The sequence below is a fragment of the Lynx rufus genome, unplaced genomic scaffold (genome assembly GCF_022079265.1).
Source record: "Lynx rufus isolate CCGP_SWC_20201006 ecotype Redwood Valley unplaced genomic scaffold, mLynRuf1.p SCAF_24, whole genome shotgun sequence".
Classification (NCBI taxonomy): Eukaryota; Metazoa; Chordata; class Mammalia; order Carnivora; family Felidae; genus Lynx; species Lynx rufus.
In genome coordinates, this window is record NW_025814839.1 from 18,709,028 (window position 1) to 18,853,206 (window position 144,179).

The 144,179-nt window shown below is 40.2% G+C and overlaps 2 protein-coding genes and 1 pseudogene across 6 annotated transcripts; 2 read left to right on the forward strand and 1 right to left on the reverse strand.

Moving 5' to 3' along the window:
- Positions 1–3,521: 3,521 nt before the first annotated feature.
- HSCB (HscB mitochondrial iron-sulfur cluster cochaperone) lies at positions 3,522–19,903 on the reverse strand. 4 transcript variants are annotated; one of them, XM_047088355.1, is made up of 6 exons: positions 19,641–19,903; positions 17,607–17,703; positions 17,167–17,256; positions 16,150–16,294; positions 12,224–12,271; positions 3,522–3,657 (listed from the first exon to the last, which is right to left on the reverse strand). In XM_047088355.1, the coding sequence occupies exons 1-6, from the start codon at positions 19,874–19,876 to the stop codon at positions 3,566–3,568; spliced, it is 708 nt and encodes a 235-aa protein (XP_046944311.1). In that variant the 5' UTR covers positions 19,877–19,903; the 3' UTR covers positions 3,522–3,565. The 4 variants fall into 4 exon arrangements, with proteins under 4 accessions (XP_046944311.1, XP_046944312.1, XP_046944314.1 ...); XM_047088356.1 differs by lacking the exon at positions 12,224–12,271; XM_047088358.1 differs by lacking the exons at positions 17,607–17,703; positions 19,641–19,903 and having other exon boundaries at positions 17,162–17,574.
- A 2,248-nt stretch (positions 19,904–22,151) lies between these two features.
- CHEK2 (checkpoint kinase 2) lies at positions 22,152–67,100 on the forward strand. Of its 2 annotated transcripts, XM_047088353.1 has the most exons (14): positions 22,152–22,681; positions 39,443–39,567; positions 39,687–39,834; positions 42,951–43,041; positions 47,641–47,749; positions 50,653–50,706; positions 55,535–55,596; positions 57,829–57,928; positions 59,222–59,308; positions 60,051–60,214; positions 60,413–60,528; positions 61,541–61,626; positions 65,825–65,905; positions 66,733–67,099. In XM_047088353.1, the coding sequence occupies exons 1-14, from the start codon at positions 22,357–22,359 to the stop codon at positions 66,820–66,822; spliced, it is 1,638 nt and encodes a 545-aa protein (XP_046944309.1). In that variant the 5' UTR covers positions 22,152–22,356; the 3' UTR covers positions 66,823–67,099. The 2 variants fall into 2 exon arrangements, with proteins under 2 accessions (XP_046944309.1, XP_046944310.1); XM_047088354.1 differs by lacking the exons at positions 39,443–39,567; positions 39,687–39,834 and having other exon boundaries at positions 66,733–67,100.
- Positions 67,101–84,044: 16,944 nt separating this feature from the next.
- On the forward strand, positions 84,045–84,454 carry LOC124518126 (40S ribosomal protein S18-like; annotated as a pseudogene).
- The last annotated feature ends 59,725 nt before the right edge of the window (positions 84,455–144,179 follow it).

Consider the following 144,179-nt stretch of genomic DNA (forward strand, 5'->3'; position numbering starts at 1 on the left):
GATCCCATAACAAAATACCTCAGACTGGGTGACTTAAACAATAGAAGATAATTTTCTCATGGTCTGGAGGCTGGAAATCCAAGATCAAGGTGCCAGCATGGTTAGTTTCTATTTCCGGTGAGGAGTCTGTTCCTGGCTGCCTTCCCTCTGGCTTTCTCACAAGATTTTTCCCTAGTGCATGAGTGTAGGGAGAAAGTATCTTTTCTCATAAGGACATGAATCCTGTCTGATGACAGCCTTACCCTTATGACCTCATTTAACCTTAATGCCTTGGAGGTACCATCTCTGAGTATAGCCACACTGGGGGTTAGGGCTTCACCATGTAAATTTTTGGGGGGACCCATCCAATCCACAAGACTGGGCCTGTCTGAACAGCAGAGTTGGAGAAGAAATAATCACAAATTAATCAAAACCTCTTATTGTTCTGATAAATTTTTTTATTTATTTATTTATTTATTTATTTATTTATTTATTTATGGGACAGAGAGAGACAGAGCATGAACGGGGGAGGGGCAGAGAGAGAGGGAGACACAGAATCAGAAACAGGCTCCAGGCTCTGAGCCATCAGCCCAGAGCCCGACGCGGAGCTCGAACTCACGGACCGCAAGATCGTGACCTGGCTGAAGTCGGACGCTTAACCGACTGCGCCACCCAGGCGCCCCCTGATAAATTTTTTCTATATTGGGAATAATGTGGGGAGGGAGGTGAGTGCTTAATTTGTTTCACTTGGTACCTGGCTGGCTCAGTCTGAAGAGTATGTGACTCCTGATCTTGGGGTTGTGAGTTCCAGCTCCACATTGGGTGTAGAGATTACTTAACTTAAAAAAAAAAAAAAAGAGGGGTGCCTGGGTGGCTCAGTCAGTTAAGCGTCTGACTTTGGCTCAGGTCAGTATCTCGTGGTCCGTGAGTTGGAGCCCCACTTCAGGCTCTGTGCTGACAGCTCAGAGCCTGGATGGAACCTGCTTCAGATTCTGTCTCCTTCTCTCAGCCCCTCTCCCTCTTGCACTCTGTCTCTCTCTTTCTCAAATATAAATAAACATTAAAAAAATTTAAAAAAACCCTTTAATCCAAATAGGGCTACTAATCTTGCAGATGCCAGGAAGTATACTTCCCCATAAGGGCTTTGTCAGGGAATACGTGCAAGGGTTCCTGGATTTAGAAGTCCCACTAAACTTAGACTTTACACTAACAGGGAAAGAATTTGAAAGAGTGAAGGAAAAACAAAAAAAAGTAATCCCAGACTCAGAAATAATTTTTTTTTTTTTTTTATCCCTTAAATCAGAAGTAGTTTTACCAGGAGGCATAGTGAGCTTCCCAGCTAATGGCAACAGGTAGGGGAAAAGTTTCTTTGAAATTCCTCCAAAGATGTTTATCTGATCTCTTTTTGTGGTCAGATTGTGTTGGTTCTGGTCATTGTTCTGAAGGAGGAATGAAGATTGTCTGCAGAAGTACTTCAAGCACAGCTTTCATCTCCTATTCCTTTGCAGAAGCACCCAATTTAATCAGGACATTTGCTTGCATTGTAATTGTTTACTTAAAGACTCCCTGTGTGTTTTTAGACAAATAACTCATTCTCCTCGTAAAATGTGAGAGAGTTGGTGATTGTGCTGATATTCCTAAATACCATTAAGCCAGACAGCTGCTGTGGTTAATTTGCCTTCAGAAGATCCATAAATCCTAAAATGTTAACAAACTCAGTATAACAGGATTAGGATTCATGAGATGTAAATTTCTTAGACAAGGATGAGGGAGGATGCAAAGGAGTCACAGTTCTTAAAAACATTTTTTAAATTCTTTTAACGTTTATTTATCTTTGAGAGACAGAGCATGAGTGGGGGAGGAGCAGAGAGAGAGGGGGACACAGAATCTGAAGCAGGCTCCAGGCTCTGAGCTGTCGGCACAGAGCCTGATGCAGGGCTCGAACTCATGAATCCAAAGATCATGACCTGAGCTGAAGTCGGACACTCAACTGACTGAGCCACCCAGGTGCCCCAAAGAGCCGCAGTTTTAAGCTCTAGGAGTTAAACCTTGGTTCTCACTTTTCAATTATAAACAAATAATTCTCTCCAAGAGTTGTCATTTCTTCAGATTCCTTCCTTCCTTCCTTCCTCCCCTCCCTTCCCCTCCTCTCCTTTCCTTTCTTCCAAGTTTATTGATTTTTTAGTAATCTCTACACCCAATGTGGGCCTCAAACTCACAACTCTTTTTTTTTTTTTTTTTTTCTTTCAACGTTTATTTATTTTTGGGACAGAGAGAGACAGAGCATGAACGGGGGAGGGGCAGAGAGAGAGGGACACACAGAATCGGAAACAGGCTCCAGGCTCTGAGCCATCAGCCCAGAGCCCGACGCGGGGCTCGAACTCACGGACCGCGAGATCGTGACCTGGCTGAAGTCGGACGCTTAACCGACTGCGCCACCCAGGCGCCCCTCACAACTCTTGAGATTGAGTCACATGTCCCTCCGACTGAGCCAGCCAGGCACCCATCTTGGAATTTCTTTCCGTTTATTTATTATTATTTTTATTTGAGAGAGAGAGAGAGAGAGAGAGAGAGAGAGAGAGAGAGAACACCAGTGGGGGACAAGGGCAGAGGGAAAGAGAGAAAATCTTAAGCAGGCTCCAGGCTCGGTGCAGAGCCCGATGTGGGGCTTGATCCCATGACCCTGGGATCATGACCTGAGCCAAAAATCAAAAGTTGGATGCTTAAATGACTGAGCCACCCATTCAGTTCTTGGAATTTTTTAAGCAGAATTTTCTATTTTAATCTTCCTTAATCCAGAGACTTAAAAAAAGGGGGGACATTTTTTTCCTTCTAGAAATGAATCAAGAACTTAATCTGAATTTCCAAAGATCCAAAAGAGTAAGCAGGAGTTGTTCTTCGGGTGGATTAGAGGAGTGGGGGAATAGAAAAGAGAGTGTCAACTGTCCAGAAAGAAATTAAAACTGCCCCAACCCCACCAAGGTGAAGCTGGAAATGGGGTTGGTGTTAAATACCAGACTAACTGGTAATAAATATTATCTACATTCTGAAATGTAGGCCTGAGAGATTCTTAGGCACCTCTGCATGGTTACCACACTGAATGCAGTTTGTGGTAACAAGGGCACTACTAATTAGAAAGAAGATGTGGTTCTAGGGTGGACGTTGGGAAAGCCTGGACCAAATCTAGTCCCCTGCCTGTTTTGTAGACAAAAAGCTACAATGACAGAGTTGAGTAGTTACAACAGAGGCAGTATGGGCCACAGGGCCTAAAGTATTTGCTATCTGGCCCTTTGTAGTAAAAACTTGCCAACCCCTTCTCCAGGGCCTCAAGCTGGCCACATCCCCACTTCCTCACTTACTGGCCTAGAGGGGGAGCATACTGTATTAAATATCACACAAAGAATGGACCACCCAAGCTCTGGCTACACTGTTTCCTCTCATGACAAACTTCGACATCCCATGATGTTTGAGCCACGGGTTTAACTAAGATGCTATAAGCGGTCAAAGCATCTCTAGTCTCAATTAGCAGAAGCCAGAAAAGAAATATATAAGAACTTTATTTTTAAAACTTTTAAACTAGTAATCATTAGAGAGGTATCTTCTTTAACTTGATCTTTTCTTCTACATTTGAAAAGTATCTCATCTTTGTTAAAATTTCCTTGGCTTTTTCAAAATCATCTGAAATAAACAGAGACATTAATGTGAGGCTTCATTTCAAACAAGAATAAACCAACTCTGTTGACCAAGGTAGCCAGTCTGACTTACAGATAAAATTTAAAAATGAAAACTGAACTATTTGTATTTGTGTCTATGTATGTATCATATATATATACATATATATATATATACACATACATATGTATATATATATGTATGTATATATGAATGATATTTCTCTATCTCCAGATGGGATTACCAAATTAATTTATAAAATCCCTTAAAGGAGTTGTATCTTAATTGGCTTAGAAATAAGTTCTTATGTAAACGAAGTCTTCTAAAACTTCCAGAATTATAGGAGCCAACTCAAATATTTTTCATTGCCACGTAATTTGTATAAATCTTTGGTAAATAAGACTAACTTGATATTGTTGGGTTTAATAAAATAGGCATGTTTATAGAGTTGCTAACATTAAATATAATGCAAACATACATTTTCATTCTATTTGGACTTACTGGTCAAATAACCTAATATTATATTTAACTAGATGTTTAAGATTCTAGAGATGGTAAATCTGATATTACTCAAATTAAATCATTCTGACAAACTTTATTTATCCCAACAAAAATTATGTTTTATAATATGCTGCCTAAAAATCATGTCCAAAATCTTCCTGGCAACTTAGTCTTGCTAAGTAAACTAAGTTAAATAATGGATATTCATGAAATATCTAAATAATTTCTAAATAAGATAAAGTGCTAAAACATTTACTATTTTTTTAAATGTTTATTTATTGTTTAGAGAGAGAGAGAGAGAGAGAGTGGAGGAGGGGCAGAGAGAGGGGGACAGAAGATCCCAAGAGGGCTCTGCGCTGACAGCAGAGAGCCTAATGTGTGGGGCTTGAACTCACCCTGCCTGATGGCATGGGGCTGAGATCGTGACCTGAGCTGAAGAATGATGCTTAACTGTATGAGCCACACAGGCACTACTAAAACATTTACTATTAAGCAAAAGTTTAAGTTTATATACTTTTTTTTTTTTAAGTTAATTTATTTTAGAGAGAAAGAGGGGAGGGGCAGAATCTAAAGCAGGCTCCCTGCTGTCAGCACAGAGCCCATACCGGGCTCGAACTCACGAAACCGTGAGATCATGACCTGAGCAGAAATCAAGAGTCACCCGGATACCCCGAAATTTACATATTTTTGCCTATTTATTTATTTATATATATATTTAAATGTTTATTTACTTTGAGAGAGAGAGAGAGAGAGAGAGAGAGTGTGAGCTGGGGTGGGGCAGAGAGAGAGAGGGGGGGAGAGAGAATTCCAAGCAGGCTCCATGCTGCCAGTGCAGGGCCCAACTTGGGGCTCAATCCCATGACCTGAGTGGAAATCAAGAGTTGGATGCTTAACTGACTGAGCCACCTAGGTGTCCATTGGCTATTTATTTTTATATGCTCCAGAGAGGCCAAGGATTTTGAGTCTCTTAATAAACATGTTCTTGCCATATTAAAAAAAAAAATGTATTATAGGAAGCATATATACCTCTACATCTTATGAGATGGTATAGTCATAAATTTGCTTACTACTACAGAATACTGGCATATTATAGTTCTCAATTGTCTACTTCCTAGTAAAATAAAGCTTACTAATGGTTAAAATTTATAATCAATATATAAAAAAATATGACTACAACTTCAGGGTACAAAGATTGGAAGAAACGTAGGATATGTTTTTATGTGAAAAGTACACGAAGAATGAAGAATATGTTTCTGTTAAGATAAAGGAATAATTTTGTCCTAAAGTAGACTGTGAAGGAAGGAAGGAATACAACAAAATATGAATGGATATTGAAAGTTGTAGAGCATTTGTGGAAAAGGAATTTTATGTTGTGAGGTCAAAGCTGGTTAAGATTAAGTGGATTTATACATATTTTTGAAATGAATTTCAGTTTTTTAGTTTTATTTTTTTTAAGATTTTATTTTATTTTTCTCAAGTAATCTCTACACCCAATGTGGGCTCAAACTCATATCCCTAAGATCAAGAGTCGCACACTCCACTGACTGAGCCAGCCAGGCGCCCCTTGAAATGAACTTTAACATCAATAGTGCACTGATAGAAAACCAGAGTTTGGTTTTCGTTCTGTTAAAATGACAAAGTTTCTTGGGTCATTGGTGTACTCTTTTTTTTTTTTTTTTTTCAACGTTTATTTATTTTTGGGACAGAGAGAGACAGAGCATGAACGGGGGAGGGGCAGAGAGAGAGGGAGACACAGAATCGGAAACAGGCTCCAGGCTCTGAGCCATCAGCCCAGAGCCCGACGCGGGGCTCGAACTCACGGAGCGCGAGATCGTGACCTGGCTGAAGTCGGACGCTTAACCGACTGCGCCACCCAGGCGCCCCTGGTCTACTCTTAATAAAAGACTGCAAAATATTTTTCTTAACCTTTTGAGTAATCTGCCTAGGAAACATACATTGTGTGTCTTATCAAAGTAACTTTCTGTGCTTCATGTTGTCTTTATCATGTCCTTCATTGCTTCAGAGAAGAATCTTTTCCCTATTTGGAGCTAAGGTTCTTTATTTTTCATGTTACCACTTGTATTTGCCTTTGAAATATTTTATCATCACATTGTTAAGTGGATAACTAAGTATTGTTTCACAATGACCTATGATCCTAAAATATTTAAAGCATTCGACACTTCAGACAACTTCCCAAAATCAAATTCTAAATAAAGTCTTCCTGACCTAAAACTAAGTTTGAATTTTCTGAGGGTCCCTGGAGAACCTCAAAGGATTTGTTCTCTCACCTTCTAAAAGGAGAGATGTTAAACTAATTAGGTTTATTTGACGAAATTATATTACATGGGAAGCATTGTCAAAGAAGAGATACTTAACTTTCTGGAGGTTATATTTGTATGGGTAGAATGCTATTATTTCAGAAATCTTATAAAGTTCCCAGAAATTTGTCAATGCTCTATCTATAATAGGTTCTTGCATATTGTAATCAGCCTAGTTATTATTTCAAAATGTGCTGTGTTACAGAAACAACCACAGTTCCTTGTCAACCGTAGTATTTTTACAATGATCTTTCATCAGGTCTTTAACCGTAGTCACTTTAAGTCTTCTGCTATCCACAGAGAGTTGTTCCTTTACGCTGATGCTTTCCTACAAGCTCTTGCAACCAGCGACATGGCAGACTACTGTAGTTAACAAAAAGGGCCTGTCTCAGAGACCCTCGAAAAAAGATTGTACCAGGTACTCCTGAGGTATAGCCTTCTGATGGCATTGCTTAAATAACCCTGAGACTAAAATGATAAATGAAGTTAGGATTTTCAAAACTCTAAAGAAAAAGTCTTGATTTTGGCTCAGGTCGTGATCCCAAGGTCACGGGATCGAGCCCTGTGTTGGGCTCCATACTGATGGTGCAGCCTGCTTAAGATTCTCTCTCTCTGTCTCTCTCCCCACCTGTGCTCTCTCTCTTTAAAATAAAAATACATACATATATACATACATATATAATAAAAACAAAACCAAAAAAGCGTATGGGTTTATGACTTAACGATCCAGGAAGTTTTAGTCTTGTTTTTAAAAAAATATTTAGGGGCTCAGTTGATTGAGCACAGATTCTTGATATTGGCTCAGGTTATGATCTCATGGTTCATGGGTTAGAACCCTGCAGTGAGCTCTGTGCTGGCAGCAAGCCTGCTTGGGATTCTCTGTGTCCCTTTCTGTCTGCTCCTTCCCTGCTTGTGTGTGTGCTCTCTCTCAAAAATAAATAAATAAATAAATAAATAAATAAATAAACAAACATTTAAAAAATATTTATGTATTTATTTAAGTTTTTACTTAAATTCCAGTTAGCTAACATAACGTGTCATATTAGTTTCAGGTATACAATTTAGTGATTCAGCACTTAAATACAATACCCAATGCTCATCTCCTTAATCCCCGTCACCTACTTAACCCATCCCCTCACCCACCTTCCCTCTGGTAACCATCAGTTTGTTCTCTATATAGAGTTAGAAGTGTGTTTCTTGGTTTGTCTTCCTCTTTTTTTCCCATATAATCATTTGTTTCATTTATTAAAAAAAAATTTTAACGTTTATTTATTTCTAAGAGAGTGCACATAACTGCCCCCCCCACCATACACACACACACACACACACACACACCCACGTGAGAGCGGTGGAGGGGCAGAGAAAGATTGGGACAGAGGATCCCAAGTGGGCTCTGCTCTTACAGCAGAGAGTCCAATGCAGGGTTCAGACTCATGAACCATGAAATCATGACCTGAGCTGAAGTCAGATGCTTAACTGACTGAGCCACCCAGGCACTTCTCATTTGTTTTGTTTCTTAAATGCAAACTGGTACAGCCACTCTGGAAAACAGGATGGAGATTCCTCAAAAAGTTAAAAATAGAACCACCTTATGACCCAGCAATTGCACACTACAAGGTATTAACCCAAAGAATACAAAAATACTAATTCGAAGGGAGACATGCGCCCTGATGTTTATAGCAGCATTGTCTACAATAGCCAAATTATGGAAACAGCCCCAGTGTCCACTACTGATGAATGGGTAGATAAGTGGTATATACATATACACAATGGGATATTTCTCAGCCATAAAAAAAGAATGAAATCTTGCCATATGCAACAACATGGATGGAACTACAGAGTATAATGCATAGCAAAATAAGTCCATCAGAGAAAGACACTATTTAATTTTCATGGCACTATATCTATTTGCTAGGCTCAGGAAGATAGTCAATAGAATAGAACATAATTTAAAACATTGGTTTTATGACCAAAGCTTTGATAGGAATGTCACATTTGAAAATGATGCATAAAATCAGACAGAATGGACAATTTTAAGGAGGTAAGGTTGACTTTATGGAGCCAAAGCTTACAAAGCCCTCTAGGAAAAAACTGGGCTGGCACCTGGCTTATAGGGTTCCCAGCCTTACACGTGAGTAAAGTAGGTCATTTCCCAATAGGCCCAGGAAATTTAGGATGTTTTGGGAAACCTCGAGAAAAGAGGAATTCACCCGAGTCCATAGGTAGTGCAGGTGATGTCTGACAGTGAATTCTTCACTTGAATTCCTAGCATTAAGAGGCTTTTTAAAGTCCAATCTGAGATTCCTTATAAAAGGTTCCATAAAGGAAACTTAATCTGTATGGTTGATTACCATTCTCATTTCACTCATGTTAATAATTAGGCCAACTTTAATGAAACTAAAATTATTTTGCAAACAAAACTATTCTTACTTTGATAACCTTTTTTTTTAAGTTTTTAAATTTATGGGGGGGGGAGGGGCAGAGAAAGAGGGAGAGAGAGAATCCCAAGCAGTCTCCGAGCTTCCAGCACAGAGCCCAATGCGGGGGTTGAACTCACAAACCGTGAGATCATGACCTGAGCTGAAATCAAGAGTCGGAGCCTTAACTGACTGAGCCACCTAGGCACCCCACTGATAACATTTGATTGAAAAGGGGGGTGACTGTAGAGAGAAATTTCATGACGGTGGAAAAGTGTGTCACACCCGGAATCTATTTCTGCTCATTGTCTCTGAGGTTATTATCTTCCCGAAAACCAATCTGGATCCTTCCTGCCATCTTACACATTTTGTCAGCCCTTAGCAAATTCTTTTTTTTTTTTTTAGCCCTTAGCAAATTCTTAATCCTCCTAGTTTCCTTCAATATTTGCCTTCAACTCTCCAAATTTCTGTTTCCCATTTTTCTCCTTCTCTCCTGACTTGGCATCACTGAGAACTAAAACCTGACTGCCCAGGTCCTTATTGGGACTCAGCTTGTCTTATGGCTGCCCTTTCCTCCAGGATCTGAAAAAGCCCTGTAAGCTGATGCCAGACAACTTGATATAAACATCAAAGAACCTGTCACTACAAATCACGTGTGGGCAACCATTGCTGCCACTTGGGCTACCCAGAAAATCCACCAGAACTCCTGTGTCTTCCATGCTCTGCTCTGGGAAGTAGCCATGACTGTGACATTGATGTCTATGCCATCACTACTGGCATTCAAACTATAAACTAAGATATCTATCAGATTGTCACTGGCATCCTCATACCACCATGTAAAGATGCTTAAGAGTTTAGAGTCTTAAGTGACTGCCCACCCTCTGGACTCAGAAACTGGCTTTATAGTCTGCTCCCACCATTAATCTTTGTTTTTCTTTTTGTTTCCATAGAGATGCTCCTCATTAAATGCCTGACTGCTCATGTCATCCAGTAAATATCTTCTCCTACCAAGTAGCAACAGATGGTTCAGCCAGATCTTAATAAACAAAGGGAGATCGAATGAGAAATGGACTTCCATTGTTCCGAGAAAGAAGAATGTCTCTTGCTGTCTCTTTCATACTGTTTGTTGCAGCCAACACTAGAAAATAGGGCCTGTCTCTTAGTGTCTGAGCCCCACTCTAATTAAGCCCCAGTTAGCAACCCAGGTCGGTTTCACATGGACCAACCCCCACTACCTTCCCATTTTTGTAATTTTCATTTCCCAGACTCTACTGAGACAACACTCACCCCCCCCCCCACTCCCTCATTCTCCGTTTAATTTAAAATGCTCAGTCATCTCTGTACAAATTGGAGTTCAGTTCACACCGCACTCTTTTCCCTATGGCGATAGTTATTACTGATCAAAACCTATCCTTACAACTTTAACTAGTATATGGCTTTATCTTTGACAGTATGCAAGTATCTCTTTGAGTCAATTCTTCAGGGGTAAACTCAGAAGTGGAATTGCTGGGGGTGCCTGGGTGGCTCAGTCAGTTAAGCCTCTGACTCTTGATTTCGGCTCAGGTCATGATCTCACAGTTGGTGAGTCTGACCCCCGCATCAGGCTCTGCGCAGAGCCTTCTTTGGATTTCTCTCTCTCCCTCTCTCTCCTCCCACTCCAACAAATAAATAAACTTAAAAAAAAAAAAAAAAGAAGTGGAATTGCTGGATTGTATGGTAATTCTATTTTTAACTTTTTGAGGAAATACCGTACTGTTTTCCACGGTGGCTGCACTGTATTACATCCCCTTCACTAGTGCACAAGGGTTTCAATGTCTCTAGACCCTCACCAATACTTGTCATTTTCTGGGTTTTCTAATAGCCATCCTAATGAGTATGAGGTAGTATCTCACTGTGGTTTTGATTTCCATTTGCCTAATCATTAGTGATGCTACACATCTTCCCATGTGCTTACTGGCCATTTGTATATCTTCTGTGCATGTTCTATTTCTTAAGCTGAGCGGTAGGGACATGGGTGTTTTTGTTTTTATTCCTTAAATTGTACTTACATATTGTGTAGTCTTCTTAAAAATTATATTTCATAATCAAAAACATAAAAATCTGCCAACATGTGCTAGGAGATGGTGGAATACGTGAACATCTTAGCCAGTGGGCTGGGTTCATGGATTTCAGGCAGATGTATCAGGCTAGGTTCCAGACTCTTCTGCTGTTAATCTAGCTTTCTCTCACATCTTTTTAGAGACCTTCCCTCTGCCTATGCCTCCGAATGGGCTCCTACAGTCCCTGCAAACTGGGCGGTACCCTGTATAAGCCTATGCCCTCAGCACTAGCTGGACTGGAATGGGCATCTGGCTCCATCCAATCCCCTCTCTCAGGAATCCAGAGATGGGTCTAGGGGACTCTAATCAGATGGTCAAAGTCTTTGTTCTTATAAGGTAATAGACCAAGGAGGACTAAAGAGTCATCCCGTGGGGGACGGCATTTTGGAGCACTGCACGCTAATGAGGAAGGTGATGGAGCTGGTTTACAGTGAGGAGAGGATGGAATGGAATTGCCAGAGGCACCGAGTCCGTGACCACAGCTTTGGTTCCAGACTGCTTTCTGGTCCCCAGGCTTTGCCCCAGAAGAGCTCTTATCACACTGTGTACTATAATCATCACAGGGACTTTCTCTTTGGATTCTGGGAGATAGTCCCAATTCATTATAATAATCTCCTTTTGATCTGGGCTAGCTTGAGTGGCCTTTTGCTTCCCACAATCAAATGATCTCTCAGGTAAAGGGTAAAAGGCCATTATTCTGTTATTTAAGGGGTGGCATAAGTCTGGGATGGAGAAAAAGACTGTTCTTGTTTCAAAATAGCTAGAAAAAGACCCAATCTCTTCAACCTGGGAACCAGGAGCAATGGGGACCAGGATGAATAGCCCATATTTGTAATTTGGGCACAGCTCTGCCACGGGCTTCTCCTCCTGGGCTTTGCAGAAGAAAGGGGTGTGCAGGCTTTGCCAAATGTTGATTGTGCAGCCTTGCCCTCAGGATCTGTCTCTGTTGGCCTCAGCCTACAACCCTCACCTTCACTTCTCCCACTTGCTAAAGGGGAATAGAAGCACTTTCATCTAATCTTTCTCTGGCATATCACTGTTTTTTGGCAAACCACTTGGTTCTCTAGCAAGGCTGTGAATCCTTGAAGGGAGAAATGTAGGCTTGCCTATATTTTATAGCTCCTCATGTACCTATCCTAGGATGGATATATAATAGCTACTTATTGAATGGAGAGTTATACCTCAGTGCTTACAATCTATTTTCATATTTAAGAAAGTCAAGAAATGAAGAAAGTACCTTGTTCAAAAGCTTTGCTCACATTGTCACTCAATTCCTTCTGTTTAGCTGAAAGAGAAAATCAGTATCTTAATTTTTCTATTCAAATAGACTAATGATGTCAGGGTAACACTTTGTAGCTGGTTACAGCACAACACAACACAACACAACAGGGAGCTTAGATTCCAGGGTAAGGCCTCATAAGCTCTGTCTCCACATGTCCCATGAAGACAGCTCCTGTTTGATGCAGCTGACCCTAGTTACATTATGTTTTTCTACTTACGAAAGGTCTGAGGGGTGGGGTGTCCGGTGGCTCAGTTGGTTAAACAGCAGATTCTAGCTCAGGTCATGATCTCACGGTTTGTGAGTTCGAGCCCCACATCAGGGTCCTTGCTGTCAGCATGGAGCCCTCTTGGGATCCTCTGTCTCTCTTTCTCTGTCCCTCTCTCTCTCTCAAAAATAAATAAACATAAAAAAAAAAAAAAAGGTCTGAAGGGCAATCACTAAGTCTTGTAAAATGGCTATAGAGTCATAAAAATAAATAAATAAAATAAACAGGACAAGGAAATGCTTTGATTATCTCCATCAAGTAGTATGAATCTTCCAGATTTCAAGCAGGAGAAAATTAGCAAGCTCGGATTGCCTAGGGCAGGGCATTACAGTGTTTCAAGCAATCTCTTGCAACTTCTACAGCCGCCCAGGAAAATGAAACATTTAGATTATGTTGTACCATAAGAAAGAAGATGCCAAACGAGGTAGAGAAGTGGCCACCTGATGCTTCTGCTGGGTCTTCATTAGAAAATGAAGAATTTTATGTGTGTTTTCCAGATATAAATAGTATCAATCATTTATATGGTGCCTGCTTTCAAAGCATTTTCAAACATGTTATATCTGCATTGCAGGCAGTTACAGGTATTGGGAGATGGCCCTATGGTCACATGGTCGGTTGAGTGGAGGAGCTGGGAACAGACCCCAAGTGTCCAGATTCTCATACAGTGGCGGGAAACTGGCAATGTGGTGTTGGCAAAAGAACACTGGCTTAGGAGTCTAGAGGCTCTGAAGTTCTGTCCCAGATCTAACTAGCCCTATGCCCTCGAATACGCACTCACTAACCTTGGGCCTTAGCAGGTGCCTATAGGGAAAGAAACTTAGGAATTAATCTAAACGAAGGTCAGTGACCTGTTCAAAACCAGACATTTACTCTAGGGCTAGAATAACCCCCACCAATGACTGAGCACCTGCTACAGGCCAGACACTGTGTTAAGCGTTTACCTGTTTTATTTCATTTACTTTAATCCTTGTAACAACCAGTACTGATGTTATCTCCATTTTACAGATAAGGAAACTGAGGCTCGGAGGGGTGAAGTCACTTGCTCAAGGTCACACATAAATTCAGTGGCAGTGTTGACAGTGCACCCAAGACTCCCTTACAGTACAGCATCATAGTCCTCTGCCTTCCAAAGCTGTGCAGATGGGGCTTCTAATTGCAAGCACTGAATTCTTCTCCCAACACCACTTAGGTGTAAGGCTGTTGATACACTCCTGGCTGATAGACCTCCCCTCACCAATTGTCATTTTGCTGCTTTTAAACAAGTAATTCTTTGATCATGATTCACTCAATATTTACTGAGCCCCTGTTATACACCAATATACCCTGTGAATAATATTCCACGGGCTGAGGATATGAGGGGACCAATAAGCAGATACAATTTCTGCCTCTGCAGAACTTCCAGTCCAAGGAGGGAGGGAGGTTGAAATTGGTCAAATAATCTCATGTAGAACAGTAAGGTTACAACTGTGATTGGTCCTACAAGGGGGGAGTGTCCACTGTCAAAAGGTATAGATAAAGAGGTTCTCTGAGGATTCTCTGAGGGATGATTGCCCCCAGATCTGGAGGAAGAAGAGTTAACTAGAAGTAGAAGAGGGTTTCAAGCAAAAGAACAGCCTGTGCAAAGGCCCTAGGGTAGAAAGGTGCTTGATACAGATGAAGAACTAGAAATAGCCTGTGTGCCTAAGGTGGAGAGGCAATTGCGAGGAAGAAGACAGACCATACCGGTTCCTGGAAGCCCATAAGACTTTGATCTTTAACTGGGAAGCCAGTTAAATTTTAAAGTAAGACCAAGGGTAATGTGATTAGACTTGGGTTTCAAAAGATCACACAAATCACAATGTAGGAATATATTTGATTGAGGGTATAGCTAGACCAGTCTAGAGCTACTGCAGTTGTCCCAGTGAGAATGAATGGTAGCTTGGAACAGGGTGCTGGCAGTGAAAACACAGATTTGGGTCACATTTAGAAGGTTGGCATTTCGAGATTTGGTGACGACTGTCTACGGGGGTAAGGGAGGATAAGTTGTTAAGAATGCCTCCTCAGTGTTTTGGACTTTACAACTGGATGGTGTCATTTACTTAGGGAACATCAGCAGAGGAGTAGTTTTTTTAAGGAGGGAGGGGAGAGGCTCATGAACTCCATTTTGGACACAATGAGTTGAAATATATAAACTCCATGAAGACACGGGCCCGGGCCGTGTGTTTCTTATTCACTGTGTCGTGCACAATGCTTGATACATAGTAGGCATGCCACAAACGTTTGTGAAAGTACATACGTTTATACAATCGGGAGAATTTGGAAACTTTTGTACATGGCATGGTTAATTTTATGTGTCAACTTGGTTGGGCTATGGTCCAGTTGTTTAGTCAAATGCTAGTCTGGATGTTGCCGTGAAGGTATTTTGTAGATGTGATTAACATTTACAGCCAGTTGACTTTAAGTAAAGATTAGCTTTGATAATGTGGGCATAGAAGTCCTGCCTGAGTTTCCCAGCCTGCTGGTCTGCCCTCCATATTTTAGACTTGCTAGCTCTCACAATTATGTAAGCCAATTCCTTAAAATAGGTTTCTCTCTTTCTCTCCCTCTCTCTCTCTCTCTCCATGTATACATATATACTATTGGTTCTGTTTCTCTGGAGACCCCTGACTGATACACTATGCAATAAGATGGAAAGCGAAGCAATGAGATCAGAAGTCAGTTTTTCAGTCTTTGCTCTGCAAGGTGACCTTGGGCATTTCCATGAACTTTTAAGGCCTATTTATTCTTTTTTTTTTTTTTTTTAATGTTTATTTCCTTATTTTTGAGACAGCAAGAGAGAGAGCAAGCGAGTACAAGGGGGGAAGGGGCAGAGAGAGAGGGAGACACAGAATCTGAAGCAGGCTCCAGGCTCTGAGGTGTCAGTGTAGAGCCTGATGCAGGGCTCGAACCCACGAACCCATGAGATCATGACCTGAGACCAAGTTGGACGTTCAACCAACTGAGCCACCCAAGCTCTTTTTTTTTAAGTTTTTATTCATTTATTTTACCAGGGGAAGGAGTAGAGAGAGAGGGAGAGAGAGAGAATCCCAAGCAGGTTCCACACTGTCAGTGCACAGAAAGCCCTATTTATTTTTGTCAGAGACAATAATAACATCTAAATGATGTCATGTGGGGGCGCCTGGGTGGCTCAGTCGGCTGGGCAACCAGCTTCACTCAGGTCATGATCTCACAGATTGTGAGTTTGAGCCCCGCATCGGGATCTGTGCTGACAGCTCAGAGCCTGGAGTCTGCTTGGGATTCTGTGTCTCCCTCTCTCTCTGCCCCACCCCCACTCACGTTCTATCTCTCTCCTTCAAGAGTAAATAAAAACATTTTTTTTAAATGATGTCATGGGTAGGAAGGAGGATTGCAATCTGCAAAATACTATTACATTCTTGGTTTAAGGCTGCCTTCTGGCAAGCTATGGATGTTGCAAGTCTAAACTTCAGACAAAATTGCTTTCAGTATAATGAAGAAAAAAAATACTCCCTGAATCATTATGATGACCAATACATAGTTTCATATTCATTCTCCACTTAACCTTGGGCATGTACTCACAACAGCAATAAAATGCATTCAGTGGTATTTTATCTTTTACCTCTGACAATAGATTCAATCTCTTTCATAGCAGCTTCACTTTGAGCTTCTGCAAGTTTTTCATTGATTTCCATTATTTCCATGAGGAATTGCTGGTCCATTGCATAATCTGTCCCTTCGGGAATCTCTACTCCATGGAGCTTTAGCTATCGGGACATGAAGCAGAGAAAGTAAGGTTGGTTGAAGAAACTGTGGCCAGAGTCATAAATCCTACTCACCCTTCAGAACAGAATACCATGCATAAAACAAAAACAAAGACAAAAACGGAACTGTCTTAATAGTGAGAGTGTGAAGGTAGGGTATGAGAAAGTCACACTGACATAAGAGAGCTGGGACAGGATTCCTCTCTGCTCCCTGGGACTGCGTAACCCTGGAGGAGTCATTCCTCCACTCAGGAGACTGAACTAGATATTTGTAAAGATTCTACTAAATCCTAAAATTCTAAGGTGCTAAACTCTTCCCTCCGCTCCTCCCCACCAAAAAACCAAACAAACAAAAACCCAAATTACTCTTCCCTAAATGCCATCACCATCCAATCCTTGAAATTTAGAGAAAATGGTAAAAAAAAAGAAATGCAGGGCCGCCTGGGTGGCGCAGTCGGTTAAGCGTCCGACTTCAGCCAGGTCACGATCTCGCCGTCCGTGAGTTCGAGCCCCGCGTCGGGCTCTGGGCTGATGGCTCAGAGCCTGGAGCCTGTTTCCGATTCTGTGTCTCCCTCTCTCTCTGCCCCTCCCCCGTTCATGCTCTGTCTCTCTCTGTCCCAAAAATAAATAAACGTTGAAAAAAAAAATTAAAAAAAAAAAAAAAAAAAAAAAAAAAAGAAATGCAGTCAGGCAAGCAGATTTACAAGTATTCAGAGAAAACGATCTCCATTCAGTGTCTTTGAGGCTAATTATTTTTGGGTCCCTAGACTAACTCAGGTCTCAAGCACTCTTCTGCTGAATACAGGGGAGCAGCTGTCCCATAGCACAATGGATACCATGTAGTCAGGCATAGAAGGGTTGGGAAATCACCTTACAAGGTATAGTCCCCTGCTCAGCGGGGCCAGGAGGGTCTTATAGGCATCATTCACCAGGGTCGCATGCTTCTCTGAGAATTCTTTTTCAGTCTGTTAGTGGAGATGAAGATAATCTTATTACCATCGGTATAGCCACATTACATTCACAAACTGTTTCATAAAATACTGATGGGCCGGCATCTAAGGAAGTCATCAAAGTAGAACTGGTGTGGGATGAGCTGTCTTTATTTTCAACAGATGGGTTCTAACTCTTCTGGGAAGTCAGGTAAAAGCTGTGAGTGCAGGGTAGATCCAGGGCCTGGCAGTCTGGGGTCAGGCTGTCCCAGGGTGGAGCTGGCTGTTTAGCTCTGTCTCTGATAATCACATCACTGCAAAGCCACTGCTACCCACCCCACCACGCACTAGTGTTTGGGTATGATTAGGGGTGGCTCACAGGCTACCTGAGACCTCTGGCTGAAGAAATCAGGGTGGACAAGACGCTGTAGCTGCTGGTACCTATTCTGGAGCTTCGCTGTGTCCACTCCGAAGGCACGGTTGCTGTAAGGAAATTGGGGGATAAAATTCATGCCTCAAACATTTTTGTATTTTTATACTGTGGGCCTGGTTCCTGTTCTCATGGGGGAAGATGCAATAAACATGTAGAGAGAGAGATAACCTTAAAAAGTGGTAGGTGCTGTGAAAAAGAAAAGGGTCGGGGCGCCTGGGTGGCTCAGTCGGTTGAGCATCCGACTTCGGCTCAGGTCATGATCTCGCGGTCTGTGAGTTCAAGCCCCGCGTCGGGCTCTGTGCTGACAGCTCAGAGCCTGGAGCCTGTTTCAGATTCTGTGTCTCCCTCTCTCTCTGACCCTCCCCCGTTCATGCTCTATCTCTCTCTGTCTCAAAAATAAATAAACGTTAAAAAAAATTTTTAAAAAAAGGAAGAGAAAAGGGTCAAAAAAATTAAAAAAAAAAAAAAAAGGAAAGAAAAGGGGTGCCTGGGTGGCTCGGTCGGTTAAGCGTCTGACTTCGGCTCAGGTCATGATCTCGCGGTCCGTGAGTTCGAGCCCCACGTCGGGCTCTGTGCTGACAGTTCAGAGCCTGGAGCCTGTTTCAGATTCTGTGTCTCCCTCTCTCTGACCCTCCCCCGTTCATGCTCTGTCTCTCTCTGTCTCAAAAATAAATAAACGTTAAACAAATTAAAAAAAAGAGAAAAAGGTCAGAGAAAGGGGTAGATGTGGTGGACAAAGAGATGACATTTGAGCTGAGACCTGAATAATGATGAAAAATAATCAGGGGTGCCTGGTTGGCACAGTTAGGCAACACACTCTTGGTCATTATCTCAGGGTTCATGAGTTTGAGCCCTGTGTTCTGGAAGCTGCTTGGGATCCTCTCTCTCTGCCCAGCCCAACCCCACCACATAAATAAATACACTTAAAAAAAAATAATCAAAGATGAGAGGAAAAAGTCATGCAGAGGCAGAGGGAACATGCAAAGGCCCTGAGGTGCGAACGAGATGGGCGTGTTCCAAGAACTTAAAGGATAGTGTTACTGCAGCCCATCATAAGTATGCAGTGACTGGCAGGGGCAGATCCCAGAGTTAAGGGGACCATTTCGAATCCCACCCGATCTTTTGAGAGGCCAGGTCCCTTCATCTAAGTCTCCCACTTTATTTTAACCCAGTCCCTTTCACTTTCTATTCGTGGAGTCTGCCCTGTCGTAATAGTTTGGCTCGGTCCAAACTTCACCTCTCTCCAAGCTCCTCGACTATTGGAGGAAAACAGGAAAAAGTCATTTCTCAGTCTCTCTCCTTCCAAATCTCCCTTCTCCCTCAGACTCAGACCACAACGTTCAGTTTTTCGGTGCTTTTACACCCTATTTTGTTTGCTTTTCTTACTAGATTATCCATTTATTATAAAGGGATGTAACTCAGGAGCAGTCAGATGGAAGAGATGCGTAGGTGGAAAGTTCCGGGGAGCTCCCAAGCCCTCTAGGTGCACTATTCTCCCAACATCTCCATGTGTTCACAAACCTGGAAGCTCATTTACTCCCTTATTTTGCATAACACCTCAGTACCCCTTTCTGAAAATCCTCACTCCAACTTTAACCATTTTGACCCTGTCCTTCAAGTCTGCTTTCTTTGGCACTCCAGTACATTTCCCTCAGGCCCCGCCCCTCAGCTTCCCTTCTCAGGTCCCAACCCTCCCTCCACTGAAGCCTCCTTCAATTCCCCCAGAATTCCATCCCCGCCCTTCCAGTCCTCCCTCCATTCTGGTCTCTATCGATCAAAAGCCTCTCCTTAGGCCCACCCCTCAATTTCCTCTCTCACCGGCCGCAATCCCACCCTCCCAGTCCCCGCCCCCAGTTCTCTAGGGCTCCGCCCATCGACCTAACGGGTACCGCCTTCTCCTTCCCAAGCATGGTCGGCCCTCCACGCTAGTTCGCCAGTCCCGGATGTGTCTCTCGCCCGGCGCATTTCCTGAAACCGCCTTCCGTACCAGTCCATGAGGCTGAAGTAATCTCGAGTGAGGTCAGGTGGCTGCAGCGCGCGGCACTGTGGGCAGAAGAACCCGTCTCCCCGCTTGGGGACCCCTGGGCCGCCGCAGTTCCAACACTGGGGGGAATTGTTTCCGGCCAGAGACGCAGCATTGCAGCCTAGAGGTCTCCGCCCGCGGACCCCTGCGGGCCACAGCCCCCACACCCGGAGCAAGGCGCCGGTCCTTCCGCCCCACATCTGGCCGCGGCCTGTCTCGCCACGGTCACCTGTGGGGGGAAACCGTGAGCGAGGGCCCAACCAGACTACTGCTGCTGATTGGCTGGGCAGCTAAGGGGGCGGGATAACCCGGGGGAACCTGGATTCTGGGAATCCCGCTCCTCATATTAAACTACAACTCCCAGAAAGCATTGAGGCTACGCGTAGACGACCACATCGGCTGCTTTTCATTGGTCTGGCGGCGGCGGAGGGCTGTTTTGATTGGCTGAGGGTGGAGTTCGTATGTGCTTGTTTAGCGCCACAGTGCTGGCTGCGGCTGCTGTGAGTTGTGTGGCTGCAGGTGGGCTCACGCGGTGAGTCATAGCGGGGAACTTTCTCTTGGGTGTTTGGGGGGTTCGATTCCCGTTCTTGGGGTCTTGATGCGAGCTGAATCTCCCGAATTTTCACTTTGGTTTTTGAGCTTGGTTTGGGGGAGGAGAGGAACGCGTGGGCGACTGTCTTCCTTCGTAGATGAACTTCGAGGTGAAGTTCACTTCCCCTGTTACTTACAAGCTGAAACTGGCCCAGACGTGCATGGTAAGAAAGAACAAAGTTGTGTTCTTCAAAATCAGAGGGAAGTTGCTTTGTAAAGAGTTATATACATGTTAGTAATTATCACCATATTTTAGATTCAATTTCGAAAAAAAAACCTATTGAGAACTCACTCTTAGCTGCTAGGCGCTGCAGGAACTGGAAACACACTGACCTGTGTAAGAGGATGCCCTGCGAGTGTCCATAAGTAAGTGTGTGGGATGGCTTGGCGAGGAGAGGGTAGGAGGGCACCAGTCCACCTTGGGATTCAGTTTCTCTATTTGGAAAAAAAAAATGTGTTACACTTGTAAACCCTTTTCCGGTTGTCTGATTCTTTGGGACTGGAATTCTGTTCTCCCAATTATCAAGCATTGCTGGGGGAGGAACGTTCATGTGTCATCTCATTTAATCCTCAAGATCTGTCTACTCCAGATTTGTTTGCCTCTAACCTTTCCATATACTTCCTCCTCATGGCTGAGAGTAATGTGTTTTCCGTTTGGTGGACCCTTACCAATAAGCAAGGATAGCAGCCACTACTTGACACAGTCTTTTCCCAGTTTTCAGGGTGGAGAAGTCTCGCTCAAAAAGCTGAAAGAGGTTGCAACCTTGACCGAGGTAGTATTAGAGCTGGCGTACCCAGCTCTGGCATCACCTTACTGGTGTGGCTTAAGAAGAAGTCATCAGGATCTTTGTATTTGGAAATCTATATAAATGTCAGTGTGAGTAATGTTTACTATGTTCTCCTGGAGGAATACCTGAGTATGGATATCTGGGGAGAAGAGAGAATGCCCCTCTCCCCTCTTTATAAAAATCACATTAGGGATTTAAAGTTAAGGATTGACTTTACTATAATTTCTGTTATTAAACTGTCCATCAAGTTAATTCTAAACAAGGGTGGGAACCTCTTATGGTTTCGGCAGAATTTTGTTGGGCTGGAAGGCCATTTAGGATGCTGAAAAGATGAGCATAGTGACTTAGCATCACAAAGTGCTAGGTGGAGTTGTTTAGAGCAGTCTTCTTTGTGTTCTGTCTCATTAAGTAGCCTGGCCCTTAGTTAGGAGTCAAGGAATCTAGAATGAACAAACAGGATGTGGTCTGCACAGTCTTGGGGCAGGTTTGGGGGAGGAGGGGCATTAGTGACATTTTACATAAATGGTCACCTCTTGAGTGGTGCGGTGAGTTAGTATATAGTTTCTCTTTAATCATCTTCTACTCCAATCCACACTAACATTCCCTTTCTTTCTTGTTCCAAAACATGAAATTTAAGTGTAGTGTTGATTGTATTAGTGAATACCTTTTAGGTTTCATTTCTAATTAAAAAAAAAAAATTAAAAAATTAGATGAATGTAAGCTGTTATCAGTCTTCCCTCCCACCCCCAACTTAGTTAATTGCTTTTAGCTTATTTATAACCTTCAAATAATTTTTTTCTTTCTTTTCCCTGTGGTTTGTGGCTGCCCTACGAAACACTGATCTGGTGAAAGTGATCTGATGGCAACCTCAGCCCACAAGAACTATAGAGCTATTTAGATCTATATTTTTGAAATATTTAATTTTTTTTTAAAGTTGATTGATTTTGAGAGAGAGAAAGAGAGTGTGCACTCATGTGTGGAGGGGGAGGGGTGGAGAGAGAGAGAGAGAGAGAGGGAGAGAGAGAGCCTAGCAGACTCTTCCATGTCAGCACAGAGCCCAATGTGGGGCTCCATCTCACAAACCGTGAGATCATGACCTAACCCGAAATCAGGGGTCGGATGCTCAACTGACTAAGCCACGCAGGCTTCCCATAGACTGTTAGAATTTTAACTCTTGCAGAACATGCATGCTCCGGATTTTTTTTTTTTCTGATGTAAATATGTCCGTCCTTCACTCTTGACCTTCAAGTCTTGTTCCTTGAAACTTATCTTATTATTGGCCACTTATTTTTGAGGTCGTAATGTCTCGGGAGACGGATGTGGAGGGTCAGCCGCCCCATGGCAGTGGTGCCTGTTCACAGTCCCAAGGCAGCTTCTCGCAGTCTCAAGGCATCTCTTCCCAGACACATGGCTCCTCCTCACACTCGCAGGGCACGTCCAGCTCTTCCACCAACACAGCACCCACATCCAGCCAGTCCTCTCATTCCAGCTCGGGGACTCTGAGCTCCTTAGACACGGTGTCCACCCAGGAACTCTGTTCGATTCCCGAGGACCAAGAACCGGAGGAGCCTGTCCCTGCCCCTTGGGCTCGATTGTGGGCTCTTCAGGATGGATTCACCAATCTTGGTAAGACCCTTGGTTATATTGTGTAATATTTTAATTGTAGAGAGTTGTAACAGAAAGCTTAAGACCGTCTGGAATGATCCCGGAGTTGGAAGGTGATGAAAGTTGGAACCAAGAAAGCAGTTTTGGGGGAGTTTACTGACTCTCACTTGCTGTGGATCCCCCTTCGTTTATTCTTTCAACAGGTGTTATTGGGCATCTGTAATGTTCTGTCTGTCTGAGGAGAGCAGTGGACCCTTTCCCAAGAAAAATGCTGATTCATTCAAACTTGCAAACAGTTTTGGACTCATCACAGAAACTTCACCACTTAACCCCTCCTGTGGCAGCTTTAGAACATCCCTCTTACGGTTTCAGAATATGTAAGGCTGTTTGTTGACTGTTACTTGATTTTATCTCAAAATAGTCAACCCTGCAGTTTAAATACATTCATCCTCTCTGACACTTCCTGATTCCAGTAGGAAGGCCTTGCTATGTGTGTGTTTGAAATAGCATTTTAATATTAAAAGTGAATGATTAATGTATTATTTGTACCTTATCACTCTTTATTTCATGTCCAACTTTGATGACCTGAAAAAGAAACAGTAGAAAATGGAGAAATAATATAGGAATGTTTATAGGTACAACTTTAAATTGAGAAGTAAGTATCTGAAGCTATTTTGTACTCATTTAAGCCATAGTTTTTTTTTTTTTTTTAATTTTTTTTTTTTTTCAACGTTTATTTATTTTTGGGACAGAGAGAGACAGAGCATGAACGGCGGAGGGGCAGAGAGAGGGAGACACAGAATCGGAAACAGGCTCCAGGCTCTGAGCCATCAGCCCAGAGCCTGACACGGGGCTCGAACTCACGGACCGCAAGATCGTGACCTGGCTGAAGTCAGACGCTTAACCGACTGCGCCACCCAGGCGCCCCTAAGCCATAGTTTTAAGATGGGGTGGGGCTGATGTATGGTGGGTGGAAACAGAGATAAGGGGAGAAAGGGTGAGTGGGCTGCATCACTTTTATTTTTTTACTTATTATTTATTTATTTTTAATTAATTACTTAAATTTTTTTTTTTTTTGAATTTACATCCAAGTTAGTTAGCATGTAGTGCAACAATGATTTCAGGAGTAGATTCCTTAATGCCCCTTATGCATTTAGCCCATTCCCCCCCTCCCCCACAACCCCTCCTGAAACCCTTTGTTTACTCTCTATATTTAAGAGTCCCTTATGTTTTGTCCCCCTCCCTGTTTTTATATTCTTTTTGCTTCCCTTCTGCATGTTCATCTGTTTTGTATCTTTAATTCCTCATATGAGTGAAGGCATATGATATTTGTCTTTTTCTGGCTAATTTTGTTTAGCACAATACCCTCTAGTTCCATCCATGTAGTTGCAAATGTCCATCACTTTTAAAAGTGAGATTACATATATCTGAGGATCTTGATAGGGTGAACAGCATAAAGTATATGATGCTCCATAAGGAGCTATCATAATTAGTTATTGATTCACACCTGTTTTCTTCTAGATGTTTTATATGTTTAGACCTTACCCTGATCCATTTTGAGTTGCTTTTTGTTTATGGTATGAGGCAGAGGTCCACATTTATTCTTTTGCATGTGAGTATCCTAGTTGAGCACATCCTTTTTTCAAATTTTATTTTGTTTATTTATTTTGAGAGAGAGAGAGAGAGAGAGGGGTAGAGAGAACAGGAGAGAGAATTCCAAGCAGGCTCCACACTGTCAGCACAGAGCCTGACATGGGCCTCAAATTCATGAACCATGAGATAATGACCTGAGCCAAGATCAAGAATCAGTTGCCCAACCGACTGAGCCACTCAGGCACCCCGTGTTTGAGCACTTTCTTGAAGAGACTATTCTTTTTCTGTTGAATGGCCTTGGCACCCTTGTCAAAAATTATTTGGCCATAAATCCGAGGGTCTATTTCTGGACTTTTCAATAACATTTTATTGATCTATGTCTATTCTTTTTTTTTTTTTTTTTAATTTTTTTAATGTTTACTTATTTTTGAGAAAGAGCATGAGCGGGGGGGGGGGGGGCGGGGGGGAGAGAGAGAGAGAGACATAGAATCTGAAACATGCTCCAGGCTCTGAGCTGTCAGCACAGAGCCTAACGTGGGGCTTGAACTCATGAACCATGAGATCATGACCTGAGCTGAAGTTGGATGCTTAACCGACTGAGCCACCCAGATGCCCCTGGTCTATGTCTATCCTTTTATGCAAGTACCACAAAAATCTTGATTACTGTTGCTTTGTAGTAAGTTGTGAAATCCAGAGTGTGAGCCCTGATTTGTTCCTCTTTTTCAAGATTGTTTTGACTATTCTGGGTCCCTTACATTTCCATATGAATTTTAGAACAAAGTTGACACTTCCTGCAAAGAAGGCAGCTTAGATTTTGATAGGGATTACATTGAATCTATAGATTAATTTGGGGATTATTGACATCTAATATTAAGTCTTCTAATCCATGAACATGGGATGTTTTTCCATTTATTTAGGTATTCTTTAATTTCTGTGATGTTTTATAGTTTTCAGTATACAAGTCTTGTACTTAAAAAAAGAAAGTATTCCTAAGTATTTTTAATGTTGCTTATTATATTATTATTATTATTATTATTATTATTACTAAAGTGAGCTCTGTGCCCAATGTGGGGCTTGAACTCATGGCCCTGAGATCGAGAGTTGCATGCTCTACTGATTGAGCCAGTAGGCACCAGTGTTTACTTATTTTTATTGTGGGAAAATAGATACAACAAAAAGTTTTGTCACTGTAACCATTAAGTATACAATTTAGTGGCATTAAGTACATTCACAAAATGTGCAACTATCACCATTATCTATTTATAAAATTGTTCCTCTAGGGGCGCCTGGGTGGCTCAGTCAGTTAAGTGTCTGACTTCAGCTCAGGTCATGATCTCAACATCTGTGATTTCAAACCCTGTGCCCGGCTCTGTGCTGACAGCTCAGAGCCTGGAGCCTGCTTCAGATTCTGTGTTTCCCTCTCTCTCTGCCCCTCCCCCGCTCATGCTTTGTCTGTCTCACTCTCAAAAATGAGTAAATGTTAAAAAAAATTTTTTTTAATTGTTCCTCTCGTAATTGTCCTCTTCCCCTCCCCTCCCCTCCCCAAACTTTACATATAATTGACATGTAACATTGTGTAAATTTAAGGTGTACAATGTGTCAATTTGATGTAGTTACAAATTGGAAAATGATTACCACCATAGTGTTTACTAACATTTCCATCACATCCCATAATTACCATTTCTTTTTTGTGGTGAGAACATTTAAGATCTATGCTCTTAGCAGCTTTCAAGTATATAATGTAATATTATTAACTGTAATCACCATGCTGTACATCAGATCCCCAGAACTTACTCATCTTATACTTGGAAGTGTATACTCTGTAATGAATATCTCCCCATTTCCCCTACTCTCCAGTCCCTGGTAACCACCACTCTTGTTTATATGAGTTTAGGTTTTTTATTTTTATTTATTTACTTAAAAAAATTTTTTAGTGTTTATTTTTTTAATTAAAAAAATTTTTTTTTCAATGTTTATTTTTATTTTTGGGACAGAGAGAGACAGAGCATGAACGGGGGAGGGGCAGAGAGAGAGGGAGACACAGAATCGGAAACAGGCTCCAGGCTCCGAGCCATCAGCCCAGAGCCTGACGCGGGGCTCGAACTCACGGACCGCGAGATCGTGACCTGGCTGAAGTCGGACGCTTAACCGACTGCGCCACCCAGGCTCCCCTTTAGTGTTTATTTTTGAGAGGGAGAGACACATAGAGCGTGAGCAGGAGATAGGCAGAGAGAGAGGGAGACACAGAATCGGAAGCAGGTTCCAGGCTCTGAGCTGTCAGCACAGAACCCAATGTAGGGCTTGAACTCATGAGCTTTCAACCTGTGAGATGATGACCTGAGCTGAAGTCAGCCGCTCAACCAACTGAGCCACCCAGGTGCCCCGAGTTTAGGTGTTTTAGATTCTACATATAAGACACTTAAGTGAGATTATACAGTGTTTGTCTTTCTTTGACTTATTTCACTTATAATGCCTTCAGAGTCCATCCATGTTGTTGCAAATGGCAAGATTTCATACTTTTTTAATGGCTAAATAATGTTCCATTGTGTGTATTTGTGTGTGGGTATATATACACTTAACTGACTGAGCCACCTGGGCGCCCCCCCCTTTGACTGATTTTCATAGATATACAGTAAAACCTTGGTATGCGAGCCTAATTCATTGTGGAAACATGCTTGTGATCCAAAGCACTTGTATATCAAAGCAAATTTCAAGAACCATTGGCTCAGTTGTTACCATGTGACATTTGGCGTTACATACTACTCATACACGTACTACTCTTGCAAGACATCACTTGTTTATCAAGTTAAAATTTATTAGAAATGTTTGCTCGTCTTGGGGAACACTCACAGAACAAGTTACATGCAATCCAAGGTTTTGTCGTACTTAATTTTACTGCTTTTGTGCTTTTTACTTTTCTTACTTTGCCTGTGGTCTGCTTATGACCTTTCCTTTCTACTCAAAGTCCCTTTTAACATTTCTTGGGGGTGGTTTAATGGTCATGTATTCCTTAACTTTTGTTTGAGAAACAATCTGTTCTATTCTGAATCCTAGACTTGTTAGAGTATTCTTTGCTGCAGGTTTTCTTGTTTCAGCACTTTGAATATGTCATGTCATTCCCCTCTGGCCTGTTAGGTTTCTGGTGAAAAATCAGCTGTTAGCCATATGGGTTTCCCTTGTATGTAACTGTTTTCTTCTCTCTTACTGCTTTTAAATTCTCTGGTTATCACTACTTCTTGTCCTTTTTTTTTTTTTTTTAACATTTATTTACTCATTTTGAGAGAGAAAGAGCTTGTGTGTGCAAGTGGGTGATGGGCAGAGAGAGAGGGAGAGAGAGAGACTCTCAAGTGGGTTTTGTAGTGTCAGCTCACAGCTGACACGGGATTCAATCTCATGAACCATGAGATCATGACCTCAGCTGAAATTAAGAGTCGAATTCTTAACCTACTGAGCCATCCATGTGCCCACTACTTTTTGTCCTTATAATTGCTGTGTCTTGGTGAGGAAGTCCTTGGGTTGATTTTGTTGGGGGCTCTTTGTGCCTTCTTCATCTGGGTGACTGTTTTCTTCCCCAGATTAGGGAAGTTTTCAGCTGTTAATTTTTCAAATAAATTTTCTCTCTCTTTTTCTCCCTTTTCTCTTGTCCTTCTGGGATCCCTACAATGTGAATGTTATTACACTTGACGGTCTTGCTGAGTTCCCTAAGTCTTCTTTCATTTATAATTATTATTTTTCTCTCTCCTGTGCAGCTTGATTGCTTTCCATTACACTGTCCTCCAAGTCGTTGATCCATTTTTTTTACTTCCTCTAGTCTGCTATTTATTCCCTCTAAGTGTATTTTTAATTTCAGTTATTGAGTTCTTCATCTCTGATTGGATCTTTTCTATATTTTCCATATCTTTGTTAAGGTTCTCATGAGGTCCTCTAATCTTTGATCATTATTTTTATTGTTATTATTTTAAGTTTATTTATTTTGAGAGAGTGTGCAAGCAGGGGAAGGACAGAGAGAGAGAGAGGAAGAGAGAATCCTAAGCAGGCTCCATGCTGTCAGCACAGAGCCCCGTGTGGGGCGCAAACTCATGAACTGTGAGATCTTGACCTGAGCTGAAATCAAGAGTCAGAGGCTTAACTGACTGAGCCACCCGAGTGCCCCAATCATTACTTTAAATTCTCTATCAAGTATATTACTTGTGTTTGTTGCAATTAGCTCTTCTGCTGTGACTTTGTCCTGTTCTTTCATTTGGAAAGTATTCATCTGTCTCCTCATTTTGTTCGACTCACTGTGTATGTTTCTATGTATTAGGAAAGTCAGCTACATCTTCTGCTCTTGAAAGTAATGGATTTAGGAAGAAGAGGTCATGTAGTGCTCTGCAATGCAGTGTTCCTTGTTCACAGAACCTGAAGCTTCAGGGTGTCTCATATGTGTGTTTCCTGTACCCTACTATTGCGGTTGAGCTAATTTTTCCTTCATTCCAGTCATCTGTGATGGCTGTCTTTGCCTGTTGTGGGCAGGGACCGGTCCCTGTGTTGTTAGTGGGCCAATTTGAGGCCGCCTAGGGATTCAGTTGAGTCAGACCAGGCGTTCGCCAGAAATGAGGTAGCATCAGGCTGCAGGTCACTTTCCATGTGTTGTCCCCTGAGAATCTTTCAGTGGTGGGTGGGGCCTGTAGTCAGACCAGATGTTTGCTCCCAGCCCACTGCTGAGGCCCTAGTTGGACTGGTGTGTGTGGTTATTATCTTTCCCTCCCCCTAGTGCAGGAGTCACTTTGGAGTGGCGCTGGCCCTTGTCAGGACTACTTGCACACTGCCAGGCTTGTGGCACCACTTTGAACAGGTTCCGGCCTAGGGCCTATTAGAGGGTGGCAGGTCTGCAGGGGGACATGGGTGCATGGTGTAAGCAAAGTGTGTGTAGGTCTGCTGTGGGAGGGGACCTAGAGCCTGGGCCTGGCTGGAGCAGGCGTGTCCACAGAAGAACTTGGGACAATGTGGTGCTGTTAATAACCTAGGTACCAAGTGTTGGTGCTACACAGGTTCCTGTAGCTGTAGGTGTTTTTGTGTGTAGGCCAAGGAGTGGGGGAGGGAAATGGTGCCTATCAGCTCCTCTGTTCCTGGAGAGAAGTCTCCCAAATATTCCTGCTTCTCCAGTATTTGTTCTGAGATTAGTAAAAGTCCTTCCTGTGTAACCCAGGTACTTTTCACATTGCTACTTCTATGCTGTATCTCTGCCATGGTCTTTGTTGTGCTGTTTCCTTAAAGGCAAGGACTCAGTTTCCTCTCACCCTCCCAGGGAGACTGCTGATTTTTTAAAGTTCCAGGTGCTAATCGCTGCTGATTGTAAGAACTCAAAGCAGTATGTTATAGGGATTCCTCTTCCTCATGCATGCTCCCCAGTGTGAGGGTCTGTTTCTTTCCTTTCTTTGTGCTACGGTGTCCCTACCTCATGGACAGTCCTGCAAGTTTGTTTGACTCCCTTCTGCATCTCTGCCCTTCCTACTCTCATCGGTATGACTTCTTTTCTACATTTAGTTGCGGAGGGTCTGTTCTGCCAATCTTTGGGCTGCTTTCTGAGTTATTTACACTAATGTGGGTTATTTAGTTGTGTCTGACATGAGGTGAGCTTAGGGGACTCCCACTTCAACAGCTTCCCATGGAAGACTCTATGATTAATATTTTAAGGAACCACTAAACTGTTTTCCACAGCAGCTGCACCATTCTATATTCCCACCAGCGGTGTATGAAGGTTCCAACTTCTCTACATTTTGCCCCAACTTACTATGTGTCTTTTTAATTATAGTCATTCTAGTGTGAAATGATCTCATTGGGCTTTTTAAATTTTATTTTTGTTTCTAAATGTTTATCTATTTATTTATTTTAGTTTAGCTTCTTTTTTTTTTTTAAACTTGTTTTATTTATTTATTTTTTAATTTACATCCAAATTAGTTAGCATATAGTGCAACAATGATTTCAGGAGTAGATTCCTTAGTGCCCCTTACCCATTTAGCCCATCCCCCCTCCCACAACCCCTCCCGTAACCCTCAGTTTGTTCTCCATATTTATGAGGCTCTTCTGTTTTGTCCTCCTCCCTGTTTTTATATTATTTTTGTTTCCCTCCCTTATGTTCATGTTTTGTTTCTTAAAGTCCTCATATGAGTGAAGTCATATGATTTTTGTCTTTCTGTGACTAATTTCACTTAGCATAATACCCTCCAGTTCCATCCACATAGTTGCAAATGGCAAGATTTCATTCTTTTTGATTGCCGAGTAATACTCCATTGTATATATATACCACACTTTCTTCACCCATTCATCTATCTTTTGGGCTCTTTCCATACTTTGGCTATTGTTGCTAATGCTGCTATAAACATGGGGGTGCACGCGTCCCTTCGAAACAGCACACCTGTATCCCTTGGATAAATGCCTAGTAGTGCAATTGCTGGGTCATAGGGTAGTTCTATTTTTAGTTTTTTGAGGAACCTCCATACTGTTTTCCAGAGTGACTGCACCAGCTTGCATTCCCAATGTTTGTTTATTTTTGAGAGAGAGGGAAAGAGAGAGTATGTGTGTGCATGAGTGGGTGAGGGGCAGAGAGAGAGGGAGACAGAGGATCTGAAGTGGGCTCTGCACTGCCATCACAGAGCCTAGTGCGGGGCTTGAACTCACGAACTGTGATCGTGACCTGAGCTAAAGTCAGGTACTTAACCGACTGAGCTACCCAGGCACCCCTCATTGTGGTTTTGATTTGCATTTTCCTGATGACTAATGATAATTGAACATCTTTCTAGGTATTTATTGGTTATTTTATATCGTCTTTGGAGAAATTTCTATTCAGAGCCTTTGTTAATTTTTAATTGGATTTTTAATCTTTTTATAGCTGATTTAAAAAAAAATTTTTTTTAACGTTTATTTATTATTGAGAGACAGAGAGACACAGAGCATGAGCACAGGAAGGGTAGAGAGAGGAGGAGACACAGAATCCAAAACAGGCTCCAGGCTCTGAGCTGTCAGCACAGAGCCCGACACAGGGCTCGAACTCACAAACTGTGAGATCATGACCTGAGCCGAAGTTGGTCACCCAACCAACTGAGCCACCCAGGCGCCCCTTTTTATAGCTGATTTGTAAGTTTTCTTTATATGTTGTAGATATAAATCCCTTATCAGATATATGTTTTGCAAATATTACTTCCATTCTTTGGGTTTCTTTTTTGTTATCTTTTTGTAAAGTTTATTTATTTATCTTGAGAGACAGGGAGAGAGAAAACTTCAAGCAGACTCTGCACTGTCAATGCGGAGCCTTACATGGGGCTTGAACTCACGAACTGAAATCATGACCTGAAACCAAGACCCGGGTGCTCAACTGACTGAGCCTCCCAGGTGCCCTTCTTTTTCGCTTTCTTGATGATGTTCTTTGATACACTAATTTCAAACTTGAATTGTGGCTAATTTCTCTCTTTTGTCGCTTGTGCTTTTAGTGTCATATCTAAGAAGGCATTGCTTAACCCAAGATTACAAGGCTTCATTACTATTCTTTCTTCTTTGAGTTTTATAATTATAGTTCCTACTACAGTTAGCCTTTGATTTTGTGTGAGTTGATTTTTGTATATGGTGTGAGGTAAGGGTTCTAACTATTGTTTTGAATGTGGATATCTACTTGTCCTAGTACCATTTCTTGAACAGACTATTCTTTTCCCAGTGAACTGTTTTGGCACTCTTTTTCAAAGTTAGTTGACTATAAATGTGGTTTATTTTTGGTCCTTCATTTCTTCCCTATTCATCTGTATGTCTGTCCTTATGCTAGTACCATAACATCTTAATGATGGTAAGTTTTGAAATTGCAAAACATTGGTAACTCTTTTAACTTTGTACTTCATTTTCAAGATTATTTTGGATAGTCTGTGTCTTCATATTAACATTAGAATTTTAGTTTCAGATTGCTAATTTCTGCAAAGAAGGCAGCTGGGATTTTGACAGGGATTGTGTATATCAGTAGTATGGGCATTTTGCTATCTTTGCAATAGTATGACTGATTTATTTATTTAATTAAAACTTTTTTTTTTAATGTTTATTTTTGAGAGAGAGACAGAGTGCAAGCGAGAGAGGCAGAGAGAGAGGGAGACACAGAATCTGAAGCAGGATCCAGGCTCTGAGTTGTCAGCACAGAGTCCAACGTGGGGCTCGAGCTCATGAATCTTGAGATCATGACCTGAGGCAAAGTCAATGCTTAACCGACTGAGCCACCTGGGTACCCCATCCATGAACATTTATAAGAGTCTTTCAAATTATTTCTCAGCAATATTTTATAGTTTTTATAGTATTAGATTTGTACTTCTTTTGTTAAATTTATTCCTAAGTATTTTATTCTTTTTATGCTATCCTAAATGTACCTATTAGTATTTTTAAATATACATATGTTTTTTAACTCTACATCCAACATGGAGTTTGAACTCATGATCCCAAATCTAAAGAGTCACATGCTGTAACAACTAAGCCAGTTAGGCACCCCAAAAGGAATTATTTTTAAATTTCATTTTAGGTTAGTTTGTTCATTGCTCGTGAACAACTGGGTTTTTTTTTTTTTTTTTGTATATTAATCTTGTATTCTGTAATGTTGCTGAATTTGTTAATTAGATCCAATAGTTTTTAGTGGGTTCTTTAGTATTTTCTGCATAAGATTATGTTATCTGTGAATAGAGATAGATTTGCCCCTTCCTTCCTTCCTTCCTTCCTTCCTTCCTTCCTTCCTTCCTTCCTTCCTTCCTTCCTTCCTTCCTTTTCAGTGCCCTGGTTTGAATCTCTAGTACAATGAATAAAAAGTAGGGGCACCCGGATTGCTCAGTTGGCTAAGCGTCTGACCATTGATTTTAGCTCATGTCATGATCTCACGGTTCATGGGATTGAGCCCCGTGTTGGGCTCTGTGCTGACAGTGTAGATCCTGCTTGGGATTCTCTCCCTCTCTCTCTGTCTCTCCCCCAAGCTGTGTTTCAAAAATAAATAAATAGACATTTATTTATTTTTTTCTTTTTTTTTTTAAATTTTTTTTAACGTTTATTTTTGAGACAGGGAGAGACAGAGCATGAACAGGGGAGGGTCAGAGAGGGGGAGACACAATATGAAGCAGGCTCCAGGCTCTGAGCTGTCAGCACAGAGCCCAATGCGGGGTTTGAACCCACGAACCGTGAGTCATGACCTGAGCCAAAGTCGGCCACCTAACCGACTGAGCCACCCAGGCGCCCCAATAAATAGGCATTTAAAAAAACATTGTAACAGCAGATATTCTTGTCTTATTTTGATGTTAAGGGGGAAGCTTTCACTATGCGGTTAGCATCGGCGGTTCAATAAGTGCTTTTTCTCAGGGTGAAGAAGTTCCCTGCTATTCCTCATTTATTTTTATTGTTGTCACTATTGTTTTGAATCATGAAGGATATTGGATTTTGTCAAAGCCTTTTCTGTCTACTGAGATGGTCTTGTGGTTTTGTTCTGTATTGTATTGTGATTGCATGTTACATTAATTATTTTTCAGATGCTAACCCAACCATGTTTTCCTGGGTTAATTCTCACTTGGTCATATCTAATCCCTTTTACATGTTGCTGGATTTGGTTTGCTGAGGCCTGTTGGTCTGTTGCCGTCTTCTGATGTCTTTGCTTTTGGCATAAGTGTATTAGTAGCCTCAGAATGAGTTGAGAAGTTTCCTTCCTCCTGTATTTCTTGGAAGAGTTTGGGAATTGGTATTAGTTCTTTAAATGTTTGGTAGAATTTAAAATGAAGCTATCTTTTAGACTGCTTGGTTCAGTCGGTGGAGCATGTTACACTTGATCTTAGGATTGTGGGTTCGAGCCCCACATTGGGTATAGAGATTACTTAAAAAGAAAATATTAAAAGTAAAACCCAGCTTTTGGCTTCATTATTATTTTTTAAAATTTATTTATTTATTTTGACAGAGACAGAGATAGCATGAGTGGGGGAGGGGCAGAGAGAGAAGGAGAGAGAATCCCAGGCAGGCTCCACACTGTCCACACAGAGCCCAACGCTGGGCTTGGGCTTGAACCATGAACTGTGAGATCAGGACTTGAGCCAAAATCAAGAGTCAGATGCTCAACCAACTGAGCCACTTAGGCTCGCCTCCCCTGCCCGCCCCCCAACTTCTTTTCTTTTTTTTTTTTTTTTAATTAAAGTTTATTTATTTATTTTGAGAGAATGTGAGTGGGGAGAGGGGCAGAGAGAGAGGGAGAGAATCCAAGCAGGCTCTGCTCGGCGTGGAGCCCAACACAGGGCTCAATCTTCTGACTGTGAGATCATGACCTGAGCTGAAACCAAGAATTGGATGCTCAACTGACTGAGCCACCCAGGAGCCGCAGTTTCATTGATTTTCTTAATTATCTTTGTATTTTCTGTTTATTTCTGCTCTGAAATTTTTTTTTTTTTTTTTTTTTTTTTTGAGAGAGGAAGAGTACGCAAATGGGGAAAGGGCAAATGGGGAAGGGACAGAGGGAGAGAATCTTAAGCAGGTTCCAAGCTCAGCATAGAGCCTCTTGCAGGGCTCAGTCTCATGACTGTGAGATCATGACCTGAGCTGAAATGAATTAGATGCTTAACCTACTGAGCCACCCAGGCGCCCCTCTGCTCTGATTTTTATTATTTTTTTTCCCTCTGCTTGTTTTAGATTTTGCTTGCTTCTCTTTTTCAACATCTTAAGGAAGGTTAGGTTATTGACATAAAATCTTTATTTTGTAACTTAGACATTAACAACTGTAAATTTCCCTAAGAAATGTTTAAGCTGCATCCCATAAGTTTTGGTATGTTGTTTTCTCATTTCATTCATTTCAAAGTATTTCTTAATTTTCCTTAATGATTTTTTTTCTTTGTCCCTTTGGTTTTTTTAGTTAATTCTGCTTAAATGGGAATTTACTAAATTTCTTTGTGTTTTTGAGCTCTAATTTCATTACATTGTTATTAGAGAACATACTTTGTGTGATTTCTGTTCTTTTATGTTCATGGAGTAGGTTTCTCGCTCTAGCTTATGTTCTATCTTGGAGAATATTTTTCATAAGCATTTGAGAAGAATGTACGTTTTCTTTTTGTTGGGTGAAGTGTTGGGACTATTTTATTTAAATTTCAAAATAATCTAATGAGAGACTATTTTTATTCTTACCTCCATTTTACAGAAGAGCAAACTGAGGCTCTAAGCCTCACTTGATTGATTAACTTGTCTACAGTCATATAGCCCAGAGTTGGTAGAGGCAGGATTTGATCCTACAACTTTTCAACTTTAAACCTATGTCCTTAACCTGCCATTGAGAAAGAAGTAAGTATGCTGTAAGAAACGTGATGAAAGTTAGCAACCAAAGGGGAGTGTGGAGCCCAAGGGAGGCTTGTTCCTGTTTGAAATGAGCATGAGAGAAACTGGTAGAGGAAGAGATTAAAAATGCTTGAGTAGGAAGAAAATAAGGGTGAGAGTGTAGCTTAAGGGCTGAAGCTGGGAAAGAGTGAGGGTGCTGTAGTCAGAAAGACATGGGTTCAGGTCCTAGCTCTGTCACCATCTAGCTGTGTGACCTCAGGCAAGTGATGCTACCTCTCTGAGCCTCACCATCCTCATCTGTAAAATGGGGCGGCGGGGGGGGGGATGTTAAAGCAAAGGTGAAGATGATAGGCCAAAGGTCAGAGCTGAATGGGGATCAAAGGGAGAGATGGGCTAACTTATTATCCCAGATGATTTTAATTTTTTTGTCTGTGATATAGGATCCTTTGAGAGGGAGGACAGTGAATTCGAACTTCAGAGAGGTCTAGAATCCCTAAAAGAAAATTGCTTACCTAAATTTTCTTTTTCTTTCTTTCATTCTTTTTTTTTTAACTTACCTAATTTTCAGTTCACTTGCCAAAACCAGTGTATCTGTTGCTCTCTCTACACACCTTCTCACCTGCACCCCTTCCCTACTGGGAAGATGGACCCATCCTTCCCTGGATTCATACCTCTCATTGCCTTTCTGAGAACTTCTGGTCCCCTTGCCTCCTCCCTTGTTCTCCCTGCCCTCCTCCACACTTCTGCCTGGGGGCTCTCCTGATCAGCAAAGGTCAGAACAGACCCCTTTGTAGGGGCCCACTTCTTACAGTCTCTGTCCACCATCCTTGGACTGTTAGTGTCCTGATGAATTCTCCATGCCCTTCCTTGTCCCAGCTGGTGCAGAAGTTCTGCATTTCTAGTAGAAATTCCATGGTTCATTTATTCCTTCCCCTATTAACAGATACTTAGGTTGTTTCCAGTTTTTGTTCCTGTAAGCAAGACTCCTTGAACATCCTTGTGGTTGTCTCCTTGGTCAATTGGCAGATGTGTCTGTGGGGTAGAGACTGAGTTGAATTGCTGGGTCTTTGAGTCGGCATGGCTCTACTTTGTAATGGATGATGCCATATTGCTAAGTGCCTGTATATTCTTATTTTCCTTTTATTTTTAGATTAATTATAATTCACAACACATTGCTTGCAACTGGCGTTTAATACTCAGCATTGTATCTTAGATATCCTTCTCTCAGAATGTAAAGATTCTCATTCCTTTTTATAGATGTAAGTTTTTTTGAAGTTATCCCTTACTAATGGAGATTTAAGATGTTTGTAATCTTTTGCTGTAAGAATAATGCTATAGTGAATAACTTTTTAGTTTTGTCCTTATATCCTTTTATAATACATAGGCCTCTATCCATAGGATAAATTCCTAGAAGTGGGATTTCTGGGCCAGTTATGTGTGTCTATGTAATTTTTAAAAATTGATGTGTGGGGTGCCTGGGTGGCTCGGTAGGGTAAGTGTCCGAGTCTTGATTTCAGCTCAGGTTATGATCTCACGGTTCGTAAGTATGTGTGCTCTCTCTCTCTCTCTCAAAATAAATAAACCTAAAAAATAAAAACCTCACAGTGAAATGCACATGACATAAAATTAACCACTTTATTGTTCTTTCTTTTTTTTTCTGAGTCTCTTTATTTAATTAATCTCTGCACCCAGTGTGGGGCTCAAACTCATGATCCTACAATCAAGAATTGCATGCTCTTGTGACTGAGCCAGCCAGGGGCCCCAGATTAACCATTTTAAAGTGAACAGTTCATTGCCATCACAACCTTTGTCTAGTTCTGAAACACTTCTGTTACTCCAAAATAAAACCCTGCACCTGTTAAGCAGTCACTTCCCTTTTGTCTCTCCTCCTGCCCCTGGCAACCAGTAATCTGTATTTCATTTCTGTGGATTAAAGTATTCTGGATATTTCATATAAATGTAATCATACAACTCATGGTTTTTTTGTGTCTGGCTTCTTCTAATGTTTTCAAGGTTTATACATGTCATGGCGTATATGGGTTGTAGCATTTATTTTTTATGGCTGAATAATATTCCATGATAGGGGCACCTGGTTAACTCAGTCAGTAGAGCATGAGACTCTTGATCTCAGGGTCATGAGTTCAAGCTCCACATCAGGTGTGGAGCCTACTTAAAAAAAAATGCATATATATATCTACATATATATATTCCATTATATGTAAGTGCCACAATTGTTTAAAAACATTTTTTTTAATGTTTAATTTCTTTTGAGAGACATAGACAGAGAGACAGAGGAGTGAGTAGGGGAGGGGCAGAGAGAGACACACACACACACAGAGTCCCAAGCAGGCTCCAAGCTGTTAGTGCAGAGCCTGACGCAGGGCCTGAACTCATGACCCGTGAGATCATGACCTGAGCCAAAATCAAGAGTCGGACACTTAACCAGTTGAGCTACCCAGGCACCCTGAAATATGAAATTGTAATGTATTAAATTAAAATTAAAATTTAAAATTTCTTTTTTTTAAATGTGTACATGTTTATGCATTTTTTAAATTTCATTTTTAAAAAATATTTTATTTTTAAGTAGTCTCTACACCTAACGTGGTGCTCGAACTCACAATCCCAAGATCAAAAGTTGCATGCTCTGTGGGGTGCCTGGGTGGTTTAGTCGGTTAAGCATCCAACTTCAGCTCAGGTCATGATCTCACGGTTCATGAGTTTGAGCCCCTTGTCGGGCTCTGTGCTGACAGCTTGGAGCTTGGAGCCTGCTTCGGATTCTGTGTCTCCCTCTCTCTCTGTCCCTACTCTGCTTGCGCTCCGTCTCTTGCTCTCTCAAAAAGTGAACATTAAAAAAGGAAAAAAAAAGTTGCGTGTTCTACCAGGTTCCCCTGGTTTTTAAATTAAAAAAAATCTTTTTTTTTACCTCGGCCATTTTTTCGTATGTTTGAGCCATTTGTATTTCTGTCTCTTGTAAATTGTCTCTTCATATCCTTTACCCATTTTTTACTGGATTGTTTGTCTGTTTTTATTTGTAGGAACTTGACATATATTAGGGAAATTAGTACTTTGTGATATGAGGTGCTAACATTTTGCCTGGTCTGTCTTTATCAACATTTACTTGCCTACTATATTCATTGCCCTTGGTGCTGGAACTAAAACACAGGAGACCCAAGGCAAACTCCTGGAGTTTGTTCTAAAAGGGGTGTGTGGGGAGACAATATATAAATAATCAAGATAACTTCCAATTATGGTCCATACTTAGAGGGAGACAAAACGGGATGTCATGATAATGGATGACGAGGTAGGGGTCTGCTAATACAGAAAGCTGAGTGGAAGATGACAGTTTGAGTCTAGACACAAAGCAAGATGACTATGCAAGTAGCTGTGTTTGAACAGAGAATGCAAAGGCCACAAGGTGGGGGTTGAACCCGACATGGGGCAATGGAAGCCACCAGAGGGACTAAGTAGAGTGATCAAGGGGAGCGGTGCAAGGTGAGGCTGGGAGGGAAGCAGGGGCTGGATCCTGAGCATCTAGCCTGCCATGGGGAGGAGTGCACATTTTATAGTAAGTAAGATGGGAAGCCTCAGGAGGGTCATGAGTAGGAAGTTAATTCGATTTTAAGTGTTTTTTGAAATCATTAATAATTGCTTGAGAACTTTTAATGACGGCTTGTTATTTCATAGGTATGTGTAAGTCACGATTTATTGAACTCATTGGAAAATTGTTCTTTTCCTCCTCCCTCATTTTTATTCCTATATCGTTTTGATAAAGGTATCTGTAAGCTTGATTGCTTTCTTAGGTTATTTTCCTCTAATTACATTTTACAAGCAGTTTTTAAAGGTGTTTGATGCATGAAATTCGACAGCACTCCGGTGTATACTTTTGTGTTACAGAGTGTGTTAATGACAGCTACTGGTTTGGGAGAGATAGGAGCTGCGAATACTGCTTTGATGAGCCACTGCTGAAAAGAACGGATAAATACCGGACTTACAGCAAGAAACACTTTCGGATTTTCAGAGTAGGTGACAGAAATCCATATGTTTGGGAAAATTGGTAATCTAGTCCTTCACCGTGAGATATCTTAGCACTGTCACTCCCCACTGTTAAAACTTTGAAATAAAATGTTCTCTGTTTTAGGAAATGGGTCCCAAAAACTCTTACATCGCATACATAGAAGATCACAGTGGGAATGGAACCTTTGTAAATAGAGAGCTTGTAGGGAAAGGAAGACGCCTTCCTTTGAGTAACAATTCTGAAATTGCACTTTCAGTGTGGAGTAATAAAGGTAACATTACTATCTTCTGGTTACTGAATCTTTTTTTCCTCTCCTGTAAAGGGAAGATCGACATTATGCCCTTTGCCGAGTATGGTTTAGTTACGTAAAGTAATACGGTTAGTATTCAGGATTCAACTCAGTCCTGGGTGCATCCTTAAATTAGGAAAGATTTCTATCAAGATTGAATTTCTAAAGTTTAACTGCTGTGATAGGTTTTATTTAAGGCTATATGCTGTCAATGGGATGATATTGCTTAAGATGTTTCATTGTTCATTGATTGATCCAGTTTGTACCACATCAGTCTTAGATGTCAATGAGTTGTTGTTTTAGACCATTAATTCTTCTCCCTCCCTCCCTCTTTCCTTCTTCCCTTCCTTTCTCATTCTTCCCTTTTGTTCCTTCCATTCATTAATTGCACATATATTTATTGAAGTTTGTTTATATGCCAGGCATTAGGTTTTTTCTGTAAGAATCTCAGTTTAAACCTTCTTCCTTCTTGGGGCACCTGGGTGGCTCAGTCAGTTGAGTGTCAACTTTTCATTTTGTCTCAGATCATTGTCTCACAGTTCATGAGATTGAGCCCCATGGGATTCTCTCTCTCCCTTTCTGCCCCTCCCCTTTGTGCACACATGTGCGCACTCTCTCTCTCAAAATAAATAAATAAACATTAAAAAAAAACCCAAACTGTCTATTTTCTTAGATACCACTTGGTTATTGTCTGAAAGTTTTGATGTTTATTGTCATCATCACGCAGCATTTTATAAGCAGCCATTCCTAAAACTACTAATATCACATCTAAAATGAACAGCTGTCATTCAGCACAGAAGGAATTAAAGCAACCTAAAGAGTTACATGTAATCTCACAGTGATTTTAAATCCTTGGACAAAAGGAATACTTTTGTTTCTTTGATTAAAAACAAACAAACCCGCAGAATTTCACAAAACTATCTGAGGGTTGAATGAATGGGAAGGGAGTGTGTGTGGGTAATAACTTAAAAATAATAGATCTCCATGGGGTGCCTGGGTGGCTCAGTGGTTAAATGTCCTACTTTGACTCGGGTCATGATCTCCTGGTTTGTGCGTTCAAGCCCCACTCTGGGATCTGTGCTGACAGTGTGGAGAGCCTGCTTGGGATTCTCTCTCCCTCTCTCTCTGCCTCTCCCCCACTCGTGTGTGTGTGCTCTCTCCCTCTCTCAAAATAAATAAACTTAAAAAAAAACTAGATGCTCACAACGCTGTCCCACAGATCCTGGTCTAGTAGGTCCAGGGATTTAAAAAATCTTGCTTAGGGGCGCCTGGGTGGCTCAGTCGGTTAAGCGTCCGACTTTGGCTCAGGTCACGATCTCACTGTCCGTGAGTTCGAGCCCCGCGTCGGGCTCTGTGCTGACTGCTCAGAGCCTGGAGCCTGTTTCGGATTCTGTGTCTCCCTCTCTCTTTGACCCTCCCCCGTTCATGCTCTGTCTCTCTCTGTCTCAAAAATAAATAAATGTTAAAAAAAAAATTAAAAAATCTTGCTTAGGTGATTCTTAGGCAGTCAGTCTTCAGCCTGGCATCTGGGAACGATGGCCACGCTGGGCATCCTAAAATGCATTTTATGACAGTTTTCCCTATTTCTGACTATTTTGTTTTCAATCTGATAATTATAGTCAGGGCAGCTGCATAGGGTTTTGCTGTTTGAGAACACCTGGTGCAGGCGACATCTGAATGCTGAAATTTGGCCTGTCTCACTTGACCAGCTGTGTGCCACCTTTTCGTAGTTGGTCCATCTACGGGGCAACTGTTCTGTTCTGAACAGATGTGTTATATGGGCTAAAGGTGGCCTTAATTGAAATAGATCAGACTGGCACTCTGCAGATGGCATTCAGTTTATTGACATTTTATTAGGCATTTGTTATTTGTACTTTAACGTCAAAATCTAGATTGCTTTGAAAAAGGTGCACTGCCTGGCCATACTGAGCCTATAATTCCATAACTGGAGGATTTGCCGTGCTCAGTAGAGCCTTTCTGGTTTAGATGGACAGCATGTTTTCCCCATTCAAGTCCTCATTGCTCCATGTTGTCCCACCCTCAACCCAGCCTTCCCTGTGTACATGACCTTGGCTTGTATGGACAACTGAATTTGTAGCTCTTGAAGTAGACCTTGACATCTGTGAGATGTAGCCCTCCAGAGCCCCTCAAATTCCCAGATTCTCAGATGCCACTGGAACATCTAGGTTCATAAATATCCATGAACACAGAGAAACTGTTGGTTTGCTGGAAGGTTTCCTTCACTATGCAAGTGTCTGTCTTGTGCAGACCAGCCTGGAATGAAGCACACTCAGGTGGCTCAGATTTGTGCCAGAGACTAGAACTCTTGGTTACTCCAGGGAGGTCAAAACCTGTTGCCTGAAATCTGAGAAACTCAAGGGTCTTAACACATTTTACTGTTTCAAGATACTGCAGGCAGTTGCAAATTTCCTATTGATTTTGTAGAATTGAAATGTCAATAATTGATTGCAGCCTTGGTTCACGTGGATGGTTAAATTTTTAAATGAGTGGGGTTATTTTTTTTCTTTTTCTGGAATACAACCCAAATAATGGAGAAAAAGGGGATTTGGGGGGAAATGCTATTTATTTAACTTTACAAGCAGGTTCAAGATGGTTTGCACTATAAAATGCCAGACATGTAAAGGTCTATGAATGGCAAAGAGAAATAATACTAGTGTGATGACCTATGGTCTAATTTTTTTGGGATGTTTATATGTCTAGAACATTTTTTTCTATGCTCGAACTGATTGCTTTTTGGTTCTGGGTTTATGCTAATCTGCATGGGTGTTTTATATTAGTTGCAGTTGACTAATATTCTGAGACTGAGGAATAAGATTAGCATATATATATGGATTTCATGCACTAACGTGAGATGATGTTGTGTATTTCTATTGAAGAATGAGATTTGACTGTCATTGTCCATGGGTTTCTCTGGGTTTCATAACAGGGGTTAAACTGGCTAACCAATTCCTTTAGGGTTAGGTGTTAAATGTAACTGAAAACAGTTGTCTTATATTCCATATGTTTACTAAATTTTAGGACCATTTTATCTTTATCGAATGAATTAATGAGACCTATTTCTGCCCTTTCCCCCTTAGTTTTTGTATTTTTTGACCTGACTGTAGATGATCAGTCAGTTTATCCTAAGGAATTAAGAGAAGAATACATCATGTCAAAAACTCTCGGAAGGTAAATTGTTTTTTTGTTGTTACAGAAATTGCAGTTCATTTTTTTTCTAAACATTTGTCATTGATTAGGTTCTTGTTCCTGGTTTATAACATTTATATTTGTAGGACACCTATTTGTGATAGGCATGTTATTCATTTACTTGACTATCATCAGTTGAAATGAAGAGTTTTCCTTATACATTTTATCTTTGATAGCTCAATAAAGTGGCTTTAAAAAAGTTGGTATTCACAGGGGCACCTGGCTTTTACTCAGAAGAGCGATTCTTAATCTCAGTTGGAAGAGCATGCGACTCTTGATCTCAGGGTTGTGAGTTCGAGCCCCATGTTGGGTGTAGAGGTTACTTAAAAATGAATAAATAATAACATTAAAAAAAAAGTTGTTACTCACATACCATACAATTCACACATGGAAAGTGTACAATTTAGTGATTTTTAATTTTTTTAATGCTTATTATTTTTTATTAAAAATTTTCTTTTTAATGTTTATTTTTGAGAGAGAGAGACAGAACATGAGTGGGTGAGGGGCAGAGAGAGAGAGAGAGACACAGAATCCGAAGCAGGTTCCAGGCTCTGAGCTGTCAGCACAGAGCTCGACGTGGGGCTTGAACCCACGAACAGTGAAATCATGACCTGAGCCGAAGTTGGACGCTTAACTAACTGAGCATCCCAGGCACTCCTACAATTTAGTGATTTTTAACATTCACGGAGTTGTGAAACATTTTCATTACCTTCTAAAAAGAAACATTTACTGCATTTCTGCCTTCTTCAGAATTTGTGACATCTTGGGAACTGAAATGAAACTGACCACTGAATATGGCAAAGTTCTCAAAATTTTTGGTTTTAGGACCCCTTACATTCTTAAAAATTACTGAGGGCACCCAAGAGCTTTTGTGGCTGATATCTGTTGATATTTGCTATATTAGAAATTCAAATGGAGACATTTATAATATTTGTTAATGCATTTAAGAACCCAATTTAGGTTAAGATGACTGTGTTTTAAAATTTTTAAATGTTTATTTTTTTGAGAGAGAGGGAGAGAGACAGAGACCGAGCACGAGTGGGGGAGGGGCAGAGAGCGGGAGACACAGAATCAGAAGCAGGCTGGCTGCAGGCTCTGAGCTGTCAGCACAGAGCCCGACGTGGGACTCGGATTCATGAACTGCGATATCATGCCCTGAGCCAAAGTTGGATGCTTCACTGACTAAGCCACCCAGGTGGCCCCAAATAATGTTTTTAATGCAGAATAATTATTTAACTAAAGATTAGTGAGAAGAGAGGCGCTGTTTCACACTTTTGCCTATCTCTTTGCTATCTGGCTTACTAGAAAATGGCTAGATCCTGATATTTGCGTCCTTGTTCAGTCTGTTGTCACAGGCCACATAGCCTCTGGAAAACGCTGTATCCTCATGAGAATGAGGATGAAAAAGGCATATGATGTCTTAGTGTTACTCTGCAAATAGTTTGACTTTGTGGATACATTAAAAGCATCTTGGGGTTCCTTAGTGGTTGCCTAATCCTACTTTGAGAGCCACATCCTTAGGGACACTTTTACCACATTGTACCATGTTCTTCACTCTCCCACCCTTCCCCCTCTCCCAAAGGCCTTTCTCTTTATTGACATTTTTGGAAACATGAAAGTAGAAGTTAATAGAAGGAAATAATCACCCATATTCCTGCCACACAGAATCAAACACAGTGTACTCTTTGCAGCCATCTGTGGGAGATATTTTAGTTTATGGATATTAAATTCAGTAACTCACTGTATTTTCACAATTGGATTGGTGCTTGGAAGTTTATAGCCAAATTTGTGCGCACCCCTAAGAAATGCATGGGACTCTTATTTTTTCTAAGGGAGGATTCAACACAAATCTTCTATCAGGTGACAGAAACTTAACTCACCTGAGTCAGGTAAAAAAAGAAATTTATTGGCTCTTGTAAGCAGGAGATACATGGGCACAGCTGTTTTCAGGTATGACTGGACCAGGTGGCCTTTAGGGCTTTATGTCACTCTTTGAATTCTGATGCTCTATGTGGCTGTATGTGTGGCTGGATTTAAGGGCTCCTCCAGTGTTGCCAGGGCACTGGCGCCATGTATTGATTTAGCTACTACTGGGTGTCTTCCTATAGATTTGTTTTCTCTGTGTGGCAGGAAGAATGGCTTCCAGAAGCCCCACATTCATATCTTCTTCCTGGTAGAAACCACTGCAGAGAGAACTTTTCCCCAACATCAACATTTGATTCCAGGGGAAACGTTGATTGGCTCGATTTTGGTTACACGTCATCCCATAGTACTCTTACAGACTCTCCATTAGAGCTATATTGACTCAGGGAAGATTTCTCAGGCAAAAGGTGACTGTGATCAGAAGGGGAATTGGAAAGTGTTTTGAGCAGATTTTAAACAATAATAGTTAAACGGACCATTTTCTCACACCATATACAAAAATTAACTCAAAAGGAAAAAAACTAAATGTAAGAGATACAGCTATAAAACTGTAAAAAGAAAACAGAGGTAACTCTTCAGGACCTTAGGTTTGGCATTGGTTTCTTTTCTTTTCTTTCTTTTTTTTTTTTTTTAATGTTTATTCATTTTTGAGAAAGAGAGAGAGAGAAAGGGAGATACAGACACCGAAGCAGGCTCCAGGTTCTGGGCTGTCAGCACAGAGCCCGATGTGCGGCCCGAAGTCACCAGTCGTGAGGTCATGACCTGAGTCGAAGTCGGACGCTTAACTGACTGAGCCACCCAGGTGCCCTGGCAGTAGTTTCTTAATTATGGCACCAGAAGCACAAGCAACAAAAGAAAGAAAAATAGATAATTTAGACTTCATCAAATTTAACAACTTCAGTGCATCAAGACACTATCAAGGGAGTGAAACACAACCCATGGAATGAGAGAAAATATTTGCAGATCATTTATCTGATAAGGATCTAGTATTCAGCAAAAAGAACTCTTATAAGTCAACAACAAAAACAACCCACTTTACAAATGGGCAAAGGATTTAAATAGCCTTCTCCAAAGATCTACAAATGACCAATTTGTACAATGGACAAAGGATTTAAATAGACTTCTCCAAAGATCTACAAATGACCAAAAACCACATAAGAAGATGCTCTGCACCATTTATCATGAGGGAAATGCAAATCAAAACCACAAGGGTTAGTTACTGCTTCACAGCCACTAGGATTACCATCATAAAGAAACAGAAAGTAGCAAGTGTTTGCGAGGATGTAAAGAAATGAGATCCCCTGTATACTACTGGTGGGAATGTAAAATGATGTAGCCACTGTGGAAAATAGTTCCTTGGTTTCTCAACAAGTTAAGCATAGAATTACCCTGTGACCCGTGATTCCCCTTGTAGGTATATAATTCCCGTCTCCCAGTTGACAATAGGTGTTTAAGTAAAAATTTATGCATGAATGTTCACAGCATGTATCCAAAAAGTGGAAACAACCCAAATCTCCATCCACAAATAAACAGGTAAACAAAATGTGATATATCCATACAATGGAATATTATTTAGCCACAAAAAGGAATGAAATATTGACCCATGCTACAGCACGGGCTAACCTTGAAAACATGAGTGAGAGAAGCCAGACACAAAGGGCCACATATTGTGTAATTTCATTGATACGAGATATTCAGAATAGGCAAATCTATTGAGAAAGCAGATTAGTGGTTCCCAGCAGCTGGGAGAAGGATAGAATGGGGGTGGAGTTACCATTTGATCTCATGAAAAATTCTGGAGCTAGATGGGGGTGATGGTTACACAACATTGTGGATGTACTTAATGCCACTGAATTGTAGATTTTAAAATGATAACAGTGGTAATTTTTATGTATACATACAATACACAATAAAAAGGGTGTCTTGACAAACCTACCTTCCCACCCCAAACTCACAATAGTTATAGTCTGCTTGGGGCATGTAATGAATGATTGATACTTGAGTAGCCACTACCTTGGGCTGACCCAGGCTTTGGAGAACAGAGTCCACTGGGTTACCTGTATCCTGGGTATTATTCCTCTTCCATTATAGTATCCCAATTAATTGCAAATCTTTAAGAGTTTGCTGCAATTAAGTTAATCGCATAATACTTTTGGTTGTTAGTTATTGTGATTTTATTTAGGGTGCAGTTTATGGCATCAACTATGGCACTTTGAATAAGAAAGAGCATATCAATGAAAATAATTCGTTTACAGTTACAGTTATCTGCTGTAACTTGTGTCAGGCACTCATTTTTGTTTAGGACTTTCTTCTCAGTGATGTTTCTCTGCCTCTAGGATAAGTAATTTCTGTCTTATTTGTTCTTAGTGTCTTTCTGAGGATTTCACATTCTGGGGTGCCAATAATACTTAAGTCTGTATCACTCAGCTCAAAAAGTGGAATTTGGAGCTGACACAGTACTATTGGATGGTCCACATTCACTTATGCCCTTGACATTTTACATTGGTTAAGTTTCATTGTGTGGTTTGAAAACAGGGACAATGGAAGGGTTGTATGTGGACAGCGCCTAACTTCTAAACTGATCTGGGCTAAAGTTAAGCCCAGATCAGGAATGATGAACCATTCTGACAATTGATCATTTTATGTTTCTCTCCGTAGCGGTGCCTGTGGTGAGGTGAAGCTAGCTTTTGAGAGGAAAACATGTAAGAAAGTAGCCATAAAAATCATCAGCAAAAGGAAGTTTGCTGTTGGCTCTGAGAGAGAGGCAGTAAGTACCTGTGTTTGTGCATGCTCAGCTATTTATTTTTATTTTTTTTAATGTTTATTTTTGAGATAGAGAGAAACAGAGCATGAGTTGGGATAGGGGCAGAGCAAGAGGGAGACACAGAATCTGAAGCAGGCTCCAGGCTCTGAGCTGTCAGCACAGAGCCCGACGCGGGGCTTGAACCCACCAACTATGAGATCATGATCTGAGCCGAAGTTGGACGCTTAACCGACTGAGCCACCTAGGCTCCCTGCTCAGCTGTTTTTAACACTTCTTAACTTCCCCAAATAATTTTAGAGTGGTGAGTTTTTTCTTTTTTTTAAGTTTTTATTTATTTATTTTGAGAAAGAGGGAGAGTGAGCAGGGGAGGGGCAGGGAGAGAGGGAAAGAGAGAGAATCCCAAACAGGCTTCGCACTATCTGTGCAGAGCCCAATGCCAGGCTCAAATGCACAAAACCGTGAGATCATGACATGAGCCAAAGTCAAATGCTTAACCGACTGAGCCACCTAGGTGCCCCTAGAGTGGTGATTTTCAGTGTTAGGAAGAATTCATTGTTCACATACGTGAATTTGTATTAAACAGCATTGAAATATTTTGAGTATATTCAACTAACCTAGAAAGTTACTTATCCATAGTTTGGTTCCAGAAATATTTTGTTGTACATAATGTACCAGCAAGAAGTGCTCCCCCCCTCCCCCAAGTTGTTACAAGTTTTACAGTACATGAAAGGAAATTGGGGGGTGCCTGGGTGGCTCAGTTGTTTGAGTGTTCCTCTTGAAATCAGCTCATGATCTTACAGTTCGTGAGTTCGAGCCCCACGTGGGGCTCTGCACTGAGCACAGAACCTGCTTGGGATTCTCTCTTCCCTCTCTCTGCCCCTCCCCTGCTCATTCTCTTTCTTTCTTTCTCCCTCAAGCTCTCTCTCTCTCTCTCTCTCTCTCAAAAATAAATGAATAAACATTAAAAAAAAAAAAAGGAAATTGAGGGGAAAAAACAACCTGGCTATATATCCCACCATTGTAACTCCACAGCTGTTTGCAGTTTTCTTTTTCCTTCTAGTCCTTGTTCATACAAATTTGCATTTTTAGATGGTTGAAGTCATACTGTATATACAATTTTGTGTTCTACTTTTCCACATAAGCATTAATGCATAAACTTTCCCCTAATTGATGCTTTTTGATCATTGAGCCTCTATTTCATGAACTTTATTGTAATTTATTCACCCATTTCTCTGTTTGATCATTTAGGTAATTTCTAATCCTTTGCTCTTCCCAATAATGAAGGAGTGAATACCTTAGCATCTATAGATTTTTAAAAATCCTAATTATTTAACAGTCTCTATATAGTAGCCATTCATTTTATTGCATTCTGTAATATACATTTACTGTGTTGGTGAAATGGTCAAATGTATTGGTCTTTCAACACACGACCCAACAGAATAATGTAAAATGAGGTCTCTAATCACATTTTCCTTTGTGGCCAGCTGTTTCTGGTCATTATACTTTAATGTTCTTTAAAGATCAATTCCGCGCCCCCCCCCCCCCCCACCTCTGCCCCCAAGACAATGCCATTTTCACATAGCAAGAGGAATTTCCTTTCTGTGTTCACTTTGTTACAGATCTTTTTCCCCTGTGATTCTGGATTTGTTTCCTGTTGGGGGTGTGTGGTGGGGAAGAAAATACCTACCATTCTTGAAGACTTGGAGCAAAATTTTACCTCTTAATTTCATCTTTCAAATCAGATTGGACTCTTTTAGACCTCTCTATCATCAGAGTATGTCCTGCCATGGTAATGAGTTTAACAGCTTACAGGAAGAGGCAGGCTTTTAAAATTAAACATCTGGGTTTCTTAGCCGAAGTCCATTTTACATAAATATGTAATTCTATATCCTCTTTGCTTTGGAGGGTGTAGCCCTTGAGGCTGAGTAACTCGATTCATCCTTTTGGAATTGGAACAGAGAGCAACTTCGGTCCCCTGATGCTTCCTCTCATTGGTGTCTCACTAAATATGTTAGCCTGCAGTAAATTGGAAACTGTGTCTGCTCTATTATTAGAAATGTGGCTGACATTTTCCTTATGTAATTTAATTAAATACCTCTTGTCTGTGGTGTTTATTTGTTGTATCACTTTTATGAGTATAAACAATTGTACAGCCAGAGAGAGCTTACAACTAATATTACATTGTATGTTAGCTAACTGGAATTTCAATAAAAACTTAAAAAAAAGAGAGACAGAGACAGAGCTTACCAGGTAAGCATGAGAACAGTGGAAACACACTTGTTTCTGGCTGTGAGAACTGGAGCAAGTGGCTTCCTTTCTCTGAGCCTCAGTTACTCCATCTGTGAACTGGGGATAATTCTAGAACCCAGTTCACTTTGGGATTTTGAGACTTATTAAGTAAAATGATTCTTTTTCTTTTTTAAAATATTTTTTTAAGTTCACTTTTTTTTTTTTTTTTTTTTTGAGAGAGCATGAGAAGGGGAGGGGAGAGAGAAGGGGAGAGAGGAAGAGAGAGAGGAAGAGAGAGAAAATCCCAAGCAGGCTCTGCAGGGTCAGTGCAGAGCCCGATGTGAGGCTCAAACTCACAAACCATGAGATCATGACCTGAGCCAAAATCAAGAGTCTGATGCTTAACTGACTGAGCCACCCAGGCGCCCCCCAAGATGACTCTTAAATAAAGAGGTTGGCATAGGGCCTGGTTGTTTACTGAATGCTTACTATTTGCCAAGCACTTTGCAGAGTGATTTTTAGGGGAGTTATTTAATTGATCGACCTCTAATCCTTGATGAGTAGGCGCTAAGTGTGGAACTCAAACAGCTTTTACTCAACTAAGCTTTAACTAAGCATTTTCCAAGTGTTGACTATTATTATTATTAATAAATTTGAATGTTATTTTTTTATCAAAGGATCCGGCTCTCAATGTTGAAACAGAAATAGAAATTTTGAAAAAGCTAAATCATGTAAGTATTGCTGTAAAATCTGACCCAGACTTACTTACATTCTTTCCTCTCAAAATATGGGAGTTGTATAAAGTATTTCAGTGTAATCAAGCTAGTATTAACTTGCATTCCTTAAATGTGTGTGTGTGTGTGTGTGTGTGTGTGTGTGTATGTGTATACATGTGTGGGTACACATGTATGGGTGTATGTGTTTAGCTATAATGTAGATGGGAAAAGCTTTGCTCTGAAATTTTGAGAGGACAATACTGTATAAAGATTTCATGATTAAATAACTGTGATATTTCCACTGAGTGAGTTTTTGACCAAAATGCATGGTAAATTTCCCTAATATTTTATCTCATATTGTTTATGGGAAGACAGTGCCAATTTGGTAAATTTGGCTTAATTATACCTGTTTTCAATACCTCTAAATACTTTTGGTGGTACTGATTTCCATTTACCTTGGTGGGTGTGAATAGTTGCTATCGTTTTTGTGCCTTGTCTCACTGGAAAGTGAGTCTGTCTTTTTTTTTTTTTTTGAATGTTTATTTATTTTTGAGAGAGAGAGAGAGAGAGACAGAGCATGAGCATAGTAGGGGCAGAGAGAGGGAGACACAGAATCCAAAGCAGGCTCCAGGCTCTGAGCTGTCAGCACAGAGCCGGATGCGGGGCTTGAAACCACGAACCATGGGATCATGACCTGAGCCAAAGTCAGACATTTAACCGACTGAGCCACCCAGGCGTGCACCATTGAGTCTGTCTTTTAAGAAGTGAGAAAAGAAGCAGGCTTTGTGCTGACAGCAGAGAGCCCAATGTGGGACTGAACCCATGAACCATGAGATCATGACCTAAGCTGAAGTTGGACACTCATTGACTGAGACACCCAGGTGCCCCCTGAATTAGCCTCCCCCCCACCCCAAGGGATCTGGAATCTCTTGTTAAAGAGAGGAGCCCTCTAATTTTCTGGGGTGGGGTTGCTTCAGACATACCCCTAAGATAAACAGAATCCTCAGAGAGTTTTTTCTGATGTCAGAGGATCCCCAAACATAACATTTATACAAATCCAATGTCCACTGCAGTCGAGAAGAATTGAGAACCCTCAAAAAAGATCTGTGGAGAGAATTTCTTGGCAATTTACAAGGGCATGTGGAAAGCTCTTGGAAATGAAACACAGGCTCATGAGTGCATTTGGGGGATAATGAGTAGAGCCTGGCGTTTGGAGCCAGGCATTGATTCAGTCTGTTGTTAAACACTTACTGTGCCAGCCTGCCTTCTAGGCCCGGGGGTGGTGAGCACAAATGGACTTGGCCATCCCTCCCCTCCTCTGGTTTCAGCCTAGTGGGGAGACAGACCAGGGTTCCCACTCCCATCTCTCTTACCTCCTGGCTCTGAGAAGGTCATTTCATTTTTCAACGCCCCTGTTTCCTTATCTCTGCAGTGGAGACAATATGGATACATACCTTAAAGGTCAGTGTAGGAATTCGATGAGATGTGCTTGCCAAGCTTTCCGCATGGAGAACACGCTTAGGGGAATGTTTTGCAGTCTGGAGAAATCACTGCCATTCCCTAAACTTTTCCCTGTGTGATCTAACTGGAAGGTTTAGGGTAGTAGCCTCCGGTTCATGAGAGACACCTTCAGCCGCGACACTCCAGCCAATGAATGACCCTAGAGACGGTGGTACCTTAGAGGATGCAGTCCTGCAGGCTCTGACTGTTGGGCACCTCCTCGTGCTCTGCCAGCTCCCAGACCAGTCCATTCCCAGGTGGGCGCTGGCCTGATGATGCCAGGTAGAACCAAGCAGCTCTCATCTGTTCCTCTCAATTTCTGTTCCTTTTCCATGTGTGCCTTTTCTTCTACTTCTGCTTTATTATATCAGGATATCACATGCATATGATCTAGAGAGTCAAATATTGCTCAAAGGTTCATACACAGACTGTAGGTCTGTAGCCCCCACGCCCCCCCCCCCACAAACATTTTAAAACTCTTGGATCTGTTTTTTGTTTGAATGAATTTATCTCCGTATTTCTACATAATATACATAAACTGCTATATTTTGGTTTATCAATCTTATTTTTTTATGATCAAATTCTTCTTTTTAAGTTTATTAACTTATTTTGAGAGAGAGAGCGAGAGCGCATGCATGTACAGGTAGGGGAGGGGCGGAGACGGAGGGAGAGAGAATCCCAAGCTGGCTTTGCACTGTCAGCGTGGAGCCTGACGCAGGGCTCAAACTCACGAACTGTGAGATCACGACCTGAGCTGATGTCGGACTCTTTTTTTTTTTTTTAATTTTTAAAAAAAAATTTTTTTTTCAACGTTTTTTATTTATTTTTGGGACAGAGAGAGACAGAGCATGAACGGGGGAGGGGCAGAGAGAGAGGGAGACACAGAATCGGAAACAGGCTCCAGGCTCTGAGCCATCAGCCCAGAGCCCGACGCGGGGCTCGAACTCACAGACCGCGAGATCGTGACCTGGCTAAAGTCGGACGCTTAACCGACTGCGCCACCCAGGCGCCCCTGATGTCGGACTCTTAACCGACTGAGCCACCCAGGTATCCCTATCGATTTTAGATAGCCTAAATGAGAATCTTTTAGATAGCCTAGATGAGAATCTTAGTTCCCCTTTCCATTCCTCTTAGTATAACATTACAGTGCGTATCCAGTGTCTTCATTTTTGTGGCAATACAGCTGGTCACGCAGAGCCAAATGTGCTGGGATCATAGGTAAGGAGTGGCAGAGCTGGTTTGCTCTCAGCCTCACTCTCATGGTGTGTGTGCCATGACCAACATGTGGTGGTAGAGTCTGCCTTCAGTGGTGTTTCTGTTACTGCCATTGTTCTCGTTAATCTGTGCAGCACATGAATGTCTCCTGTGTGCCAGCTGCTCTGCTGAGTGTTGGTTCTAGAAAGAGAAATAAGACTTGACTCAGCCTGTCAAGCGCCTGATGAAAGGAGACCCGTGGTGGGTGTTAGTTTCCCTTTTCTGCCCTCCTGGAGGTCGCAGTCTGATGGGGAGACAAATGTTGAAGATGCAGCATGAGGCCACATGGATGAGAACCAACACAGGGGACTGCGGATGCATCCTGAGGGTGACATTCGAGCTGGGGCCTGATGCTGGAGACCAGGTGTGCCCAGAGGGCTGGGGCAGCAAGCAGAGGTGTGACATTGGGAAAGAACGCAGCAAGTCTGGGGTAGGCAGGGTGTTTTGTGGTCTGGAGAGGAGGATGTATGGGACCAGGAGCTGGAGATTTGGCCATGGTCGGGGGGGTAGGGGCAGGACAAGGCTGGGTCTCCAGGGTTTGCTAATTCCTGCTGAAAAGTTAGGTTTCCGAAGGTTTGCTTTCCTCTTGTCTTACTTTCTGTCTTTCTTCTATTTCCTTCCATCTCTCCCTCCTGATTGGTCTCCTTTCCTTCCTTTAAATATGTTTAAATTATGTAACATTTGGCACATGTAAAACAATAAATTATGAAGCAAAGCAATGAAATGAACACCTAAGAACTAACCATTCAACTTAAGAATGAAAACTTGAGGGGGTGCCTGGGTGGCTCAGTTGGTTAAATGTCCAACTCTTCATTTTGGCTCAGGTCATGATCTCATTGTCGTGGCTTTGAGCCCCATACTGGGCTCTTAGCTGGCAGTGCAGAGCCTGCTTGGGATTCTCTCCCTCTCTTTCTGCCCCCCCTCTCCCCCCCCCCCCGCTTGCACTTCCTCTCTCTTTCAAAAATAATAATAATAAAAAAGAATGAAAACCTGACCATGCAATTGAAGCTACTCCATACACTCTGAAGTCTTTTGTGACTTGCCTCTTCCACTCGGCATTATGTTTCCAGGATCCATTGTGCTGGGGAAGCAGTGGGGCATCCCTTCACTGCTGTTCAACAGTTCATTATGGGAAGCTACGACTTGAAGGATTTTGAAGTTTATTTATTTATTTTAAGAGAGAGTGAGCAAGCAGGGGAGGGGCAGAGAGAAAGGGAGAGAGAGAATCTTAAGCAGACTGCACGCTATCAGCACAGAGCCAGATGCAGGGCTCAATCCCATGAACCATGAGCTGAAATCAACAGTTGGATGCTTAACAGACTTAGCCACTCAGGTGCCCTGTACCACTAGGAGGATTTTAATCAGAGCATTGGATGTGATGAAATTTGCTTTGTAGGACAGTCACTCTGGTGAGTTTTGCTACTCTTCTTACTCTAAAATCTAAAAATCGTGTAACTCTCTTCCCTTTAATTTGTTTTTTATTTTTTTTAATGTTTGTTCATTTTTGATAGAACGTGAGCAGGGGAGGGGCGGAGAGAGGGGGAGACACAGAATCCAAAGCAGGCTCCAGGCTCTGAGCTGTGAGCACAGAGCCTGATGCAGGGCTCGAACTCACAAGCCGCGAGATCATGACCTGAGCTGAAGTCGGACCCTTAACCCACTGAGCCACTCAGGCGTCCCTTCCCTTTAATTTTGATAATAACTACAAGCCTCCTCTCTGCTTGGGGTGGGGTATGTCCCTGAGAGATACTTACCACATCTTTTACTTACCCAGACCACTCAACTCTACTGTCTGTCTTCACATTGTAAAAACAATAGGTGTGCTTTCTAAGTATAAAATCATAATATTAGGGGTGCCTGGGTGGCTCATTTGATTAAGCGTCTGACTCTTGATTTCGGCTCAGGTCATAATCTCATGGGTTTGTGAGTTTGAACCCTGCATCTGGCTCTGTGCTGACAGGCTGTTTTGCCTTTTCTGCTATATGAACTTTAGAGTGCCTTGAGGCAGGGGGGCAAATGCCTCCATTCTGCTTCTGTGGTTTTCCTCTTGGGAGTTTCTCACTACATTTCCTCTTTTTTCCCCTCTTAGCCTTGTATCATCAAGATTAAAGACTTTTTTGAGGCTGAAGATTATTATATTGTTTTGGAATTGTAAGTAATAAAGTTTTCTATTTGTTTCCATTCAAGTGCTTATAAACCACCAAAAAATCCAATGCTGGCTTGCATTTCTCATCCTGGGGACTCTCATCATATGTATGTGGTGGTGGGGCCCACCAAGTGTGCATGTAGGGTTAGTACTAAATCTAAAGTCCTCCCAATGTTTCCAAAGGCATGTGGCTTAGAGGTTCCAGGCCCTGGGTCTGAGGTCTGGGTTTGAATCCCGCTGTGCAGGTGACTGCTTGTGAGTTAGTTTACTTCATGTCCTTGACTCTTATTTATTTTCCTAGTGTTGGTGGGGGTGGGGTGCTAATAGTGATACTCCCCATATGTAGAGTCATAAGGATCAGATACTATGAAGGATGGAAAGTGCCCAGCAGAGTACCTGGCACACACAGTTGTTCAACCACAGGTGGATATTACGACTCTGAAATATCGGCCTGGGTGGATGTTTCTGCTTGGGATCACAGTGCTTAGGGGCATGGTGACACCTCATTATCTTTTCAGTGCTGGTTTACTTGCTGGGTTATTTCAGTAACCACAAAGTCCTGTCTTCTGTGGTGTGACCAGAATAATTTCCTGGTTCATTCATGGAAGGGGCCTGTCTTGATGTTCATTTCTATGTAAATATGTAGTGTTTCTGGGAGTGGCTATTGGAGCAGACAGGCAAGGCTTTGCTCCTGAGTGGTATCCAGTGGCTAAGGAGGTTGGTTAGTAAGATTTTATAGTAAACATGGGAATGCAAGCTGGTACAGCCACTCTGGAAAACAGTATGGAGGTTCCTCAAAAAACTAAAAACAGAACTACCCTACGACCCAGCAGTTGCACTACTAGGTATTTATCCAAGGGATACAGGTGTGCTGTTTCGAAGGGACACATGCACCCCCATGCTTATAGTAGCACTATCAACAATAGCCAAAGTATGGAAAGAGCCCAAATGTCCCTCAATGGATGAATGGATAAAGAAGATGTGGTATATATGTACAATGGAGTATTACTTGGAATCAAAAAGAATGAAATCTTGCCATTTGCAACTACGTGGATGGAAACTGGAGGTATTATGCTAAGTGAAATTAGTCAGAGAAAGACAAAAATCATGACTTCACTCATATGAGGACTTTAAGAGACAAAAAACAGAGGAACATAAGAGAAGGGAAACAAAAATAATATAAAAACAGGGAGGGGGACAAAACATAAGAGACTCATCAATATGGAGAACAAACTGAGGGTTACGGGAGGGGTTGTGGGGAGGGCGAATGGGCTAAATGGGTAAGGTATTCTACTACTAAGGAATCTACTCCCGAAATCATTGTTGCACTATATGCTAACTAATTTGGATGAAAATTAAAAAAAAAAAAAAGCATTCAGGGAAGGAGAAACTATAAACTTAAAAAAAAAAAAGATTTTATAGTAAACAGCCTCAATCATAGCACTGGGAGAGACTGGATGGCCCCTGTGGTGCTTGAGGGAATATCTGTTGCTGTCTGACTGGACCTAGTTAAAACAGAAGTAATACAGTAACAGTCACTGATGCTAATTACTTACTATGAGCCAATTACTGCTCCAAGCACTTTACATGGATTGACTCATGTACCCTTCATAACAGTCATCCATGTTACTTACAGGTTACTGATGGGTTACGATCTTTAGTCCCACTTTACAGAAAAGGAAACTGAAGTTCAGAGGAATTGAATAACCCTGCCAAACAGCCACTTGTGCCAGGCGCCTTACCTCCATGAATTATCTCTTAATTTTTACCACAGCCATCAAGGTAGGGGGAGGATTGTCCCTATTTTTTTAAGAGGCAGAAACAAGCTCAGAGAGGGTATGTAACTTGTCCAAAGCTCCAGAGCTAGGAATGGTGGGGCTAGGGTTCAGACACCCGTTGTCTGATTGCGGGCTCCAGTTTGCCGCTCTCAGTCTCTGAATCAGCTGGGGTGCATGATGAAAACGCAGACTCCTGGGCTCCGCCTCCCGTCTGCTGAGTCAGATTCTTAAAAGCTCCTGAGTGCCCACTGCCCACTCCTTCCATCTTTCCCCGTTCCTTAGTTTCCAACAAGGACATCTTCACTGTGGAGAGGAGACTTAACTACCTCATTGTTTGTACAAACGGGAGTCCTCCTGAGAATAAAAAGGGCAGCTCTTTGCCTGTCTGAATGAGTTTGTTTTGTTTGTGTTATTATCTTCCACCCAAGAACCACCCCCTGCTTTGCCTGTCTGTTTCAGGATGGAAGGAGGAGAGCTGTTTGACAGGGTGGTGGGGAATAAACGCCTGAAAGAAGCTACGTGCAAGCTCTATTTTTACCAGATGCTCCTGGCCGTACAGGTAAGAGAAGCCCTCAGTTCTTTTTTTTAAGTTTATTTATTTATTTTGAGAGAGAGGGGGAGCGTGAGCCAGCATACATGTGGGGGAGGGGCAGAGAGAGAGAGAAGGAGAGAATCCCAAGCAGGCTCCGCTCTGTCAGCACAGAGCCTGACACAGGGCTGTCTCACAAAAAACGTGAGATCTGGGCGCCTCCGTGGCTCAGTCAGTTGAGCTTTTTCCACTTCCGCTCAGGTCATGATTTCACAGCTCGTGAGTTCAAGCCCCCGTTTTGGGCTCTGTGCTGACAGCTCAGAACCTGGAGCCTGCTTTGGATTCTGGGTCTCCCTCTTTCTCTGCCCCTCCTGCACTCACGCTCTGTCTCTCTCCCTCTCTTAGAAATAAATTAGCATTAAAAAAATTTTTTAAAAAATTCTCAGGAAGTGAATGACCAAGTACATAATTTTGGTGGAATTTTTATGCTTTACTTTAATAAATTCTCAAAATACTTTAATCACTCATTTACATTTTTATAAATGAAATTGACACCTTAGATTTCTGCCTATATGAAGGGATATTTATTATTTTGAAGAGTGAAATGAACGGTCTATTGTCATAAGTTGCATTTTTCATCTTTCCTACTTTTTAAATCTTTTTAAATTTACATCCAAATTAGCATATCGTGCAACAATGATTTCAGGAGTAGATTCCTTAATGCCCTTTACCCATTTAGCTCATCCCCCCCCCACACCCCTTCCAGTAACCCTCTGTTTGTTCTCCATATTTATGAGTCTCATGTTTTGTCCCCCTCTCTGTTTTTATATTATTTTTGTTTCCCTTTCCTTATGTTCATCTGTTTTGTCTCTTAAAGTCCTCATATGAGTGAAGTCATATGCTATTTGTCTTTCTCTAATTTCGCTTAGCATAATACCCTCTGGTTCCATCCACATAGTTGCAAATATCATCTTTCCTACGTTTTAAAGATTTTCTTTCTTTTTTTTTTTTTTTTAAGATTTTCTTTTTAAGTAATCTCCACCCCTAATGTGGGGCTCAAACTGACAACCCTGAGATCAAGAGTTGCAAGATCTACTGCCTGAGCCAGCCAGGTGCCCCTAAAGATTTTCTTGAAAACAAACTTGTAAACACTAAGCCCTTTACCCAGTAGTTTTCTGTGATTTGGGGTAATGTGGTTGTGAGTAACCTGGCTTATGGTTTCATCCCAGCTGTAAGGGGTGTGTGTGTGTGTGTCTTGTCTGTCTGTCTTTACTCACATACCTACTCCATAAACCTGAGGGTCATGCCTCCTTTTCTGTGTAGTACCTTCATGAAAACGGCATTATACATCGGGACTTAAAGCCAGAGAATGTTTTACTCTCATCCCAAAAAGAGGACTGTCTTATAAAGGTAAGAAAACTCTTTCTGTGGCCACCCCAAATTTCTATTCATAAACTTTAAAGATTCATCAACTAAAAAGTGGGAGCATAAAAAGGTAGAGAACTTGACCCTTCCACTATTAGCAATTATTTTAGAGACCAGGTGGTATTGCTTTGATTCAGAGTCTTATGGGCATTTACTGAGCTCCTCTTTATACGAGCCACTTTTGTTCTGAGAATGGAAGGAGGGGAGGGGTCTAGATGGATGAGAATCACATCCCTTATCTTCTCCTGCTTTCTAAGGTGGTGCTTCCCAAGCCTGGCTTCCTATAGAATCTCCTATTAATTAAAAATAAATAAATAAATAAATAAAAATCACGACACCCACACTGCATCTCACAATCACTGAAGGTGGCATCCGGGTGCCAAGTATTTTTTCCAAGCTCCTCAGTTATTCCAGTGTTGGGATATTGGTTGAGAAACCAGAGCCTAAAAGAAACCATGGATAACTGATTAGGACCCTAGAGTCTATGATAAGGGTTACAAACCTTTTGTAAGGTTACAGAGAACCACGGATAAGTTGGAGAAAAAACCTTCAGCTTTCTTCGCTTGGAAATTTTAGTTTAAACAAAATTCCAGATTTTAACAGCAGGCATGGACTGTATAGGATAGGAACTGATCTAGCCTGCATAGCTTTTGGGCCTGGCAGACTATGCTGATCGTTTAATTTTATTTTGCCATTAAAAATGATTCCCTTTTGTCCTTAATTTTAGATTACTGATTTTGGGCAGTCTAAGATTTTGGGGGAGACCTCTCTCATGAGAACCTTATGTGGTACCCCTACCTACCTGGCTCCTGAGGTTCTTAATTCCTTTGGGACTGCTGGATATAACCGAGCTGTGGATTGCTGGAGTTTAGGAGTTATTCTTTTTATTTGGTAAGAAAAGTTTCATTGCTTCAGAGTCTGGTTGGAAGTAGTTAGGTGAAAACAGAAATGTGCCCAGGTAGAGAGCTTGTGGTTAATCTGGGTGACTTATCTTGACCGTTGATTTAAAGAAAAATCTAATCTATATGTCCAAATGCCACTGAGAATGCTACTTGATTTCTTTTCCTTTCTTTCTCTACCGATGTTAAGCCTTAGTGGGTATCCACCTTTCTCTGAGCATAAGACTCAAGTGTCCTTGAAGGATCAGATCACCAGTGGAAAATTCAACTTCATTCCCGAAGTCTGGGCAGAGGTCTCAGAGAAGGGTATGGATATGAAAAGGTTAAGAATTTGTCGTTTGGTAAAATGTGTGTGCCGTGGTGGGAATTTCTTTTCAAGTTGTTATGTTTCTCCTGTTACTTCTTATTTTCTATTGTTTGTTTTGCACCTTTTGAGGGGCAGAGGAAGTTATTAAGAACATGGGCTCCTCAACCAGGCTAAGTGAGACTCATGTTTTGGGTTGGCTACTTCCTAGCTATGTGACCTTAGGCAAGATATGTAACCTCTCTGAGTCACCCTTTCCTTTATATGTAAAGCAGGTACAATAAACTTTACCTTAAGGGGTTTTTGTGAGGGTAAGTAGAACAGAAGCAAGTGCCCTGTACCTATTAAGGGTACAAAATAATAAGTAACTTTTCAGGTACAAAGTCTCCTGTGAATGAGCATGTAAGAACAAAAGTAATTACTTTGCGTTTTAGGATGTAAAAGTGTAACTTTGTAATTCTCAAAAGGGCAAGTAGAAAACTAAAACTAAATGTGAAGTAACATAGGTGATTCTGTTAAATCTTAGAATGTGAAAGGAATAATACTGTTGCAGTAGAAAGGCAGTCTCAGCATGGTGATTGCTGTTAAGCTTTGTTTCTGCCAAACCTCCAGTTCCAGGGAGCCTGTTGCTGGCTGAGAAACTCTCTCTGTCATTCCATGGGTCTCGGGAGAGTTGGCCGAGCATCCTGAGCGTCTTAGAGCAAGGCAGAAGTTCAGATTTAATTAGTTTGAAGTTGAATCCAGCAACGAGCGAGGGAACAGGGGGCGAAGAGGTTGTGATGTGCAAGCAGGGAGAGATGGGGGGCATCGAGGTCATTCCTGGTTTTCTCAGAGAGCTCTAAATACAGAGCGGAGGACAGGGGACCCTGTCCACCACACCTGTTGGCTGGCAATGACCTTAGCCCCCCTCTGTCTTTCCGGATGTTGGCCTGTGATTCTGGCATACTTTAATTTTGCGGATTTAATGTATCTACCGTTTTCACTGTGATGTGATAAATTATCTTATTGCTTTAGCTCTGGACCTTGTCAAGAAGCTGCTAATAGTGGATCCAAAGGTGCGTTTTACGACAGAGGAGGCTTTAAGACACCCATGGCTTCAGGTGGGTATGGGGCAGTGCTCGCTAGCATGAACTCTATGGGCAGCTCTCAGCTGTGCCTGAGGGATGAGGAAAAAGTTGCAAACACGTTTGCTTTGTTGAATCTGTTTAATGCACTTGCTTGAGATTGAGCTTTAAGTGTGTCGGGTATGTTTATGTGTGTATATGGGTCGTGAGTATAAGTGTATCTTTGGGTATAACCGTCCCAACTTAACTTGTGGCTCCTGGGGTAGACAAGCTCACTTTATGGCCTGTCCTAGGCCCACTCGGGTTCCCTGAGTGTGCATTTTGGCTGTGGTACTTTGAGAGGTTGTTCCAGCTGTAAACCTCCACCCCCAGCTGTGTCATCCTCTTTCCTCAAACCTCTCACCCTGAACAGGTGGGGTTGGCTGCATTCCAGCTGCCTTCAACCTTAAGTCACGGGAGGAGGAGGGCAGATTCTCTGGGGGAGAATCTGGCTATTTGTTTAAGCCTAAGTAATTGGGCATACAGGGTCTCGCTTCTTTTTTTTTGGGGGGGGGGGAACAGGACCAGAAGGAGCATCTTAAGCAGGCTCACGGGCACATGAGCCTGACGTGGGGCTCGATCTCATGACTATGAGATCATGACCTGAGCCGAAATCAAGAGTCAGACGCTCAATAGACTGAGCCACCCAGGTGCCACTAACGGTCCCACTTCTTATTCATGGCGAATAAACATGCCATTACTGCAAAGTTACCTGGATCTTTGAAGTCTGTATTACCTATGTGCCCCTCTAGGGGTTTGTGGCTGCTGTTAGATTATACCCTGACCTCATTCTAGCTGCCAGACTTGGAAGTCCTTTGTGGCTTTGCTGGACTAAACTTTGGTTTTAGAATTAGCTCCAGCATGGTTGGGCAGGTTTTCTGATGGATGTCAGACCTTCTGTTAAGTACGGTTCCATTCAAGCACAGACATACCCATTCTTGTTAACTTCTAGTTGGTCTGTTTCCTATGGGGATGGGGTACTTAACCAGCTAGCTTGAGCTAGAGGCTCAAGTACTGTGGGGATCACCTGGTCCAGGAACTCCTTGGGGCCATTCATTCTCAGAACTCTGCTTCTGGAACTCTGGGAAGACTGCCTCTATTCTTTCTCTGTTCCAGCCCTCCACACCTAACGTGTTGCTCCGGTGCTAGCTCAGGTGGAGAACAACAAATCCTTAAAAGAAAAAAAAAAAAGTAGATACATTTGTTTGGGCTATTTCCCTGGAAACAGCAGTCTCCCTCCGCCCCAAAGAAATCTGTCAGATGATTTAGCACTTAATAGACCACACAGATTTGAAACAGCAGGACCCTGGAGAAAAGGAATTTGGAAACAAAGGGTGCCTTTGCATGTGGGGATTTAATTTTGGTGAAAAAGAAAAACATGCCTCTTGGCTCTTTTTATGTGCCCTAATAGGGAAACTCTTGGGGCCAGATGTGGAGGTGGAGGAGCTGTGTTAATCTTGAAAAAAACAGAGCTTGCCGGTTAGGTCAGGGAACAGGGTCTGTAGCTGCCTGAAATTTACGAAGGAGCATAGCCTGTTTTTCTTGTTCTGTTTGTCTCCAAAGAAAACTGTTACTAACAACTGAGGAAAAGGTGAAGTTCAGCCCTGCCATGGGGGTCTCACTTGAATACTCTTTCGTCCACATTGTGTTTTTGCTGCAAACGGTGGAACTGGACACAGAGTGAGGACCAGAGTGCAGACGCTGCCCACATAAATCATCTGCTAGTGATAGTTTAGGTTTTATTTTGGGAAAATCCAGTATTTTTGAAGAAGCCAAATGGTTTTGTGGGTCTGGCCCTGGATGGAGTGTTTGGAATGTGAGTTCCAGTCTCTCCTGTTATTAACAGTTCAGTTTGGGGAACATCCTTTACGTCGACTTTTTGGCCTCATATTTACTTCTTGAAATAGAGAATTCCTTCCTACTTGTCTTTGAGGCATATTACAGTTTAATATTTTTGAATAGGTTGTAAAGCTCTGAAAGGAAGGCTATTTTCAGATACCCATTGCTACCTGCCGTATTTAATGAGCTCCTTTTCCATGTTATTGCTAACTGACAACTTGTTTAAATACAGGCCAAAATAGGCGTGTGGTCAGTTCTGTTTGGCTGTACTGAAGAGTTGCCATTTGGGGCATGGGGTGTGGTTTCATTTCCTCATGTGTTCATTCTTTCAGAGGACAGTTAATGAGTTCATGTGTCAACACTTAACTGGGGATGCAGAGAAGAGTAAGTTAAGTCCTGGACTTCCGGAACTGATGGTCTGGGTGGGGGCCAACCCCGACCACAGTCACAGGCGAGCAGTGGGATACACGTGGTAACAAGGGTAGGTGCAGAGTATGGGGGGATGCTCAGAATGAGATAGGGGCTTCAGGTGCTCACAGGTTCACACAGTATGAAGAGCATCTAAATCAGTGGCCTGGGGATGACATGGCTGTATCAGTTTGCTGAGGCTGCTATAACAAAATAGCACAGGCTGGGTGGCTTACATGGCGGGAATTCATATCCTCACCGTTCAAGGGGCTAGAAGTCCCAGTTTCAAGATGTTGGCAGATTCGGTTTCTCCTGAAGCCTCTCTCCTTGCCGTGCAGATGGCTGTCTTCTCTGTCCTCACGTGGTCTTTTCTCTGTACCCACATCCCTGGTGTCTCTTTCTCTTCTAATGAGGACATCCGTTGTATTGGATTGCGGCCCCACCCTAACAGCCTTATTTTAACTTAATTACCTCTTTAAAGGCCCTGTCTCCCAATAGTCACTGGGGGGTTAGGGCTTTCACATATGAACTAAGGGGGTGGAGGTGGACATATCTTAGTCCATAACAATGGGGAGCAGCATTTTCAGTGTTGGTTTTGTCCCTCTGACATGGAGGCACCTGTGACTTTTATGGTACCTGGCTCCTAAGGTTGCTCACAAAGTATTTGTTCACGGAGTAAATGAGAAGGTGGTTGAGGTGGATGGGCAGGAAGGCAAGGAGGGCATTGCCGGTGGAGGCTGTGAGCAGGTATAGGAGGAAATAAGGGAAGGAATTTTGAGAGTGGCATTACATAGGAGGTGAGATTCTAAGGGAGATTGTAGAGCAGAATCCGGAAGAACCTGGTGCTCTCAAAATGGGCAGTGGGCGCTACATGGAGTGATGCAGAAAACAGTGTGATTGAAGCGGGTGATCCAGCTCCTCGATACACAACAGGTGTCTTAATCCCCGAGCACTGCAGTTATATACGCCTCGAACTGCTGAATGTTGGAGGCCTTCACCCCTATGTCCTCTGCTCCCCGCTGCCTCCACCCTGTGTTGCTCTTGGCTCAGTGCGGGGAGTGGGAATCATGGGACTTCGGACTCAGGCAGCTGTGGGTCCATATTGTGCGCACACTCCTTGTTAGTGGCTGAGCCGGGCTTCTAGCTGGCCCCATCCTACTCCTGGATGTTCACCTTTCTGAAGGTGGGGAGAGCTGTGCCTGGTTACCTTTCAGGGTTCCCAGATGCAAATCCTTGAGCCTTGCGGAAGTGAACATTCCTGGAGGTGGGAATTACCCTCACAGACATGTGGGCAGGATTTCTGTGTGTGCACATGCACCCCTCTCCCTGCTTCTCTGTCTAGCAGCACAAAACCCCTGTAATGCTATGTATGACCTGTTCATCTGTCTTCCTTTCTCATTAGCTCTGGGATATTGTGGGCTTGAAGTCCTTCTGGTGACTTGTGTAGCACTTGCTGGGAGAATTTTTCTGGGGTGCTGGCTTGCTTGGTTAGGGTGGCCCTAGTAAATGACCTTATTGTTGGCACAGGGAGTGGGCACCTCCTGGAAAGATTTGGGGAGCTGCAGGGAGTCAGCCCTCAGGGAACTGAGCTAGTCCCAGCCTCTGGCTTCTCGATTGCCATCTCTAGGATCTGGGATGCTAGTCCTGAAAGTCTCTTGACTGCTAATGTCTGTGGTTGTCTCTGCACTCCTGACAGCTCTGAGGCCTGTGGGTTTGATTCAGCCAGTGTTGACTAAGCATTGACTGCTGATTAGATTCCTCTGGGAAGGCAGAGGAGAGGAGCGCGTGGTCCTTTCCCTGCTGGAGCCTTAGCAAGAGCATGCCTTTTGGTGGACTGACTGGGTGTCCTTACCCACTTTCCTCTTTCCAGGGGCATCCTAGACCTGTCTTCCTAGGAACTTTCGTTCTTTCAGACACAGCCCACTTAGGTTTTTTCATTTCTTCACAGGATGAGGACATGAAGAGAAAATTTCAGAATTTGCTTTTTGAAGAAAATAAGTCGACGACTGTACCCCAAGTCCCAGCCCAGGTATTTCGGATGATGGTCATTAAATGTAGTAGCCTCAGTTTCAAAGAACTAACGAGCAAGGGTGAGGAGCTTGAAAGGTCTCCTAAGTAGCAATTGCTTAATATTTTTTGGAATAACGTCGTAGATATTTTGTTTCCACTTGATTGGCCCTAGCACCCTTAGAAGATTTAATAATGAAGAGTGTGTTTAATGCATTAAACAAGCACAGCTAGGGATTGTCATTCAAGAGGTCTCCTGCAAGGCAGAATTGGAAGACTCTAGTAGGAGTTCAAATTTAAACTTGTTGAAAATTTAAAATCTGGGTGAGTGGTTGATTATTTATTGGTTACAATTTTATTTCCCCCAAAGTTGTTAGTATACTTCAATATCTATTCATTACTATCCTGCCTTCTCTTGGTGAATAACATTCCCCTTCCTAATGTCCCCTGGGTATTTTATCAATGGGAAAATAAAGACACACACAAAAAAGATGGTCTTCCCAAAAAAGAGCAAGATTTGGGGCTCCCAGCAAGAGGTATTGTAGTCCCTTTAAACTTCATAATTTAGGAGAAGATGACAGAGGGGAGGGAGGGCGGTTTTGCTGCTTAATGTCAGTATTACATCAAGTGCTCACAAGCCACAAGGGAGAGAGAAATGTCCATTTGATAAGCATGTCTGAGTCCAGGGAGGCATGGTGGGGACTCAGGTGTCCAGGGGGACGACTCCTAATTCTTGGTACTAGAAGTTGCACATGAAATGCTCCAAACTTACCAGAAGCATTAGTGGGACACTTTGATAATCTTAAAGCCGACAGTTCTCTTTGAACATTCTTCCCTTTTTATTTCCAGCCTTCCACGAGTCGAAAGCGACTTCTTGAAGGGGAAGCAGAGGACGCTGACGCCACAAAGCGTCTGGCTGTGTGTGCTGCTGTGTCGTGAACACTGGCTGAATGAAAGCAACCTGCCTTCTTGGACCCTGCTGCCACTTTCTTGAAGTCTGTGTTTTAGTTTGTATCATAATTATGGGGACGGTTCCTTTTCCACAATCATCAATACACAATTCTAAACCTAGTGGAACCTGGGCTTTGTGCTTCTGCTTGATGCTGAGCTCTTTACTTTCATTGCCTTTTTTGTGTATTTGAAGTTGCGTGCTTTTTTTCTGAAATGCTTATTTATTTTTGAGAGAGCGTGAGCGAGTGCATGAGCAGGGGAGGGGCAGAGAGAGAGGAAAAGAGAGAATCCCAGGCAGGCTCCAGGCATGCTGTCAGCACAGAGCCTGACGCGGGGCCTGAACTCTCAAACCTGGGATCATGAGCTGAGCTGAAATCAAGAGTTAGACGTTTACGGGGCGCCTGGGTAGCTCAGTGGGTTGAGCGTCTGACTTTGGCTCAGGTCATGATCTCACGGTCCGTGAGTTTGAGCCCCGCGTCGGGCTCTGTGCTGATGGCTCAGAACCTGGAGCCTGCTTCAGATTCTGTGTCTCCCTCTCTCTCTGCCCCTCCCCTGCTCATGCTCTGTCTCTCTCTGTCTCAAAAATAAATGAAAACATTAAAAAAAAAAAATTAAAAAAAAAAAAAGAGACGTTTAACCGACTGAGCCACTCAGGCGCCCCTGAAGTTGTGTGCTTTTTGTCTGGTGCTCTATGTTGGCTGGAACCTGTTGGGTTTCTCAGAACGTATCCCTGGTCTCAGCCTGGGTGAGCCGCATACAAATTTGAAAAGCCCCTCAGAAAGTTGCAGGGAAAGCGGCACAGCAAGGCTGGGGTAGAGTTAGTAGAGACTGGCTGGCTGCCAGAGTCCTCGTAAGATGGGAGGTACCTTGGTACCATATACCGCGGGCCAGTTTTAGATTCTCATCTTGACCTTCATGAATATACAGGTCCATGGTCCCTGAAACTATGGGACCAGAAAAGTTGTAAAATTTGAAATTTTTCTCATTTTAGGAAGAATACACTGACTCTTATGTGTAACACTCAGCAGAGTCCTGTAACCAAACATTTAAATATTTTGCAGCAAATATTCAAAATAAAAGGGTTAGAGAAGACTGTAAGTAGCCTCGTGTCAGTTCAGGTCAGTTTTTCCAGTGAAATGAGTTATGGATAACTCTCAGGTTTTAGAGCTGTTTGGGTTTTTTTGTTTTTGTTTTTAAGTTTATTTTGAAAGAGAGCTTGTGCCAGCTGAGGAGGGGCAGAGAGAGAGGGAGACAGAGAATCCCAGGCAGGCTCCACACTGTCAGCATGGAGCCTGATGCAGGGCTTAAACCCATGAATAGCGAGATCTTGACGTGAGCGGAAACCAACAGTCAGACGCTTAACTGACTGAGCCACCCAGGTGTCTCTGAGCTGTTTAGATGTTGGAAATGCAAATAAGGCATGTGAACATGTCTAAAGCCCCTCCCTTGGTTGGTCTATTCCAGTTCTCACAGTGATTTCTTTGGGCTAAGTCCTCTGATTGCCCTCGTGTTGTAGGTGAAGAACCCAGGCTGAAGGAGGAAAGTGAATTGTCCACTGTCATACAGCAAATGGCAGAGGTGGGACTCAACCCAGATCTTTCTGATTCTAAAACTAGTATTCCTCATCTCCTCAGGCCCATATACAGTCAGACTCAGGGATATTGACTCACACTGACAAAACTCACAAGAGACTGATCTCTAAATCCTGAATGCCGGTGTATCCAATTATCATGAATGGGTACAGCCCCATGATCTGTGGAAGTGGGACACCTTGGTGGCAAGGAACAGAAATCCATTCAAGTCACTTCATGAAAAAGATTTATTTCAAAGTATAGGTGGCTGGGCCTGGGATCCATCAGGAGCCCAGGCAGTTGTAATGCCTGGCTCGTCTTGTCTCTTTCTGACTCACTGATTTTTGCTTCTGTTTTAACTTTGGCTGGTTGGCCACATTGTAGCTCACCTGCCATGCCAGGAGTTGCTTGTCTTATAACTTTGGCTAGTAGCTACATTGTAGCTCACTGGCCATGGCAAGAGTTGAATGCCTTGGTTCAGATGCCACTGATAAACCAGCCAGGGCATCGGGGGCACATAGCTGTTGCCCTGGGCAGTTGGGTAGTGGTTGGTGATTTCCATTAGAAGGGTGTGCAAGCATTCTGAGGCTTGGCTGGCCTGGTGTGTGTGTGTGGGGTGGGGGTGGGGGGGTGGGGGGGTAGATGGGGATTTGAATGGTTTGCATATTTAAAGGAATGAGGCTGAGATTGCCAAGCTAGATGGGTTTTTAGCTCATTTGAATATTTAATGTGAAGGCTGTGGTTTCTTAGGGCATTTTTTCCCTCTTGGTGCAGAGTCAGCCAGCCCTTCTCCATTTCCAGAGCACTTTATATTAGGTCCCTCTGATTATACCTACCATAGTAGGCAGAATAATGTCTCCCAAAGATGACCTCATCCTAATCCCCAGAATGTACGAATCTGTTCCTTTATGTGGCAAAAGAGATTTTACAGATATCAGTTAAGGATCCTGAGATGGGAAGATTATCCTGTCTTTTCTGGAGGGGTCCAATGTCATCACAATGTTCTTTTAAGAGGGACACAGGAGTCAGAAGAGATGAGTGAGCCACTTAGAAGAAGGAGGAAGGGGCCACAAGCCAAGGAATACAGGCAGCCACTAGAAGCTGGAAAAAGGCGATGAAATGGATCCTCCCCTCAGCCTCTCCTGAAGGAAACAGTCCTTTACACTTTGACTTTCACCAGTGGAAATGATATCAGACTTCTGAACTACAGAACTATAAGAGAGTAAGTTTGTGTATGTGTGTGTGTTTAAATGTTTATTTTTGAGAGAGAGAGAGAGAGCGAGAGACAGACACACACAGCGTGTGGGTGGAGGGGAGAGAGAGAGGGAGACACAGCATCTACAGCAGGCTCCAGACTCTGAGCTGTCAGCACAGAGACCGACGCGGGGCTCGAACTTGTGAACTGTGAGATCATGACCTGAGCCGAAGTTGGACGCTTAACTGACCGAGCCATCCAGGTGCCCCAATTTGTGTTGTTTTAAGCTACCCAGTTTGTGGTAATTTGTTATAGAGACCACCGGAAGCTAACATTCATCAATAAGGAGATTTCTGCTGCTTTTTTGGGGCCACCACCTGGCATCCACTTCCTCTTTCTGACCTCACTCTAGTTTTCTGTGGAGGGAATTCTTTTTCCTTTTCCCATGAAGTATGGGGAGAAAGGGGGAGATGGTAAAGCTAAGGGTCTGCCTCCCCTCCGTACTATGGAAGCTGATGGGGTGCCAAGGGTTTCCTTCCCTGGTGGAGCTCCTCCCACTGGCCTCCCACCTGGAGGTGGGCCCAGGGCTTTGAAAGGAGCAAGTGGAGCTGGGGTGGCAACATAAATGGTAGCAGTATTGTGCCAATCTGAGCTCTCTGCGCTTCCTGACTTTGGCTTTGAAGTTGATGAGCTTTTCTTTCCTTATCTGTACGGTGAGTGCAAGAAAAGTACCAACATCAAATGGTGTTTGTGAGGATTCGGGGGTGGGGGGTGGGGTGGTCCATTTGAAGTGCCTGGCATGTGATTAGCAATCTATCCGTGTTGGCCTCCATTGTTAAAGATGGGAGGGCCACATAAGTGGCCATGAGGGAGCCACAGAAAGTCCTTGAGCAGGGAAGTAACATAATCTGTTCGGCTTGTGGGGGGTGGGGGAGGGGGAAGGGCACACAGGACAGGCAGATTAGTGAGATGCCTTTGACCAAACATTTGGGAAATGTCAGGACTGGGTGGATGGTGGGAGCAGAGGTGCAGGGGCATTTCCCAGTGCCTGAAGTAACTGCCACTCCCTTGTAATGTTGCCCCACGGTGGCCCTGCTGCATGCCTGGATAATGGTGCAGTAGACCGCTCCTTTTTGTGCCTGTCCTCACCTCATGTCTCTTGTGGTAACTGGCTTGCTATTTTTCTGGGAGAGGCATCCCTCCTCCCACTCGTCCTCCCCCCATGTCCTCTGGAAGGGCTGACCCCATCCTCTTCCCAGAGGGGCTCAATCTAGCCAGGTTTGGCCAATCTTGCTGTGATTGGCTCAGGTAAGGACTTGTGATCCAAATGAGTACAACGGAAGTCAGCCCTGAGACTGGCTGGGATTGTTGGCAAACAGCTCCTGCTTTCCTGGTCATATGTGACCTTGGTGCTGCTCCGGACACTGGAGAGAGCTGTAAGAGAAAGAAATCAAGGAGGGAAGCAGAGCTGAAAGAGATTCAAGATTTAGGTCACTGCTTGAGCACCTGGATCCAGCTATGCCTGAAGTGTGGTACGACCCCACGGCTTTTAAATACGTTTCCCTTTTTGTTCTATTCCAGGTTGAATTATTGTTGTCACTCGTATCTGTAAAAGGTCAGACTAATAAATTCAACCATTTACAAACTCCCAGAAACCCTTGGGGACTTTTTCTAGTAGGGAAGACATTCACTGCTGTTGTTTTTCTGCCAACTTTAGGGTTTTCAGAGATGTTTGGGGCAGAGGATGGAAAGCGAAGATGTGGGAAGTAACAGTCCCTCCAGCCCCAAGGTTGAGTGAACCCCTCCCAGCTAATTATACCACAGAGTTTGGGAGCAGAGCCCCTTTCCTTAAACTCTTAGGAGTCTTGCAAGGATAGGGCCAGAATTGTACCAGAGAAGCCTGGAAAGCTTGGCATCATCCGAAAGGTTACGTCGACCCTGTGAGGCATTACTGCCCTTCTCCCCATTTGCTGATTTAGAAACCAAGGCCCTGTGGCTCAATCAAGTCACCTGGTAAAGGTTTCTTTTCGCGAGAGGTGGAGGCCAGACTTGAACTGAGACTTCCCTTCTCCAGAGCCCCTGGCTTTAACCAGTACACAAAAGTACTTAGGTCTTGTCACCCGACTACCCATTGGTAAGTACTAGGCTCGGTGCCGGCACCACCTGGATGGTTTCATTAAGCCCTCCCAAACATGCCTTCGTTGTTGGCCTTCCTGATTAAGGAGAAACAGGCCCCCAGAGACATTACCCGACTCACGCAAAGGATGGTGGAGACGTGGGACTCGAGCTCAGCTTCTCCCTTGAGTCTGGCTGTCCCGGGGACATGGGCATTCACTGTACCACCTAACTCTCGCGCACGTGCTTGCACACTTCCATGACGGGGATCTCATCACCTTAGCGGCGTTCTCCACCCACCTCCTCCCCCGACATATATTAGGGCTAATTCCCTCCCGGCCCAGACCCTCGCCGCCAGCCCGGCGCGACGGGAGAAGCAGAAAGGGCAGTGCAGGGGCTGGGGGCCGGGCCGGGGGTCGTCCGCAGTGCGGCAGGCGGCGGCGCTCACTACGGAACGGCGAGCGCTCCAGCCCGGCCGGACGGGTGCGGAGGGGGTGGGCTCGACGCCGGGAACAGCGGCCGGCTCCGGAGGGCGCAAGGCGGGGCGCGCGGGGAAGGGGCGCGGCGAGTGCGCGCTTGCGCGGTTGGGGGGACCCTCGGAGGCGCGCAGGGAGCTGGTGCGGCGCGTGCGCGCGTGCGCGGTTGCGGGGGGGGTGGTGTGGGTTGCCGCGGCGGCGCGCGGTACGGCGGGAACATGGCGCGCGGGGCCGGCGCGCGCGCCTAGCTGGCGGGACCGTTAGCTCGAGGCGGACGCGGCCCGGGCCCCGCGGGGATGGAGCAGTCGCCGCCGCCGGCTCCCGAGCCAACACCGGGGCCGACCCCGGCGCGGAGCCGTAGGCGGCGGGAGCCGGAGTCGCCGCCGGCGCCGGCGCCGGTGAGTGCGTGAGGGGCGCGGGCCGGGAGACTTTCTTTGTGAAACTCCGTCGGTGCGAGCCGGGCCGGGCCTCGGCGACTGACGAGCGCCCGCGAGGCGGACCCCGTCCCGCCGTGCGGCTTCGAGTTGTCCCGCCTCGCGCCGTTCTGCGGCGGGATTCGGTCCGCCGCCTGCCCAGCTCGGTTTCGAAAGAGTGTGTATGTGCGCGCGCGCGCGGTGGGGGGGGGGGGGTGTATACAGTAGGCGCCTACTGCGCACCGCGTCTCCCCTGTTGCCTTCGCTCCCGCAGGGCGGCGGCTGCCCCCCGCCCAGGGCCCACAGGAGAGGGAGATGGCAGCCGCTCGGAGACAGGTGTCGGTGCAGCCCTGGGAGACTCAGGTGCCGACAGCCCCAGGTGGAATCACAGGGAGTAAGCGGTCCGTCCCTGGAAGCAACCAAGTCTGTCGGTGGCTCGGCGCAGCGTGATTTTGGAATGCTTGACATCCTTCCTGGCTTCATGGTGCCTTTGGGGGTGTCGGTCGGGGTGAAGGATGCTGAGCAAAATGGGCTTTGGAGGTGTGGCTCTCAGAGGGCGGGACGGGATGGCCCTGAGGATTTGGCTTCCCAAACCGCCCAGGCGGAGGAAACAATCTGTAGCTTGGTAAGAATACTGGCGTCACAACTCTTCCCAGGGCCGTGGACTCAGACTCTCCAAGGCAGAGGAGCAGAGTTTGAATTTTTAACACACTCCCAAGTTGTTAGGGTCAGGCAGGTTCGACAGGCACTGTTTAGCAGCCAGGGACCTGTTCTGTTTGGAACTCACCATGGCATCCTGGTACCGGCGCAGTGCTTGGCACACGGTATATGGTCATTCATTATTTGTAGGAAGACTGAATAACTCAGAGAGCTTCCAAAATAGGAGTTCTTGAGACATTTTCAGGAGCTTTTGAGATTAATATCTCTGTCAGATTTACTGTAAAATGTGATTTTTCTCAGGTCCCAACTTCTGTGACTGTTTATGTTGTAGGCAAAATCAGAGTATACATTGCTTAGTGCAAACTATCAACTTTGTATACCCTAGCTGTGTTAAAATTAATTCTAGAACAACGCCTGAATAAAAAAAAAATGCGTGCTTCTTTCTCTTCATCATTTGGGAACACTAGGCTTAAAGGATTTTGTTCCTTTGAGGCAGGTAAATATTTACATTTTATCAAAGCAAATCTGAATTACTGTTTATTCAGAAAAGTTGGCTATTTGCTTAGACCTTCTGAGCATTTGTGGTTTTTATGCAACATTTTGAAAGTGAGATTAATGTTTAGTTCAGAGTTAATACTAAAATAGAATTGTTTGAAAGTGATTTGATATTTCAGGGCTAGTTTTTTTTTTGTTTTTTTTTTTTTTTGAATTTCAGTAGTTGATTTCATTTCACTCTCTTTTTTTGACTGGAAAAATATGAATATATAGGAAGACAGGACTTTGGGAGTTGAGATTGTATCTGAGGAAGAAAAATTAGGTTCTTTATTCTTTGAGTCATTTTTGCAGTTTATGTGGATTTAAAAAATTTTTTTAAATTGAGATACAATTGACATATAACATTAGTTTCAGGTGTATAACATAATGATTTAATTTTTGTATGTATTGCAAAATGATCACCACAATAAGTCTAGTTAACATTCATCACCATACATAGTTACAATTTTTTTTCTTGTGATGAGAACTTTCAAGATCTACTCTCTTAGCACCTTTCAAATATATAATTCAGTATTATTAACCATAGTCACCACGCTGTACATCACATCCCCATCATTGCAATTTTTTAAGTGTCTTAAAAAGAAAAAACAAACTCAACTTTGTTGAGGTATAATTCACCTACCCTAAAATTAACCTTTTCAGTGTAGATTCACTCTATGCCCAACATCACCATTATCTGCTTTTAGAGCATTTTCATCGTACTTCGAAGAAATTTCGTGCACGTTACCATTCCTTATTCCCCTTTGACCAGCTGCTGGCATTGAGCTGTTCTGGACATTTCACATGATGTGATCTTATAGTAGTCTGGCTTTCACTTCGCATAGTCCTTTTGAGGTTCATCCATGTTGTAGCATGTATAAATATTTCATTCCTTTTTATTACTGGATAATATTCCATTGATGGATATACCACATTTTGTTTATCCATTTATCCATCAATAGACATGTGGGTTTTTTCCTTTTTTTTTTTGGTTATTATGAATATTGCTGCTATGAACATTTATGTATAAGTTTTAGTGTGGACATATGTTTTATTTTCTCTTGGGCATATTCTAATTGCTGGATCATATGGTAACTCTATTTTAACCTTTTGAGGAGCTGGCAGACTGTTCCTATGGCACTACTACATTGTTTACATTCCCATCAGCGGAGTTTGAGGGTTCATTTCTCTACATCCTTGCCAATACTTGTTACTGTCTCTCTCTGTATTTGTTTCTCTTTAGCCATCCTAGTAGATCTAAAATGGTAACTCCTTGCCATTTTGATTTACATTTCCTTGCTGACTACTGATATTGGGGATTTTGTGTGTGTGCTTACTGGCCATTTGTATATCTTCTTTGGAGAAATGACTATTCAGATCCTTGGTCCATTTTTTAATTGAGTTATTTGTATTGAGTTGTAGGAGTTATTTAAATATTCTGGATACTAAACCATAATCAGATATATGATTTACAAATACTTTTTCCCATTCTGTAGGTTGTCTTTTCACTTTTTTGATACTGTCTTTTGTTGAAAAACAAAGTTTTTAAGTGATGAAGTCCAATTTATTTATTTTTTCTTTTGCTGCTCATACTTCTGGTGTCATATCTAAGAATCCATTGCCAAATCCAAGGTCATGAAGATTTACCCCTGTGCTTTCTTCTAAGAGTGTATGTTTTTTTGAGCCCTTATATTAAGGTTGTTGATCTATTTTGAGTTGATTTTTGTGTGTGGTGTAAGGTAATGGTCCACATTCGTTCTTTTGCATATAGTGATCCAGTTGTCCCAGGACTATATATTGAAAGGATTGCTTTTAAGCCCATTGAATGGTCTTTGTACCCTATTGAAACCCAGCTGATTATGTGTTAGGTTTTATTTTTATTATTTATTTGTTTTAAGTTTATTAATTTATTTGAGAGAGAGGGAGAGCATGAGAGAGTGGGGGAGGGGAAGAGAGAGAGAGAGAGAGAGAGAAATATGAATGAATATCCCAAATAGACTCCTTGCTGTCAGCAAGGAGCATGCTGTGGGACTCCATCTCACAAACCATGAGATCGTGACCTGAGCTGAAATCCAGAGTTGATGCCACCCAGGTGTCCCTGCTAGGTTTTATTTTTGGACTCTGAATTCTATTCTATTGTCTACCCTCTACCAGTACTATACTATTTGATTATAGTAGCTCTGTAATAGGTTTTGAAATTAAATGTAAATCCTGTAACTTTGTTCTTTTTCAAGACTGTTTTGGTTTTTCTGGGTCCCTTACTTAATGGATTTTAGGATCAGTTTTTTAATTTTTGCCAAAAAATTAGCTTGGATTTTTATAGAGATTGTGTTTAATCTGTCCTTTCGTTGGTGTTTTGTAGCTTTCAGGTCCAAGACTTGACCTTTTTTCAAAAATTTATTAGTGTTTTATTTGATGCTATTATACATGGAACTGTTTTTAAAATTTCATATTGTTATTGTTTATCACTAGTTCATTGCTGGTATGTAGAAGAAATATACTTGAATTTTGGATAAATCTTTTGATCTCATCGTTTAGTAGTAGACTGCTCACATTTTCTAGATTTTGGCTCTGCTACTTACCAGTTCTATGTGTTTTGACAATTCTTACCTGTTATACATTTCAGTGTTCTCATTTGTATAATGGAACAGTAATATCCATCCCAAAGAAGTGTTAAATAAGAGAAAATGTTGATAGGTATTAACAATGCCTCACATGTGGTGGGAATTTGATGTTTGTTATCTTATTCTGTTAAAATAACTCAATTTAAAAGCAAGCCAAAAAACAAAAAGCAAGCAGAACACCAAACCCAAACAAACAAAACCAAAAAAGCTCCCCAAACAAACCCAAAACCATAAACCAAAAAAAAAAAAAAAAAAAAAAAAAAATCCCCTATAGACCCCAAACCCACAAAGAAAAGCCACAGGCAAAAACCTCAGACCTCTTCCTGTCCCCATTACTTTTCTGTGATCTAAGACATCCCTGTGAGTACTTGAGGAGTAGTGAAAGATAGTCTCTAACACCTCACAATTGTATTATAAAAGCAATTACCTAAATCTAGGCTACTATATAGGGTATTTGATAATGCTTTATTTTGGTAAGTGTTATTAAAAATAATAAAAGTGTAACTCAGAAATATTTCTTTTTACACCATAGTTCTTATTAATGTGCTGTTCTTTTATTACCTATTTCTCCTAAAAGCAGAAGTAATATATTTTTCATTGAATTTGATGGTTACAATTCTTGTTTATTTTGAGTGATTGCTGTTTTTAAAAAAAACCCTGTTAGAGCTGTGGCACCTAGGTGGTTCAGTAGGTTGAGTCCTGACTTGTGATCTTGGCTCAGGTTGTGATCTCACAGTTTCATCTGGCTCTGGCTCACTGACAGCGTGGAACCTGCTTGGGTCTGTCTGTCTCTGTCTCTCTCTCTGTCTCTCTGTCTCTCTCTCTCTCTCTCTCTCTCTCTCTCGTCTCTGCCCCTCCCCCACTGGGTGTGTGTGTGTGTGTGTGTGTGTGTGTGTGTGTGTGTGTGTCAAAAATAAATAAATACTTGAAAACAAAACAAAACTCTGTTATAGCCAAACCTGATGCTTAAATTTAATATTACTCTTATTTTTGTGTTTTTTTCAGTAGCCAGAGTAGGTTGCTATTTGGGAAGAAAACAGAGACACAGTGTAATCCAAATATGATGCTGGAACATACCGTATTCATTGAATGTGTATTCACTATGATCCAAAGAAAATAATTATTTACCTTGTGAATATTATTTTGACAATAAAAACTTACCTCCAAATTCACAACTGTAATTAAATTTATAACCCACAAACCCACAGATTGATAACTCATAGACATGTCTATAAGAAAATTTTAAATCAAAATTGATCTTTGTTGGGGCGCCTGGGTGGCGCAGTCGGTTAAGCGTCCGACTTCAGCCAGGTCACGATCTCGCGGTCCGGGAGTTCGAGCCCCGCGTCAGGCTCTGGGCTGACGGCTCGGAGCCTGGAGCCTGTTTCCGGTTCTGTGTCTCCCTCTCTCTCTGCCCCTCCCCCGTTCATGCTCTGTCTCTCTCTGTCCCAAAAATAAGTAAACGTTGAAAAAAAAAATTAAAAAAAAAAATTGATCTTTGTTTAAAAAAACCCTTTTATTATTATGACAGTTGTACATATACGTTGCACAAAATTTAAAAAACAATTTAAAATAATTTAAAAGACAAGCCAAAGAAAAAAAATAAAGTTATAATACTACCAATATGGGGATTACTACTATTAATACTAAATAGTTATCTTTCTTGGGGCGCCTGGATGGCTCTGTCGGTTAAGCCTTAGACTTTGGCTCAGGTCATGATCTCACGGTTTGTGAGTTCGAGCCCCACATTGGGCTCCGTGCTGACAGCTCAGAGCCTGGAGCCTGCTTCGGATTCTGTGTCTCCCTCTCTCTCTCTGCCCCACCTCTGCTTGCACTCTGTCTCTCAAAAATGAGTAAATGTTAAAAAAATTTTTTAAATACATATCTTTCTCAACTTTTTTGTGCATCTTTTTATCCAACAATATTTGCATACATATACACAAATGTTTATAGGTATTTCAACTAAGACAAGGTAAAAATACACAAAATAATCTTTAAAAATCAGCTTTATGGGGCCTCTGGGTGGCTCAGTCAGTTAAGCATCCGGCTCTTGATTTCATGCTTAGTTCATGATCTCATGGTTCATGGGATTGAGTCCTGCCACGGGCTCCACGTTGACAGCATGGAGCCTGCTGGGATTGTCTCCCTCTTTCTCTGCCCTTCCCCTACTCACATACACACTCTCTCAAAATAAGTAAACTTAAAATTTTTAATTAAATTTAAATTAGATTAAAAATTTTTAATAAACTTTAAAAATTGGCTTTATGTAGGTATAATTTGCATACAATAAAATTTACTAATTTTAAGTGTATACTTATGTGAGTTCTTTTTTTTCCCCCAAGAATCATTCTTCATTTTTAATTCAAAATAGTAACAATGAGAGTAATATAGGAGTTACACCTACACTGAGTGGACATTGAGGGACATTCATGATCAATTCGCAAATGACTTGAGTTTGTATATCCCAGATATGTTGAACTTTAATACCACCAAAGTCAGCAAACCCTTTCATTTTGCTAAGATCTAGTCCTCAGAGGTCCAAGGCAATATAGAAATTGTGACCACATATATATATCAACATTTGGCCTTAGACCTTGCCCATACTTTTCTGTTGTAGTTGTGTGAATTCTGACAAATATATATAGTTTTTTTTTTTTTTTTTTAAATTTTTTTCAACGTTTATCCATCTTTGGGACAGAGAGAGACAGAGCATGAACGGGGGAGGGGCAGAGAGAGAGGGAGACACAGAGGGAAACAGGCTCCAGGCTCTGAGCCATCAGCCCAGAGCCTGACGCGGGGCTCGAACTCCCGGACCGCGAGATCGTGACCTGGCTGAAGTCGGACGCCCAACCGACTGCGCCACCCAGGCGCCCCTATATATAGTTTTGAAGTCACCACCACAGTCAGTAGAATAGACTGTTCCTTATTACTGAGTACTACTCCATTTTATGTGTCCTGCAATTTGTTATCCATTCACCAGTTAATGGACATGTTTTTCCAGTTTTTGGTGATTGTGAAGAGAGCTACTATGAACATTCACATACAAGTCTTTGTGTGTTATATATATATAAGAGTAAGTATTTAAGAGTGGGATTGCTTTGGGGCGCCTGGGTGGCGCAGTCGGTTAAGCGTCCGACTTCAGCCAGGTCACGATCTCGCGGTCTGTGAGTTCGAGCCCCGCGTCGGGCTCTGGGCTGATGGCTCAGAGCCTGGAGCCTGTTTCCGATTCTGTGTCTCCCTCTCTCTCTGCCCCTCCCCCGTTCATGCTCTGCCTCTCTCTGTCCCAAAAATAAATAAACGTTGAAAAAAAAAAAAAAAAACAAAAAAAAAACCATATTGTTAAAAGAGTGGGATTGCTGGTTTGTGTGATAAACATATGTAGGTACTGTTTTGAAATGTTTTTTCTTCAGTTGATCCACCTCCCACTTTCCATTTAAGTAGTTTCCTCTTACTGAGTGCTTTCGCATTATTCGATTATCGTTTTCCCAATCTGTCCCAAAATATTCTTGAAAGATTTTGTGTCAAAATCAGTATCTAATCTAGGATCTAATCCAGAATCAGTATCTAATCATATCTTAGTTATTGTCACTTAAGTCTCTCTTAATCTCACATGGTCCCTTTTTTCATAACACTGACTCATCAAAGAGACCAAAACAGTTGTCCTAAAGAATGTCCTATTTTCTGGCTTTTTCTGGTGGTTTACATGTGGTGTCATTTATCTTGTTCCTCTGTTTACTATGAACTAGGCACTATATAAAAAGACTTCATGGATACAAGTTAAATTTTTTGACTAGATTATACAATTTACCGTTGTAACATAAGGCTCATTTTATCATTAGTATTTTCTTGCTGTTGAGAATGGGAAAGCAGTGGTGATACGGTAAAACCTTGGATTGTGAGTTAATTTGTTCTGCGAGTGTTCCGCAAGATGAGCAAATAAGTTTTAACTTCATAAAGAAGGGATGTCTTGCAATACGAGTAGTACGTGATGCCGAACATCATATGATCACAACTGAGCCCAGTGGTGGTTCTCTCTTTCTGTCTCTCCCTGCGGGACTGTGGGTGATCATCTTCCATGCTCAGATGCTCGGTCTCAGGCCATGGTGTTTAGCAGAAATCAGTGATTTTTCAGAACGTCGGAAGGGGCCCACAACTGGCACTAGTGTGTTTTTTGTCCCTTCGAAGCACCTATGGACAGTCCTTTGCTTTTCCTACAAGAGCAAGCGTAGGAATGCTTTGCTTCATTCTGGGTCAGGCTGCCTGCAGGTACAGACCCTTTCCTCTGCTGCCTTATTGCCGGGTACATTAAATGCGATAGATGAGAAGAGTTTATTAATACTGTACTGTAGTCAGCATCAGTTAGCGATAGTGAAAGTTTTCCTGCACAATAATAACCCTCCTCTCTCTTGTCTCCCTCACACCAGCCACGAAGGTTTTCAAAGGTAAGTGCAGGTTAATTTATTTTTGTTCATATTTTATATTTTCTTTATATTTTATATTACAGTAGTGTAATCATTTTTATATGAATATTTTTGGGTTGTGGAACACATCATCTGAGTTTCCATTATTTCTTATGGGGAGATTCGCTTTGATATACAAGTACTTTGGATTACAAGCATGTTTCTGGAACGGATTATGCTTGCAAACCAAGTTTTGCTGTAGTGTCTTTTTATTTTTTAACTAGTCCCTTTTACTAGAGATCAGAAGTGGTATTAGGAGGTTGATAAGGCAGTAACAGTAACTAGAGAGTAGGACAGAAAATGGGGGAGGGAAATAGATGTGACAGTGTGTCTCTAATTGCCTTATTTTTCATCTTGAGGCTATATTACCTCTAAGGGAGGATATTCCAGTCTGAAGAACGTGCATTATTTTAGTGGGTATTTATTTTTTAATTTTTTTTTTTAGGATTTACTTATTTTTGAGAGACAGACCACTTGTGGGGGAGGGACAGAGAGAGAGGGAGACACAGAATCCAAAGCAGGCTCCAGGCTCTGAGCTGTCAGCACAGAGCCCGGAGCGGGGCTTGAACCCGCGGACCATGTGACCATGACCTGAGCCAAAGTCAGACGCTTAACTGACTGAGCCACCAAGGAGCCCGGGTGTTTTCTTTTTTAATTAAGTAAGCTCTATGCCCAATGTGGGGCTTAAACTCATGATGCTGATATCAAGAGTCACATGCTCTACTGAGCTAGCCAGGTGCCCCTAACATGCATTATTTTAAATGATGAATAGAGAAAAGATAACTTGCAGCAATCTGAAATATGATTTGTTGAGATTCTGGTTGACAAATGATAATTTATAATGAGGATGTGGTACTATTTTGTGGATAAAGCGCAGAATTGCTAAGAAATAGCAGGTGTTTGGGGCGCCTGTGTGGCTCAGTGGATTAAGCGTCCGACTTCAGCTCAGGTCATGATCTCACAGCTTGTGTGTTTGAGCTCCACATTGGGCTCTGTGCTGACAGCTCAGAGCCTGTAGCCTGCTTTGGATTCTGTATCTTCCTCTCTGTACCTCCCCTGCTTACACACACACTCTCTCTCTCAAAAAATAATAAACATTAAAAAAAAAAATAGGTGGTCTAAGTAACAGCAAACCTGGCTTTGTGTTGTAATTTTGCAAGAGTAAAAAATAGGTTAGCGTTTTTTAATAGTGAGTGTTAAGTAAGGGAAGGCATATAATTGTATGTGACTTCTCATTCCATGATTATACATTTGGCATTTCTATGCTATCATTGGGTAAGTTTACTATCGTGGAAGTTTAAAAATTGCTATGGTAATTAATGTTTTAACTTACTGTAACTTAGTTGAGCAAAGGGTAGAAAAAGTTTGTCAATATTCATTGCATTTGTAGAATTGCATGAAGAATAGCCCTTTGATGGTGAAAATTACTCAGATTATTGTCCTCTAATGTTAGTCATCGTAGGAATCATATGCTCCAGATGTATTCTTATTTTATTTTATTTTATTTTTTTTAAATTTTTTTTTAACGTTTATTTATTTTTGAGACAGAGAGAGACAAAGCATGAACAGGGGAGGGGCAGAGAGAGAGGGAGACACAGAATCTGAAACAGGCTCCAGGCTCTGAGCTGTCAGCACAGAGCCCGACGCGGGGCTCGAACTCACGGATTGCGAGATCGTGACCTGAGCCGAAGTCGGCCACTTAACCGACTGAGCCACCCAGGCGCCCCTGTATTCTTATTTTAAAACTACATTCCTTGGGGTGTCTTTCTCTCTGCCCCTCCCTGGCTTGCACTCTTTCTCTCTCAAAAGTAAATAAACGTTAAAAAAAAGATAAAATAAGAATATGTCTAATCTTGACATTCCATGTTCATGGACCAGAGACTTCACATTGTTAACTTAACGTGGCAGTGTTTCCCCAAGTGATGTACAGAGTCAGTGCATTCCCTATCAAAATCCCATCTGCCTTTTTGTGCAGAAATCTATAAGCTTATCCTAAAATCCAGATGGAAGTGTGGGGTACCCAGAATAGCCAAGACAATCTTGAAAAAGAACAAACTTAGAGAACTCACACTTCCCTATTTTAAAATCTATAAAACTATAGTAATTAAGTCAGTGTGGTACTGGCATTAGAATAACAGATCAATGTAATTGAGAGTCCATTGTGTAAATTGTGTAAATTTCCCACATTTATGGTTAGTTGATTCTCTTTTTTTAAAAAAAAAATTTTTTTTTTAATGTTTATTTTTGAGACAGAGAGAGACAGAGCATGAATGGGGGAGGGGCAGAGAGAGAGGGAGACACAGAATCCAGAGCAGGCTCCAGGCTCTGAGCCATCAGCCCAGAGCCTGACGCGGGGCTCGAACTCACGAACCGTGAGATCATGACCTGAGCTGAAGTCGGACGCTCAACCGACTGAGCCACCCAGGCGCCCCTAGTTGATTCTCAACAATGGTGTAAAGACCATTCAGTGGGGGAAAGAATGGTCTTTTCAACAAATGGTGTTGGACAACTAGATGTCCACATGCAAAAGAATGAATTTGAATCCTTGCCTCACACTATACACAAAAATAAACTCAAAATGCATCAAAGACCCAAACATAAGGGCAAAAATAATGAAACTCTTACTAGAAACAAAGCAGTAGGGACTCCTGGGTGGCTCAGTTGTTTAAGCATTTGGCTTCTGCTGGGGTCATGATCTCACAGTTCCTGAGTTTGAGCCCTGCAATGGGCTCTCTGCTGTCAGCACAGAGCCTGCTTTGGATCCTCTCTCCCCGGCTTTCTTTGCCCCTCCCCCACTTGTGCTCGTGTTCTCTCTCTCGAAAATAAATAAACATTAAAAAAAGAAAACATAGGAGTAAATTTTTGTGACCTTGGGTTAGGCAGTGATTTTTACTTTATTTTTCTTGAGTAATTTCTATGCCCAACATGGGGCTTGGACTCACAACCCAGCATAAACAAGAGTTGCATGTTCTACTGACTGAGCCAGCCAGGTGCCCCATAGGAGGTGATTTCTTAAATACCAAAAAGACAAGTAACAAAAGAAAAAGTAGATAAATTGGACTTAATTAAAAATTGACACTTGTGTGTGTCAAAGGACAGCATCTAGAAAGTGAAAAGAGGCCTTCCATAGGAGGCCTACATGCTGCTGTTAGAGCCTCCATCATGTCTCTCGTGATCCCTGAGAGTTCCAGCACGTTTTGCAAGTAGTCGGTATTGATGAGCAGTGGAAAATAGACTTTGCCATCACTGCAGTTAAGGATGTGGGGTAAAGATATGTGCATGTGGTGTTGAGGAAAGCAGAGACATCCACCTTACCAAGAGGGCAAAAGACTCTTTGAGGATGAGGTGGAATGTGTGATCAGTATTATGCAGAATTCACACCAGTATAAGATCTCAGACTGGTTCTGGAATAGACAAAAGGATGTGAAGGATGGAAAATACAGCTAGGTCGTGACCAATAGTCTGGACAAAAAACTTCATGAAGACTTAGAATGAAGAAGATTTGAGCCCACAGAGGGCTGCATCATTTCTAGAGACTTCGTGTCCCAGGACAGCATGCTAAGACCACCTAGCTAAGCATGCTAAGGCTGTTTGTGGCTTTACTGTGGGTGTGTCCAAGAAGAAATATATCTACAGGCCTTGTCTGTTAATCTGTTAATAGGTTATGCACCGATGGCTTCCTTATTAAAAAAAAAAAAAAAGGAAAGTGAAGAAATCCCACATAATGGAAGAAAATACTTACAAATCTGTGTGTGGTAATGGACTTGTGTCAAGAATACATAAAGAACTCTGGGGCTCCTGGGTGGCTCAGTCCATTAAGCATCCACCTCTTGATTTTGGCTCAGGTCATGATCTCACGGTTCATGGGATTAAGCCCTGTGTCCAGCTGGTGCTGACTGCACAGGGTCTGCTTGGGATTCTCTCTGTCTCTGTCCCTGTCCTGCTTGTGCGTGCCTGTGCATGCATGTGCTCTCTCAAATAACATTAAAATTAAAAATATATGTATAAAGAACTCTTACAACTCATGATAAGACAATACAGTTTGGGGCGCCTGGGTGGCTCAGCTGGTTAAGCATCCTACTTCGGCTCAGGTCATGATCTCACAGTTCGTGAGTTCGAGGCTCACATCGGGCTCTGTGCTGACAGCTTAGAGCCTGGAGCCTGCTTCCGATTCTGTGTCTCCCTCTCTCTCTGCCCCTCCCCTGCTTATGCTCAGTTTCTCTCTCCTTCAAAACAAACAAATAAAAACATTAAAAGACAATCCAATGAAAAAATGAACAAAGTCTTTGAATATATATTTCTCAAAGAATATGTACAAGTGACCATAAACACACGAAAAGGTATTAGTCATCAGGGCAGTAAGGTCAAAACCACAGTGAGATACCACTTCACACCTACTAGGATGCCTTAACAGTAAAAATGATAATAAGAAGTGTTGGTGAGGATGTGGAGAAATTGGAGTCCCCTCATACATTGCTGGTGAGAATGAGAAGTGGCTCAGCCATTGAGGAAAACAGTTTGGCATTTCTTTAGGATGCTAAACATGGAGCTTGCATATGGTACAGTAATTCTACTCCAATTATATATGTAGAGAGAAATGAGAAACTTTGTCTACACAAACACACGAATGTTCATGGCAGCATGGACATTTAGTTGATACAACCTGTAAGTATATCAGTTAACGCTTGAGTGAATCAACAAAATGTGGTATATTCATACAGTGGAATATTACTCAACCATTCAGAAGGAAGAAGTATTAACACATGATATGATATAAACCTTGAAAATATTCTGAGTGAAAGAAGCTAGTCACAAGAGATCACATATTGTTTGATTCCGTTTATGTGAAATATTCAGGATAGGCAAATCCACAGATGCAGAAAGTGGATTAGTATTAGCCAGGGACTTGGGGAGAATGAGTGGGGAATGACTGTTAATGGGTATGGGGCTTCTTTTGTGGGTGATTGAAATATTAAAATTGTGGTAATGGTTACAAAACTCTGAATAAATAAAAAACCACTGAGCTTCACAGTTTAGTAGGATAAATTTGGAGAGCCTGGGTGGCTTAGTTGTTTAAGTGTCTGACTCTTGGTTTTGGCTCAGGTCATGATCTCATGGTTTAGTGAGGTCGGGCTCTCTGCTGGCAGCGCAGAGCCTGCTTGGGATTCTCTCCCTCCTTCTCTCTCTCTCTCTGCCCCTCCCCTACTTGTGCTGTCTCTTTCTCTCTGAAAATAAATAAACTTTAAGAAAATAGGATGAATTTTATGATATGTGAAATAGATCTTACTAGAGGTATAAAGAAAATCAACTAGAAAATGAAAAGAATGTCTAATCTTTTAAAATGCCATTAAAGATATTCTCCTAAAAAAAAAAAATCTTCTCCTACTGTCTTATTTGCCCCTCTCTCATTTTTGTTTTCCCTAGTACATGATAAATGAGCAGGATTATACCTGTCATCTAAGATGATCCTGTCATCTAAAGCTGTCTTATGGAGTGACAAAGGAAACCCAAAAGTAATAGTTTAAAAATAGAGTATATATGTATCAATAATTTCAAGCATATGGAAAAGTAGATTGACTCTAATAATAATGTATATTTATTTTTGAGAGAGAGAGAGAGAGAGAGAGAGAGCGCGCGAGAGAGCGCGCACGCACATGAGCAGGGGAGGGACAGAGAGAGGGAGTCACAGAATTCGAAGGAGGCTCCAGGCTCTGAGGTGTCAGCACAGAGCCCGACCTGGGGCTTGAACTCATGAGCTGTGAGATCATGACCTGAGCCAAAATCGGACGCTTAACTGACTGAGCCACCCAGGTGCCCCAGATTGACTCTAATAATAAACCCTTACATTCTCTCATTAGTTTGATTTAGATTATTAATACTTTGTAATAGCTAGATATATTTTGGGAAATAGTTGAGATTTGTAGAATCTGTCTTTGCATTATCTAAAATAAAATGTTCACTAAGCATTTATGTAGAGTACATCTGAAATAAATAGGAATGAGAGTTTCTGTGAATTAAATGTTGCATGGACATGTTAGGGTGTGTGTCTGAACTTTGAAATAAACAGGTCTGTAAGTGACAGCATTTTTAATGGTAGTATATTGACCCTCATGTGCTTATAAGATTACTGTGCCAAGTTGTAGAACAGAGGACACTGTCAACTTCATAAGATTTTCCTTGTGACCTGTCCTCTGAGACTAGCAGCTTAGTTTCCTGATATTTTGTTAGTGCAATTTGATATTAAGGAGTACATATATTAAAAAAAGCTAAGCACTTGGGTTGGCATAGTACCTTTTATTTTGGAGTTAACTGGTTACACATCTGGGTATGTTCTCTCAGGAATTTGCATGTTTGTAATATGATTTTGGAATTCAGGCACCTTCGTAGGGCATTTGGCCTTGTGTGTAGTTTCTTATCATTAGGAAAATTGTATTATAGCAGATTGCACAATTTCCTGAGAAAGTACTAAAAACACTGCCACAATTCCTTTTGTTCTGTATGTAATGTTTTTGTACTGAGTGCTGTCTTGGATCCTCATGGTTTTAGCTTATGTAGATACAGGAGTTTTGAAAGTTGTTCCACTGTCAAATAATGCTCTTGTTAAATTCAAGAGCTTCCCAATCTCCACAAAGATTTATGAAAACCATTTATAAAAATTGTTTAGGAAATTGGCCATAAATTCCAAATATATTAAAAAAATAAAATTTCCATCAGGTATATTTGGGAGAACCACGTAAATTGTAGAGTAGTTGTATGGGGGCAGTGTTCCTTTCATAAGTATAGAGTCTGTCCCTTTGTCCCTGGGAAATGGGATGCCACTGGTAAGGGGGCCGCCCCCTCGACACCCATCAAGCAATGCTTGCTCCTTGGGAACCTGGTGCTAACCCATTCAAAGATGACCTGCTTCTGGGTTGGGATTTCGTTGGTAGCAGAGCAGCTCCCTTGCTGCAATCTGTTGAAAGTCAGCCCTCCACACAGGGTTTGTTTAAAAAAAAAAAAAAAAAGGAAAAAAAAAATAAGTATAGAGTCTGTTGGGTTCAGATTATTGTAGCTAACATATTGTGCTTACGATGTGTCTGACACTGTTCTTAGTCCTTTTTGCACATTAACTCATTTAGTCCTCCTAACTACCTTATGAGGTAGGTACCGTTGCTATTACCATTTTACATATGAGGAAACTGAGGTACAGTGAGGTTATCAAGTAACTTGCTCAAGATCACATATTATCCTGGACTGTGATTTAGCACTCTAGCTCTAGAGTCTATATTTTTTATTTTTATTTTTTACATTTATTTATTATTGAGAGACAGAGAGAGAGAGCATGAGCACGGGAGGGGCAGAGAGAGAGGGAGACACAGAATCCGAAGCAGGTTCCATGCTCTGAGCTGTCAGCACAGAGCCTGACATGGGGCTCAAACTCACAAACTGTGAGATCATGACCTGAGACGAAGTCAGACGCCCAACTGACTGAGCCACCCAGAGTCTATATTCTTAAACATTGTACTACTTGGTCTTTGATTTGAATGATCATTAAGCAAATAGGATCAATTATAACTATCTTTTGCTATTAAATGTTAGAGTTATTGCAAGACAGTAATATAGGCAATTCCTTGAATGTCTTGTTAAAAACTAGTTTTTACTGTGAGGTTTAAGGTTATGTTGGCACAGTATTCTGGAATTCAAGTTTCTATAATGATAGAGCAAAGGGATGACTGTTTGATACTAAGTTTATTCTTGAATTTTATCATTTAGTAACTTTTTATCAGTCAAAGTTAAAATTAACTACAATGTAAGTGGTTTAATTCTTTAAGTATTTGAGGTTACAAAACGGTTATTAAACTAATAATGTAGTACCTAAAATAAATGTTTCTTGAATGAAGCATGGGGATTAACCCAGACAAGGAAGAAAAGTATTAAATGAAATGAGGCTATAAATAAAAACGATTTTTAAGATAGTAAAGGAATGATTCTAATTTCATATATATCTCTGAAATAAAAAGAATTAGAAAATAAGACCACTGCTTTTTTTTTTTTTTTTGTTTTTTTTGAGGTTGTCTTCATTTATTATTGGTGAGGAAAATCCTCATGAGTTAATATGTGTCCACTTTCCCCAGAGGTGTGTGCTGAGAGAGGGGGCCCTACAGCACTCCAGAGATAGCTTTTAGCAATAGTGCTTTGACCAGGAGCTGCTGGACACATTCCCTGGGGAATAGGCAGTTGTCTCCATTGGCTTCTCCTCTCCCATGGCCAACTCAGTGGGGTGAGTGGTCATCAGTCTTTGAGGGGGGCAAGTTGGGAGAGAACAGACAGTAGTCGAATGTGAGAGGACATGAGGACAACACTGGTGATGGCCACATACAGGGATGGGCCCACCATCCCCACCCCTGGGGTCCAAGGGAGGGGTCAGACTGTATAGTGTGTTAAGGAACCAGGGGAAAATGACTGCTTGTATCTTCCCTTCTTAATGTTGATGAGGAATCAGTGTTTATAGTGCAAATTAAAAATTGTTAACTAAAGACACAGCATATTAATACTGTAAATCATTTACTGATTCAGGATTTTAGCCCGAGGCTAGGTTTGCAAAATGGATATATACAATTCTAATTTCCTGAAATAAGTTTTTTTGTTATTAAAAAATAGATTCTAGAAATTCTTCATTGGAGTAGTCTTCATTTGAATTTCCGGTGGCACAAAAATGTAGGTATTTACTTAATAAATATTAATCTTTGAGCTTATTATTCTTAAAATAAAGAGAGTTGAAATAGTTGAATGTCTGGAGGCATTTTACGCTGCTACATTTTTTTATTAATTTTTTTTTAACGTTTATTTTTGAGAGAAAAGAGTGCGAGTGGGGGAGGGATAGAGAGGGGGACAGAGAATACCAGCCAGCTCTGCGTTGTCAGCGCAAAGCCAGATGTGAGGCTTGAACTCTCAAACTGTGAGACCATGACCTGAGCTGAAGCAACACACACTCAACCAACTGAGCCACCCAGTTGACTCCTCCCCCCCTCGCCTTTTTTTAAGTTTATTTTATTTTGAGAGAGAGGGAGAGAGAGAGTGAGAGCGAATCTCAAGCAGGCTCCATGCATCAGCAGTGCAGAGCCCAATGCAGGGCCCTTTATAAACAGGGCAGCAGGTGTATAGACATATGATTACTTATACTTTGGAGTACATATTTATTTCTCATTGAGGTTGGAAGAGCTGGAATTAATTCATGTGTTTACATAGTTAAAATTTTTTAAAGTGTGCTTGTTTTCCTACCATTGTAGTAGTTTGATTGATTTTACAGAGGGAGTTGTGAAATTTGTATTGATTTGCCTGAAAAAAATTTTCTTTAATTTTATTTATTTTGAGAGAAGAGAGAGAGAGAATGTATGCAAGTGCAAGTAGGGAAGGGGCAAAGAGAGAGAGAGGGAGAGAGAGAATTCCAAGCAGGCTCCACACTGTCAGCATGGAGCCCGATGCAGGGCTTGGTCTCACAAACTGTGAGATCATGACCTGAGCTGAAATCAAGAGTCGGTCGCTTAACTGACTGAGCCATGCAGGTGCCTCTAAATTTTTTTTTTTAAATTTTGTTTCTTGTGTAGTGTTTTATTACTTTTTGTAAATAGTGGCTTAAGATGAAGCAGTATTTTAACATTGGCTTTTGTAATCCTAAATCCTCAGTCATGACACTAAAAACATATATAATTATGGTTAGCAGTACTGCAAGAAAGTAAAAAATATTTTATTAAACTTACATTTATACAAAGTTTGTATGTAAGACATGTATTTAGTACTAAAGATCAGAGATTCTTTGTTTTATGTTCTCACCCCAGGATGTTTGTGAGCTTCAGTCTATTTAAATAACAATTTATAAAATAAATTGTATGCATCTACCATGAATTAACTTACTTCTGATTTTCTGAGTGTGACAGTAGTGAAGGTGGTAGTTTTATTTCGCAGTGTGGAAGATCATTTCATTGCTTAATTTTCTGTCCATTTTATCCTTTATTGCTCAGGGTACCAGGAGTTTGTTGCCAGGTTGGATGTTCTCAGCAGAGAGTCTTAAAAAATACTCCACATGTGAGAATATATCTATAGATAGATTTTCTGTGTAGCTACAAATCCAGATATGAACTTTAAAAAGCATGTAAGCAAGTTGTGTTCAACCAGTGTTACACTTCAGAGGCTGACTTCAATTTAGAGGAAGTTGTGTATCGTGGCCTTGTAGCATATATAGTGATCACAAGCATAGGATCTGAACCTTATTGTCCTGTCTATAAAGTGAGACTACTACCATTTCCTACTTCACAGCAAGGCTGTTGTAAGGATTAAATGAATTAATACATATATGCTATTTAAAACAGTTCCAGGAATGTAGTAAACGCTAAATAAATGTTTGGTGTGTTTTTTGCTGTTGCCGTTATTACTACCATCTTTCTTACTCCTCAGGGTAGTGGGAGATCATTAAGTGTTGGATACAGATTGATATCATTGATTTTGATGCCCTGCACAAAGTTGTAGATTAAACAGTTTATGTGACCTTAGAGCAGAAAGTGTTCTGCCAATTAAGTTATCTCTTAGCTCCAACTCTATCTTGTTTTTTCTGCTTTGTGAACCTGGGGCCTGGGACTCGCAAGCCGCATTTCTGCATGGCCTGCCGCTCCCTGTGGCTGGCAGATTGGGGGCAGTAAAGGGCTGGAAGGGCAGGCAGGCAGGCAGGGACTGGTCTTTCTTCTTTGCTTCCTGTGGCCTTCCTCTCTGCTGTTTTTGTGAGTGACACCCTAACAACACTTCTTCATCCTGGCAGCAGCAGGACCTGCCTGTAGCTGTGACTGGATGCTGTTTGTAGTTTTTCCAACACTTGAGGACTGGTTTCATCAAGCTTTCTTCAGAGACCGCTTGCACCAGCAGCTAATGCTCGTCTTTAGAGGTCTGGGTGCCAGGCCCATGGTTTCTCTCCTTGGAATTCAGAGACACCTGCCCCAGCTGAGCAGCGCCTTCTCCTCAGAAGTCTGACTTTAAGTGCCCTGGACCCCTCTTCTAAGCTTTTGTTAGCAGAGCCCTGGGCATGGTACCTGCTTTCTGCAGTTGCTACTTCTGTGATTCCTTAGAGTTCTCTTTTTGCCCCTTCAGCCATTTACCTAGAAACTTCCTACTCGTTAACAAATCTTATATTAAGTTCTGTCTTTTTAAATAACAGGTATGATTCCTGTCTTCTGACTGATCCTGGCTGATACAGATAGAGGTGATAAGGACTAGTAGCCAACATAGGTTTGCTTAAGAACTTGTCATTACCTTTTTTTTTTTTTTAAGGGTTCTAAGATGACATAGTATATCTTGATTTTCCTAAATAATTTTATAAAGTATCCCATGATAATCTTATGAACATGTCTCTTGTAGATTTAAAGATAATAAACTTGTTGAATTAGGGAATCATAGAGGTGATAAAAACCTGCAGGAAGTCTGTACCAAAACACAGGACTCTATTTTTTAAATCTAGTCTCATACAATAATACTGTTTCTTAGATGAAGGCATGAGAGTTTCACAAATTTTAGATAGGTGTATACTACACTGAAAGAATTAGAATTCAAAGGGGTAGTGATATACTAGAACAGTATAATGAAACCATGAAGGTATATATTCTGTAATCTTGAGGGCAGGGACCATGTCTGCTTTTCTTTTTTTATGTCCAGTCCTTAGTAAATGCCTGGCAAGAGTATGTGCTCCATAAGTGAATATGTTGATAAACCAAGGTAAAACTAATCAATTATAAGTGAGTTTTTCCATTTAGGTTCAAAAACACATGAGATGTGCCTGGGTGTTTCAGTTGGTTAAACATCTGACTCTTTAAACAATTAAAAAAAAATTTTATTTTTTAGAGAAAGAGCAGAGCATGCACACATGAGCAGGGGTGGGGCACAGGGGAGGACAGAAGATCCAAAGTGGGCTCCGTGCTAACAGCAGAGAGCCCAATGTGGGGCTCAAACTCACGAACCATGAGATCATGACCTGAGCTGAAGTTGGACACGCAACCGACTGAGCCACCCAGGCACCCCACATCTGACTCTTGATTTCAGTTCATGAGATCAAGCCCTGAGTTGGGCTCAGAGCTGACAGTGTGGAGCCTGCTTGGGATTCTCTCCCTCTCTCTCTCTGCTCTTTCCTTGCTCACACTCTGTCTCAAATAAACATTGAAAAAAAATAAAAAAACAAACCTATGAAAAAAACCTTACTTATCAGCATATATGGGAAGAAGTTTTGGGTTGTCTATAAGCTCCACATGAACTATCTTCAATCACTAAGTTAGTGAATGCAGTCTTAGTATTCATTAATGAAAATATTGTTACAGTCTTAGTATCATCATTTCCTGTTCCTCACCTAAAGATTTACTGGTCCACTGGGGATGATTGAAGTGACAAATTTGTGATAACTTGTTTTCTCGAGAAAACACTCCACAGTGAGGGAAGGGAAAGGAAATACTAGGGAGACTTTTTTTTTTTTTAAAGCCACTGGGCAGTCATTCCTGTATAGTTCCTGACCATGCTTTTAGCAGCCTTTCAGTTCTGGGAAGGCATAAGCTGGCTTAGGTGTACATAGTCCTTAATTAAGGATTTACTAGATTGCTACTTTTCAGCCCTTACAAATTACTGAGGGCACTTGGGCTTTTTTTTTTTTTTTTTTTTTTAATTTATATCCAAATTAGTTAGCATATAGTGCAACAGTGATTTCGGGAGTAGATTCCTTAGTGCCGCTTACGCATTTAGCCCCCCCCCCCCCACACCCCCTCCGGTAACCCTCTGTTCTCCATATTTATGAGTCTCTTCTGTTTTGTCCCCCTCCCTGTTTTTATATTATTTTTGTTTCCCTTCCCTTATGTTCATCTGTTTTGTCTCTTAAAGCCTTCATATGAGTGAAGTCATATGATATTTGTCTTTCTCTGACTAATTTCGCTTAGCATAATACCCTCCAGTTCCATCCATGCAGTTGCAAAGAGGGCACTTGGGCTTTTAAATGGGGAAGTGGTGGGAGAGCTATACCTTATCAAATAGAAATGAACAGGCACCCTAACTTATCCAACCAGCCCTTTTATAATGTACTCATTCCTTTTCTTCTCCTCTCCCTTGCTCTTTCTCCCAAGTGAAAAGGAAATGTTGCAGGGACAGAAGCTCAGCACACAACTGTCTTAAACCACACATGCTATAAGAAACATACAAAAGATGTGAGAGTTGGGTATACTGTCTGAAGGCAGAACACTTAATATGTTGTTTAGGGCAGAAAACTCAGACCAGTGTGTGGAAATTAATCAGGAGGAAGATTTAGGCTAATGAAAGTGTAACTGAACCAACATGGGTATCCTCCTTGGTGGGTCATAGAAACTATACCAGGTGAGTTGTTGCACAAAGTTTATTTGCAGCAAATAAGGAGATTACGGGAAATAGCTTCCAGAGCTGTGACTCCCAGAATGAGAGAGAAAGAGAGAGAAGGGGTTGGCAGGGGGGAGAGAGAATGGGTACCTTTTGTTTAGGATTAGGATGAATATTTAGAAGGGAAGCCTTGTCATCCTATGTAGAGGTGGGAATAAGGTCACACATGCGCCTTAAGGAAACATGCCTATACTTACATTGTATGTTATGTAAATGAGGCTTGTGCTCCTCTTTGGATGGGGATTTTAGTATAATGAGCTAAGGGTAATTGCCATTCATTCCAGGGGTCACTCGATGGTCCACCTCTGCAGGCCAGCGTCAGGGGTTTGGTTCAAGCGGTCGAGGTCTGGGTGGTCTGAGCCGGTGGGAGGTCTTGTCAGGACAGTTGCTGTCACCTGAGGGGTGGTTTTGGGTTTCCTTCCCCTGAGTTAAGAGGTAAGCTGGAAAGAAGGAAAGAAGAGCTCAAGAAAAAACCGTTAAGACAAAGGTTAATGAGTACAAGCAGGTGGGCAGTAAAGATCAGGTCTTGGGATCTGGCTGGTGACAAAAGGAAAAAACCTTTCTAGACAGCAAACGATAGGAGGTTGTATTTTCTGATGAGGGCTTGGGACAGGGTGTACCCCGAGGGCATATTTACACAGTAGGGATCAAATGGGCGAATGGTAAAGATGCAGTCAATTTCATTTTTGCAGTATTGTGATGTTTAACCTGGTGTCTCATCTGATTGAAGGACCATCCTATTGGCTGACAGCATTTTCTGAGGAAATATTTGTCTATTTCAGTTCTGGAACAAATGATAATCTCAAAGTTGTGCAATTAAATCATGGCTTAGAAGATTTTGATTTGAAAAATTTCTAGGCAGACATCCACATAAACCATAGAACAAAATCTCAAGTGTTTCTATAAACTTTCAGTTCTGTGTAACATAACTCCCCTTTGAATTCTCCAGGTCAGATTACTACGAAATATTCCCTTAAGTAACTAACTAAATAAACCAAGATTACTGAGGTTTTTTTACATTTTAAATGACGTCTGGTAAAAACAATTGAGTAGTTGATATCAATGGTGAGATTTTGCAGTGGTGGGGGTTCGAAGCTGACGGCCAATAAAGAATTCTTTTTTTTTTTTTTAATTTTTTTTTTTTCAACGTTTATTTATTTTTGGGACAGAGAGAGACAGAGCATGAACGGGCGAGGGGCAGAGAGAGAGGGAGACACAGAATCGGAAACAGGCTCCAGGCTCTGAGCCATCAGCCCAGAGCCCGACGCGGGGCTCGAACTCACGGACCGCGAGATCGTGACCTGGCTGAAGTCGGACGCTTAACCGACTGCGCCACCCAGGCGCCCCAAGAATTCTTGAAGACGTCTTTGGTTCAAAAAGGTGATTTTATTAAAGCACAGGGACAGGACCTGTGGGCAGGAAGAGCTGCACTAGGGGTGTGAAGAGTGACTGATTATATACGATGGATTTGGGGAAGTAGAGGCAAAAGGGAGGCCTCCAGAAGGACTTCCGTATGCTAAAGAGGACTCCTGAGTTACTTAGGGCTTGCTATTGTCAAGCTATTTTTTCTCTAATGAGGGATTAACATTAGGACCGTAGGGGGTTCCTGGAGAAATGTTGTATTCTGTATTTACCTCAAGTATTTGTCAATGGGCTGCAGGTTATGAAAAATTTAATTTTACCTGCCATTTCCTCCTTGCCTTTGTTCCCCACATCACTATGGAGGGAGGGTGATATTAAGGGCTTCTAAGAAACTGAGTCTATAGGTTTCTGGAAATGAAGCTATTGATAAGATTGCCTTTTTCTTGCAATTTACTAAGGTATTGGTAAACTGATGGAGACTCATGTTCTGTATGACTGTGAGCTCTATCAGTTAACCATTTGTTTCCTTTCCTTTGTTCTTGGGCTGCCGGGAGTGCCTGAGGAATATCACACATATCCCACCTGGGGGTGGGGGGGTGGGGGTTGTTAGCTTGTGCTTTGCCCTCAGCTTGCCTTATGTTCCTCATCATCAAGCTATTTCTGGTGACAGTTAGCAGAATTGATTAGGCATCATAGCCTTTTATTCTCCGTAGCCAGGAAACTCCCAGCAGTTCACTGTTTTGTGGACTCCAAGTGAAAGACGACTTAACTTCGGTTTTGACCTCAAACTTTCTAATTGATTAAGTTATTTGCAGCTGCATCTCTTAACTCAGGCAAAAGACCCTGAGCAAAGTATCCACTGGGGGAGGGGGGATGAAAACTACCCCCTCAAGCAATAAGGACTGCTCTCAACCAGCAAGACCCCTCCTGATGGACACCCTTATAGTGGCTGGACCTTTACTTCCCACCTGCACACATCACCGACTTTTGTCCCACATTTTCCTTATATAAACCTGCAAGTATTTTTGGCATTTTGGAGACAGTCTTTGAGACTCTAGTCCCCCGTCTTCCCGGTGTTGGCCTCGCTGGAATAAATTCCTCATTTGGTTCACCACTGTTGTCTCTCCGGCTTTGGATTTTGGCAGCTGCGAGAGGCGAAACCTGGTCTGCGTGGGACACCTGGAGTCAGGTGTACTTTCATCCCAGCACCCCGGCTACACAAGGGAGGTCCATGGTTCAGTTCACAGGTACACCAAGAATTACCTGTAGACTGAGTAAACAAAATAACTTGTTTACGTGCATGCTTCTTTCCCCCCAAATTTGTATAGATACTGTTTGATTCATAAAATATACATTTATTTAAAGACAGTACTGAATTCAGAGTAGCCTTTGCTGTTTGTATTTCTCAATTAGCAGTCTTAAAATGTACAGCTAAGAAATCAGAAAAAGGTTTTGATGTCTGAAAGGAGTCAAGATAGGAGAAAGTATTGGCAATGATTGATCCAGATCAGATGGTGGCAAACTTTTAAAAAGGGCCTGACAGCAGATACTTTAGGTTTTATGGGCTGTAGTCTTTGTTGTGATACTAAGGTCTGCCATTGTAACACAAAAGCAGACTTAAACAATGTATAAATAAATGGACGTGGCTACGTTCAATAAAACTTTATTTCCAAGAACAGGCAGTTGAAGTTTTCTGAGCCCTGATCTAGATTTTGTTAAAGTGACTTCAAATTCTCAAAATTAACTTTAAAACAATGGAAGTGGGGGGCGCCTGGGTAGCTCAGTTGGTTAAGCGGCCGACTTCAGCTCAGGTCATGATCTTGCGGTTCGTGAGCTCAAGCCCCACGTGGGGCTCTGTGCTGACAGCTTGGAGCCTGGATCCTGCTTCGGATTCTGTGTCTCCCTCTCTCTCTGCCGCACACCCTCTCACACTCTGTCGATCTCTCAAAATAAATGAACATTAAAAAAAAAAGATGGAAGTGGACGAGGGGTTAGACTCTAATCATTTTTTACACCTTACACAACACTTGTTGATGAGGTGGACAAAGTCAAAAGAAATAGAAAAATTCAATTTCCTTATAATTTGCAGCCCATTGACAAATACCTGAAATGGGCAGAGTAGGACATTCCTCAAGGAATTCACAACTGCCTTAATGTTAATGCTTTGCTAGAGGCAAAAAACAACATTAGCTTGACAATAGCCAGACCTCCAGGATCCTACAAGTATTCTTTAACAGATGAAAATTCCTTTAGAAACTTCCTTTATGTCCTACCCCTCCCCCCATTAGAAGTATGTAATCCATCTCTCCTCACAGAGGAGCTTCTCCTGCCCATGGTTCCTGTCCCCATGCTTTAATAAAAATACCTTTTTGCACCAAATATGTCTCAAGAATTCTTTCTTGGCTGTTTACCCCTGGCCTACATCACATCAGGGTGATCAGGGACCTTTCCTGCCAACCATGACCCTTACATTGGATTAAAATATCCCTTTGTAAGTCTATTGGTAAGTGTCAAGTTTAGAATCCTGTATTTCTATCCTTTGACCTTCGTTTTATTCTCCTCTCGATGTTGAATACACAGAGATTTATATTTTCATCAATTATGCATTCCTAGGTTCTGGATTGAGTCTGTTCATTTGCAGCATTCTTTCCTTCTAATTATCTCATGGTGGGCTTTTTTTGGTCATATTTATTTCAATAAAAGGTAGTTCCTTTTCCTTGATTCTAGTGCACTTCACTTTGGGACTTTCTGGTAAAATAGTGAAAGACTTGAAATGGATTTGGAAAAAGATTACTAGGTGCCTTCGGTTGAGTAGGTTGCCTGGAATGTGTGTACCCTTCTGGATTATCTGATTCTATGAAGTTTTCACCTTTCATGGTCTTTGAACTGCTTTATACTTCTGTTCATTGTCCAAACTGATAGCAATCCAAATTATTCTTGTCCATAGATATGCAAATGATTATTTCCAGGTGGAGGGGCAATTGATTTCACTTTCTTCCTCTGGAAAGGCCAGTTTGCATCTATTTGCAGAGAAATTTATTTCAGCATTTTTGATTGCCTGTACATGTGGGGTACTTTGAACATTTTACTGGGTTACTCATTAATTAATGAGTTAAGTCTTTGAAGTGTGTTCATTTCATATTTGTATGAGAGTCATAGTTTTACTTTTACAAAAATGGATATTGTAACAGGAACAAAGGTTATTTAGTGGTTTTTATTCACTAGTTCACCTGTCATAAAATGCATTTCAAAAAAGAAGAACACGAAAGTACTAGTAAGCTCAGAGATAAATAATACCCTCAGGAATTTTTATTATTTGTCATAATTGCTGAAAAATGGTGTGAAAATTGCTGAAAGTTTAAGGGCATGATATAATGTAAATTATGCTTATATGTTAGTTTAAGTTGCATGTATTTGTAACTTGGTTGAATTTGACATTTTAATAACTAACTTTGACATGTGTGTTTTGAGTATCTGTTGTTTGGATGGGCTGGAGTGGGCAGATGCCGACCCCCCAGGCATGGGATGGCCTTGCTATTTTCCACATTAGTCTTAAAAGAAGGGGGTTGGCTGTTTACCTAATAAAATGATATCAACTTATTTATAATCGTCTCAAGTTAATAGAACAGTATAGAAACACAAAGTTATGAATATCAGATTTATGTTTGTTAAAAAACAAAATTCATCTGAGTAGATGTGAAGATCTAATGGCTTTATTCAGTGATTCTTGAATCAGGCAGATTCTGACTAGCAAGTAGAAAGGAGCTGTGGGGAGACACAGAATGGAGGGCTTTTATAGGGAAAAGGGGTCAGAAAAAGGAAGTTTCTAACAAAGAGTGGATTGTTTCAGGCAAGGTCACCTTCCTTTGGGGGAAGGGTGGGGGTGGAGGGCTGTCATGCAAATTATCTCACTAGTGCTGATCAGGTAATTCCAGACTGAGTTGTTACAGGTTACATCCCTGAGAGAGGTTCAAACTACAATTAGGTTAGATATTAGGTCTTGATTTGCTGTCATGGGGCAAGTGAACTCCATTTTGGGCCTGTTCCTTTTTTGAGGGGGGAGGATGCAGGCAGGAAAGGGACAGAGAGGGAGGGAATCCCAAGCAGCCTCCTTGCTACCAGTGCCAGCTCAGAGCCCGACGCCGAGCTGGAACTCATGAACTGCAAGATGATGACCTTGAGCTGTAATCAAGAGTCGGCACTTAACCAGCTGAGCCACCCAGGCACTCCTAATCATCCCTTTTGATCAGACTCTCACATTAACTGAGAGACAGGATAAAAATTTAAAATTTTTTTTTTTCAATGTTTATTTATTTTTGACAGAGAGAGACAGAGCATGAACGGGGGAGGGGCAGAGAGAGAGGGAGACACAGAACCGGAAACAGGCTCCAGGCTCTGAGCCATCAGCCCAGAGCCCGACGCGGGGCTCGAACTCACGGACCGCGAGATCGTGACCTGGCTGAAGTCGGACGCTTAACCGACTGCGCCACCCAGGCGCCCCGACAGGATAAAAATTTAAATCATTAATGTCACTCCCATCTATTGCTCTGAAGTTCTTGAAGTTTTTGTGGATCCTTTGTGTGGTGTTCATGACATTTGTTGCTTAATCTCTTATATTCACAGGGCACAACTTCAGGTTCACATTTTTTTAAAGTTGGTCATTCTCTTTGTTCCTTTTCTGACGTTCCAGTCTTAGGAAGATCATTTGCTTGGTGGTAAGTGTGAGCAAATGCGTTTAAAGCTTTTGAGAGAATACAGCATTCTAGGGAGACTGCTATGACTATGATAAGCAGGATAATTCCCAACATCTGGAGTTCACTTACCGTGATCCCTAAGACCCAAACAAATCAAAATCAGGTAGGTCAAAGAAAGACCTCATTGGAGGGGTCACTTGAAAAATTTTTTTTTTTAATATTTATTTTTGATAGAGAATGAGAGAGTGTGATCAGGAAAGGGGCAGAGAGAGAGAGAGAGAGGGAGACACAGAATCCAAAGCAGGCTACAGGTTCCCAGCTGTTAGCACAGGGCCTGATGAGGGGCTCGAACTCACGGACCTCAAGATCATGACCTGAGCCAGAGTTGGATGCTTAACCAACTGAGCCACCCAGGCACCCTGAAGGAGTCACCTTTTTAAGCCAAGTGGCTTGCTCAGTAATCTTACGTACCTGAGTTTCAGCTTCCCCATGAGTGTTAATCCAGGTGCAGCAGGTGGTGTTGGCCAGGGAAGTAGGGCCCTGCCAAAGGAAGCAAATCTAGAATCATGAGTGCCTCCTGGTAATTCCCATTTCAGTCCGTGGTTCAGTACTGGAAAGGTGACAGCCATGGAAGCCAGTGAAATTTTAAGGGTTTGTAGACTACACATGCTTTTTTATTCTGGTTATCCTTGCCTATGTTCCTTTCTTTGTATAGAGCTTGTACATAAAGTTCCCCAAGTTTGGGGCTGTTAACCAGAGACAGGAAAAAGACCAGAGTGGGGTGGGGGGCAGTGTCTCTAGCATCATGGATAGATCAGAGCTCTTGATGAATAATCCAGCAGTTCAAAGTTTGTTACCCTTAACAATGGTCTGGGATACATGAATGATGGCATTATGTTTCCAGGCCAGTGCTGAGTAAAGGAAAGAAAGACGAAGATTTCATGTTTAGTTAAAGTATGTAGTCTTTTTTTTTTTTTTTAATTTTTTAAAAATGTTTTTATTTTTGAAGGAGAGAGAGACAGAGCATGAGCGGGGGAGGAGCAGAGTGAGAGGGAGACATAGAATTTGAAGCAGGCTCCAGGCTCTAAGCTGTCAGCACAGAGCCTGATGCGGGGCTTGAACTCACGAACTGTGAGATCATGACCTGAGCTGAAGTCAGACACTTAACTGACTGAGCCATCCCGGCGCCCGAGAGAGTGTGTAGTCTTGATGTGGCATTGGGAGCAGTTTATCTTGAGGTCAGCTCCTGCTCTTTTTAGTTAATTTGATTTTGAGGTGTCCAGCTGGTGTATAGGACCAGATGTCAGGTGGAAACTTACTCAGCTGTGAGGTATATACCCAAGATTCAAGGATATATCCCAGAGACCCGAGTCTCTGAGGTTTGGCTGCCGACTGGGTAGTGAGGAAACCCTGGTATAGTCCTTTCCAGGGAGATTTGTGGGAAGTCTTTGTTCTTAAGGAGACTAAATTAGAAGGTGGGAGAAAATTGGAAATGTTAATTTGGAGAGTTGTAGACAGATATTTGAGGAAACTTAGAATTCAGGATCTAATCCAGTCACATGTATATAATGAAACCTCAAAGGCAATTGACAGGATTAGAGGCTAATATAGGCAAAGGTACACAAACATAATTTTTCTCTCTACAGTTACCCCCATTTTTTTCTTCTACAAAAGATAATTATAGTAAAACTAAGTTGTTTGCATCTAACTTGGCTTGATTAGTTACATAAATGTAGCAAGAATAGTGATGGACCATATAAGCTCTTTTTAAGGCTGTTTTGCTGAAACTTTTTATCACGGGTGGGATTCTTTTTTTTTTTTTTTAACGTTTTTATTTTATTTTTTGGGACAGAGAGAGACCGAGTATGAACGGGGGAGGGGCAGAGAGAGAGGGAGACACAGAATCGGAAACAGGCTCCAGGCTCTGAGCTATCAGCCCAGAGCCTGACGCGGGGCTCAAACTCACGGACTGCGAGATCGTGACCTGGCTGAAGTCGGACGCTTAACTGACTGCGCCGCCCAGGCGTCCCTCGGGTGGGATTCTTAAAAGCCTCTGAGGCTAGGAAGCCAAGCCAAGCCAAGGACTGACCATCAGATTTTACTTGCAGTACTTTTCCAGTCAAAGCCTTGGCAACATTTCCAATTGTGTCCTGTTATATGGAGAACATATTCTTAATGAACTTATGTAAATAACTGGGGGCACCTGGGTGGCTTAGTCGGTTGAGTGTCTGACTTCAGCTCAGGTCATGATCCCACAGTTTGTGAGTTCTCTAGTCCCTTATCAGGCTCTGGGCTGGCAGCTCAGAGCCTGGAGCCTGCTTTTGATTCTGTGTCTCCCTCTCTGTCTCCTTCAAAAATAAATAAACATTAAAAGAAAAAAAAAACAAACAGCTAAAGTGCTATGAAGATAATACCTCAGGAGTTTCTGAATTCTGGATGGATCAAATGGGGAGAAAAAGTAAGTCTTTTATCTTTGTTTACAATGGGGTACTTTACCAAATTGTAAGTCATAGGTAGCTTAAGAGAAAAAGTATATTTAAAGCTGGGGAAAAACCCAAAACATTAAAAAGCCAGCAGTGTTTCTGGCGAAAAGTCATACAAATTTATAATATTCCTCCTTAGTTAATTCAGTCCCATATAATTAGTACTTTTTTTGCTTGAATCCAGTTTAGTTTATGATTTTAAAGCTTTCAGAACTCTGTACTTGTCAAAATCCTTTCCATGAATCTTCTCCTTTTTTTTTTTTTAAGTTTATTTGAGACAGAGGAAGAGAGAGAGAGAATGCACATGAGCAGGGGAGGGGCAGAGAGAGAAGGAGAGAGAAAGAATCACAAGCAGGCCCCATACTGTCAGTGCGGAGCCCTGATGCCTGGCTTGAACTTACAAACCATGAGGTCATAACCTGAACTGAAATCAAGAGTTGGACACCCAACCGACTGAGCCACCCAGGCATCCCTCCATTAATCTTCTTGACAATGAAACACTTTTGCAAAACATTTGAGTACAACAATAACTCTGTAAATGACAAAAGATTTTAAATCCCCATTGTTAAAGATCTGATGAGAGAGTTCATTACAGTGGAAACAACAAGGAAATTTGGTTATTTCTGTGATACACAACATTTAAAAATAACTGGAATTATGACTGATAACATTATATACCAGAGTATATCAGATTTCTAAGAATTTCATACAATTTCTAGCATACTTATAAGGTATACCTATACAAAGATAACAGAAAGAAAGCTTAGTATTATTTTTTGATAATGCTTCCAATATAATGTAACATCAAATAGCCCTAATTATTTTAACATTTCCTTTTTTAGAAGGAGAGAGAGAATAAATCTTTTGAGATATTCCAGAGACCTTCTGAAAAATCCCAAAGTTAAAAGAACTCCATTTAGGATTTGGTTTGGGGAAGTTTGTCAAAAATATCAAAGGTTTTAAAATACTTGGTCAGGTAGGTTATTGTGAAACAACAGTTATCCATCTAAGCATAGTGACCATAAAAGACTTGCAGGCAAATACAGAAAGTTACCTCATTGTAAAGAAACCCAACTAACAAAAACCAAAAAACTATAGCTCTTTTAACAGAGAGGATTTAGGGGCACCTGAGTGGCTCAGTTGATTAAGTGCCTGGCTTTGGCTCAGGTCATGATCCCATGGTTTGTGGGTTCGAGCCCCGCATCGTGCTCTGTGCTGACAGCACAGAGCCTGGAGCCTGATTCAGATTGTGTGTCTCCCTCTCTCTCTATTGCTCCCCCACTTGTGCTCTTTGCCTCTCTCTCAAAAATAAACATTTTTAAAAATTTTAAAAAAATAGAGAAGATTCAGCTTTCTTGAGTAATTAAACACCTGATAAAGTCAACACAGGAAATTATTTTGCCAGGACACACAATCTTTGTTTTCTCTGAAGATTACGTTAAGAGGTGAAGAAAAATCTTTCATGCTCTCTTAGCAAGAGCAGACCAACAGTCCAAGAAAACTTTGTCCTTTTAACAGAGAGACAGCCAAATTCTAATTTTGTACCAACTTACTTTTTATATTAAAGCTTATTTGCTTGGGGTGCCTGAGTGGCTCAGTCAGTTGAACATCCAATCTTGATTTCTCCTCAGGTCATGGTCCCAGGGTTGTGGGACTGAGTGCTGTGTTGGGCTCCACGCTGAGTGTGCATCTTGCTTAAGATTGTTACTCTCTCTCCCTCTTGTGCTCTGTCTCTGTCTCTCTCTCTCACAGAAAAAAAATAAAAAATATATTAAAAAGTTCATTTGCTTAATTAAATTTATTCTAATCTTAGCCAGTCATAACCAGCTTAAAATTCTTTTCTGAAGATTCCTTTTCTGCAAAACTTAGTGGCTTTAATTGCATATGTTAAAATTTAAAGCCTTCAAAAAGCCTGAATTTTTACTGAAAATAGAGAAGTAAACAGTTATGAACTATTAGCATTTTGTGGGGTGGCAAGCTTATACTTTTTATAATTTCTAGAAAACATGCTTTCTCATAATGACTTTCTCAGTCTGACATAAAACATGTTTTGTTATTGATCTCCATTTATTAATTACCTCCTGTATTTTGTGTTATCTATCCATCTATCTTAAACTTCACAAGTAATTATAGTTAGAATAATAGTATTTATTTATATTTATTTATAACTATTATATTATTATTTCTATTCCTTTCTTACTACATTTCTGTTTTCCTTCAATATTTCTTTTAGTGAAGGCCTATTGTTGATGCATTCCTTTGGTTTTGGTTTGTTTGTACAAATATTTATTTTACCTTTTGAAAAATTGTGATACATTAGCATACCATAAAATTCACCATTTAAAAGCATACAATTCAGTGTTTTTTTAGTATATTCACAACCATCACCACTAATTCCAGAACATTTCCATCACCTTCAAAAAAAGCCCTCATTGGGTCACCCATTTTCCCCTACCTCTAGCCCCCTGGCACCCAGTAATTTGCTTTCTGTCTCAATGGGCATGCCTTTCATGGACATTTGATATAAATGGAATCATACAAAGTGTGGCCTTGTGTCTGGCTTCTTTCCCTTAACAGAGTGTTTTAAAGATTCATCCATGTGCTCATGTGTGTCAGTAGTTTATTCCTTTTCATTGTTCCATTGTATGGCTATGTCACATTTTGTTTATTCATTCATCAGTTGATGGACATTTGAGTTGTTGGCTTTTATAAATAATGCTTCTGTAAATATTTGTGTACAAGTTGTATGGAACACAACAATTCATTTGGGTAAATGCTTTGGAGTGGAATTGCTGGGTCATATGGTAACTCCATGTTTAACTTTTTGAGGATGTGACAAACCGTTTTCCAGAGTAACTTTACCATTTAAAATTCTACCAGCACTGTATGATGGCTCCTGTTTCAACTTCATTTTTGAACAATATTTTCTCTGGGTATAGACTTTTAGGTTAGCTATTTCATCTTCCCTCATTTCTGTTAAGCTTTGAAGATAATGTGTCTTTTCCTGTCCTCTATCTGTTTTAACATTTTCTCTTTGTTTTTGGTTTTTAGGAGTTTGACCATGATGTTTGTAGGTCTAGTTTTTTTGTTATTTTGGGGTTGAATGAAGTTCTTAACAGTTGGTTCAATATTCTATGCGTTGTGTTTCATCGGTTTTAGAAAATTCTTGGTCATGAGGTATTCAGATATTGCTTCTACTTCCTTCTCTTCTGAGATTTCACTGTAGGTATGTTAGACTTCTTAGGCATGTTTCTTATTATGTCTCTTGTGTACCTACTTTCTCCCCCACCCCTTTCTTTTTGGGTGTATTTCATTTTGGGTATTTTCTATGGACTTTTCTTCCAGTTTATTAATCCTGCCATTTGTTATGTCACATCTTGTAAACCCATCCACAAAGTTGCTAATTTGAGGTATTATATAGTTTAGTTTTGGGATGTACATTGAATTCTTTATTATGAGGTCAGTTCTCCAGTGAGATTTTGTCTTAACCTATTTTGTTTTTGAAATATACAACTAATATGTGTTATCCATATGGGACTTTGGTGTAAATTCAAAAAAGGTCCTACTCTCTAGGCATAAGAATAACTTGGTGAGTGGAGAATAACTTTGTAAGACTTAAAAAGTGGTAGCCCCCTTCCTGTAGGCCATGCAGCTCTGGGCCAGGGGACAAAGGCTGGTTTTGTATCTCCCTTTTGTCTTCTCATCCAGACGTACTTAGAAAGTGAACAGATTCTACAACTATATATATATATATATATGTATATATATATGCCCTAATATATAATAGTAAGCTATGCTCTGTTTTCAGAGGTTTTTTTTTCATATTTTGAAAAAAGCTAATATATGCATATAGTAAAATATCAGATAGTATAAAATGGAAATGTTGGGTACCTTCCTAATCCTTTCCAGTCCTGAAATAATTTTCTATTGAGGCAGTTACTCTACTGGTTTATGTATTGTTTCTGGCATAATTAATCCATATATATTTAAGCATGTAACTGTGTGTATGTTTATGTATTATTTCCTCCCCCCACCCCTTTTTTCATGGGATATAACATATTCTGTATTGCTGTTCTGCAACTTGATTCTTTTCTGTTTTTCCATATCAGTATGTAAAACCTGCCTCATTCTTTTGGCTGGATTTGTAGTGTCAATTATTGATCTGATTATTTTGACGTAATGAAAACTGTTTTTCTGTTGTCTAACATTTAGGTTATTTCTAACCTCATGCTAATACAAATGATGCTGTTATGAATATCTTGCATATGTGACTTTGCTTACATAGGTAAATGTGCCTTCAGGATAAATTACCAGAAGTGGAAAAAATTTCTAGAATTCAAAGGATACGTACCTTTTGTAACTATTCCTTAGTTCTATAATGAAATCATATCATTTACCACTTCCATCAACAATGTATGAATGTAACTTTTTCTTTATTCCCCTTACTATGAAAATGTACTGATAATTTTTTTCCATTAGTATGAGAGAAGAAAACTAATATCTCAAGGTTTAATTTTCTTTTAAAATAACTGAAGTCATGGGGTGCCTGGCTGGCTCTGTTGGTAGAGCACGTGACTCTTGATCTCAGGTTCGAGAGTTTAAGCTCCATGTTGGACCTGGAGCTTACTTTAAAAGAAAAAACAAAAAAACTGAAGTCACACATTAAAAAAAATGGCTTAAAAGCCATGTGGATCTCCTTTCTTATCTGCCTGTGCATATTCTTTGTCCATTGGATTTTTTATTTGTAGATTTTTATATAGTAAGAAAATTAGCTTTTTATTATATGTTGCAAAGAGTTTTAAAATTGATTTGTTACTCATATTTTCACTTTTTTTAAATTTATTTTTTCTTACTTAGATATTTAAAGCTTTTATGTTGTCAGATTTATGTCTTTTATGTCTTTAGGTTGTGTTATAATTAGGCCTTCCTTAGCTTATATGATAAAAAATTCTTCTATATTTCATTTTAATAATTTAATAGTTTATTTTAAACATTTAATTGTTTGATTTATGTATCGTTTTTTGATATAAAGGATGATAAGTATTTTTCTGTATGATTTGAATGCTCAAAATTTATAACTGGTCTGGAACTATTACAGTTTAGTAATTGTACGTGGCTGAGTATTCTGAGCCTATTTCATTTATGTTATTGCCACTATCATTTCAAGATGAGTTTGTCAGAGGATCATTGAAAAATATCGACCATGTTAATATTTGTTGACATCCTTAAACTGTAAATACTGGAAATATATGAGAAAAGAAAGAATATTATAATCAGTTAATCTAACTAAATTAGTGATTCAGAAGTTTATTTTATTTTATTTTAGTTTATTTTTTTGAGAGAGAAAGAGCACAAGTGAGTGAGGGGCAGAGAGACAGAATCCCAGAAGGAATAGAAGAGAGAGAGAGAGAGAGAGAGACAGAGACAGAAATAAGTGGGGTTCACCCAAAGTGGGATCATGTTTTTACCTGAAGTGGGGCTTGAGCTCACCTGATGAGAGACTTGAAGTCACGAACTATGAGATCATGACCTGAGCCAAAGTCAGATGCTTAACGACTGAGCCACCTAGGAGCCCTGAAATTTGATTTTATTTTTTAAAATCTCCATGGTACTATCCACTCTGTTTCTGAATTTAATATGGCCAGTTGTTCCAAGTACTGTATATATAATCTGAAATACATGCAGGGGCCTTTTTTCCCCCCTCTCTGTCATGCCAAGTTTATTAATAGCAGAGAAGATAAAGAGGAACTAGGTAGATTATATTCCTTTTTTTAACCATACACAAAATGCTATTTATTAGCCTCCTAAGGATAACACCATAACTAGCTTATTAGAAACAGGCATAGTTTGACAGTTTAGAGGCTTCTGTGGACACTTATTAGAGTGCCTTTTTCTTTTAAATTTATGGACACGTGGTGGTGGTGATTTAGTATTTATTTATAATCTAGTATTTATAATCTGTCTGCACTAGCACTTTTCCATGGTGTTTTACTTTGCTCTCAGAGGCTTTATTTAGTAGTTTATACCAGAGGGTTTTTGTTTGTTTGTTTTTTAAGTAGGCTCTACACCCAACATGGGGATTGAACTCATGACTCTGAGATCAAGGGTCACATACTCTACCAATTGGGCCAGCTAGGCACTCTGGTTTATAACAGAGTTTTAGCAACTTCCTGTCTGGGAACATACCCTACCAAAAAGATTCTTCGATCTCATGTGTATGGTATCTCCTGTCTCAGATTCACAGTGTGTAAAATAAAAGCTTTGAGGTCTTCCACTAAAGCAGAAACTCGTTTTCCTTGTTCCTCCAAGTATTCTGAGGACCTAGGGTTCTTAGGGGCGCATAATTTGGGAAATGTTACTTTATATTACTGTATATGGAGGTAGTGGAATGCAGAACTTTTCTTAATTTGATTCTTATTTGTGTTGGCATTGAACCAAATTATTACTCTGAGAAGTAGGGAGGGGATGCTCTAATAGTAGGATCATGTCTTTTTCACTTTTAAGCTACATTTGAAGCTAACCATTTTACTGTTAAAGGCTGTTATTTATATTTTTATGTCATACCCTTGAGTTTTCAAATATAGAATTGGTTTTCATAACTTATGGCTAGTACTGCCCTTATTTTGGACTCCTGATGACTATATTTTCCAAAATGAAATCAGTTTTATACATTGTCAGTATCTCAATACATTGGTTTGATGATGTGGATAAAAAAATTAAGAATCAAGACTCTTTAAAGGAAAATCCTTGTTTGGTAAATGTTACATAGTCCGTTAATTTTCAAACAGTATGTTTCATGATCATAATTTAAAACAGCAACAACAGACTAACCAGAATACAATCTTGGTTTGTCACTTCCAGAATGAGGAAGTTGAGAGATATAACTTGAACACTGATATTGGACATTTCTAGAATATATTTTATTATTATTATTTTTTAAATTTTATTTTATTTTGAGAGAAAGAATGCACAGAGAGAGAGAGGGAGAGAGAATCTCAAGCAGGCTCTGCACTGCCAGCACAGAGCCCAATGCAGGGCTTGAATTCTCGAACTATGAGATCAGGACCTGAGCTGGAAACCAAGAGTCGGACACACAACTAACTGAGCCACCCAGGCGCCCCAAGAATATTTTTAATGTTTCAAATTGTCATGGAAATCTAGTTCATGATATTCCTGTAAACAGGAAAAATAGTAATTGTGTGAAGATTAGCTCTGCTTTTTTCCTCCTTTCTGTGGAATTTGTCCTTTGTCCTCTGTGAAGAGTCTAGTACTTTTTAAGTATTGGTTGTGTTACATCTCAGATCTGTCCTCCTTTTTTTTTTTTTAAGATTTATTTATTTAAGTAATCTCTATACCCAACATGGGACTCGAACTCATAACCCTGAGATTAAGAGTCACATGCTCTACCACTTGAGCCAGCCAGGCACCCCTGTGTTCTTTTGAATGGAGGGACTTAGTCTTAAAGACATGAGGAAGAAAATTATACTTTACACTTTTTGTTTTAATTGTACTCAGGGCAAGTCTGCTTAGAATTGCAAACTGTCTCTCGGGATACTGATGTCTTAAGTTTCTTCTCTTGGCACTCTGATGCAGTTCCTAATTTTCCTATTTTAAAAATAAGTAACGTTTGACTCATTCACTCCCTTTGGTTTTAAGGTCAGTGTTATTAAGTCATAGGAAACTTAATGATTTGGAAGAAATCAACATAAAAAACGGGTCTTAAATTGCCAAGATACAGTTTACGGCAGGTATTTTGTTTTTCTTTTTGGTGATTTCCAAAAACTGGTGTTTGTCTTTGAAATTCCATGGTAGAAGCCCAATTACCAAATTTGTCAGTCTAAAAGATTCATTGATACATTAAAATTTATGTTTTTAAATTTTTAAAATTTTTAAATTTTAGAACTCACATATACTTACTGTATAACATTTGGATAAGAAAGGTAACTCTGGGGTGCCTGGGTGGCTCAGTTGGTTGAGTGCCTGACTTCGGCTCAGGTCATGATCTCGCGGTCTGTGAGTTCAAGCCCCGCGTCGGGCTCTGTGCTGACAGCTCAGAGCCTGGAGCCTCTTTCAGATTCTGTGTCTCCTTCTCTGTCTGCCCCCACCCCTCCTCTCTCTCTCTCAAAAATAAATAAACATTAAAAAATAAAAAAAAATAAAGATAACCCATAATTTTATATCCAGAGATAACTTAGCATAGTTATTATTTTGATTATTTATTTCATTTTCTGAGTGCAACTATCTTAATATAGTTTAGATCATGTTTTCTGTATTGACTTGTATTTGTATTTTTTCCCTTAATATAAATAACTTTATGCATGTGTGTATGTAATCTCTACACCCAACATGTGGCTTTAACTCAGGTCCCAAGATCAAGAGTCTCATGCTCTACTGAGTGAGCCAGCCAGGCACCCTCACTTAGTAGAACTGTAAATTGCCAGGAAAAAGTCTAAGTATTCTTTTGCATTCACTCATTCATTCATTCATTCATTCATTCTGTCAATCCAAAAAATATAAATATAAATGTGCATGTTTTTTAAAGTTTGTTTTGAGAGAGAGAGGCAGAGAGAGAGGGAGAGAGAGAATCCCAAGCAAGTTCCTCCGTGAGTGCTGAGCCTGATGTAGGACTTGATTTCACGAACCACAAGAACACAACGTGAGCAGAGATCAAGATTAGGATGCTTAACCAACGGCGCCACTCAAGTACCCCTAAATATGTATGTTTATAACTATATGTATATATATAAAACAGATACATATATATATATATATATATATATATGCATATATATATGTATGCATTCAAAGTACTATGTTGGCTGCTTCTTTGAAAGGTTATTAACTTTCAGGCTACAAAAGTTTACTATATAAAGCAGACCATGAAGAATGTCTCTGTTCTTTTATTTATTTATTTTTACTTTTGAGAGAGCACAGGCAGGGAAGGGGCAGAGAGAGAGGGGGACAGAAGATCTGAAGCAGGCTCTGCGCTGACAGCAAGAGCCAGATTAAGGGACTTGAACTCACGAACCGTGAGATCATGACCTGAGCCGAAGTCAGACGCTCAACCAACTGGACCACCCAGGCACCCCAGAATGTCCCTCTTCTCTTGAAATTCAGACAAAGAAACCCTCTGGATTATCTGACAAAGTTTCTTTGTTTGTAGATTCCTCTCTTTGGTGCTAAGACTATTGGTCGGAGAAGTCCTGATGGACCAGTGTTGAGCAAAGCTGAATTTGTTGAGAAAGTTCGTCAGAGTAACCAGGCCTGTCATGATGGAGATTTTCATACAGCTATTGTTCTGTACAATGAAGCCCTGGCTGTTGACCCTCAGAACTGCATCTTATACAGCAATAGATCTGCAGCCTATATGAAAATCCAGCAGTATGACAAGGCACTGGACGATGCAATCAAAGCTCGACTTCTCAATCCCAAATGGCCAAAGGTAGAAATTTCATTTACTTTCACAGAATCTTTTGTGCTGATTTCTTATTTTAATGTAACATTTCATTGAATTTGCAGTTGTTAATATTTTGATACTCTGTACTTCAACAAAATGTTGAATGGCCTCATTGAGCTGGTATGCTAGTGAATGGCTTCCTTTTTTATGCTTTGTAATAGTGCTCTCCATGTTCAAGTTTAATTCTTTTCCTGTATGTTTGAAATTTGAAATTTTTTTCTACTCAGCTTCTTGATAGGATACATTTTAGTCATTTATATAGGTTTCCACATCTCCTTTTTACACAGATGTTTTAGATGGAGATGGTTTTTTTCTTTGAATTTAAAAGAATTAATTTTATTCTGTCAATCATTGCTTGTTTTCAGAATGGTATTTAACCAGAAAAACTTTTTTTCCTAATACATCATTTTAATTATCTATGTTTCCTTGGATAGTTTAAGGTTTGAATGATCTTTGTTTTGTATATACTTTATTTTCAGTGTGCCTGTTTGCTGTCTAACCCCCATTAAGATGTACTGAAGTGTTTGAGATACTTTTTATTGAGCCACGAAACCATTTGATACCATTTTTGGCTTTCTGTTGCATTAACAAAGGCTCATGGATATTTGCTAGAGATTTAAAAAATATTCTTACTGTCTTATTAATGCTATAGTTAATTAATTTATACTTTAACTGTGGTAGGTACTTTTGGCCTCGTTCAGTGGAATTTCCAGTATTGCTGCTGCCTCATGAATTGTTTAGTATTGTGCAATTCCCTAACAGAGTTGTTTTGTAACTATAATTACTGCAAATCAAACAAAATCTTTTTTTTTTTTTTCAACGTTTATTTATTTTTGGGACAGAGAGAGACAGAGCATGAACGGGGGAGGGGCAGAGAGAGAGGGAGGCACAGAATTGGAAACAGGCTCCAGGCTCTGAGCCATCAGCCCAGAGCCCGACGCGGGGCTCGAACTCCCGGACCGCGAGATCGTGACCTGGCTGAAGTCGGACGCCCAACCGACTGCGCCACCCAGGCGCCCCTTTAAAAAATTGTTATAGGACACCACTTGGGGGTTAGAATGCTGTTTTCAAAGGACAGACTCAGGTTCAAATTCCTTCTCTTTTGTTAATGGCTCTCTTTTGTCTGGCTTTTGGTAAATTTCTTAACCTCTCTAGGGTTAAGATAAATGGAATAATAATACCTATCTTGTGAGGCCATTTAAGAGTCAGAGATAATTTGTTACTTGTACATAGTATGCATTTGATAGATAATAGCTATGATTGTGACATTTTTATTGAAGGTACAAGTAAGTAAGTTATTCTAGCAAAGCTTGGCATGTGTCTTCTCTTTCTCTTTCCCTTTTTCTTTTAAACCTGTGGTTGATTGCAGCGAGCCTGATAAATAGCTTAATTCTCAAATTAAGTATTTCCATTCTTTCCTTTTTTGGATCCACTTATTTTATATCCTTCCTATATTTGTGAACATTTTAAAACTTTCATCTTTTTCCTTTTTCTGTCATTCTGCTTTCTTTTGTTACCCTTTTGTGATTCAGCACACACACACAAAATAGCTGAAAAAGGTGCACTTTTGTGATTATAGATAAAAAAAATCAACCTTTTAAGGTAATCTTACCAAGTTTTAGTCTCTGATGTTTTTCCCCTTATGATAAGTGAAGTTGTTCTATGTTTACCATTTGCATTAATATTTCAGCTCCATATTTGGCTTCAAGGAAAACTAATTTAGGAATATCTAGAATTATGTAACATGTAAATTAGTTTTTATTATTGAAATCATGAAAGGGTTTTCATATACAATGTGATTCATAATAAAATTAATTTATAAAGAAATTTCCACTACTGTATAAATTCTTTCCATTTCATAAAAACTTTATTTTATACTTAGTTTTCTAGGAATATACTTACAATATAAAAGAAGGTTAAGTTGTACTGTTTTGTTGTAAAGATATGTCTGTTGAAATTTTATCAATTGTTTTTTCCTTTGCTGAAAAGACTATCTTTTCCCCATTGAATTATCTTTAGTGCCTTTGTCACAAATCATTTGAGCATAAAAGTGTGGGGCTATTATTGGTCTTTCTATTTGGCTTTTCTAACTTTCTCATTAAAATCTTTTTGCCTTTTGAAGTCTTTTTCTGAAATGTCATTATTGTCTAGTTTGATTAGGGAAAACATTAATTCTAATTTCTATTTATGGTAATTAAAAAAAGTGTTTTAAAAATGTTTATTTTATTTTGAGAGAGAGAGAGACAGAGTGTGAACAGGGGAGGGTCAGAGAGAGAGGGAGACGCAGAATCTGAAGCAGGCTCCAGGCTCTGAGCTGTCAGCACAGAGCCTGATGCAGGGTTCAAACTCACGAACAGTGAGACCTGAGCTGAAGTCAGACACTTAACCAACTGAGGCACCCAGGCACCCCTCTATGGTAATTTTTTATGTAAATATCTCAGGGCTCCAGCGATTGGATAGAGTCTTTTATTTGTGTCTATTTTGTCTGAATGAGAAATGATTTTGGTGTGTTATGGGCTGCAAAAGAGGTTATGAAAGCCTCTAAAAAGAATAAGCCCAGTGTTATTACCAAATTATGATAGTTATCTCCAACTGCCTCTTAGCTATTGTCTGTTTATGTTCATTCTTTTTGTGTCCTGTTTAAGAAATATTTATCTTACTCAGGGTTATAAAGTTTTTCTTAGGTTTTCTTCTAGAATTTTTATAGTTCTTACCTTTTGGTCTTTGATTCATTTCAAGTAAATTTTGCGGTATGTTGTGAGATAGGGGTCAAGATTTATTATTATTTTTTCAATATAGATAACCATGTTCCAGCAACATTTGTTGAAAAGACTATCCTTTCCCCATTGAATGATCTTTGGTGCCTTTGTCACAAATCATTTGACCCCATAAAGTATGGTACTATTATTGGTCTCTATTTTGTTCCGTTGACCTATCTATCCTATGCCCTAAATGCACTGTCTTGATTATTGTAGCTTTATTGTAAGTCTTGACATAAGATATTGTGAGTTTTCCATCTTTTTTTTTTTTTTTTAAATTTTTTTTTTTTCAACGTTTTTTTAATTTATTTTTGGGACAGAGAGAGACAGAGCATGAACGGGGGAGGGGCAGAGAGAGAGGGAGACACAGAATTGGAAACAGGCTCCAGGCTCCGAGCCATCAGCCCAGAGCCTGACGCGGGGCTCGAACTCACGGACCGTGAGATCGTGACCTGGCTGAAGTCGGACGCTTAACCGACTGCGCCACCCAGGCGCCCCTCCATCTTTTTTTTTTTAATGTTTATTTATTTTGAGAGAGAGAGAGAGAGAGAGAGAGAGAATGCATGTTTGAGTTGGGGAGGGGTAGAGAGGGAGGAAGAATCCCAAGCAGGTTCCTTGCTGTCAGCTTGGAGCCCAACGCGGGACTTGATCTCACGAACTGAGATCATGACTTGAGCCAAAATCAAGAGTTGGACATTTAACTGACTGAGCCATCCAGGCTCCCCTGAGTCTTTCATCTTTATTCTTCTTTTCCTAGGTTGTTTTTGATATTATCAGTCTTTGTATTTTTATATAAGTTATGAAACCAGCTTATCAATTTTTTCAAAAAGTCTCCTGGGAAATTAATGGGGTTGCATTGAACTTTTAGAGCATTTTGGAAAGAATTGCCACCTTTATTCAGTTTTCTAATCATGACATGGTATCTGTCCCCATTTATTTAGTCCTTCTTTCGTTTTCCTTTGTAACCTTTTGTAGTTTCTAGTGTTCAGTCTTGTACATATTTTATTAAATTTATTCCTAAGTATTTTGCTTCTTGATGCTATTATAAATCGATTTAAAAATTTTTATTTTCTATTTCTTCATTGCTAGTATATGGAAATGGAATGTATTTTTGTACTTTGTATCATGTGACCCTGTTAAGTTCACTATCAAGTTCTAGTGGGGTTTTTGGCAGATGCCTTAGGATTTTTTCTGCACATGATCATATAACCTGTAAGTAATGACAGGTCTTTTTTTCTTTTGCATATGCTTTTTATTTCTTTCTCTTGATCCATTGTACCTGTTAGGATATCCAGTCTAATTCTGAATAGAAATGGTGATAGCAAACTTCCTTATTCATTCTTGATCTTAGTGGGAAGGCATTGAGCTTTTCTTTGTTGAGAATGATGTCCTTAATCTGGTGGAGGATGTTCCCTTCAATTTCTGTTATGACTGAGTGTTGAATTTTGTCATTTTTTTCTTCATTAATTCAAATTATAATTTTTTTCTCATTTAGTCTGTTAATATCATAAATTTAATTGATTCTGTTTTGGAATGTTAGGCCAAGCTTGCCTTCCATGGGATAAATACCACTTAGTTATTATGTCTTAATCCCTTTTATATATTGTTGGATATGATTTGCTATAATTTTGTTAAGAGTTTTTGCATCTTTGTGAAAGATATTGATCTGTTTTCTTTTCTGATGATGTCTTTGATTTTGGTATCAGAGTGATACTGGCTTCATACAATGAAGTGTTCTCTCTTCTTGTATTTTTTGAAAGAGTTTTTGTTGGATTGGCATTGTTTATTTCTTAAATATTTGGTAGAATTCACCAATTAAGCCATAATTGCATGTAGTTTTCTTTATGAGAAGGTTTTATTTTTATCTTTTTATATTTTAAAGTTTATTTATTTATTTTGAGGGGGAGGGAGGGGTAGAGAAAGGAAGAGAAAGAATCCCGAGCAGGCTGCACGCTGCCAGCACAGAGCCTGATGCCAGTCTTGACCCCATGAACCTCAAGATCAATACCTGAGCCGAGATCAAGAGTTAGACGCTGAACTGACTGAGCCACCCAGACGCTTCTGTGGGAAAGTTTTAATTATGAATTCAATTTCTCTGATTGATATAAGACCATTCAAGTTTTCTGTTTCTTCTTAGTTTGGTATTTTGTTTGTTTCACTTAATTTTTACATTTAATTTGGGTTGCAAATTTATTGCTATAAATTTGTTGATAACATTCCCTTACTATCCTTTTAATTTCTGTAGGATCTTTAGTGATGTCCTTTCTTTTATTCCTGTTATTAATTTGATATTAATTTCTCTGTCTTATCTCATTAGTCTGCTTAGAGATTTATCAATATTATTCATCTTTCCAGACAATCAGCTATTAATTTCATTGATTTTGAATATTATTGTACATTTTCTCTTCCATCAATTTCTGTTCTTTATTTCCTTCTTTATAATTATTTTACATTTAATTTGCTCTCTCTTCCTTTTTCTTTTTTTTTTTTTTTAGTATTTATTTTTGAGAGAGACAGAGTGTGAGTGGGGGAGGGGCAGAGAGAGGGAGACACAGAATCTGAAACAGGCTCCAGGCTCTGAGCTGTCAGCACAGAGCCTGACATGGGGCTCAAACCCACAAACAGTGAGATCATGACCTGAGGTAAAGTTGGACACTTATGATTGAGCCACCCAGGCGCCCCTTCCTTTTTTTTCTTAAGATGAGAACTTAGGCCATTGATCTTAAATATTCTTTTTTTTTTTTAATTAATTAATTAATTTATTTTGAGAGAGAGACAGAGTGAGTGGAGGAGGGGCAGGGAGAGAGAGAGAATCCCAAGCAGGCTCCGTGCTGCCAGTGCAGAGCCCGATGTGGGGCTCAACTCATGAACCATGAGATCATGACCTGAACTGGAACCAAGAATTGAAGACTTAACTGCCTGAGCCACCCAGGCACCCCTTAAATCTTCTTTTTTTTTTTTTTTAACTTTAATTTTTTTGGGGGGAGGGGCAAAGGGAGAGGGAGAGAGAGAATCTTAAGCAGGCTCTGCACCCAGCACAGATCCTGATGCAGGGTTTGATCTTACGACTGTGATATCTTGACCTGAGCGAGTTGGATGCTTAACCAACTGAGCTACCCAGGTACCCTTTCTTCTTTTTTTAAGAAATATAAGCACTTAAAGCCAAAATTTTCTTTGCTAGTACTGCTTTTGCTGCATCCCACAAATTTTGATGTCATATTTTGTCATTCTGTTTAGAATAGTTTTGAATTTTCCTTGGCAGTACTTACTTGATCCATGGGTTATTTTAGAAGTATATTGTCAAATTTCCTAATATTTCTTATTTTTAAAGTTATCTTATTGTTGATATCTAACTTAATCCCATTGTGGATGAAGAACACAATTGACATGATATTAATTTTTTAAAATATACTGGGGCTTGTTTTATGGCCCATCATGTTTTATCCTGGTGAAACCTGCTATGAGTGCCTGAAAGGAATATGTATTCTGTAGTTGTTAGGTGTAGTTCTATAGATATCAGTTAACTCAAGGTGATTGATACTGTTGATGTCTTCTAGGTCTTTGATGACTTACTATTTTTTGGTCTAATTATTCCATCAATTGTTAGAATAGAGAAGTTAAAATCCACAACTAAGATTTTGGAATTGGCTCTTTTTTTTAATATTGTGAATTTTTGCTTCATGATTTTTAAAGCTCTGTTATTAACATATACCACTTTATTATTATTCTGTGTTCTTGATGAATTGATCCTTTTATCATTGTGCTAGGTCCCTTTTTATCTCTGGTAGTAATTATTGTTGTAAGGTATATCTTGCTTGATTCTAATATAGCCACTTCAGTTTTTTTATTCTTACTCTTTGCATTATGTATCTTTTCTATCCATATATTTTCAACTTCTCTGGGTCTTTACATTTCATATTCATCTTTTTTTGACAATATATATTATTTCTTTTTTAAAAAAAAGTTTATTTTTGAGAGAGAGAGACAGAAAGAGTGAGCAAGCTTAGAGAGGAGCAGACGTAGAGGGAGACAGAGAATCCCAAGCATTCTCCATGCTGTCAGCACAGGGCCTGATGCAGGACTCAATCTCATGAACAGAGAGTTCATATCATGAGTGAAAATCAAGAGTTGGATGCTCAACTGACTGAACCACCCAGGCACTCCTGTTTCTTGCTTTTTAAATCAATTTTTTCAGTCTCTGCCTTTTAATTGGAATCTGTGTTCATTAACATTTAATGTAATTATTGATGTTGATTTTTTTTCTGTACCATTTCATTTGTATTCTCTGTTTTTTTCCTGTTATTCTTTTCCTGATGTTTATTGGTTTATTTGACTACTTTTTGAGTTGATTTGTTCTTTTGAGAGTTTTTCATTGTTTTTGATTGTTATTGATGTTGTTTGGCAGGTTGTTATTATTTTAATTGTTATTTTTTTAGAGACAGAGAGAGGGAGAGGGTACAGGGGCAGAGGAAGATAGAGAATCTTAAGTAGGCTCCATGCTCAGATTGTGGGCTCAATCCCACAACCCTGGTATCATGATCCAAGCCAAAATCAAGAGTCAGACACTGAACTGACTGAGCCACCCAGGGGCCCCTGGCAGGTTATTATCTTGGTTAGAATAGAATTGCATACTTTGTTTCTTGAATTGAAGCTCTAGTTTCAGTACAGATATTTTGTTTTTATTTGAGCTACTCAAGGATTAGCCAAAGATGTGGGTAGACAGAATTTGAGTATCCCTTTTCTGGTTCTTGTCCTTCTGGGATTCTTTTCCTCCTTGGCCACAGGCAGTGGTTTCCTGTGCTTCAGTATTCTGATTTCCCCAGCCAGAATGACAGTGCTCCAGTCACCCTGGTCACCACTCTGATTGGGAACTCACTTAACAGCTCTCTTCCTCCAGAATCTATTGGCTTCTATTCACTCTCCAGTGCTTTCAGGTAGGTTATTTTTGTGTTGTATCTAGATTTTGTAGTTGTTTTCTTTGTGGGAGTGGGTTCACTAGGATCTTGCTCAGTAGTTAGTGGAAACAGAAGTGATGTCTTCTCAGTGATCTAAGGTTCCTCATTTTCAGTGGATCCCAACAAAGTCATCTTGCTTCCTTAGGCCAAGTAGCTTTCTTGATGTTTTGAGTTCTCTTTTTAGGGTCATTGTTCCTAGTTACTCATCTTATTCATTTACAATATTTATTTCTGTTTCCTTTTTCATTCATTCATTATATTGGTGAATAGCCCTTCTGCATTCTGTATTCCTTATGTATCTTATGCAGTATATTTCCACAGCCAGTATTATAGTCCAAGTTATTATAGTTTCATTCTTACTTTGTTGTGAGTTAAAAAAAAGTTTTTTTTTTATGTTTTTATTTATTTTTGAGACAGAGAGAGACAGAGCATGAGCAGGGGAAGGGCAGAGAGAGAGGGAATCCAAAGCAGGCTCCAGGCTCTGAGCTGTCAGCACAGAGCCTGACGCGGGGCTCGAACTCACGGACTGTGAGATCATGACCTGAGCTTAATTCAGACGCTTAACCGACTGAGCCACCCAGGCGCCCCTGTCGTGAATTTTTTTATTGTAACAATATTCTAATGAAAAAACTTTCTGTTGTTTCGTGTTTCCAAGTAACCTGATATTCAAGACTCTGCACAAATGGTTATATTTCCCCCTTTATTACTTGCTGCTGGGATGACAAACCTGCTCTTATCGATTGTGTCTTTTCCTTTTTTTTCTTCCTTCCTGTTTATGCCAAACTGTGCCTGGAGTTTTGTTCCTTGCTTCCGCTTGTCTAATTCAATTCTCATCTTTCCCTGAAAGCTACATTGAGCTTCTGTGAATATGAAAGTCATTTTGCTAATTTCAATTAATTATTTATATTGTTTTATATATATATATATATATATATATATATATATATATGTGTATGTATGTTACTTGAGTGTATCTGAGTCTTTAGCTTGAAAGTGCCTGGAAAGCTTGTCTTCTACTATAGCCCAGACATTGCAGAGAGAGAGAGGGACAGAGGATCTGAAGCAGGCTCTGTGTTGAAAGCACAGAGCCTGATGCAGGGCTTGAACTCATGAACTGTGAGATCATGACTTGAGCCGAACTTGGACGCTTAACCGACTGAGCCACCCAGCCGTCCCTCCTTAAATTTTTCTTTTCACTTTTGTGTCTAAGTCAAAGAGAAAAGAGATATAATTGTGCATTTCCTTCTTGAAGACTTCTAAGGAAGTAGATGTCATAGACCATAAGCTTTGACAATATAAGTTTTCTTTTTTTTTTAATTAGCCAATTTCCTCAATAGATTTAGTTCAGTTTTTAATCAGTTGTGGAAGGGATCTAACATGTCTTTCAAATACCCACCTTAAAACCTTTCATGTATTTAGTGAGTTAGCATAGTATAATGTAAATAGAATGTACAGGCAGTCTTCACTTTGCATGGTAGGACAGTACCATAGAAGCAACTGTACAAGCTGAAAAATCTTACATGAACTTTGCAATGATTTCAACTGTTCTGTGGCCTTTTTAAATTTTTTTTAATTTTTTACTTAAAAAACTTTTGATGTTTATTTTTGAGAGAGAGAGAGAGAAATCGTGCCTGCACGTGCACGCACACAAGCTCACACACACACACATGCACGTGCAAGGGGGAGGGGCAGAGAGAGAGGGAGACACAGAATTGAAAGTAGGCTTCAGGCTCTGGGTGGTCAGCACAGAGTACAGTGTGGGGCTCGAACTCATGAATGGCAAAATCATGACCCAAGCCAAAGTTGGACACTTAACTGAGAGCCATCCAGGTGCTCCAAGAATGGAAAAACCATTAAAACAGATATTTAGTACATTGTGCTTTAAAATGTTAGAAACATTGAGAATTTGTTTTATTTTTTTGTATAAAACTTCTCTAGTTATTTGAATTGTTCTTGTTGCTTTCTTCTCATCGTATAAATTACAGTACAGAGTATCTTTTCTGTGCCTTGGTGAATTGTCATACTACTTTCTAGTTTGGGTCAGCTTATAAAATGTTAATCTTCAGTGTGAAATATCTCTGAGCATTCCTGCAGTTACAGTAATTTTGCCAGAATAATGTTCTCTGGAACATTTTAGCCTTTTGGTCACAACCACTTTCCTCATTTACGTTGACAAGTTCATTCTCAAAGTTCTTCTAACTGGACCTCTTCAACAGTGGCTGTGTCAACATTCCCATCGTGCACTATTTCTTCTATAACTCTCTTTGTGTTTGAGCTGAATTTTATCTTCAGCATTATCACTTTTTATTTCTTTGCTGCATTCATCTTTGTTCGTCAATTCTCCTTTTCCAAAACCCATTTTTATAAAATGTCCACACGGGTTTGTCACTGGAAGATAAAGGGGCAACACAACCACCTTTTTGCTGTTTCTGTGTGAGCTGAATAACAGATGTATGCAGTGACCAGTCATCACAGACTTTGAAACGAGTGATGTGATTGGTCATTAATCATGATGCATAACTCTTAATTATGTAGCAATTGTGGACTGAAAAACCAGCACTTTATGCATTGTACTTTATGCATTTACTCACAGTTAATATACCATGGTAATTGAAATTTGAATTGTGGTATTAGGGAATTGGTGTAATTTAACTGTGGTAACTGAAATCCTCGTATATTGAAACAATATACATGTGAAGCAAGAACTGCGGGTTTTTGGAGTTGGAGCTAAGTTATTTCCTCCTTACACGTTGCTTCACTTTCATATGCCTCAGTTTTCCCATTTGTAATTTGGGTTAATATCACAAACTTGAAAGGGTTGTATTGAGGATTAAATAAAATAATGGTAGGCACTTAGCAGAGCATTTTTCACATATAGTTTTTTTAATATATTATGATTATTAATGGTGATCACCCTCATGGTGATATTTGTATTTAGACACACATAATTTTTTTTCAAACTATCCAATAATTTTTTGACCATTTCTCTTCACTTTATAATAATCTCAGTAATTTTCTGAATCTTTCCAATTTCTACTGATCATTTTTCAAAAAGTGTGATGACAAAATGGGTAAAATATTCCATTAAGATATATCTGTTGCAGAGGGAAGGGGAGGAATTATTTTTTGCCACTTATAGAGGACATATACTCTTTTGAATAACTTATCAGATCCTACTGGTCTTTTTAAAGTATGCTATATTTCATTTATTTGATTTCAGTAAATATCTATTAGGCATTTACTATAAATGCAAGCATCGTTCTGCTTTTTCCTCTGATAATGGTATTCAGTTGCTTTGTCTCCTTTTTTTTTTAAAATTTAGCATATTCATCTTTTTTCATTGTTTTGGTATTCTGCTTCTTTTCCATGATTAAAAAAAAAATGCATCATTGATCTGTACTTGTATCCACTGGTTTTTGCTTTGTAACGAATCACTCCAAAACAGTGACTTCAAATAACAACCATTTATTTAACTGGGCCTTGTGCCTCTCATCATTTTACAGGTTTTCCCGAGCTTCTTCCCATGGCAATTGTAGGATTCCCCCAACTACAGGAGAGTGGAAGCAGCAATGTGCAAGCATTTTCTGACGACTCTCTTTCTACCAAATATGCTATTATCCTCTGGGGCAGAGTAGGTCACATGGCCAAGCCCAGAACCATGTAGGGTGGGATTACCCAAGGGCATATATATAGAAAGGGAAGAATCTACAGCCATCCTTGTAATTTTCCCCAGTATTCTTTGTCAGTCAGATTATACACTTAGTGCGGTACATATTCACGTACCCCCCTTCCTAGAACATACCCCTCTTTAGTTGTTTGTATTTTGTTTTAACTTTTTACCCTAGATCTTTCTGGTCTGGAATTTTCTTGAATCACATCTTTTCAGACAAGTCTATTGTGAAGTAGTTTATATCATTTCAGTGTGAATTGTGAGTTATAAAAAATAGTTATATTCTTTAAGGGTACTATAGGAAAAGAAAACCAAAGGAATGGTAGATTTTCATATGGTATAACTATATAAAAACTATATAAGGGAAAGTTCCACAGCAGGACTTTCCCATTAATTGTAAAGCATACCACGAATACCTTGTCTTTCTGTATGAATTTAAAGCTCTTTCATATTTTCATTTTTTGATTATACTTGATGAGAGAATCCTATTATCAAGTATAATTCTTAATGAGAGAATATTATACATTGTCAGGTATTATACCTGATGACAGTTATATGTAAAAAAAAAAAATGTTAATATCTTGGTCCCATGTTTCCTTTTGGTTTATCTATATTATAATAGTAACAAAATATAATAGCTTTTGTTGAATGGTTATTTACCAAAAGATTGTCTGAATCTTTTTATTTGTGTATCAATTTTATACTCACAATCTTAGAAGTTAGATATAATTATTAGCCCAGCTTTACAATAGTGAACATTTACAGTTAGTGAGAGATTAAATAATTTGTCTAGTACATCCAACTAGTAAAAGAGTTGGACTTTAACTCAGGTCTATCCTATCTGATTCTAAAGAATTTTTCCTTTATCCGTATACTGTACTACTTGCCTAAACAAAAGAGTTCATCAGTTAAGAGATTTTAAGAGTTCAGAATTCTCTTTTAAGTTTTAACACTGTTATGTTCATAAGATGTTGAGGATACTATTCAATTTCACTTTCCTATAATATAAACCAGACTCTGACAGTGCAGTTTTTTTTGCCTTTTACTTGTCATTACAAGTAAACAAAGTGTTTTAAATGCATTGAATTTTAAAAAGAAGTTTGTAAATGTATTGGAGCTTAATAACAGAAATGCATAAAATAATGTTTTTAAGCTATATAATTTTTTTTTTTTAAAGTAGTCTCCACATCCAGCATGGAACCCAACACAGGACTTGAACTCATGACCCTGAGATCAAGACCTGAGCTGAGATCAAGAACCACACTTAACTGACTGAGCCACCTAGGCACCCCTAAGTTAGATAATCTTAATAGTATGCATTCATTATATACTTTTGGGACCATATATGTTTTTTATAATTAACTTTTTTTTTTTTTAGCAAGAATTAAGTGTACTTATTGAACAGTTCTGTGTGCTAGGCAGTGTTCTAAACCAAGAATACGGCAGAACAAAGTTACAACTAATGTTTCAGTGGGGAGAAGCAGAAAATAAAGTAATACATGAAAAGGTTTTAAAACAATAAGCACTCTGAAGATAATTTCAAACAGAGTGAAAGAATTGAGAGTACTGAGAAAAGAGGATGACAGAGTTATGGAAGAGTTTGTGGGAAGAGATGATTCAGATGAGACCTGAGAGAACCAGATGTGGGCAAAGTGCATTGTAGGCATAATAAACAGCTAATGTGAACTTGGCTAATTGAAGAAAATAGCACAAAGGCCAGTGGAACATAGTGAGTGAGTGAGTGAAATGGAGGTGGTAGGATAAGGTTGTTGAGGTGGGCTGTGGCCAGGTCATGCGGGGTCTTTTAAGCGATTATAAGGAGGTAATGTTTTATTCAGATACTTGATGGATGTCACGTGTGTGTGTGTGTGTGTGTGTGTGTGTATTATATATGTTTATATATAATACATATAAAATACAATATATAATATATATTATGTATGTATTTATTTTGAGAGTGAGAGAGCAAGAAGAGGAGGAGCAAAGAGAGAAGGGAGACAGAGAGAATCCCAGGCAGTCTCCACACTGTCAGCACAGAGCTGGATGTGGGGCTCAAACTCATGAACAGCCAGGTCATGACCTGAGTTGAAACCAAGAGTCAGAGGCTTAACTGACTGAGCCACCCAGGTGCCTCAGATCTAAGGTAGACAGATGACATACTTAATTTATGTTCATTCTGGTTAAAGATTAAACATATGTCTAATTTCCTCATATTTGTGACTTTCCAAATTTCCTTCTATTATTGATTCCAAATTTCATTCTATTATGTATGATTGGAGAACATACTTTGTATCGTACCAATCTTTTAAAATTTATTTAGGATTGGTTATAGGCTTAGGTTATGGCCTTACATATTATCTGTATTCAAGAATATTTCATGTGCCCTTGAGAAAAATGTGTATTCTGCTGTTGTTGGGTAGGGTGGTCTGTAGATGTTCATTAGGTCTAGTTAGTTTATAGTGTTGTTCAAGTCTTTTGTTCCTTTATTGATGGATGATCTTATTCATTATTGAAAGTGGGATATGAAGTCTCCAATTATGGTTGAATTTTCTATTTTTCCATTTAATTCTATCAGTTTTTGCTTCATGTATTTTGGGCTTTGTTGTTGGGTATTTGTCACAGACTTTGAGTCTGGAGTTCTCTCTTGTCCAGCAAGAGAGTGGATGCAGAATTGAATATGAGAGAGGCTAATGTCTGGGAGGAGACAAGAGCCCCAAGTAAGGGTCCTTGCTCTGTATTAGGATCAGAAGGCTTACAAACGTCACGGACATGCAGAAAGAGACAATAAAACAGTGATCATTAACTTGTGTGTGAGAGAAAGGGGGTTTTGAAGATATGCAGTGTTAGGGGTAAGAGTCAATACAAATGAAAATCCCTGTGCTGAACAGAGGGCCGATTACTGCAGGCAGCAGGCACCGTGTCTGTTTATCTTAACTTTTCTAGGCTAAGACAGATAGAATGTGCTACCACAGGGTTAACAAGGCATTTTTCTTGCTAATTAGCTCTGGGTGTTTTCACCCTGTTGCTGCAGCTTTCCAATTGTACCTGTTCTTGGATGCTTTCTTCCTGTGGAAGCAGCTTTCTGCTCTGCACTTTGTTCTATGCTGGGGGCACTCTCACCCTGTGGTGGCTTTCCACCCTAAACCTTGTTAACCCATTGGTGCAAGCTCAGAGAATTCTTAAACTTATTCCCCACAGGTATTTATATTTTTATGATTATTATATCTTCCTGGGAGATTGATCCTTTTATCATTATAGAATATTCTTCCTTGTCTTTAGTAACAATTTTGGTTTTAAAATCTATTTTGTTGATATGGATATAGCCACTCCATCTCTCTTTTGGTTACTGCTTGCATGATATATCTTTTTCCATACTTTCCCTTTCAACCTATTTGTGTCTTTGAAACTAAAGTGAGTGTCTTCTAAAAATTTGTTTTAAGGTTTATTTATTTTCGAGGGAAAGAGACAGAGCATGAGCAGGGGAGGGGCAGAGAGAGAGGGAGACACAGAATCTGAAGCAGGCTCCAGGCTCTGAGCTGTCAGCACAGAGTCTGATGCAGGGCTTGAACCCATGGATCATGAGATCATGACCTGAGCCAAATTCAGACATTTTAACCATCTGAGCCACCCAGACGCCCCATAAAGTGAGTGTCGTCTAGACAGCATATAGTTACATCATTTTTAAAATACTTTTTTAAAAAGCTTATTTACTTATTTTGAGAGAGTGTGAGCAGGGCAGGGGAAGAGAGAGAGAGGGAGAGAGAACCCCAAGCAGACCCTTCAGTGTCAATGTGGAGCCCAATGCAGGGCTTGAACCTACAAATTGTGAGATTATGACCTGAGCTGACCAGAAGTCAGAAGCTTAACTGACTCAGCCACCAGGCGCTCCCATTGTTTTTTAAATCCATTTTTCTAGTCTGCATCCTTTGATTGTAGTGTCTCAATATAAGTCCATTTATATTTAATGCCTTTTTGTTACTTATTTTTTTATGTCTTTTTTTCTATATGTCTTTGTTAATTTGTTTTCTATTTCTTTCTATTTCTTATTCTTTTATGTTAAATATTTTGTAGTGTACCATTTACATTCCCTTGTTTCTTTTACTATATATTTTCTTGGTGGTTGCCCTAGAGATTGTAATTAGCAGTTAAATATGTGTCAACTTAATTTTATTTTTGTATGTTTATTATTTTATTAAAGTTTTATTTATTTAAGTAATCTTTACACCCCCTGTGGGGCTCAAACTCATGACCCTGATGTCAAGAGTGGCACATGCTTTTGAGTCCACCAGATGCTCCTCGACTTAATTTAATAGTGTACAAAAACTTTGGTCCAGTATATCTCTATTCCCTTTTCTTTTGTTGTGTTAGTGTCATACAAACTGTATCTTTCTATATTGCAAGGTAATCAGCATAGTCTTATATTACTGCTTTATGCCACTGTCTTTTAAATCATAGTAGTTCTGTCTTTTTATTGATATTCTCTATTTGATGAGACATTGTCCTTTAATTGTTTAGGCATGGTTTTCTTTACTACTTTGAACATGTTTATAATGGCTGATTTAAAGTCTTTGCCTAGTAAGTTCAATGTTAGTATTTCTTCAGGAACAGTTTCTATTGCCTGCTGTTTTTGCAGTGTTTGGGCCATACTCATCTGTTTTTTTCTATGTCTCATCATTTTTTGTTGAAAACTGGACATTTTAAGTAATATGATATGTCAACTCTGAAAATCAGATTCTTCCCCTCCCATCCCCCCACTGGGTTTACTGTTGCTTTTGTTGTTGCCTTTTTGAGTTAGTTACTTCTCTGGACTAATTTTTTATTTAAAAAAAATTTTTTTTTAATGTTTATTTATTTTTGAGACAGAGAGAGACAGAGCATGAACGAGGGAGGGTCAGCGAGAGGGAGACACAGAATCTGAAGCAGGCTCCAGGCTCTGAGCTGTCAGCACAGAGCCTGACACGGGGCTCGAACTCACGGACTGTGAGATCATGATCTGAGCCGAAGTCGGCCGCTCAACCAACTGAGCCACCCAGGCGCCCCTCTGGACTAATTTTTTAAAGTCTATATTCTTTGTCATGTGCATCCACTGAAATCTGTGCTTGGATAACTTAGTGGTCAGCTTTGATGGGACAGAGATTCTATAAATGTCCTCCTCTCCCCCAGCCAATTCCTCCCCCGCCCTCAATGAATGCCTTGAATGAATAAGTCTTCTAGCCTTTGTTAAAGAGTTCCCTGTGTGTGTTGGGCATATCTTCAGTACTCTGGCAGTTTACAACCTTGTCTTAGCTTTTACTTCCTGTTGGTGTAGAACCTCAAGTTCAGCCAGAGGTAAGAGATTAGGGTGTTCTTGAGTCTTTCTTGGGCAGGTGTATAGCCCTATACATTCCTACATTCCCAAGAATATTCTAGAGTTTTTCAAAGCCCTCTATGAGCATCTAATTTCCTAGATTTTTCTTTTAATTTTTTCGTTAGCCTGTTTTTTTAAGTTTTGTTTGTTTGTTTGTTTATCTATTTACTTATTTAGAGAGAAAGAGAGAGGAAGGGAGGCGCAGAGAGAGGGGGCAACAGAGAGAATCCCAAGCAGGCTTGCAGTGTCAGCAAGGAGCCCAATTTGGGGCTCAAACCCATGAACCATGAGATCATGACCTGAGCTGAGATCAAGAGTTGGATGCTTAACCGACTGACACACCTAGGTGCCCTAAAAAGGAATACTTTTTATATGTTAGATTTGCAGTGTGTTTATTTTTCTCTATTAATTTATATACCTAATTATTATTTTTTTAAAGTTTTTTAAAAATTTATTTTGAGAGAGAATGTACTCATGTGTGCAAGTAGGGGAGGGGAAGAGAGAGAGGGAGAGAGAGAATCCCAGGCTCTGTGCTCACAAACGGTGAGATTATGACCTGAGCCAAAATCAGGAGTTGGATGCTTAACTGACGGAGCCACCCAGGTGCCCTATACTGAATTATTTTTAACAGGTATATAATATTGCAATTTAATATTTTTGACTTTTTTTATTTAAGAAGAAAATGGTAATCTTTAATAAGAGATGAGGCAAAAGTAGTTTGCAAGGTTTTTTTCTTGGTTACATTTATGAAGGCAAAAGTAGTCTTTGTTTCTTTGTTATTCAAGAGAGATTTCAAACAGACTACAGAGAAAAGTACATTTTCTAGTTGCCACCATGTGACTGGTAGCTTTTTCTCCTTGGTGTTGAAGTGAGCCTTTCTTAAAGCTCACTCATTGTTTACTTATTTATGCATTTATTTTTTATTTTACTATTGTTGATTGGAGATGAAAAACCAGTTTTTCACTGAGAGGCATTTTTCTCATAAATTTCAGCCTGAAGTAGTGCTGATCCACAGCATCTTATTGGGAACCAGGCTTTTGTGGGATAGAACCAAGTACTTTAAGGTGCATGCTTTGTCCTTGGGAAATTATTCAGGAAGTCTGACAAGAAGGGAAGTCTTGCTGTAAAGGAAATTCAGGAAATAGGAGCTCAGTTATTTAAATTCTCAGATTTGTTTATCATAATTCATTTTTAAGAATGTTTTAATGACAAAGTTATAAACATGATAAGTATGATAAGTAACAAGTTTCCTTCCAGCTCCCAGATGGTACGTATTTACCACTAAGGAATGTGAATGCATTGTTTTAAATAAAGTGAAAGTTTTCTTGTCATTTATACTTGACAGTTGATTAAACTGTAGATAAACACTTTGTGGGTGATATTATTTAAAATGTATTAGAACACCCAGCCTTTTAAAGGTTTCTATTTGTCTTGGTTTCTGTAATAAAAGCTTGGTAGCATTTTTCATGTTAACGAAGAGAGTAAACTATCCCAGGGATTTTCATAGTCATTTCATAAAAGCATGTTTCAGTAAGTCTCAAAAAAAAAAAAATCAGATTAGAAGTTATGAAAGCAATTCCAGAAACAATGTCAAAGAAAGTTTTTCCAAAAAATATACATACTTTAAAAAATGTTTATTTATTTATTTTGAGAGAAAGAGAGTGTGTGCATGTGTGTGTGTGCAAGTGCAAGCAGGGGAGGGGCAGAGACAGAGGGAGAGAGAGAATCCCATGCAGGCTCTGCGCTGTCAGCATAGAGCCTGATGTGGGGATTGATCCCACAAACTGAGATCATGACCTGAGCTGAAATCAAGAGTTGGTTGCTTAACCAACTGAGCTACCCAGGCGCTCTCCCAAAATATTTTTAAATGATAAGATTGGTAGATGACCCATATATGTAAATAAGATTTATCTTTTTTTGGAAATTGAAGTATTACTACTACCAAAATTAGAATATGTTTTTTATATTTGTGTTACTATAGAAACACTGGAAGTCATTGAATAAATCTGGTTATTGATTAAATTTAGTAATTTTTTTCTTGAGATTAATTAATTACATAGTTGCATTTTTAAAAAAGTTTATTTAGTTTGAGAGAGAGAGACAGCGTGAATAGGGGTGGGGCAGAGAGAGAGGGAGAGAGAGAATCCCAAGCAGGTTCTGCACTGCCAACACAGAGCCCAACAATGCAGGGCTCAAACTCACTGAACCCAGAACTGCGAGGTCATGACCTGAGCTGAAACCAAGAGTTGGACGCTCAACCGACTGAGACACCCAGGTGCCCCATACAGTTGTAGTTTTGGAGAGGGCTATGAAAAGCTTTATTTTTACAATATATTTTAAAAGGCACTTGTAGATAACTTTATAGAATATTTCTGTTGTTATGTTAATTTGCATTCTCTGGAAGGAGTATCTTGTAACTTAATTTAAGGGAAATATTTTTTCTTGCTAATTGAAGGCCAGTGAGGCTTTTAAGAACTGCAGTTATTATTGCCTCATGTGTTTATTAGTTTAGACAATTTTTGAGATATAATATATTGTCAAAACATTTATTTTAATTTTTAAGTTTTAATTTTGAAATAATGTCATGTGTTTATTAGTTTAGATACTTCTTTTTAAACATGCTACACTCCACTGTTAGAGCAACTATAAATTTTATTTACTTATGTTTTTATATTTTGAATTTTGGAATAATGTGAAACATATAGAAAAGTTGTGACATGAGTTCAAAGTACTTTTTAAAAAAATGTTTATTTTGAGAGAGAGAGAGAGAGAGAAAAAGAGAAAAGAATCCCAAGCAGGGTTTGTGCTGTCAGCAAAGAGCCTGACGTGGGGCTCTATCCCATGAGCTTTGAGATGATGACCTGAACCAAAACCAAGAGTCATACGCTCCAGGTGCCCGTAGGTCAAAGTACTTTTGTATATATCCTTCCTCTGGATCCTCCAGTTATTAACATTTTATCATATTTGGCTTATATTTTCCCTTACCTATTATTGTTATTTTCTCAACCATTTGAGAGTAAGTTGTAGATATGATGTCCCATCATCCCTAAATCCTTAGGTATATATTGAGAGCACGCTGATATATAACAGTAATAAAACCATTAAAATCAAGACATTAACATTGATGCAACACTGCTATGCAATCCATAGACCCTATTAAAATTTCAGCGATTGCCCAGGATTATACTTTGTAGATGCCCTTTCTTTTCTGGCTCTGGATGATGTACCTGGCAAGAAATATATTAGCAGTTTAGTTCAGATAAACTCTAGTATCAGGTCTGTACCACCTGCTCACATAAGTAGTTAATTTGATTGACTAGATTTTGACCATTAGTGGGTTCCTGATTGTTATTTCCTTGGTTTGTGCCCTGACCTTTGATCAGTAAAATAATATATTTTCAATCCTAAAAGCTGGACTGTCAGCTTTTACCTAGCCTGAGGCTCACTGCTACTGGTTTGGACTTTTTGCCTGACTCTTAATCCTGGCAGCCAGTTCATCTCTCTTTTTTTATCTTTAGCATAGTTATATAAAAATAAAATATTTTTGTGCCTGTTCAGTATCATGCCAGGCCCTCTGTTGGGTGCCTCTTCTCTTCTCTGTAGGAGTTAGGCACAATATAAAACTATTGGCACTTAGAATAATTCCATGTGTCACACATAGCCAGTATTATTACTGTATAAAGCTGAATAGAGCTACTTACCTGGAACTCTGTGTGTGGGTATTATATTCTCCTGTGAATCTTGGGGCAGGAAGAATGTGCTCTGGAATTACTTTGGATTATGCTCCTGCCTATAGGCTCCATCTGACTTCAGCTCAGGTAGTGATCTTACGTTGGGGAGTCCCAGTCCTGCATCTGGTGATCTCACCTGCTTCTGGTGAACAGGAGCCTTGCTTTAGGTGAGCCCAGCTTCCTCTCTCTCTCTCTCTCTCTCTCTCTTTCTCTAAAAACAAAACAAAATGAAAACAAAAACAAACAAAACCTCCTCAGGTAGTTTGTTATTTCACGAGAGAATGAATTAATGAAATCATAGCCTACCGTTTGGGATTGGTCGGTGACTCTTGGAATAGTTATTGTAGACAGAATATTCAGTGCTTGAGAATTAAATAGTGAATATTAGTATGATACACATTTGCATCAATTTCTAAAAGTCAGAGGTCTATTTCCTATGGTAAGTTTATTATGGTTCTAATAATACAGTGAATAATTTTCAGTGTAATTGGCCTCTTGTGCATGCATAAAGTCTTTTATACATCCATATGATCTTGCATTAAAAGCTGCAAATTTTTGAGTAAAATTCAACTTGCCATTGGTTTTATGAATCTTCTAGACTTGTGCGCCCTCTTGTGTCTAACTTACAGTTAACACTGTTCTATATTTTGTGGCTTTCAGTAGTTCGATGTATCGTGTTAATATATGTGCATTTTTTGAAGAGATTAAAGATTTACAAGTAAAATAAATATTCAGTGCATTTTACCCAATCTTGTTATTGTAAGAGGAAAGAATGTTGTTTCCTGGTTTTGTTCCTTACATTAACTTTCACACACTTGACATCAAATTTTATTATATTTAATTAATGCATTTATTGAAGGATATGTCCTTGATCATAAATTATTTTGAAAAAGGCTTAGAAGGTTTCATTATACTATTATTTTTACATGAAGGTTTTGTGACTGTTGTCAGCTATGTTGGGTGGTCAAGCTAGTAATAGTAAGTGTTTGGCATATTGTAGACTTTCAATAAATATTTGTTGAGAGGAAGAATGGAAGTATCATAACCAAAGACTTGTATTTTCTTATTGACTGGGAGAATTGAAATTAGTTGGATAATTGCTAAGTTTTGCTATATTCTGAAGGATAACTTGTTACTCTGGTTACAAAGACACCTGGAAAACAAGTGACTTTTGATTTTTGGGACCATATTTAATTGAAGTAGCACCTTTATACCTCATGGTATTTATGATCATATTAAAATCTCCATGTATACGGGCCACTGAGTGTGGGTGGCTCAGTCGGTCGAGTGTCCAACTTCGGCTGAGGCCATGATCTCACAGTTCTTGAGTTCAAGCCCCGCATTGGGCTCTCTGCTGTCAGTGAGGAGCGTGCTTGGGATCCTCTGTCGGCCCCTAACCAGCCCCTCCTCAAAAATAAATAAATATTAAAATATTTAATATCTCAATGTATAGCCCTCTTCTGATCACCATGGAGCTAGAGCTCCCTTTATCTGGAGCCATCATGGACTGAATTGCTTTGATTTTGTGGATCCTTTTGGAATCAGATCAACTTTGGTGTGGGTTTATGAGCCATTGTATGAAGTGATAATAGAAGATTAGCAAATAGTGTCATAAACAAATCATTCCTGGGTAGGTGATGGGTATTGAAGAGGGCATCTTTTGGGATGAGCACTGGGTATTGTATGGAAACCAGTCTGACAATAAATTTCATATACTAAAAAAAATACAGATGGAAAAAAACCCAAATCATTCCTTTTAAATGGGGGTGGAATTAAAAAGGTGATTATGAAGAGTTTGTTATCAAAGGTTCAGAATTTGAGATTGCCTTGCCTGCCTACTAGATAATAATAAAACCCTCTTACATTTGATTTGTGTAGGCAATTATAGGTTAAATTGGTACAATTTAGAGATGGAGATAAACGACTTTGTATGGCTTTCTTGATTATATTCTTAAATTTAATATATTAAATTTTAAAGAGTGAGATGTAGGATTCTTCCTGTAAATCCCACATAGCTTTATAAATATATGGTGTCACAGAGAAATAGATATGTTCTTGATTTTAGTGTTAATTTGTCCTGTACAGAATCATGCCTGTGCTTGTGCCCTTGAAATTTTCATTCAACGAGGAATTCACTCATAGTTTTGCAATTTACCAAATCACTAAATCAAAAAGAAATTACTTTTGGAAAATTTACTTACATACAGTGTATTTTTCTAAAGATTTGCTGTTCTGTGTCGTGAATAACCACGCCCATAATCCTGCCTCTTTTTGTTCGTATTATATGTAGTATGTAGATTGATATTTTGATCTTCTTTTAACTTTCATCTCCCAATTAACAGATTTAAGAGAGCTCATTTTCTGTGCACCAAATTGAGGAAATTTTGCTCTCTCTATATATTTAGGGTACTGTATACATTATTTGACAAATTTTTAGTAAATAGTAATTGCATGCATCACACCATGTCAACCATTCCATGGTTATAAGCAATACATTTTTTGATTTACCTGTAGACAATTTGTATATATGTAGAAGTGTTTACACCTTTCAAATTACATTTCCATTTATTATTACAACTTTTTCCTTGTTTCAACCCTATGAGGTCAGCATGGCAGGCATTTTATTTTATTTTATTTTAAAAACATTTTTAATATATTTTTTCAATGTTTATTCATTTTTGAGCGAGAGAGACAGAGTGTGAGTGGGGCAGGAGCATAGAGAGAGGCAGACACAGAATCTGAAGCAGACTCCAGGCTCTGAGCCGTCAGCAAAGAGCCTGACACAGGGCTCAAACTCACAGGCCGTGAGATCATGACCTGAGCCGAAGTTGGATGTCTAACCGACTAAGCCACCCAGGTGCCCCAGGTGCCTTTGTAACATATAAAAGGATTAAAAATGTAAGGGAATTTTATTATCTATTAGGCTATTCTCAAATTTTAGTCTTTTTTATTTTAAGTCCAATATTCATTTTCCCTCTGTATGTACTGTGTTTTCCCATACAGAGCACATCATATTGGCCTGTTGCCATACTGCTCGTAGCCAGTAATTCTGCTTCTCTTTAATAGTTTTGTTAATTGGAAATAGTGTCATGTACCTTGCAATATAATTCTCAGGCTCTTCTTTTGTGTTCCTGTCCACATAATGGAGGCAGTTTTAACCCTTCTACTATCCACATTTTGGTTTAAGAAACAGGGATAAAATTGTGTTTAAACAAAAACTAACTAGGATACCAATATCAAAAGCTTGTACACAGGGGCACCTGACTGGCTCAGTCAGGAGAGCATGCAACTCTTGATCTCAGGGTCATGAGTTCAAGCCCCATGTTGGGTATAGAGATTACTTAAAAATAAAATCTTAAAAAAAAGTTTGTACGCATAGTTTCTTTTAGAGTGGCTTGGGTACTGTTCCAATGTGATCTTAGCAGTGAGAGTGGCATAGAAACACAAAGTGGAAAGGTGGTTGCCAGTGACTAGAGGGAGGGGGAAAAGGAGTTGTTCAGTGGGTATGGAATTTTAGTTTTGCAAGATGAGAAACGTTCTGGAGATTCATTGCACAGCTGAGCTGTACACTTAAAAATAGCTAAAATGGTATTTTTATATGTTGTGGGTTTTTTTAACCACATTTAAAAAACACATTAAAAAGGGTAAAACGTACACAAAGTTTAATATATCACATGTTCAGGAACCTACTAACTAGAAGGAGCTAATGATAATATACTCTGCAGGGATTTATTTGTGAAGTTAAATTTAACTGGATCTTGGTGGGATAGCGTGGTATTAGCCTTGAGGCTTCTGCAGCACCTCTGTCATTTCAGGTGAAATATAAACTAGCCCTTAATTTTTAAGCCTTTTCTGTATTTTGTTCAGTTCATATGGTGAGAACTGTTCTTCTAAGTGTATGTTACCTTTTCCATTCTGGTTTCTTGGGTAAGAGGAAGAGATTTATCATGTTTAATGACACTTCCATTCTTTCACTCAGGAACCTCCTCTCCAGATGTCTGTCTGGCACTCATCATGAGCTATTTGGAGCTATCTTAGGTTTTGCAAAATTAATAAGCAATTAGCATGGGATCCTACTATAGTCACATCTATAATGTACAGCGGTTTATGCAGGAGCTCTTCAGTTCCTTCCAATAATGACTGTCAAAATCTCATTATTCTGACTTCTATTAAAATATTAGTAGACACTGCTGTTTTATCCTTTAGTCTGAAGATTTAATTATAAAATAACTTTTCACTAAAAAGTAATTTATTAAAACAGAAAGGCTCCCTAACCAATAGCACAGTAATTTTCCTTTCTCAGCATTAATTTTCCTTTTAGTGGTACCTAATACTCAAGTGCAGCAATTCATGGGCAAATACATGTGATGGAGTCTTAAATAACTTCTCATCTCACTTAGAATACAATTCTTTAAAAAAAATTTTTTTTTAACATTTATTTATTTTTGAGACAGAGAGAGACAGAGCATGAACGGGGGAGGGTCAGAGAGAGGGAGACACAGAATCCGAAACAGGCTCCGGGCTCTGAGCTGTCAGCACAGAGCCCGACGCGGGGCTCGAACCCACGGACTGTGAGATCATGACCTGAGCCGAAGTCGGCCGCTTTACCGACTGAGCCACCCAGGCGCCCCAGAATACAATTCTTGTCATGGCCACAAAAAAACCTTTGTTTGGCTCCTACCACCTCTCTGATTCATCTTCTGTCCCTCACTCATTGGCCCACTTTAACCACAGTCTTTTAAAAAATTTTTCTGTTCCTCGGGGTGCCTGGGTGACTTAGTTGGTTAAATGTAGACTTCGGCTCAGGTCATGATCTCACAGTTTGTGAGTTTGAGCCCCACATCGGGCTCTGTGCTGACAGCTTGCTTCAGATTCGGTCTCCCTCTCTCTCTGTTCCTCCCTTGCTCACACTCAATCTCTCTCAAAAATAAAATAAAACATAAAAATTTTTTTTCGATTCCTTGAATATTTGTGTTTTTTTTGCCTTTTTGGACCTTTTGCATTTGCCACTTGGAATTGTCTTTTCCCCATATAGTTATGGCTGATTCTTTCTTTCTTTCTTTCTTTCTTTCTTTCTTTCTTTCTTTCTTTCTTTCTTTCTCTTTCCTTCCTTTCCTTTCCTTTCCTTTCCTTTCCTTTCTTTTCTCTTCCTTCCTTTCCTTTCCTTTCCTTTCCTTTCTTTCTTTTCTTTTCCTTCCTTCCTTCCTTCCTTCCTTCCTTCCTTCCTTCCTTCCTTTCAATATTATGTTGAGAGAAAGAGAGAGTGAGTAGGTGTGAGAGCTGGGGAGAGGCAGAGAGAGAGGGAGAGAGAGAATTCCAAGCAAGTTCCACACTGTCAGCGCAAAGTCCAGTGCGGGGCTTGATCCCACCAACCATGAGACCATGACCTGAGCTGAAATCAAGAGTCGGATGCTTAACCGACTGAGCCACTTAGGTGCCGCTGGTTGTTTCTTACATTCAAATATCAGCTTGAATATTACTACCTAATCTAATGTAACTACTTATCTGTCTGTGGTCACATTGCCCTCATTAATTTTCTCTATAGCTCTTACTACCTGATTGTTTTTTTTTTTTTTTTTGTCACCTGCCTTTGCCTCCTAGCATGTATGCCCCATGAGAGTAGGGGGCTTGGCTCTCTCTCCTAAAAAAAAAAAAAAAAAAAATTATTGTTTAATTTAAATCCAAGTTAGTTAACATATAGTGTAATGATTTCAGGAATAGAATTTAATGATTCATCACTAACATATAGCACCCAGTGCTCATCCCAACAAGTGCCCTCCTTAATGCCCATTGCCCATTTAGCCCATCCTCCCACACAACATCCCACCAGCAACACTCAGTTTGTTCTCTGTATTTTTTTTTACCACTGTACCCCTATGTCCAGAACAGCATCTGATTATAACAGCATTAACTATAGTTAATGCTTAATAGTTGGACAGATGGCTGAATGATTCATTGTTGTCCCTTGTTATATGATCGACACTATGCAAAGTCTTGTGGAGGTACAGAGTTTAGTCACAAAGACTGGCAATTCAATATCTATAATGCAAAAGTATTAATCCTTATAATAGATGGATCTATAAAATGCTAAGGGACCACCGATAAAAGAGTAACTAATTTCTCCTAGAGGTAGGTCATGGGGTATTAGAGATGAGTTAATGTATTAGTGCTTCATATTTCACATTAGACTATTCTGTGGCACTTTGCTGATTACTTACTGATTAGTTCTTGAATTTCTAATACTTCACTTAACCTTGCTGTTTACTTTTCTGTAAAAAAGATAGTGATGATATTGACCTCAAGAATGTTATAAAGATTAATCGTTTAATGTTGGTTAAGTGCTTTGAAAATGCAAAATGCTGTATAAGCCCTGATGTTCTTAATCATATTAACAACCACTTTCTATAATTAAGTTTTATTGTGTACTTTATTCCCACTTATTCAGATAGAAATAAATATGATACTGTACTTAAAAAAAAGAGATTATTTAGGACAGGCCTGTTTGTTATTTGACGTATTTTTGCATTGTGTTTTTAGTAGAAAATAATATCTATATTTTCTGTTTACACCAGTGGTTTCTCAGAAGAGTAGTAAGGTGCTGTAGCCCCCAGGAGGCAGTACTATACTAAGAAGATTTTGTGCTTAGGCAAGCTAAAGAGCAGTGTGAACTGTTAGTGATTACTGACTTGATTTAACATGCAGAGACTCCCCTTCTTATTGATCAGATAGTGAAGGTTTCAACAGATATTTTAATATTCCTTTTCCCATAGTATTGTGTTATCTTGTGTTTAAGAGTTTTTCCTTCCTCAGAGAGAGGATCCTGTCTATTACAGTACTTGGAGTCTAAAGATATCTAGGGATTGTTATATTCATAGGGGTACCTCATTTTATACTATATTATACTATCCTATTCTATGTAGTTGAGTCTTGAACGACGACGCAGGGGTTAAAGTTGCTGACCACTGTGCAGTTGAAAATGGGTGTATAACTTTTGACCCCCCAGAATTTAACTGCTAATAGCCTACTGTTGACTGGAAGCCTTACCAGTAACGTAAACAGTTGACTGACACATATTTTGTATATTATATATATTATATATTGTATTTTTATAATAAAGGAAGTTAGAGAAAAGAAAATGTTATTAAGAAAATCATCAGGAAGAGAAAATACATTTATAGTACTGTACAAAACCATGTAGTTCAAAACCACATTTGTGAAGGTTCAACTGTGTTATAGACTTTTTTCTAAAAGTTATGAATAGATTGGAATTTCAATACGTTGAATCTTTAAATTTATTTTGGCATTGAGTTTCAACTTTTGTTTCTGCCATAAATTACTAAGGGATAAGATACACTTAATACTCTTAGTTAACAGTGGCTTACAGCTTGAGTGATTCTCAACTTATGGCATTTTTTTCCCCCACGTCGTAGAGGCCTTCATGTTTTAGTATCTTCTTAAAGAGTCCTACTTCAGAAAGTTAGCGTTAACCATCTTCACAGAATTAGAGTTAGCGACTATCAAAAAGAATATTATTCTTAGGGGCACCTGGCTGGCTTAGTTGGTAGAGCATGAGACTTTTGATCTCAAGGTTGTAGTTTTGAGCCCCACACTAGGTGTAGAGATTACTTAAAAATAAAAAAAAAAGATTATTATTCTTAGTATTTTATTCTTGTATCCCACTTAAGGGTTTTTTGTATTAACATACCAATAACAGTGTTTTCTAAATGCAAACATTTTAAAGATTTTTTTCTTTTCTTTAACAGTGAAGCAGTTGGGCATTTACGGGTTCTTCTTGGGAGCCCTTCTGTGTGCTCTCATAATGTCCTACCCTTATCCCTACCCTAAGTACTGACTTATCACGCTGTATTATAATTTTTAGTTTTATCTGTATTCCTAGACTGTGAGCTTCTTGAGGGCTGCGACATTGTCTTCTTCATTTATATCCTCCAGGGACAATTTGGTGCCTGACACATAGTAAAGTGCTCAATAAATATTGTAAAGGAATACTGAGTTTGTTAGACTTGAGATATTTTAAATAAAGATAATTAGTGCAGAAACAAAAAGATGCCATTTACAAAGGTTTTCTGTTGTAGAGGGTGTTTGAGAGTTGTTTTTACATAATGCAATGTATCAGTAAAATTTTAGGAAATTCTCATTGGGAATACTGGTTTCAGAGCTTCCTTAAAGTACCAATGGACACTTAAAAACTGGTTTTATTCCTCTGTGACAAAGATCTGGGTGCTGACAGGTTAGATAATATTTTTAGAAGGTGGTTTGGCACATTTTTTCTTTTCTTTTCTTTTCTTTTCTTTTCTTTTCTTTTCTTTTCTTTTCTTTTTTCTCATAACTGTGAGAGTGCAAGTGGGGAGGGACAGAGAAAGAAGGAGAGAGGGAATCTTTTTTTTTTTTATGTTTATTTATTTATTTTGAGAGAGAGTTAGAAAGCAAGCAGTGGAGGGGCAGAGAGGGAGACAGAATCCCAGGCAGGCTCCACTCTGTCAGTGTGGAACCCCACGCAGAGCTCAAACTCACAAACCGTGAGGTCATGACCGGAGCCAAAATCTAGAGTTGGACGCTTAACTGAGCCACCCAGGACCCCATATTGTTTAATTAATTACTGTTTTTTGGAAGTTATGTGTTGTTGATGAGAACTAGCATTTTAACTAATTTCAGAATAGGCATTGAGACTTGATTTTGATGTTTTTGTATTAACTACCCCCCTTTTTTTCCCCCAAACACTCTGTGACATTATATACTTTATGGAGATGTGAAGGTATGAAACTCCTCATCTTCCTCCCTGTTATTCTACCCTTATACTTACATGAGTATTTTCCTGATACTAATTTTAGAGTCAGCACATACATAGTTTAGGTCATGCTGTCAACCTAGGTAACTTAAGCAGATTGGCAGTGTAAGGTACCAGTTCAGAGATAGGGTCTTTGCTAAAGCTTGATTGACTGCATTTTCACCTGCCTATGCATCCTCATTACTATAATCTGTACTAAAAACTGCATAGCTTTATGTTACATAGGTTGTTTTTTGTACTCTTTGTCTTCTGTCTGTCATCAAGAACACAAGGAAATGCTTTTAAAAATATTTGAGCTCCAGCATAAGACTTCCCATTACAATTATTTTAATTTGTTTGGGGCTCACTAACAGGTAAGTGCAAGGAATATATTTTCCGCCATTGTAATTTATAAGAATTGAGAAAGAACAATATCCTTTTTTGAAAATGTTTACTTATTTGAGAGAGAGCAAATGAATGGAGGAGAGGGCAGAGAGAATGGGGGAGAGAGAGGATCCCAGGCAGGCTCCACGCTCAGTGCAGAGCCTGTCCTGGGGCTTGACTGTGAGATCATGACCTGAGCTGAAATCAAGAGCCGGCCACTCAACCGGCTGAGCCACCCCACCCCAAAACTATTCAGTTTTAATTTTTTTTAATGTTTATTCATTTTTGACAGACAGAGAGAGACAGAGCATGAGTGGGGGAGGGGCAGAGAGAGAGGCAGACACAGAATCCGAAACAGGCTCCAGGCTCTGAGCTGTCAGTACAGAGCCCAACGCGGGGCTTGAACTCACAAGCCACGAGATCATGACCTGAGCTGGAGTCAGATGCTTAACTGACTGAGCCTCCCAGGTGCTCCTTGTCTTTGTATCATTTAAAAGTAGTTGTTAAATATAACAAGGAATGAATGAGAAAAATTCTTCCAAATTGGAGAAGGCTTGACCAATAGATCTTTTCTCTGGGAGTACAAAACGTCATTCCTGAGAAGTCATTCTTCCCTTCCTATACCACTTCTCCTTACAGTTCAGACGTTTGAGCAGGGACCATGGACAGAAAAAACTTCTGGGTCCATGGGGCCCATAGGGGCATAAAATAATAATTATGTGGGCATATAACTTTTAAGTAATTATTTCATATTTGAATAGGTGTATATGCTTATAGTATGAAATTCAAGAAGGTTCAAAAGGGTGTATAGTAAAAAATAAGTTTTCTTTCCATTCCTGTCCTCTGGCCATTCAGTTTCCCTCCCCAAAGGCAACTGCTGTTTATGAAGTTGTTTCTATCCTTCCCAGGGTATTTGACAAATGTATAAATCTCTACATCCACATAAGGTTAGATCGATCTATCTATCTATCTATCTACCTACCTAGTCTATATCTATGTCGTTGTTAAGTTTGCAATTGGTAAGGAAAATGGGCTATGTTAGGAATGATCTGGGAATTAGGGCTTACATGAATCTTGGAAGAGCTGGCAGAGTGAATGTCAGAGGAGTCACCTTGGGAAGTCAGGAAGGCTTCTTCTGCTGGAAGGTCAGGTAAGCAGACACTGAAGACCTCCAGAGTTCTCAAAAGCTGATTGGGAAACTGCTGCAATTATCAATCATCTTTGAGGATGCTTCTCTCGTGTGTCTTGGACTGCAACAATAAAGCAAGTGATTCTCAAGCAAAAGCTGCCATGCTCCAAAGCTGCTATGAATCTAACATCTGCCTCCATCCACCCACAGTGAGTAATGGCTTCTCCTCTTTCCAGATTTCACTTGCATTCCTTTCACCTGCAAAATCTGACCCAGATCTATATGGGGAAGGGGTTTCTGGGAAATATAGAGGTGTCTTAAAATAGTAGAGGGTTGTGCTAACTAACCCAGACAGTGGTCAATAGATGCCGACCTGGAAAAACCGCTGTGTTCCAAATGGGATTGTGATTCTTACCTGTACTTTAAGAAAGGATTCAGAGATTTTTGATAAAAGGTAATAGGTTATACACAACAGAAAAGACCACAAAAAAAGGAGAATTGAACGAGCGCAGTATCCTGAAAGCAAATGATGGAAAAAGTTTCCCTAAGAATCAAGCAGGTTGTAAAGACTGTCATGAAGCAAAAGGGAGGAGGAAAAAGAAATCTACTGAGTTTGAAATTGACAAATGGTCATTAGTGAGACTCATTAGTTTTTGTGAATTATCCAGAGCAAAGATGACTTTATAAGTGGTCGATAGCATCATCATAACCAACCACATAAGTGAAGAAAAGTTTATCAAATCAACTTTGCCCACTTTATCATCTTCTAATCATAATTTCATATCTTCTAATCATATCTAATCATATCTTCCTTTTCTGCTATATTATTTATATTATTAAACATAAATACCCAAATGGAATGTAATATTCCTATAGTCGTCAGGGTAAAATAGTGTATACCTAGTAATTACCTCTTAGCTCATTTACATAAGTTATCTTCACTGGAGTTAAGAAAAATCTTTGAGTCGTATTGTTTGTGGTTCATTATCATGAACCAGGCACCATAATAAAAAGTATACAGACCAATATCAATTCATGGTTTTGATATCATACTATATTTATATAAGATGTAACCATTGGAGGGAACATAGTAAAGGCTGCATGAGTCTGTATTATTTTTACAACTTTTCT

Bases quoted from the DNA above. Each gene is read 5' to 3' on its own strand.
- HSCB (XM_047088355.1), bottom strand. From the start codon at position 19,876: ATGTGGGGCGGAAGGACCGGCGCCTTGCTCCGGGTGTGGGGGCTGTGG. The intron at 16,295-17,166 runs GTAAGGTGATTT...ATGTCCCGATAG, and splicing joins TGAGCAGGGGACTATACCTT to CTAAAGCTCCATGGAGTAGA. The intron at 3,658-12,223 runs GTACTTTCTTCA...TGTTTATTTCAG, and splicing joins GAGCAAAGCTTTTGAACAAG to ATGATTTTGAAAAAGCCAAG.
- CHEK2 (XM_047088353.1), top strand. From the start codon at position 22,357: ATGTCTCGGGAGACGGATGTGGAGGGTCAGCCGCCCCATGGCAGTGGT. The intron at 50,707-55,534 runs GTAAGTATTGCT...TTCCCCTCTTAG, and splicing joins TTTTGAAAAAGCTAAATCAT to CCTTGTATCATCAAGATTAA. The intron at 59,309-60,050 runs GTAAGAAAACTC...CCTTAATTTTAG, and splicing joins AAGAGGACTGTCTTATAAAG to ATTACTGATTTTGGGCAGTC.